Here is a 144,179-nt window from a genome sequence, read left to right as displayed (position 1 = left end):
TGAAGGGCTCTAGAAATTTCGACCACCTGTGGTTCTGTTCTTAAATATGCACTAAGATCGCACAATGCACGGTGCTTTAGCATTTCGCCTCCACTGAAATGCCACCGCCGCGGCCGGGGTAAACCGGCGTCTTTCGGTTCAGCAGCCAGGCACCAAAACTACTCAGCCGCCACCGCCGTGGCTCGAAATGCGAACAAGAGCGAGCAACCAGACTTTAAATGATTGGCAAGCAACAATGCAACAATTTTGTGTGAGCAATATTCCGAAATAAACATGGCGCCCCAGGCGACGTTTCACATTTTTGGCGTATCATGACAACTGCAAACCGCAAAGACACTTGCTAGAGAGGTCTGCTGATGCCATGTTCGCAGAGCATATATGGAGTGGGTATAATGTTCGATATTAGTATGCATGCAGTAGCGAGAATAATGAGAGCAACGAATGGAAGGACGTTTCACCGGAGTTTACAGGTCCCGAGCGTGCATCCTCTGCCCGCCGTGGGAACAACAAATGCTTGGGCTCCCTCTTCCATCCGTTCGCCACGATCCAACCACACTCGTCGTACTCGAAGTCGCAGTAACCTGCAATTTATGGCACTTGCATAAGCAGTCATGCGAGCTCTGCGTGGTGTGGGATAAATTAGTCGGTCACAAGGTACGTTGGTTTGGACAGTGGAGAGAGAGAAGCGACCAATATTCTAATCTCCCTTGTCCTCTGCGCTTTTCAAACAGGTAACTGCCTTCATCGTTCAGAGACGCTGCTTTAAGTCAGAGCAAGACTAGGAGGCTATTTGCTGTTCTCTTCCGCCTTAATTAGAACCCTTCATACGCAAGCCTTCCATTCTTAGAGCTGAAATCTCACATACGTTCATGTAGCTGATTTATTGTAGAATGGCAGTGTCACCATTTTATTCACAGCCCTTCTAAGAGTTTCTCCTGCTTCGCACAAAAGAGATAATTTGGGTGATGCGATATATGGGTGAGAATTTCAATATGACTCTCCTACAAACATTCCCTCTTTTCAACGAAGTGCGCTTTTCCAATGCGATCGTTGATCAACTACAATACAGGAGGAGAGCGTAAACAGTGATGCCATTATGTGCAATACTGCATTCCGTATTACGCAGCATGTGGCAAAGCTGCTTCCCACGAGGAGAGATTGTCAACTGTGTGCACAGGCAGATAGATAATTAATAGCATCCCTTCTGTGTTTTCGTGGTGAAATGTGTCATCTACCCATTAATTTCTTCCATGATCAATATCATCGGATGAATTGCAATGTTCGTTCTTCCCGATTTTAAGTTCCGCTCTTGACCTTCCCCACCAGTCCTCTAGTCATGACTTGTTTCTAATTTGTGAATATCGAGCAAGCCCTGGCTACTCCAAAGCTCCAGTGCCTCTCTTGTTCCTGCTCCGGCATCGTGCGCTGAGTCTGGCAAAGCCTTAGCCAGGATGAGAACCTGCTCGGTCGTTTCTCTGTTCTCGCATGCTTAACACCCACTCAGGTGTCTTTGTAATCCGCTCCCTCTAAACAAGACTTCCACGGGTTCGAAGCCGCGACTTGGGAGTCAACAGCCGAACCCTAAAGCCAATAAGCCAATGAAACGGGTACGAAACTAAAAAGGTTAGCAATACCGGACGCTATGTACACCAGAACGATAATCGATAAAAAGCAGATGCGCTGAGCGGTTAGGGCCACCCGAGCTGTAGTCAGCGAAAGCCATCGCAACATCACGCCCGCGGCGAAAAAGGGCACGCAAGTTTCGCACTCTACAAAGTAAGCCCCATGCTATCACCGCTACCTCTGGCGGCGATGGGAATCCGGGGGAAAAGCCTACCACCAGATCCTTTTGCGCAGTGCCTTTTCACCTGATGCCACACCGGGATACGCTGCAGAAAACCTGGCATGCACCTTTGGAAGCTTATCCTTTGTCACCCGGTTGCCTTACTTTAGCTTCCTATATGTGTTAGTTGTGGGGTGTATGTTCACGTAGATTCTCGCGTATCCGCAGGGTATGCACTGTTTGGTAACTAGCCTGCTATCTGCTGCGGGGCTACGAGTGGTGACAGCAGTACAAAGAGATAGTTAGCAAAACTGCCCCAGACATGCTCGGCGCGGTACTTTAGACATGAAATAGGCTTCGGGGAAACAACATGAACTGCACAATTTTCTCTTTCTTTCCCTTTCAATTGCAGATCACTGTTTCATGTGCTGTACCTTAAAACTTATATCAAATTCGAAGCAGATTTTGAATGGATAGCCTGCAAGTAATTGTCCTATGAATATTATGACTAGCTCTTTACATAATTATCAAACTTTACCTTTATTTACTCGCTTTCTGAAGTCTACCCATGAGAAACATGTTTATCTGTTAATGTGATTTCTGAAAAGTGAAAGATGGTGCTTTATGTGTGTACTATTCATTCTTTGGTATAAATTCTAAATAAAGCTTCCTTTTCCGGGACAATATATTTTTGCCAGCCGCGCTAGAGCGCGACTGTGTACTGGTGCGGAATGCGCCATGTCACCAACCACATTCACGCGGTGTTTTCAGGCCCCGAACTAGGAGCGCAAGGCAGCCCACATTCAAGTATTGCAAACATGCTTCCACAGCTCTGGGTTCGGATGTGCCACTGAAAACTAGCTGGAAAGCTGAAATCAACAAAACTGCACTGTGAAAACCTAAGTCTGCTCAGGTGTTTCAAGTCTGCTCAGGTGTTTCTCAGGCAGCTGCTCTGAGAAAGCTACAACATTTCAAGACCCCTTCCAGTACTTTCCTAGTCTTAAAGTTTCTCCATCTGGGGACGTGAAAATCACTCGCCAGGGATGTGCGATCCAGCAATGTTCTCCTGACAGATTTAGCTCATAGAAAAATCCGCATTATGGCTTTAAAACAATGGTAACACAATTTTATGAAAAGAATGGGCGAAGAGTTACACGCAGTGCCATTCTTAGCCGCTATGGTAAAGATATCTTTTCTTCGTTTTTGTACCTGTGCGCCGTGCTTGCAGCCTGCGCCGCGGTATTTGTGCGCCGGCTCCTCTGGCGTGAGCCTGCCTGATCACAACTATTCTTCGTGCTATGCTAAAACAGAGTAGACAGCAATTCTGGCACAGCTGTTTCACACTTTCAAGCTCAGTTTCAAAGCAAGCCTTAAATTGCAGCAGGCCAAACTAATGGCAGGGGAGGATTGGGGACCAAAGAAAACCAGATTTCCTTTCGCCCCTAAAAACATCTGAAGTATAGTGCTCTTTCCATAAAAAATATGTTGTCACTACATGCGTGCTTGAGCATGCCCACGTGTGTGTTTCTCTGGTTGCGCGTGTGCGTTGTGGTGTGCGTGCGTGCGGGCATGCGTTTTTGTGGTGTGTGTGTGTGTGTGTGTGCGTGCGTGCGTGCGTGTGTGTGTGTGCGTGCGTGTGTGTGTGTGTGTGTGTGTGCGTGCGTGCGTGTGTGTGTGTGTGCGTGTATGTGTGTGTGCGTGCGTGCGTGTGTGTGCGTGCGTGCGTGCGCGCGTGCGTGTGTGTGTGTGTGCGCGTGCGTGCGTGTGTGTGTGTGTGTGTGTGCGTGTATGTGTGTGTGTGTGTTTCAAAGCCTCCAGAAACAGGAAACAAATCCTGGAGGATGCAACCTTGGGTGGGTGCGCGTCTGGGTACCCCACCGGTAACACTCCATCTTTCACCAACGAGTCTCGCCCCTCTAGAAACATGCACTAAACCAGAAGTGCACTCAGCCCCAGCACAGAACTGACGGGGAAATTAACTTCAAGCACCCATTGGGAAAGGGGTCAGTAATAAGGGGCACTTTAAAACGAATTCTCCTAACGCACATTTCGGGCAGGATATCGAATGAGCATGTGTGTATTTTAATCATGCTGCCACTTTGGGTTCCCGTTAAAGAGCTGGGCCATCTAAAGCTTTAAACCGAAATTAGAATTTAGCTGTTAAATACCGCAGCACTGGACCAACGGTTTTTAAAAGCAGCTCAATTGCTGCGCACTGCCCATTAGTGGTGCTCTCAATGACAAGGTGAAAAAAAAAGAAAAGAAAGTTAAGAACTGTTATTGGAACAATATCACTCTTCGATGAACCGCTAAGAAGCTAAAAAGCATTGCGAAAGCACTTCCTTTTCTAGATTTTGCAGGCAGAGTCACGAATCGTGCAACCGCAGGGCATAAACATGATACGTCAGGCTCAAACGATGCCATCCTGCTGGCAGTTTACGTATTATGGCTTTTCCCGCTCTGTCTGCGACCAGTAAAGAAGAAATAAGAACTAATGAAAAACAGCAACCAACATTTCTTACATGCAGTTGTTAATACCTAGAGAAGGACGCATGCGGCACCTGGCCCGCAAAATAGCGATACAAATGGCTGCATATGGTCTCTGCAGAATACACCAAAGCTTTTTTCTTCCATTGGGCTGCACTATTCCATGCTCTTCTCTTTGTCACTTAGAATGCTTTTGCGGTATAAATAAAGCGTTAGAACTAATACCTCGTGGCAAAATTGTTATTTAAACACCATCATTAACACAACTGTAAAGAAAATAAAACCGTCGAAATGTGCGCGCTTACCAATCTCGTCTTTCGTCAAGTCGCAAACACCAGGCATAAACGTCAATGCCGTCAGGCCCACCACAGTCGGAGACTTGAAATCCTCAATTCCTATCGTCTGGAACCGGAACTGTATGCGAAGAAAATTAGGTCGCCAAAGGGATAACTTTTTCTTCTAATCTGTGCAAAAACAGAAACTTTACATGTTTATCTCCGATATATTAACGCGGCTGCGTTAAAGGCACCGTGCCGCAGAAAAGCCGGTGTTGTCGTCGGCGTCGGTGGCGTTGGGCATGAGCGAAAAATCCCAGAAGCCCGCTGCTTTACCTCTTAGCTTGGTGCGCATGTAGAGCCATTAGACGGCGCCCACTAAAACCTCCTCCTCGCAATGTACGCCATTGCCCCAACAGATAGCGCTCGTCTCGTTCACAGCACATCCAAGGCGCGTTCACCACGAAGCTTGCGGCTTGCTTCCCGTTCGTTCGGCGCGGAAGCTATGCTCACGTAAGTGGCATCGTGTTTGTTGAGAGAACTCCTATAGACTCCGAACGATTTGTACAACGGGCTAGGCGGCGCGCCGAACAGGGCATGGTGTTCCACGGACTCTCTGGCAGGCTGCGACACGCTGTCGCGTTCCACTCTTAAATGGCAAGGTTGAGCGTCCCCCAACATTTTTTTATCAGTTGTCAATGTCTAAGTGAGGCCATTGCGCTTCCATGTGTCTTTGAAACCATGTCTCGGTCCTGAAACCAAATATTTTAATGACAGAATCGTCACTCAGTGTATGGAACACTGTATGATTTGTTTACGCAATACTCCACTAAACTCTTTTTGTACAGATTTGTTGGAAGGGCTATGAAACTTGTTTAAAACAAATATAAGTATGTTGATATACGGAAGCTGCAGGAAACCTGAAGTATAGCTGTGCTGAAATCGAAAATAAACTGATCTAGCTGCATATGTGCTATAGCACATGAAATAACAAAGCAAATTGCTTAGCATGAGCGCGCGACGTATATTTACTATGCATACTGCCAGATGTCGATAATTCAACGGATTCTGAAGTCCCTCAATGTCCTCAGATGTTCCGAAATCTACTGTACGAGGACTATTGCGCTTTATAATCTACACTATTCCTCCTTTCAAAGATTATCCCCTATACCCACATTTTCGCAGAGGAATGTGCAACCTGCAAACCCATCGGTACCAGCTCTGACTGTAGCACATTGCAAAATTACCCGAAATGTGTTGAAACCTGGTGGGGAAGTGGTTAATGCGCTTAAAAAGATCGGGAGTAAAAAAAAAATTCTGCATGTTTGGAGCTGCAGCAAGATTGTTCGTACTCAAAGTTTTCGAAAAGCCTTACATGGTCCGCACGTATAATGAATATTACTAGCGAAGTCAATTTTCACTGTTTGCTACTTCCTCTGAAATATGCGAGTCACCTACATGCTTTGTTGAACACTGCGAAGAGTTTTACGGCATCTGACAGAAGTGTTTTCCTTTAACAGACGCAATGAACGGACGGAGGAACGGACGGATGGTCCATGGATGGATGAATAGATGAATGGACGGACGGACGAACGAACGGGCGGGCAGGCGAGCGGGCGGGCGAGCGGGCGGCCGAGCGGGCGGGCGAGCGGGCGGGCGGGCGAACAGGCAAGCAAGCGGGCGGGCGGGCGGGCAGGCAGGCACTCACGCCGATGGCTATAGACGGCTGTAACGCATGCGAATCCCGCTGCATGTTTTACGGGCACCAGGAAGCCGCCGAAGCGCCGCAACTACTGAGCACAAGTTGTTCCGAGTGTGCCTGTTTTATAAAGAAAAGATTATTAATCGGCGCACGTCCGTGTGTGTGTGTGTACTCGTATATGCACGGGGAAATCTTAGCGGCAGCAAGCAAAAGGGTGAAGTCTTCAAGCGGCCATATGACAGACGCAGAAAGCCGACCGCCGCCGCTTCAGACAATCTTATACATGTCATTCTTCTATAAAAACCCTTCACTGGCCGCCCACCATGTGGCATCATTCGTGCCAAAAGTTTGACGCAACCGCTTCTCGTACAACTTTGGAAGTGGTTTCGTGTGATTTCTCGTTGCATATAGCTTGCATGCGCTTAAAAAAGTTTCGTCGCCTGACATAAGCTGAGTTCGCAATCAGCAACCAAACGTCTACGCCTTGCGTCGATGACATGCTTCTTATTCCCACCCGTAAGCAGTCTGAAGTGTATGTCTCCAATTTTTATTCATTTCGCGGCTCTTGTTAATGTTCCCGATTTTCTTTCTTTCGGCTTGAAAACTACGGTATTCGTGAGCAGTTCTTGAAGCACACGCTTCTGTTATAAATAAAAGGCTGCTCGTACTGCGGTATTTCCAGGCACTTGGCCTGTATAACCATGTCTCAATACACTAAATAAACACCTTATAAATGGACGTCTCGGTTTTAAAGCTATGCACTGCGTTTAGAAGCTTAAGCAGGCGGACAGTAGCTTCTGCATCTTTTACGGCTTGGCGGAGTTCAGGCGCCCCTCAGTCCGCTTCGAAGAGGACTAGCGCAGTTAAGCTTTCGCACATCAATCACATAACTGTGCACTAGGAGACCGTTTTCCGTGGAGTATTGTAAGTGCTTTTCACGATTGAATTGTAGTAACACAAGCCCTTTTACATTTTGTCTATATTGCCGGCTTCACGATGAAAAGCGAGCAATTTTTTCGTATTTTCTAATTCTGTAGAAGTCAGCTTTCACGAAATATTAGGAGCAAACGTATCGAGTTAAAAAACACCTGCCAGATTCAAGACATTGAAGCCAAAATAGTTGAGTACCTTATTGTAAAGACCGTCGAGCGTCAGAGAACGTCGCACTTGGTAAAAGCGGTCTGCTGTTGTCCTCCCTTGCTGAGCGAAGAGTAGCCGCCGAACCCACGGCCCGCCGTCAGAGCTTTGCACTACCAGCTGCAGTGTGCCATTACGGGCCGAAAACATGAAGTACGAGAAACGAAGGCATGAAACCTCCGGCTGTTGGCTCACAGTTGGTGAATAGAGGTCGTTTCTGCCAGCGTCGTCATCAAAATAGGACAACTGAACCGACGTTCCTGCATCAACGTGGAGAAATATCTTAATATAACACCATATAGGAAAACATCTGAAGATACTGGAAGATAAGTTGACCACTTATATTGAAATAGACGATGTCAATCGTTTGCGTTTTATGTTTCTCTGGCACTGTAAATCTGACAAGGCTCGTTTTGGTTTACGGAATCAACCATTACACATATCTAATTGTGCAACATTTCCCCCGTGTAAATTTTCCTCAAGTGTCACTGGAGAAGAAAACAGGAAGAGCTAATCAGGCGGTGTTGTTGAATGCTGCGCCAATGTAAGACAAGCGTTCCTAAGAAGGTGGCAAAGCATAAGACATTCCGAATCTCACGCGAGAAACCACTTTTACTTGCATACCTCCCATCACGCATGCATGGATGCGATAAGGCCGCAAAAAAAGATATGTATGCTGTGTAAGTACTGCCAAGGTTGGGACCGTAGGGAAACTTCCACCGGCCATCTGTGGTACCTCCTACCCAGAAATCACACAAATAAGCCACTATTCGTTTTTCTACACTCCACCGCAATGATGTTGTGCTTTTTTAGAATGACTCCCTGGGCGTTCAGAGATATAATTGAGCTGCCTTTCCTACTTCATCTTATTTTATTTGTAACCGCTCAGAACTGCCGTGAGTATAGGAGTGTTTCTGCGGGAATGGTACCTCTTTACAAATAAATGAAAAAATACTAGTCATAATTGTTACACAGGTAATTCGCAGTGCCGTAGATAATTCTCCCCATCTGCATTGGACTCGGCGTTGTCATTCGCGGGCCAGAGACACCCACTGCAGGCAGATTTCGCACTCACTTTCTTTTACGTAAACCTTTGGCACTGCCAGTTTCCTGTCGCCTACCTTGAAATTCACTCTATAATCATCATGTAATTATTGTTTTCTGCTGCACGTGCTTTATTTGCTTAGGTATTATTTCCCACTATTGTGCTCTATAAAAAAGGGCACTCTCTTCTTAGCTCAAATTTCTCTCAAGATTTTCGTTTCTATTGATTGAAGCCCCTTCTCCATTTAAACTATAATCCATGTCTTTCACCCTCAAAGTTTTCCCCACATGTGAGCGTTGGCAGGAAAAATGTTTTGAATCTTAGAGGATGCCAGTTTTCTAAGATAATGTATGTTTCAAATTTGGATCTCAGAATGTTCTAGTGATAGCGAGCGACGTTATTACAGCCTCCCTTGAGCAGCGGAGAAAGCCGATGCCCTAAAATAGAGAGGCCCTTTGGCTATATGTCTTGGACACTTACATTTTATTTTCAAAATACTGAACTTTATATCGCGGTGCTCTGGGTGAGTGGAAGCTTCTAGAAAGGATAGATGGAGTGAGACAGGCCCTTGCTCTGGTAAATGAACATTTCTGGATAATGAACCTGCATACTTCTGCCGCTTCCCATTTGAATAGAAAGTTCGAAGCCCTAAAAATATCCCCCTGTCATTTCTAAACTACATTATTGATGCTGGTATTATAAGACAAGTGTAAACGCAGAGACAGTTATTACACTTCACGAGCAAGTCAGACGGAATAAAATTTAAAACAATTGACCCATTTGATTATCGTTGTGTGCCTTGGAGATTCTGCAAAAACACTTTCTTCTCGTAGTACGTGATGGTATCTTTGGAACCTTTCTTGAAAGTCATGGTATTTGACTCCTTCGCAGTACGTTTTCTTCTTTTTTTCAAAGAAAAGGCACTCATGTGCAGCTTGATGCCATCGCAGACTTTTTAAATTATTCATTTAGTCGAATAAAATGGTTTGTGCCCTGTTTCTAGACAGCTTCGTATAGCGTAAACCGTACCATTTTATTTAGCGTCAGTCAATCAGTGTTTATTTAGCCAATATCTGCTTCATTGAAGCTTGGCAACAGCTCCGCCCACTCCTTGTGGAGTGACAGGCTATTTATATAGTGGGCAAGAACCAAACACTGCAATTATAAATGAACTAAGGCGTCATCGATACAGAGGATTGACAAAAGGTAGATACCACATGTCATTGCTGGGGTGCAGCGGTTATTTCCTGTTGTTCCTGAAGAACTTTTTACTGGTTCCTCTGAAATGTCTTCCATTGGGTCAAGTTAAGAAGCAAAGTTTGTGAAACCGAAGGTGGCGTTCCCAAGTGATCTACTTTGAGACTATTACTGTTCAAAATTTTTGGCCATCATTTACCCGACACTGCAGATCTGTCAATTTGTCAGCGTGCCGATGACAGGGTTTGAGTATCTCATGAATATCGTTTTTCAGCAGCCATCTAATGATTTGATCAAGCTTTGACAAGCTCCATAGTTCAAGCTGCAACAAATTTAATCTTCATGCAACTGAAACACAGAATACTTACTTTCATAGTGCATTAAAAAAATTCTTGATCGTGCTCTTCAGTCACATACACCTCACTGTTGCCCGTGCAGATGTGATTTCGCTGAATGTATATCATCCACGAAATATCCAGGCCTGCATTTTGATAGTAAGCTTACGCGCAACACGCACCCTGCTCTTATTTGCCAAATACTGCGCGTGGTTCTACGTCATTTTTTATAATAAAAGATAGTACATGCATTGCTGTAAAGAAGGTCATTGTTGGTGTTTTATCTTATAGCATCATGAGATTCGGCATATCGAAGTTTGCTAAAAAACTGACTGATTTTTATTTTACTTTCGTTGCTTGAGATTATTGCATATAAATTAGGTACATATCCCTAGAGCTAGCGATGTCTTCAGGGGCTTACAACATCAAATGTTGATTCTCTTCTCGCAGAAATTGTTGTTTTAAGACAACTCTGGGCAAAAACTTACAAAAAGCAGCGTGTTCAAACACCGATCGTTGGCCCGAAACACTTTCTCTGCGTGACACGGTGCTTCATGCGATACGGACCTAGAAGCCACGATTTCTATGTGACGCATAATTTTCATAAATTGCCAGCCAGGCTATTAGGCGTCAAAACGAACTTTAAACTCAGAAAGACGTTGCAACGCATCAGCCTCGTATGAATGAATTTTTTGTACATATTTCCAACACGCTCATGTTTCTGGATGTCCTTGAGCAGCATGGTATCGTATCTATATAGTATGTCTTTTCCATACCGTGTTTATTGTTATGTTTCTGTCTAATTAATTGCATTGTTTCTTTTTGTATCGCCATAGAATACACGAAAGGTGTCATTGTACACTAATTTACTTCGTGCTTTAGTGCGTGCTTCTCTTGCTGATTTCTCTTCTCTGCCTGGGATTTGAAATGAAGTGAAGCAAACGTTGGACTTCAAAGGTAAAGTTGTCGGCTTGAATGGTAAATGTCATGAAAGGTATAGTCTTTGCCTCAAGTTTAGGTGTTCACGTGCTTTATCCTCTCCTGACAGAAGTGGCTTTGCCGCCACCCCTTTCAGTGCCATATGGAGCAGCGGACATGAAGCAAACCACTTATGAATTTTTTTAAGCCCTTCCAGAGATAAAAGTGCAAGCACTAGGTATCTGCAAAGTCATCATCCCTCAAAGTGATTTGTAAACACCATACAAACCTGCACCTCGCAAACCGGGATATGACGACTAGAGATAAAGCTTAGTGTAGATAGCTTACTCCAGAGCCCGCAAGAATAGTATAATTTGCCGGCATGTGAAACACAGACGTCATAATTGCAAAATATGAAGCTGACACCAACATTGCTACCGAGGAACACTCATAAGACACTAAAACGCTTCAAAACATTATAGAAATCACTGGAAGCCGTGGACTGCCCTTTCTCTGATTTCGTGTGAGCAGGAAAATGATCCCCGTCTCTTAGTTACGGCCGGGGTGTTGTAACGGCGACAAGTCTACTTCGCCTTAATGTAACCCCCCCCCCCCCTGCCATTGCAAAGTGGTTTCCCTGTAGAGAATTCTAGAGTGAAATCGTTCGTACCGTATGCTAGATCTGGAGGAGCAATCTTGTGAGCCATGTCCAAAGGAAACGTACGCCACCACATCGACCAGGAAGTCCAGAAGCAAATGTGAAGGTTCATGAAGGGGCAGCCTACTAGGTCTGCAATTATGGGCAAAACACTGCATAAGTCACAGTTCCTGTTCAATGCACATTTTATGAAAGTAGCGTGCTCTTTTTACACATGTGATTTTTCTTGAGAAGTTTTAGAGGAAACACTAGTGAACTCCGTCAAAAAACAAAGGATGAGAAAATAGGTGTAATTTTGTTAAAACAATGCAAAAAAAATCAGAAGTAAATAAGACTTTAGACAGAAAAGGGAAACTAACCTTGTGCGCCTGGTATAGCCAACCCAAAGCTGCACAGAATTAGGCGTCAAGTTTTATAGCATTGCCTTGAGAAGAGATTTTATACAAATTATGAAACCACTTGATTTCCGTAAGAGGTTACTGTAATATTCATACACAGCAAACATTGTTAAGAATTTAATAGCAACCAAACTCAGAATGGCTTAACACGATAGCATATTTGATCAACTAAAAACTACGAAAGAATCGAAGCATTGCGGGCAAAGATGGGGACATGCGAAGAGCTCGTCAATATGTAGACCCGGGATGTTTTTCAAGGAATATTTTTCTGAAGCACTGAAAACCACTTATGCTTCCTGCCCTTGCAGGACAAAAGTCAAGCAGAAACTTAATTAATATCTTTTTTAGAATGTCTGTCGCATTTTCTAGTACTTAGTTAGGCAGCTGAAACATTCTGACAGGTGACTGTCGTTTAATAACCTACGCCTCACCGAAGAAGTCAGAATGAAGCTCCTCGTGTTTGAACTCACACTATGTAAATAGACAGCAATAATTTTCATTAGTGACCTTAGTGGTTCAAATGACCAGAGAAATCATGAACGGAGCATGTGGCAAACCCTAGAATTAAAAGGAAAACGGAGACAGCTAATGGGTGTACACAGGCGAAAATAAATAGAAACGAACGACTGGGCCCGACCATGCATGAACCCCTGAATGTTCCGCTCAGTGCAACCCTGAAACAGTTGACTAGCATATCGAGTACTGCTTGCGATGAGATCATAATTGATTACACGGACTTGAACATGGTACATTCCAAGGAAACGAGGAGACAGTCATGGAGTGATTTACTGATTATTTGAATGCAATTTGCACGTAAGTGAAGAAACCTCTATTTTGCTACACCTCAAAGCAAGCACATCAAGCTCATTTACACGTCTGCTAAGAAATCTTGTTACTATGGTATAAAACAAGGTCATGAGCTCCACATAATCACTGCGCTTGTTTTTCGCAAACTGTTTCCCATTCATTTTAGGATATACCCCCTCCCCCCCCCCTCCTCTTCGTAACACACTGCTCCTCTACAATAGCACGGACACTAGAACATTCTAGTTAAATTAATGGTGAAAGTGAAGCCTACCAGCAGATAGGGGTTCGGCTCCGAGGGGCAATGTCGTACACGGGTAGACCTTACTGACCGAAACGTCGTCCAAAGCGATGTAGGCCAGCATCGACGCCTCTCCAATCGTACCTACGAAAACGATCTTGGAGGAATACAAAGCACAATTCCATGAATTCAAGGCCAACTCCGCCAATTTTCTATATCCGCTGATATCGATGACATTCGCACAGCAATTCTTTCTTAACGCCAAAACTGGGCTCCAAACTAGGCGCCTGAGAACGACACACTTTTCCCGCTATGAAATTTTTAACGATAGCCTCCCATCTATCCGATTCACGCTGTCATAGAGGTTATTCTTGTTACCACCGCTTTGTATGATCACGCCACGCTTGACAAAGCGTGGCATGCAGCAGATGGTAGTGTAACAGCAGCGAACAGCTCTCAGGCATTAAGGTATAGGACAGGAATTTGTTTTCGCTTAATTTGATTTGGTGACAGGTGCCTTTTGTGACACAGGACTTGCAAGAAGAAGACGGGGGTTCTATAGCACGCATTTCCCAGCGAAAAGGCGTTTCGCGAAAGATATATATATCTACGCTGCCAGGCGTCTGCATTGCATGATCCGCAGATCTAAATGCTGGTTTGCACGAAATACATTATGCTGGCGGTTCACAAAGAAAGCATATTTGGAAGGAAGTCGTTTGGAGAAAGTTAACTTGAAGTGAATGTGGATAGCTGTGCGATATTTCTTAAGTACAGGACACCTGTTAAGCATTCTATTTCACCAGTGGAAGCTACAAAGTGGAAGCTACAAAGTGGAAACGATCCCGGTAAGTTTAGCTGATCGTTCAGTATGCTTTAGTTTATAACCCTTGACAGAGTATAATACTGAAAGTCGACTATTGTCGGTTATGAAACTTGAGTTCTTTACCGTAAATTCACCCCGCGCCAGCACGGCATAACAATGCAGACGGGTGTCCATGCGCAAATGATCAGTTCGCTTGCTTCTGTAATGAATTAAGTTGCTCAAGACACATACTTATTCCCACCTAACGCTGAGCCACAGAGCATTTCAAGGCAGGGCTGCACTATGGCGCTATTCCCTCACAGCCTTTCAATGCGTACAGACACATACTTCCAGACGGAAAGGAGACAGCTTCTTCTTACGCAGGTGTAAGGAAATGCCTTCTGGCCAGTTTTAGTCACAAAAGTTGAACCGTATGGGACGTATTTTAACACAACTTTGAATGTTGTCTTCGTAGTCGCTCGGCGTTTCCACCAAAATTCAAATGACGTCAACACGCGCTTTCCACAGTTAATGTCACACCACCTAATGCAATGGTTGTTCACAGGAATAAGCAGTGCTTGCCGGCGACGTCGAGGTCACCAGACTGTGGCAGACCAGGTTGGCATGCCGACCATGGCGTTAAGGTACACTCCGAGCCGGCGATGACAAAGTCCGAAATCGTCAGTACAAACTCGTTTGTGATTAATTCTCCGCCCTGCACAATAGTCCCAAAGAGACTCGGGCTATGAGAGACGCCGTAGTGGAGGGCTCCGGAAATTTCCACCACCTGGGGCTCCCTAGAGTGCCCTGACTTCGACTACCTGGGGCTATTTAGAGTGCACTGACATCGCGGAATACAAGGGTCTCTAGAATTTCGCCTCCATTGAAATTCAACCGTTGCGGTCGAACCCCGACGGTGTAATTTCAATGAAGACGAATTTCTATTTTGGGCTTCCTTTCATGATCATTAGGTCCTTAGGCCCCTTTAAAGGTAAAATATGAACACAGAGAAGCTTTGCAGCTGCACCGCTTTCCGGTCCGAGAATTGCTCTATACCCTGATGCCATTGAATGTGTCGCAGAGGTGAAAAAAAATGAGATAATTATTCTGGTTATAAAATTCCCTTTCCAGCAGAACTTGCCTTCATTTCTACTGAATGATGCGTTATCTCACCTGCGATTGAGGGGGTGCTGCGAAACGGCCCATCTGCCAGCGTGTTTGGTCTGTTGCATTCCGTATCCATACAGGCACTTTAGGAAAACTTACAACTGCAAGGTCAACAGCCTCAACCTGCAACGAAGAAAGAGGAAATGTTGCCACCGTCGCTTATTGTAACTATGCATGCCGATTGCGTCATAGCTTTGTGCCAGAGTATAGGTTACAGGAGGCCCATCCGGTGCCTTCTTTTATGGCAGTACGAAAGCCTAGAACGAGGATCGGCAAGGAACTGACCAAGTGTTTAGGAAGATCATAGGGCATGAGCTACCCCTTTAGCTAATGGTGCAACCTCTCTACCAAACCGTTTGCCTGCGGATCATAAGGCGTAGTTTTGAGGTGGGTAATGCCGAGAAGACGAGTAAAACTGTCTGAAAGTGCTGATTGAAACTGGCGACCTCGGTGGGCGATGATCCTTTCTGCAGCGCTGAAAGTGGTCATCCGCGTGGAAATGAGTGTCGAGGCAAACAATTTCTCGGTGATGTCCGCTATCATAGCGGCTTCCGGCCAGTTCGTGAAATAGTCAAGCATACTCGCTACATCAAGAGGAGGGCTATCTGCGTGAGTAAGCCGTTTTTGTGGCTCTCAGAAATAGAGATTAGATTTCTTAACGGATCATTGCCAACGTAGTAATCCTTACTTTTGTGGTCTTAGCAGTCATGCATTTTTTAAGTTACCTTATTAATGGTTTTCGGCTGCATCTATTTGCTTCTTATCTTTGGCCATGTGATTGTAAAAGTGGCTTTTTCGAACAATACACTCAGTTGTAGATTGGCGCCATTCCTGTCTTGTGTGTTTGTCTCCGTTTTTCGCGCCAGTACGCTTTTGCTCAAATTAAAACAAAGATAGTTAGGAAATGCCGAAATCTACGATAACAGGAAAATGTACTTTAGCCGCTCAGCGCGAGCATGGTTGCCGGTAGTGGAGGCTGCAGTAAACAGAGAATCTAGTGGAGAAGATCTTAATAATTTGGGGTGGCAGGTTATCTTTAACGCGCCCTCAGATCGCGCTCCACAAGGGCGCCTTTTTAGGTTTCCCCTAAATCGAAAATCGGCACCCGCGGCTCACTTAGAATCCTAGTTCGAATCCAGCCGCGGCGGCTGCCTTTTGGCTGAGGCGAAACTAAAAAAAGGCACCCGTATGCTGTGCGATGTGAATAGTAGTGAAGCGAGAGTCCGGAGGCTCAAAGTTCCCCAGCGAGTAAGTAGTGGGACGTCACACTTCGCAGTTCTGAGGGCAAGCTCCGGCCGAGCCCAATTCGAACGTCGTCGATGGTGGTTGGTCAGAAGAAACGCCCCGCGAAGAAACGATTTGACACATCGATGGCGGGCTGGGAAAGGTGGTGAAGACCGTTAAAGTAATGGGGCACAATTGCGCACGAATATAAGGGAAGTGCCTCCGGTGAGTGTGCCCGGATCCGGGCCGTCTTGTATTCTCCACTTGTGATGGCGTCAGCTTGCTGCTCCTAAATTTGTTATCATGTGCAAGGTTAGTCGGTGTGTGATTCGGCTAAGTGCTACTGTTTGCACCAGCCAAAGAGTGTCTTCTCACGCATTCCTTCGCGATGCTTTCGAGCGCGGCGGATCATATGGGCTATCTGCTTTCTGGTGGTTTTGAGAATATGGATCGTGTGGGAGACACGAAGGTTGCTCTGTATTCAAAGAGCAACAGTTCGGATCAGGTGAACTTCCCTGATGGCTTTATCCTCGATCGTCAACGGGATATAACCTGGAGAGACTTATCTTCAGTCATGTACTCGTATGACCTCCGGTTTCTACAGGGCACAATGGAGGTCGCTTTCAGAGGTGAACTTCTCGGCGGTCCATGCTGCTGATAGAAGGGTGTATTCTTTTTGGCCTCGGGAACCATTTGTGGCTCATATTGTTCTATTATCAGGGTATATGGTAAAGCCTACAATTGCAAGTGCTGATAGCGCACGCGACAGCCTGGTCATAGGAATGTTGAAAAGCCGGGAAGAAATGACAGCAACATTCTGTGTGCCTTTATGTTGCGTAGCTTTTACGTCGGAGAGGGTTTGGCGGATGGTTACCGTGGCTGTGCTTCCCTTGAGGCTCGCACACACGTAAGCAAAGGCCTTTTTGCCTTCGATAAGGTGATTTATGGCTTCAAGGATCGCCTCGCGGGAGATGTTTGCGAAGGCATCCTTTAAATCTAAGGCCAAGATGAGATGTTATCGGTTTGGTGCTGTTGGTGAGGAGTTTCACAGCAGCAGGAAGGCGACTTGTTCCTAAACTCCTGGCCTGAACACAGCTATCGTTGAAGGGAAGAAGTCGTTATCTTCAATACAATCTTCAAGGCTGGTGTGGGTGACCGTTAATAGAGTTTTCGCAGACATAACGTTAGGGAGATGGGTCGGAGGGCATCATGTGACGGTCCCTTTCCGGGCTTGGGAATGGTGACAATTTTAGCATGTTGCCAGTCCTGAGGTAAAGTGTTTTTTCCTTTAGTTCATTATTAAAGCAGTCAGTCATGGATTTGATATGGTCATGACGTAGGTTCCGAATAATAGCGTTTGTGATTTACCCGCTCGAGAAGCGGTGTGCCGCTACGATGCCGGGTTGCGCCTTGGGCATCAAGAGTGGGGTTTTGAAGACCGTTGTGTGTGGCTCTACAGGGTGGTATTGGAGTATCGTAAATGTAACGAGTAACAAGGTGGCCATGAGTTCCTTGTTGGACTTATGGAACTGTTGATGTATTGTTTGTGGTGTACCATTTGTGGCCACTTTGGCTTCGTAGGGTTCAGTGGGACTGCGGAGGATGGACAAGTTTGATCTGTACTGAGGATTCCTTTCAAGGAGGCCCAGAACTGTACCCTGTTCTGTTGGCAAGTTAGGTGGGATTTTGCTGAAATTCCTCTGCGATGAAGGCAATGAGCAGGCAGAGCCTTTTCTTGAGTCTGCTTTTCCCAGCACTTTATGATTTTTTCTCTCGCCTCCTACAACTGCAGATGATGTCGGCCGACCTCCGTAGTGATGACGGTGGGTTTTATGACTTCAATACTGGAAGCTTAAGTATTTCGTATGTGTTGTGTATGCTCTGTTATGTTCGTGATCCTTCTTTCGAGTGGAGGCATTTACAAAGCCGCTTCCAAATTAGTGATTTTCGTATGCCTAATGATATGTCTGACCTAATGAGCGAAGATTTCTGCACTCAGAATGTAATGGCCACTCCTGAGGGTCTCACTGAGGTGGGTCCATGTGTTGTTAATCAAATACAGGTGAGCAGTGATGTCTCTCCACACGCTGTTGCCGATTCTCGTGGTTGTTGTAAAGTCCGTGGCTAGCTTGATGCCTTCGCTGTCGCTGCTTCCACCAGGGAGGTGCGTTTTTTGATGTCATTTGTATACACCATGGCCTTATGGAGGCGCTCAAGTCGCCTAACACTACAAGCTGCTTTTCCCTGCTATTTGAGCGCATTCCTGGAATATGCTTCCAAACTGCTCTTCTTGCGCACGAGGTGTCCTATATAGATTCAATATAAAGCTGCTGTGTTTGCCCCATTTTTTTGGGATGACTTCCATGAATATGTGGTTAATTCAGGTTGCTAAGGTGGAGTGGGCCACTGACGCTATGCATTCGGTGTCATACACGTCCACGCGTGGTAAATCCGGATTTGAAATTTGGTAGCAGCCTCCTAGGGTGGTGGATTGTATACCGTTTTCTTGAATACCAGTGGCGTCGGGTGGAGTAGAGGAGGTCCGAATGAAGAGTTGTAATGGGGGCCTTTTTATGAAACGAGGGCCAGTTCCACTCCCATATTGTTATGTTGTTGATGCGCCTGTATGCATTGGCTCTTGGATTCTTCATCTCGTCCACTCTCCTGCGTGGGCCGAGTTCCAGGACGCGTACCTTCGTCGGAGCTTGGCTACGACCTTGCCTAATTCTGTACTTGTCGGCGTCTGAGTTTACATCTGGATGGCAAACCGCAGTTCCTGTGTGTTGAGCACAAGAATTACAGCTTCTCAGCTGGCGAGACTAGGGGGCTCTGTCGAGGATTCCACTACTTGTGGAGTGGGTCTTACTTCACTAGGTTGAGTCCGGGGTGTTTGCTGTTGTGCTAATTTTGCGTGTTGCTGTTGTTGTAACTGAAGCGATCTCTCCATCTCATACACTCAGTCTCGAGAGCACCCCAAGCTGGACAAGCTCTCCTACGCCGAGTAGTCACAGTGGCGGACATGCGCGCACTGGATGCTCAGCCCTCCCTAGGAAAACAACACAGGAAGTATATCAGCCTAGCTCCGGTACCGAAACATACGCTTAAAGATGTTCACACAGGCATACGACGAGCGCAAGTGTCCTACCTATGCCGATGTCTAGATAATTTTACTAACGTGAAATTATCTAAGCAGTGCACCGCCGCAGTGGGCCACCACTTCTCCTGTCTATTCACTGCTTCTGTGAGAGCCGGAAACCCAGCGGCCGCGGATATCACCGCATTAACCAATGTCATTAGGCTTTACGAGTCCCAAGGCCAAGTGCTCAAGTGATAAAATATTCACAACACGCGTGACGAAACTTCCTGGGAGGCCGAGTTCCCAAGCAGGTCATTCGACTCATGGACAGTACACCCCTTTGAAACAAGGGAAACGAGAGGGCACATGCTCTAACTCTAGGCATCATCAACCGAGTGGGGCGACACACCGTGCCCGCCTTTATTAACGCGAAAGTATTTCTAGGCTATATCCGAGGGGTTCGTGTCATCAAAAAATGTCCGCAGCAGTTGCGATGTTCTCAGAAGATGTAGTTTCAAACGAGTGGTAGTACTCGAAAGTTGGCAACGTGAGGATGATATCGCAAAAGAATTATGTCCATAGGATGATTAGTTAATTAATTAGAGCCAAAAATATTCGAAAAGTGGGCAGGGCTGGGCAATGCGTGGCGCCAAATTTACAAAAGCGAAAATTTGAAAAGCCGGAGGTGTGTCCAAAGCTATCACGTGGCGGCAAAGTTTGCAAACCTAAAATGGGTACTGAGATGAAAGAGGGAATAATTGGAGTTCATGAAAATCCAACGAATCAATTAACTAATAATTTATGAAAAGTCAAGAGTCGTAGATAGATTAACCACCTAATTGGTGATCAATGATTAATTATATTGATTAATTTACTGTAGATTAACCAATCATCAATCAATCAACTTTCGTGTAATCAATCGATAATTAATCAATTCAAAACATTTAAATGCTCAGTGAATCAGCTAATCACCATAAATATAATGATGTAATTGGGAACATGGTGCTCATGGATCAATGCAGTCAGTATGGAGCGGAAGACCTAACGCCGTGACGGCATAGTGTGGCGTTGTTGTGACATCACCGGGCGGCGAAGGAGCGCGCCCACCAGGTCACCTCCGAGCGCCGCCGCGCCAAGGAGGTTGCGATGGAGACGACCTGTGCGCATTCGCGCCGCCTTGAATAGGACTACCATGACGCCAGCAGTGGCGTGACATGGTGGCGTGAGGAGGCAAACAATGCAAGAAAACAGATTCGCCGAAGAGGGGCAAAACGTGGCATTGAGGGGCAAAGAGGGGCAGAGAGTGGCAAAGATGGGCGAGGGGGCGTCAATGCTTCTGCCTTCCTCCTGTTCGGGATAGCGCAATGATCTCTAGCGTTTTCCTCCACCTTCCACGCATAACGAATGCCTCCAGTTTCAGCGTCTTCAACAACAGAGACACTTCCCCCGCCTCATAGGAAATTAGACAAACAAGACGCCGTCTCGTGGTGGCTGATACAGATGAACACATTTCCAAACCTCCACAGGCTACATGTCATACACCTAACAATATACAGCGACATATGTCACTGGTACCAGGCCTGCCCTACTCTCTTCCAGATTTCGTGGTGATGTGGGCCAAACGACCAGTCTGCAGAAGAAAAAGAATTCTTTTGAGTGGTGGGGGGCGCTACTGGCGAGCGACAACCTGGAGGAACCACGGCCCTTCATCGAACAGGTGCGCAGGGCAGGTCAAGCCAGTGGAGACGTGGAATAGGGACCCCACCCTTAAGTGCAGACAACGTCCCTTCTGTTTAAGAAGGATTTTCCTCCTTATGCCCGGGTTACATATGTGCAAGATATGCCTTCCACAATACCAGTAAGAGGGCCACCACTGGCCTTCATTCTCTTTAGATGACGTCGGTGCAACAAACGCGCTTCCGGCGCGATTATGGCGAGCACTCTTAGGGTGCGGTCAACAGAGCCGATGGTGTTTCGTAGAGGCAATCGCAAAGGCTCGCATTCTCATCACTTGTGAAATAAGCGTGTTCATTCACAGCAAACATGAAAAAGCAAGTTTAACCGCAAATACCTTGCAAACTGTGTAGCTGTTACTCAGTTGTGCTTTGCGATAGATTGTTTCGAAAGAATGACCATGATGTAGTTATTGGCACTGATTCAAACAAAATGCGCTGATTTTCTACGGTCCTTCCTTTGTTCTGTGATCCGTCGTGGCATCTCACCCGGTCAACATCAATCAATGGGCGTATTTCGCAATCAGTAAGACACTTTACAAGTTCAGGCGAGCCAAAGCCTCAATGGGCTTGTACGATAGCGCCTGGCAGACAGCGAAAAGTCACGTGCACTGCATTGCATTCATAAAAATACGAAAAAGTAAATAACATCCCATACACATAAAAACAAGGCAGAATTATCAAAATTGAACTCATTAGTATTCAAGTTATTCAGACAAAGAGCCTGATGCCTCATGTCATAGCAACACGAACACTAGGGCAGCAACTACACAGGAGCAATAGCACAAAAATATATAAATGAAAAATATGACGCGATAAGAAACGCGAGACATTACTGTGCAACAAGAAATTACAACATAAAATAAAAGAGAACGTGAAGTCATCTGAAAGTAATGTTTTTTTTCTAGTTTAAAGCTTGTATATAAGTATGATTGCCTACAAAATGCACAAGTTCTTTTATCACAAAAAATGACACAGAGCTAAATAATATATCTGTCTTTCGGCCCGGCACATCTGTTCAGAATGTACTTTACTTTATGCACACTTGATCGAAAATCTTTTGGCACAACTGCTTCAAATAAAAGGAAATTTATGTTTGTAAGCCTAAGAAAACTGAAAATTTCACAGTTCTTTGAGAGTTAAAAATTGTAAACACGGTTTTTTTTTTAGATCGAGTACTAGATGTAGTGTATTGTTTTATGCCAGCGAATTGCACTATGACCGTATGCTGTTTATACATATCTAAAAAAAAAACACTTCATCTCAATTCGTCTATGGCTGTGTTCACAACGAAAAATTCCGTGCACTATCTAACACGCGTACATGCGAACATGCGAACAAAGTACAGCAAGCAGCGCGTAATTTCTCAGAAGCATGGTTAAGGTGAAAGAGCACACCAAACTATTTTACAGGCAGCATAGGCGTTCCAGGGCTATGAACCAGAATTTAGACACCATAAAATTAACGGGGGTACCGGCGGGCACCAAAAGCGTGCATTCATGATAGCGGAATTACGGTCCCCATACAAAACCGATTGCTCTGTCATAGAAAGGAGAAGTTTAAAAACAGAGCACCCTGCAAGAGCGCATGAAAACCAGTAACAACCTTCAATCTTAGTTTTTGCACTTGAAGTTGTGGACTGTGTAGCCGCAGCTATCGAGACCGTGCTACTTGTACGCTGAGACCGAATAGGCACGAATATTTATGCAAGCATGGCAGCTGCAGTTTGGAGCTATAGTACATATATTTTTAGCAGGCAATGAACGTCAACGCGTTTATGACTTTGCGAAACTAGAACTTTTTTTACAGACTGCACGTGAAGACTAGGATGAAAGCTTGTACCCAGTCTTACTCTATTCACATATAGCAATTATCCAAGCACAGTCAGCATTACCAAACGTCCTTTTTACGATCGCTTGCTTCAAACATCTACCATCTTGTGTTGACATTAACGTTCACACTCGCATTTAGTCACACACTCGGACAAGAACTGTACAGCCGGTGCTGCTAAGATTGCCATTACACTGACAACTAGAAATCACTCCTTCCTTGCTTTTGAAACGTCGCTTGGAGTAGAATGATTTCACGCATCAAGACTTCGGCACTATCTAGCCGTACAGCAATATTGATCGCATGAATCAGAAGTTACTTCGGTATTCATGGTAATTAGATGACGTATGCCGCTTCGCTTACTCTTTTCATTCGAGGTGGACATCACACGAAGCAGTAAACTACACAACTTGAGGGTTTGCTTCTTACTCATGACGTAGAAATAGCGGCGCTTACCGAAACTTGGCTAAGTTGAAACATATTTGATAGCGAATTTGTTCCAGAAAACTACCGAGTGTTTCGCAAAGACCGAGATGGAAGAGGCGGGGGGTAGGCATATTATTCGTCTTCATTGAAGATCTTCATAGATGGTGTAGAGGACATATTTAGTAAATTTTACAAAAATAATGTTCGTTATATTCTCGGAGTCATTTACAGGCCACCTAACTCCTCCGTTGAGCTCCTAAGAAACTTAAAATAATACTTAGAGCGCCATGTGAAACCGAATGATAGGCTATTACTCACTGGAGATTTTAATATACCAAGCATAGATTGGACTTCCTTCTCCTATTCTACTAACATTATTGAACAGCCAATGCTTGATATCTCCATTCCATTTGACCTGTTACAAGTAGTTAGACTTCACAAGGGTTCACATTGCCGCAGGTTCAACTCTCGATCCCTTTTTTCTAAATGGTAACATAAAGAAAAAGTAGAATGCAGTGTAACGACCGGAATTTCTGATCACCAAGCTCTGATACTGACCTTGACTAACGCAAATTTCGACCGCAAAACACTGTTCACTTCTTTCCTAACTTCTCTCGGGCTCGTGATGAATCAATTATTGATATGCTAGACTTTCATTATGACACCTTCAGAAGTTCTAACTGCGATGTGAATGACCTATGGCCCTTTTTCAAAAATATTGTTTTTGAGGGCAGTGAACGTTTCGTTCAGAAAATTGCTAAAAAGACTCCGAGATGTAACCCATGGATAACAAGATACGTTACGCTCACAACGAAAGCTAAGTAGAATGAAAAGAAGATTAAGAGTGGGAAGCTGTCCTCGAACAAGCATCGATGAACAATCATAAGAACTAAAAAAGCAAATTGCCCTTGACAATGAACGGTACTATTCTACGGAACTACCCACGTACATTAAAACCTCCTCTGGGAAATTCTGGATGCAAATAACACCAAGACCGCGATCAAACGATACATTTACAGTGAATAGCAGGTGTGAGCGTGACGATGCTTCTGTGTGCACGGCTTTCAACGATTATTTCAAGTCGGTATTTACACAGGACGACGGCTCCCTTCCTAGCTATACTACAAGTTTACCTTCAGTTCCTAACGAAGTAATTTCCGAAGCAGGTGTTCTCAATTTATTATTGAAGATTGATGTCAAGAAATCTCCTGGACCAGATGATATTCCAAACGCTTTCCTGAAGCGTTATTCATAGTGGTGTTACAAATATTTATGCATTTTGTTCAACAGGTCATTAAGTGAAGGCTCATTCCGGATGACTGCGAAACGGCCAGAATCAAGCGAATTCATAAAACTGGAGATAGAACATCTATTCTGAATTATCGTCCGATATCATTAACTTCAACGGAATGCATAATTTTAGAACATATTATTCATAAACATATAGTCGATTTTCTTGAGAGGAAAAACAATCTAACTAATCCACACCATGGCTCTAGACGAGGATACTCTACTAATACTCAGGTGGTTGAAACCATACATGACTTTGCAGAGGCAATAAACGAAGGTAAGCAGGCTGATGCTATATTTATGGACTTTAAAAAAGCATTGCACAAAGTTTCGCATAATAAACGTCTTCACAAACTGGGTTATGTAATAAAAAATGACACACTACTCGCATGGATTTCAGCTTACCTCAAAAACCACCGCCAGTTTGTGGCATTAAATAATTCTTCTTCTATCGTTTCTGTTGATTCTGGCGTTCCCCACGGGTCAGTTCTTGGGCCACTTTTTTATTTTTATCAATAACATTGTATCCAATATCTCGGTCTCAATCAGACCGTACGCTGATGATTGTGTGTTGTATGAAAGAATAACTGCCACTGAGGATCACGTCAGGTTAAATGAGGATTTTGCGAAGGTTTTATCTTGGTGTGACCGATGACAAATGTGTGTCAACTACGATAATACAGTGTTCATGCGCATAAGACAGGAAAGGAAGCCTCTCCTATTTAACTATACTGCTAATAATAATTACCTTTCAGAACTAAATAGCTACTGTAGGGGTGCGTTTATTAGGCGTCCTCAAGAGACCGAACCGCCGTGCAGGATCTGGCAGCGTAGACGGGCGTAGACAGCACCAAGAGAGCGGGGCAACTTCGTCGTCGTCAGGCGCAGCGTAGTGTCGGCGCATAACTTCGTCGTCGTCAGGCGCAGCGCAGTGTCGGCGCATGGCGGTAGCGGAACCTGTCACAGTTGGCACACTACACTACAAATATCTAGGGCTTCATATTTTCAATAAGCTCTCCTCGACAGAACACGTTGATAACGTCACGGCTAACGCCCTTCGCAAACACTTTTTCCTTCGACATGCTTTGAAGCTCACGCCCCCCCTCCCCCCCCCCCCCCCCCCCCAGTGTACGTTTGCTCGCATATAATACCATTATTCGTCCAATAATAGAATATGCCGTCATAATGTGGAATCCCTTCACTAAAACTAACATTGCTTACAGCGAGATCAGTTAGAGCGACTTCAGAAAAAAGCAGCACGGTTTATTTACACGTCATATGGTCGTACATCTATCAGTCATCTACTTAATCAAAGTAGTTTGTTTCCAGACTCTCATCGAAACCGCATCTGTCGTTTGAAATACTTTTTTCAATTAATCAAAGGCGAATACAACATTAACACCTCCAACATTTTATCGTACTCATCTGGATATAACACAAGACAACAGCACAATTTTTCAGTGACACTGAAAAATGCAAGAATTAGCTCCTATAAGTATTCTTATTTCCCTAGAACGATTACAGACTGATATAATCTCAGTAACGATGCAGTATCACAACCGTTTCTAAAAATGTTTGAAGCCCGTCTTTAGTTTCCTTATACCTTTTGCATTACATGATAATGTTGTTCCTAGTGATGATTCAACAGCGCAAATACACACAGACCAAGGAGACAAGACACACACAGCGCTGAGTGTGTTTTGTCTCCTTCTTGGCCTGTGTGTGTTTGCGCTGTTGAGCCATCACTATGAATCTACACCAACTAGTCCAATATGCAGTTCTTCTACTGTTGTTCCGTTTGTATCGTGCATTTCGCATTTCTTTTTCACGGTTTATTCTATTGTATAATTGATTTATAATTTTATTTTTGCACTTTAAGAGCGCATTTACTGTTTCCAGCGCCTGTTTGCTTTTATATTGTATGTCCACCCTGCTAAGGTCTTGTAAAAGATCGCAGTATCAATAAAGAAATATAAAGCTAAGAGAACGTGCAACCCTTGTACATGCCGTTGGTATTCGAACATACGATGAGTTACGCTGCGCTGCCTTCTATGGTATCTTCAGCATTCACAGGATCACCCAATCCTGCGTCGGATACTTGTGGTTATCGCCAGCAGATACAATTTCATCAATCTGTCAGGCCTCCACTAATATGACGCTATTTCAGTAGGAATTTCTTTTAAGTGCATTACCTTAGCGCATTCTGCCTGCTCTTCATACTGCCCGAACGCGTATCAGCACACTACAGAGGCTGTATCAGCCCACTGCAAACGGATACCAGGTCCTGTGCTTTTGAGACTTCTCTCTACTTACCTTGGCAGTCCCCTCGCACAAAACAACCTTCAGGGATACTTTACTTTATTTTCGCATCAACACCCTAAACTTTGGCTGTTACTCTTGGGTTGTTACCCACTATAACTCATCCTTTTCTAGCCGGAATCCTCAGCTTAATGCCAGGAGGTATAGACTTAATTCAGAATGAAAGAACTCTCACAAAGAAACCATCACTATCTACGATTTCACTCACCGGCATTTATTGGGTGGCAAAAAGTTTCCATAAGTTTTTTTATAGAAATAAAGTTTAGGAGGTCGACAACACATGCACTAAAGTCATTCTTGGAACTTTTGCGCCATGCCTGCGGGCCACATTAGATGAAACGATGGCGGGACAAAAACAAGGCATTGGAGTAATCATATTTCTCGCGTTGCAACAGGGCCATTCATTGTTATTCAGCCGCGCCCACTTGCTTACCGACAGGGAAGTGTTGTCTCTTCCAAATATGATGTACCAGAATTCTAGGCATTCCATGACGCGGCTGCTATTCAAAGGAAGGACTTCACTGAAAAGCTTTCCGAGGCCGCTTTTCCTTCTCTGAAAGTTTCTCAACAGCGCATAGGAGCCTGGGAAGAAATGGAAGAAGGAACAAAACAATCAGTGAGAGAAATACGAGTTTCAAACCGTGTATCTGAATAGTCAGCAGATAATTCAACAATCATTTATGGCCGATGTTTGCAGCGGTTAACCTATGAGTATGTTCGTATTTATGGGTGTGCAGATAAGGACGGTAATGGAGGTTTCACGATTTTTGGCTTTAAATTAGATAATTATATGAAACGGGCAAATACGGCAACAAAATTAATGGAGCTAAGTTTTGCACGAACTTGAAGTTTTCTCGGAAAAAATGTATCGCAAAAGGTATAAACGCCCCTTTTATGATTTCACAAACCGCATGTTCGGATACCCAAAGAGCGGAAAATGAAGTTTTGTTGAAACTGACACGTTTTGTAGCAATATTATGTAGACATTTCCATGCGACTGAAATATGTCTATCCGGCTTTTAGAATTTCTGGGTACAAACTACAAACACCATCTCGAACGCTCTGCATTCATGAATGTGGGTATTCTGTAGAGTTACTGTACAAAGTGAACGAACTTTAAGCTGAAAGTATTCCTCACTACATGATGCTCCTTTGTGGAATCACCAGAGAAAATTCGTAATTCTACATACATATCTTAGCTTATCAGATTTAAATGTGCTTATTCTAAAATTGTGGAAGTAGTTAAATTTTATTCAAATTTTAAAAATATCACCTCAAGTTTTATTCAAACTTTTTTTTTCTGAAAAATCAGTATTAGTTCCTAATTGAAGAGTACCCATAAAGATAAAGAGTTATCATACATTGTTTCCATTTCATTCTATTCTACACATGTGCCTTCGACGCTGTGCCACACTCTCCGAATAAAAAACTCTATAGGGTGGATGGCGTCGATTTTATAATGTGTATTACGAAATAAAAGAAAACCGTTCATACTGCTGCTCCTTCAGGGTATGCCCGCACTCAAAACCGTAAATTAGTGCAGAACTGATTCCATACCAAATTTATGCTGTAGTCAGCAAACATTTCTTACATAGGATTTAACAGCTCTCCGTGATAAGCATTTCATTTACGCGTACTTCCTTTGGCCTTTTGCAATATTCCACGCTCTCCTGAAAATCACCAAGATGAGTGTGCGGCAGGCAGTGAATCCTGAGTGAATGCGCTCCAGTATGTACAGAGGGCAAAACGCATGTCTAGAACAAGCTTGAGCGCGTTTCGGGGGTAACACGCGATAACTAGCGATAAGACTTGGTTAAAAATGGTTTCGATGTAAACATGTGCAGTTAAACTCATAGAATTTCATCGTCATTTTTTGCCTTGTTGGTCGCAGTGGCTTTGGGAGCTCCGGAACACACCGTCTGGTTGTTCTAGACATGTGTTTTGCCCTCTGTACACAACAAACACACTCTTAAAAAAGGTAGTAAAAAGGTTGTAAGTGCCACAGTTAAAAAAGGTAGTAAGTGCCACAGTTATATATATTTCTCCCTTTTACACCTTTTTACAAACTATTTACGTCCCTCTTAAAGGTATAGTAATTAAAAGTAAGCACTTGCTACCTTTTTTACTATGGTCGCTGACTAATACCTGGTTAGCAGCAGCTCCATCAACCCTAAAATAAAGTCAAAGAATGTAAATCACACAGGCTGTTCTGTGAAGAAATTAATTTTGTACTAAATATTTGTGCAGGGATATGTGGTTAGGCAGACTGACGTGTTTCTACAATTGGAACTTCATAATTAAGGTTGGTGCCTAAGCTCTACGGGTAATAGCCACAACTGAAAGAGAGATGTACGGAGTATATACGACGTAGGAAGATTTGCCTGTGGACGCGAAGTGCGGCTGTCACGCGTGTATGATCCTTTCTGGTTTGTGACGGAAGCCAGCAGCAACCAAAAACAGCGACCACAGCGAACGCCTGTTTTTAATTTGTAGTTTTTCATCAGTGGGAGAGTGAAGAAAAGCCGAAGAAAAAAACAACCAAATGTCACCAGCGGGAACCGACGTCACGACCACCAAACTCCTAACCGGTGCTGTACCAACTCAGCTACTCCGACGGCTGTCCAATCTGTTGCTTTCGGGTGTATTTATATGCAGTGTAAGCGAACCATTAGAGTGTTCACCAGTGTCACCCTCGTCCATAGCAGCGTACGTAGTAGGTCTTTCATGACCGCGAGTGTCACGTAAGTATATGGTCGTGCAATGAGGCTGCAAGCTCTGCGAGAACCCTCTTATGCTACCTATGGCATCAAGGCTGCCAGATTCGAGGCCCTTGTTAAACTATTAAGTGTGCAAGTGCAGAGAAAAGAGGTGCTCGTAATAGCTTGTATGACGGAAGCCACAGCCACCGAAACCAAGGTTCGTGCACTCCATGCATTCTGGGGCTTTCTGTGTGCCCAGTAATATTGTGGCACGCCATCACCACTCATAATTTCTACATTTAATGCTAAATATGTCTATCCTTAGTCTGTGATTTACGCGCAGCATACTCTGATAGCTCTGATAGCAGACTACTCTGATACTCTGACAGCTCTTTCCATGGTGCGCCACTTCATATGTTATTAGTGTTTAAATATGGCATTTCAGTGTGGTGTTTCATTACATAGTTTTGTGCATTCTTTATTTCACTTTGTGCTTGTCGCTGATAAAATTTCCGATGTAAAAAATACTGCCGCGTATCATATTAATTTTCCTTGCCTGCATTATCTTCGTTTCAACCCCACTCTCTTCTAAAACACTTCGGGGAATGAGGTCAATCTAAAGTAATAAATAAATGCTCTCTGTTCGTTTACGAAGACCTCTTGCTGGTATACATCTTGTGAAGTTGTGGGCAGTAAATCTGTGGCCTTCCTGCAGAGTTATTTGAAATACAATTAAAAAGTCGGTATTTCGCAGTCTCCTTCGACTTCAACGGCAGTGTTAAATTTTGTGCTCAATAAGAAATTTAAATTGCACACCGCGAGTTGTCTTTGAAGATACCTTGTACAGTGTCGAGTTGCTGGCACCGCTATCTTGTTCAAAATACCCGATTATCGGGTGAGACTTCCTCTCGAAAAATAGCAGTGTGTGACGAACTGGATGACGACTCCCATTTCATGTGTCCGTATAAGTTCACCGTCATTGGAGACATCGACGTCGCGCCGGAGGCTTCCGCGATTGCGTCCCTCTCGTATCCTGCCACGCCAGCCGTCACTGTTTCATTTACGCCGGCTCCTTCCTTTGTCCACTGCAAACACTTGCCGCTGGCGCTTGCTGTTCTCGATACTGACGGAGGTCCGAAGAAGATGCTCATCTACAATCCGTCTCCGTGCCCGCTTGCCCCTACATGGTGACTCTCCTTGTTATATTCAATCTGCCCACCTTCTCTCTGATCTGGATTCTCCCAAGACCTCCTGCAGTTTCTCCAGCAACTCTCTTCATTCTGATTCGGCACCTGATCGGTTGCCCGACGCCTTCTTCCCAGCCATCGACGACGCTCTTCATTCTGTGCACTGGGCGCATCTCTCAGACCTTCTACACGCGTTTAGCTCCGCTTTCGACGTCGCCCATACTCCTCTAGGCCGCATTTGCAGCGTCGCTTATCGCATTGAGACCAGTGCTCACCTGCCTTTTTGACAGCGGCCATATCGTCTCTCAATGGCAGAGCACCGCGTGGTCAGCAAAGAATTTGAGGACATGCTGCAACGTAGTGTCATCCGTCCGTCTCACAGCTCTCGGTCTTCGCCGGTGGTACTTCTAAAGGAGAAAGGCGGGTCAATCCGATTTTGTGTCGATTACCGCCACCTCCTTGATTGCCCCCAAGGCGTCGAGTACTTCTCGTCCTTTGACTTACGTACCGCCTACTGGCAAGTGCCAATGGCTGCCCCTGATAGAGAGCAGACAGCATTTGTTACACCCGGCGGGCTCTACAGGTCCAGCGTCATGCTGTTCGGTCTGTGCAATGCACCCGCCACATTCGAAAGAATGATGGATAGCATCTTGCGGTAGTTCAAGTGGCAGAACTGCCTCTAGTACGTGTACGACATTGTTCTTTTATCCACAAATTTCACCACGAAGCTCGCACGCTTGCCTGACTGACACCGGCCTGCAGCTGAATCGCAAGAAGTGCCACTATGGAGCTGGAAAGTTGATCATCTTGGGGTGCATCCTCTTCAGGAAAGGTGTCCTCCCTGAAATGGCCAAGCTCCGTGCTGTGGCGCAGTTTCCTGAACTGGTTTCGCACAAGAAACATCGAAGCTTCATAGGTCTGTGTTCTTATCTTCGGTGCTTCGTACGCAATTTCGAGTTGATGACTGCGCCCCTCAAGAAACTGGCAAGTCTGGCTGGTCGGCAGAGTGCTACGAAGCGTTCACTACTCTGCGTCATTTTTTTACTTTACCGCCAACAGTCCCATACTATGACCTAACAGCACCTACCAAGGTACATACGGATGCGAGTGAGGTTGCCTTTGGAGCTGTCTTGACTCAGAGACGAGATGGGTTTGAAGAATACGTAGTAGCGTATGCGAGTGGTATGCTCACCAAAGCTGAATTAAACTACTCTGTTACGCAGAAGTAACGCTCAGCCAGTGATGGGCTCTAACGAATTTTCGGCCCTGTCTGTATGGCCGACAGTGCGATGTCATCACGGACCATCGCGCGCTCTGCCAGCTGTCGTCAGGTGGGTTCAGACGAGCAGACCGGATCGCGGATGGTCCGGGCGCGTCAGCGCTGTCCGCGTGCCACGTGACGGGAACGTCACTGCTCTGGGTGACCTTGAGCGGGCGGCGCGCACTTTCCCGGGCCCGGACCGCGGACAGAGTGAAAAAAATTCGCTGTGGCTTAGCTTGGCTAATCCAGGTAATTGCGAAAGCAATATCCGTACCTACGCCATGGTTCAGCTGGTAGTGTAGGTGGTGGTGGCGCTTGTGGTTAGACTTGTGGTGATGCATCGGTTATACAATCCAATCCAATCCACTCCAATCCAATCCAATCCAATCTAATCCAATCCATTCCAGTCCAGTCTAATCCAGTCCAATCCAGTCCAAACCAATCCAACCCAATCCAATCCAATCCAATCCAACGTAATCCAATCTAATGCAATCAAGGTAAAATGAAGGTCAATGGGGGTCACCGCCGCGGCACGGCAAAGGCGTGAAAGTGCAAGTAGTATTGCTTTCGCAATAAAAGGCGAGCGCCTTTTTCAGTCCGAGGGCATCGCGTCAGACCGGGATTATTTTTGCTCTTTTTTGCCTCTAGGTGCGCTCGTCTGGCTAGCTATCCTGAATGAAGTCGGCTTTTCCTCCGTGCTGGCGCCTCTCCTTTTGGAGCGCTTTTCGCCGCATTTGCAGCTCTAGTGCAGCATTGTGTGTCCTCCTTTTCGTGTGTCGCTCACTGCGTTGTTCACTCCGTGTATGCGGCACTGCGTCGTACTGTGTATTTGAGCGTGTGCGTAAATGCCCGCTTTGCTTTTTTGTTTCTGCTAATTTGAGTGAATTTGGAAAGAAGGCGCTCAGTGAGCCAGTATCTGGTAAAACAGCTCTGGACTCATCCGCTGCACGCGTTTGTACTCTCCGGGTCGCATTCAAGTAGGTCCTTGTACAGCAGGCCCTGCATGCCCAAACACTTTTTTTCCAAACATGACTTTGTCCAACACAACCGTTTTTAGCCGCGAAAGCTTCCTCCTCGCCCTCAGGTGCTTCAATGGTTACAGCCAGTGCGGCGAGACGACGTTTTGGCTCGGCTTTCATGTTGAAACTCTCGGCAGCTGAGTTTTCGCAGCCACTCAAAGAGCGCAAGCACGCTGTGGGCGAGAGGACGCGCGGATTGTCCGCTGCGTTCGTGTGAATGCTCGACGTCCGGACCGACTCCCGGATGCTTGGTCACGTGTCACGATAACCGCGCTGACGCGCGCGGACCATCCGCGATCCGGTCCGCTCGTCTGAACCCACCTTAAAGATCCGTCCGTCCGCTCGCCGTTCTGCTCACCATTTTGCATCGCCCGCCATGATTTCCATCCCCTGTTTTAGGTGCACACAAACCCTGTTTTACATGAAATAAATTTTATTTCAGACTCGCACAGCGCGACAAAAGAAGCCGCGCTAAGAGCCGAACTTATTGACATCTTCATGTACTAATCGTTCCAGGGTAACGGAATGGTTGCCCTGGAATGGTTGTCACTGTCACCAAACCCAGCTTATAAAGTTCGGACACGTGTCCTCTCTAGAGTGGTTCACTTAAACACCAAGAATTTTGTGTTCTGTCCTTTGAGCGTTCACGCAGCTCGTTGCCTTAAACAAGATTATCTTTCAAGCTGGCCATGAGATTAAATTTAACGTTCGTATGAGCGCAAGAGCGAGAGAAAAATTACCATCCTGAGTCCCGTTTTCTTTCACAATCTACAGTGCGCAGAGCGGAGAGCCATTTGCACTGCGTGCATGAGCAGAAAGAATAATCTTTCCAGAGCGCTTATATCGGGAACGGCGCAGGTAACGCGTTTTATTGCCACCAACGGTTGTGTCAATTTTCGTTTACGTTAGCACATGGAGAGGTCAATATAGCGTCATTCTAGTCAAAATCGGCAGAGAGAGAGGGGGGGGGGCTATGTAAAGTTAGGCAACTGGTCTAAAGGAGCACAAGAAAAGTTTTTGGGAAGAGGAGCGGAGTTCAAGGTTATGCAGCGCGTACTACTGACACTCAGCGGCTGCAGAAAGAGTGCTGTAGCTTTTATGTGCTCTTCTTTTCGAAGGGTTCAGCTTGTCTAATGCAAAGAAAGAAAAAAATCCACCCACCTTTCCTGGTGCCCGACGTGTGGTCTTCTAGAGGCCTTGGAAGCTCACTCTTCACGTCTTCGCTGACCAACACCCAGTGGAGCTCACACAACGTGCACCTTGGTGACCACGCACACCATCCATCCTCAAAGTCACAAATTTTCTCCGCTGGAGCTGCGGAAGAACCATTCGCACCCACCATCAACGTAGTTAGCACAGAAATTAAATTTACGGTTACTTTGAGATCCTATTTCGAAATTAGTTTCAGATAATGGGTGTCTGCGTAACTTCGCATTACACACGCACGCTGCACCAATACACATGCCGACTCATTTGTTTATACTCGAAATGAAGAAAAAATACCCCGAAACATAGGCAACCCCATTTTCTAATATTTTGTTCAAACCAGTTCAGAACCTCGGCTATAGAGATGTAGATAGCCTGCCGACATATTACTCGCAATTTTCTGCAAGATCACTACTGCTGAATTCTGATTTTTGCAGAAAGCACTGATACAACAGTTCATATAAGGTCACTTTTACTAGTGGCATAGTAACGCAACAGTACGCATTTCTAATCCCCAGATTTTTTTTTGCGCAGACAAAGATGACACAATAAGACAAGGTAGACAGGACGCTCCGTCCTGTCTGCCTTCTCTTATTGTGTCGTCTTTCTGTGCTCAAAAAAGAAATCTGAGTATAAACCAACTAGCCCCACAACGCATATTACTGCATTTATAATCGGATGCCCGATGTGGGTAAGAGACCTTGAAGCGCTGGAAAACCTTAAAGGTAGTTAATTTTCTCGCTCAGAACGCTAGTGTGTAAATACAGCTTGACATATGGCTTTGTCCTATGGTTTCCTATTCTGAACGGCTTTGTTATGTCCAGATAGTGCAGGATAAGCGAACCCCCCCACAGGCCTCCCTTCTCTTTTCGCTATCATTCGTCATGGCAAATCACTTTGTGTCTCAGCCGTTCCAGTGAGAAACGTTGCAGGCTCCGCTTTCATTTCTATATTCAAAATCGCCCAGCCATGGCTACGCGCCAAAAGGTATTTAGGGATTGTACACCTCCCAAAAGACAAAAAAAAAATGAATTATTTTAAAATCTCCACGGACTGACACTGCCGCCGCCACACACTTTTCCTATGCGTTAATAAAACCGCTCTTTTATGGGAGCACAAAACGCAAAAAATTTTACGGCACCTGTTGCACACGCTCAAATGTCTCAAATTCCATAAAGCTTCATATACGAACGTTTTGACGGGTTATAGGCACATCTCTGAACTAGGCATTCCACATTACTTTTATTTCAATTAAGGCTGAATTAGCAGCATATTTTTCCATGTGTCGCTGGTTTGTAAATGCTGAATTTCATGCATATTTCTCGTGGTATTAATTCATACCTACCTTTTTTACTTTTACAGGTGAAGAGCTCGATTGAGTCGATGCAGCAGTAAGTATGGAAGTCGTATAATGCAGGTACTGGACAGTCAATCATAATCTGCGCGAGGGGAATTCACGGGCAATGTATAAAACAACTTCTAAGAAGCTTCATATAGTTTCAATATAGCTTCACTGCGAATCAGCATAGGATTATGCACATTATAATGAAGAAAAAATGCCACTTAGTGAAAACGTTTTTACCACTAGGGTTCTCACTTCTTATTCGCCCGACTTCAAAGTGTTAAAAGGAGTCCCTGCCCAATTTTGTCGCAACAAACACCCATAAGAAGACCTGGATCCATCGCCAACAGACCACCGTCAATAATCACATCTGCCCAATCAGCCGGGCGACTGACCTCCGCAATACCATATAAATCTTTCCTTAAAAAAAGGCACAGTAGGCTGAAAAAGCCACAAAAAGATGTTCCCTTCTAAAACACTGTTGGAAAATAAACGTGACATTGTTCGCGTATAATTATTGCGTGTACATTAAACTACAAAAAAAAAAGGATAGGGAGACCAGTGGCGTGCGAAGTATGCCTTTGGCTCCAAACCATTTCGAAAGGTTGTGAGCAGTGGTGAGCGATAAACATCAAAGAAATCGTAACTCTTAGTATAAATACAGTCAGATGTTTGCAATGCGCGCTCAGAATTTTTTTGGCGCTATGCCTATGCCTTTTGTTTTAACGCAGGCTGGTTAAGCAAGGAGAGATTTATATTGTTGCATGGTGGTATGCCGAAGGACGATACATAAAATAAATAGCCATGATATGAGTTCATGGCTCATGGCCTGTCGCGAGCGCTGCACCCTCCCTACTGCCCCTTCGTCACCTTTCTAGTCTGTGACATGACCCGGGCGCAGCGAGGGATCGTCCCGATCGTGGGCTAGTAAGGTTACATTTCATGAGTTGTAAAATGTTACGATTGGCGTGACTCAAAGGTTGTAGAGAGAAGAGAAGGTGAAGAGCTTGGCGCCACGATGAAAGGGATGAGCGGATGAAGTCTGGACTACGAAACCTTAGGAGCCACCGCTGTCGAACACCAATACTGAAGCCCATGGACGCACCGAGCGGCAGAAACGGAGATGCCGTCTTTGTTTGTGTGGTTGTCGGTTAAGCAAGCATCGGCTGAGTCAGCGTCCTGGTCTGGTCGTCGGTTCTTAATGTCGGGGCTGAGGACTGCGGTGTTGAGAGGCTGGTTGCATTATGGAACTATAGCTACGGCGATGTGGGTGTGAACCAGCATCATTGCACAGAAACCCCGGCGGACAACAGGCTCAGAATCTCAGCGACATAACTGATTGGAAGCCCTGAACCTGAAATTACTTCGTAAAGGTATTAAAAAGAACTGCGATGTGCTGGGAGGAACCTAAATACGTGAAGCTTGAAAACAACCCATGCACACCCATTCTCAGCTTCGTCGTTTTCAGTAGCAAGAATAGTCACATGCTCACACGATCGATCGAAGGAGAATTTGAGCGAGACACCAAAAAAGTTTTCCAGCCATTTTACCATCAATGTAAAAACACGGCAGGGCTGAGTAGTGGCCAGTGAGGGTGCCTTCGAATCCATACTAAGTAGCTATACGATGATGTCCTATGTGATTGTTAAATGAAATACAGTAGAGAATGCTTGTAACCTATCCGCTTATAGAAATCTTACAATGGGGTTTCCGCTGACCACCATTCTTGCACTCATGAGACTTAATGTAATGTCATACCGCTTAATATCCGGTCGCGGCTAGCGAAAATCCGATTATAGTATGTTTTTATATTCCGCTTTGGTACGAGTAAGTACCAGCAGCGGTATGCCGGCGTGTTTTGCAAGTGCACCTTTTGTTTGCCAGCTGCCATCCACATGGCGTCCGCGTCTTCCATGTATTGCATCCGTAAAGATGCAATCGAATCATTCGCTAATGTCAAAGCTTATTCTACGCTGAATGACTTGAGCGACAAAGTGTTGAAGTGCCGCAGCTCGGTGGAAAACGATCTATTGATGTCTTCCTGCTGGTTTTTCCTTCTTGTTTTTACCATTTTTTTTCTCAGTTGATGCACACAGTTAAGCTTTGTCTCGTCTGTTTTCCTGCGTTTCATCCTGCTGCATCTCTGTTATGCAGTAGTTAACCTGAAATCAGGCGTAATTGGTTAGTTCCTCAGCTGGCTTACGGCGAAAGATTACCATATAAGTGTAAAAGCCGGTAGCGCATATTTTGTGGTAGTCGCCACGAAATTTTAGTTTTCACTTGAAATCCGTTTCTGAGTCAGTGCTGGGGTCCATCGCTCAACTGGCGCCACATTCACGCTATGCATCTGGGTAAACGAATATATTGGTGTATTTGCAAATGTTGTTAACCAGATTATGTTAAGACTACAAAGCTGGATTATGTCAAGGACGTACCATCAAACTTTTGCGGCGCGGCTTGTTATTTTTTGCAATCCATTTAAAGGGAGCCTATGTAGAGTGTTCGCTTGGGACAGGTAGTGATGATGGATTAAGATCACGGGAGCTCATTTGGAGGGTTCCCTCAGATCATGAATGGCAGTTTACCAATATCCCGACGGAGAAAAGTATATAAGAGCTGTATTTTACGGGTGGTCACCTATGGTTAGAAACGTGGAGACTAGCGAAAAGGGTTGTTAATTTAAGGACACCTCCGCGAACTATGGAGAGGCAAAGTGACGGGGATCAAACAGAGGTCAGTGATACCCTAGCCGAAATCAAGAGGAAGGAATGAACTTGCGCAGGGCACGGAATGCGAAGGGAAGATAAGCAATGATTCTTAATGGCCACAGAGTAAATTCCGGGAAGAGAAGCGTAGCCAGGGGCGGCAGAAAGTTTCATGGGCCGATGTTGATTAATAATTTTGCGGGGATAGGGTGGCCGCAGCTGCCAGAGGACCGGATTAGTTGGAGATATATCGGAGAGACATCTTTCCTGCTGTGGCAGTAGTCAGGCTGATGACGCTGATGGTGATGGTGCGGGTTAAAATTTTTCGAAGTGACGACACTCTTGGAAAATCGTTGCGAAGACTCTTTTTTAAACACTTTGCTAAATTACTGAACTACTTCTCGTAATGCAGTGACATACGATATGACGCACTAAGCAGTACCTAATAACTTACTCACCCGTTAACATACAGCCCTCGTTTAGGAACCTCGTTTAGGAGCCATCACTTCTGCAACGAGCTTCCATCTGCGGGCCGATGTGTATTTTTTCTTCGGCTTCAAAAGTCGTCGTAAATTCCCTGGCATCGTTCCGCCAGTGTTTTTTTGCATTAACTATGCAGCATGGTGACGGATCTCCATACAAACGAGTGCCTTCCTGCGTTTGCTAGGCCTGCCTCTGTAACTCCCAATGCATTTGACGGTCGAATAATAGAGATGAAGACCCCATAAAATAAAGGTTGCTTTTAAGAAACTATAATCCGCTGTTATCCAAAGTAACACAACCATTCGCAGGACAGCAAATATTCCAATGACAAGCAGTAGCCTCGCGCTTAGCAAAGGTCTCCGTGTTGACGTTAGCCCACTGCACCAGCTGAGCCTCACTCACTCTGCATCAGTGTGTTAGCTAATATGTACGTGGCAATTGTTTCGCAAGCCATCAAGAAAATGAGATGCCATGTAATCGCATTGTTACAATGTAGGCACGCCAGGAGGCGCTAAACATTGAGTTTACACCTTTCTTTTAGAGGAACTATAAGCCTCACATTGCCGACGCGTAGGAAAGAAACTGACCCTGAAATCTTCTTTGTTTATAAAGACCACTTCTGCTGTTTTCCATTCAGATCTGTGCAGTTCCTTGTTAGGCCTGTGAAAAATAGTGCGCTTCAAACCCCGGCCATCTGAAAACAGGACGAAAAAATGTGAGCTTTTTGGTATCGACAAGGGGGAAGTCAAAATTTTTATGAATGTGCGTGGATAAATACAGGCCTTAAGGGCTGCTTTAAAAACAAGTGCGGAGCTCTGAACCTAGATAAATAGAACTAGTTTCATGTTACTAAAATTATTCTCAAGTGGTTTGTGCTTAGGCTGCGCAGGAATCCTACAAATAACACAAAAGCTCCTAAAGCGTGCATGCTACCTGGGACCCTGTACGCACTGTCTGAATAACCGCCATTATGCGGCTGATTTGGACGGCATTCCTGTTCTCGAAACCAGGGCTGGGCATGATGCTTCAAAAAAATTTCTTCCGTACCAACAAACACCCGACATCCTGACGAATTGCATTGGCGATACCGTTTCAAGATACCTAGCCGCAATTGATTTCTGATGCAGACACTCGATACAGTATCGTTGATACTTCGATACATAGCTGAAATCAGCATAAATAATAAAGCCGGTAACAGGATAAGTTAAGATATGAAATTTTTCATGATTTCTGGAATTTTCTGTCTATTGATTGCAAATGGCTAAAACTAGTACGGCCTCACAGGTTTCATTAAGCTGCACTGTCTGTGTAGCTGGTTTCTCTAGTACATAGCGCATTGGACTAGGCCACGTTTACGATAAAACCGTCGCTTTCAGAAGTAGCTAGCAAAATCAGTTTTCAGCTAGCGTTTCTCAAACCTACCTGTGAGTCCTTGGCTACAAAATAATAAACGAAAATTTTTCTGACGCTTTTTCATTTGTTACTCCAGCATTTATTGTGTTGCCTCTGCCTTTGCTCTGTAGTAACAGGTGGCAGCTCGGTACGCTTGAGAAAACCCAACGGTTTTTTCTTCAACACTGTGTTTTAGGAGACATTTCAAGTTTAAAGTACCGCAGTGAGAGTTAGAAGAGCAAAAAATAAAACGGCTGAAAGTAATTATTGATCAGGATATATCTTCTTAACCACTATTTTTAGATGTAACTGTTATGGTAACGCTCTAACGCTCTCATGCGGAAGCATTTGCTCAAACCGCCGGTGCAAACCAGCTCCGAGATGCGCCCATGCTACGAACTAAGCAAAGGAAAAAGCCTCTCTGGAGAAGCAGACGCCGCGCTGTATTCTACCGCGATAACGTTACGAATCCCGTTCTAAACAAAGTTCAGCGTCCTCGTTCTTAGCGGAGAAGCCTGCGGTCCAGGCTGTCACCTTGGTCAAGTTTCTCTGTGTCTCCATGACAGCCTGCTTACTGTGACTAATGTGGCTGCCTGCCTCCCGGGCTTTAAACTGCCCACCATGATCGCTGGGAACCTTCCCATCGGAGGGTGAGCAAACTTCCCTCTTTGCAGGTGGCAGTTCAAATAATTATTGGATGAAATAGTCTGCTCGGGTAGACCAACCTGAGCCTCGCAAGCCCCCACAGGTGGAGAAGTGGCGCATGTCAGGAGTATCATAACTCCTCGCGTTCTGTGAATTTGAAGCAAAGAATGACCATGACTAAGAAGTGATACGCCAAGAGGACCCCAGGCTGCTGAGGGGATGCATCAACGTTATCGCATCATACCGTTAGACCGAGATTGTGCTTCCCCTCCAGCTTCCAAGAAGGTGCATCTTAACAACGGATAAGAGGCAAGCATACAGTCACGTCGCCTCGAGGATCCTGGCAGTATACCAAGCAGCTCAGTTTTCACGAACACATCTTGAGAGCCATCGCTTTTTGTAGCTTTGCTTCTACAAGAAAATTAATTAGTCAGCTGATGCATTTAACGCTGTCTGCGCTGATGACCATGGCTGGGCACGATACTTCAATAAGTAACGGCGATACCGATATTGGATACTCTCAAAAAATTGTATTTCCGACACCGGTACATGATAATTGAAGAAAACTCATTCCCGATTCAGATCCTTTATATTGTATCGCCGATTCTTCGATCGATACACAACTGAATTTTCGAATATTAGTACAGCTGGCAAAATTATATACTAGGTTAGGAAATCTATCTCTGGTTTCCGAAATTTTTCGTTGGATTAAATATATGCAGCCGCAGGGTTTGCTTAAAGCTCAATGGTCGGCACAGCTGCTTCGTTAAAAATTTAGCATTAGAAAGAATCCATGGTGGTGTTGAAAAGACCGCTTCTCAAACGAAGCCTAGCACAAATTTTTTTTTAAAACTTCAGTGTTATTCATGCGAAGCGTTCTCGGAACACTCGACTGCATACGAATAAACTTTAAACTGTTTCCGGTGCTCTTCTTTTGTTACTGTCGTATTTGCTCGTTGCCTCTGCCTTCATCCTGTGCGGAACGGTGTAAGCTCCGCACACATGAGAACATCGAACAGCTACTTTGCAAGCTTTGCATTAAGCAGTTGTTTGAAGTGCAATATATCTTTGTTGCAGGCAACAAGGAAAATAAGTAAGGATAAAAAGCTGACACTTTATTTTACCTTGTCTTGCTAATATTCTGCTATTTAGATGTTTTATTTTACTTTGACGTAGTAACAGCCTTCTCTCAAACTGGCAGTCCGAAAAAGCCCCGCAATATGGTCGTGGTTTATTCGAAGGAAATGAAAAAAAGAAGTGGCTGTGGCTCAACTCAGCTGAGGCAAGATATACAAAGCGAAAGCTCTCTTCATCATAGTTAGACGCGGGTTAGGTTCAGTTAATTTTTGATTTTAATTACTTCCGCGAGAAAAACATTGTTTCGACGAGAGCAAATCACGTGATGCATCACGTGCAACAAGTACAAAAGCGAGAGTCCAGAAGTGCGGTTCGCGCAGCGGTGGACGTGAGTGGCAATCGCAAGAGCGAATCACGTGACACATCACATGCCACAGCTGGCAAGAAGGAGGGCCGAGCAGGAGCCAGCGCAGCGGCAGACATGATTGCCAAGTGCGTAGCTATGGCGTCAAGGAATAGGATCGAGGCACCTGCAATGCTCGATTTTGCGCATGCAGCTCGCCTCCCGTTAGAGGTCAAATCCAAGAGCCAGATGACCTTCCCGCTCAGCATGGGAGGAGTAGAGCTTTTCGCTCTAAAAGGTTCTCTAAGTGAGCACGCGAGCCCGCTGACGTGTTGTAATTCATGAAGGCGCCTTTTTTTTGGGGCTGATCCGAGTGAAGCATAGCCACGTTGACTCGGAGATCCTTGGTTGTAGTTAAGAAACTCGTTTCGCTAGCACCTGCTGAGAACAGCGGCTTGTTTTAGCATTGCTGTTCCAAACGAAAGGAATGCGCCACGTGACGCATATCACGTTTCCGGCGCTGATGATCGCATGGACCCGCGCGGGGAAGACACAATGACCTTGATCGTACTGAGCAGGTAAAGAACAAACGGTCTGTTAGTTTCTAGGCATAAGCCGCCGCGGTGGCTCAGTGGTTGTGGTGCTCGACAGCTGACCCGAAAAACGCGGGTTCGATCCCGGCCGCAGCGGTGGAATTTCTATGGAGGCGAAATTCTAGAGACCCGTGTACTGTGCGATTTCAGTGCACGTTAAAGAACCCCAGGTGGACGAAATTTCCGGAGCCCTTCACTACGGCGTCCCTCATAGCCTCAGTCGCTTTGCACGTTAAACCCCCATAAACCAGTTTCTAGGTATAAAGGCGCAAGTCTTTCATTTCTGCTGGCAAATGCCGTAACTTGAAATGGGAATGAAAGGGTGATATTTCTATTGTAACTGTAAGCCTGCCTCCACGAGACACTTTTTTTTTTAAGTATCATGTATTGTAAAAGTGCACGACACAAGGATATATATTTTGGATACCGATAATCCTATGCCTTCATTTTTTCTTCAACTGATACCTTATAGCGACACACAAAATTAATAGAAAGATAGCGTCAAAGATACATGTATATTTTATACTGCCCATGCCTACTGATGACCTCTTTGACCAGCGCGGGGAAGAGGGTGTGGTCTTTATCTGGTTGCCTAGGTAAACAACGAGTATTCTGTACGCGTCTGAGCATAGCGGCGAAAGTCGTCCATTTCTTTCGGCAGCCACTGCAACTTAAAATATCTAGGGTGAAGGGGTGTTGTTACTACCAACACTGTGAACTACTCTCCTAATTTCTTCTTTCAGAGTGTGCAGAAGTGCAAGGTATCGGACGTTTTTATGCCAGACAATTCACGCACGCAGAATGAAGACTGGTGGCGTCTACGGCACTGGCATCGTCCGTTCGAATCGTACTCCACCCAATTTTGAATGAACGAACGAGCGCCACCGGCTGAAAATCTGACTCGCAGGACCGCCAAAATCTGCGCCATATATTTTTTTTGCTATAGTGGGTCATTAAAATGCTCGATACTCTATAAATGTATTTTCAATACCGATAGTCCGCTAGCTTATTTCTGATAAGCTATATGTAAAACCCATGCCCAAAATGCTGAGAAGAATAGCATCTAAGACAAATGTACCTTCCATACTCCTAATGCTTGCCGGTACCATATATTTCGTGAATGGTTGCAAGAAATATAAAAAGAAATACCTTAGCACATCAAACAGTAGCGAGGAAGGAGGGCTTTCTAACTGCAGGAACCACCTCCTATTTTGGGATTCTAAGAGTCTCCTGCTCTCTTAACTGTTACGATGTTATGCTATCATCGACTTGGACTGAGTTCGCGCAGCCAGCACTTTTTCATGCATACCTTACGTCCACGGCAGACGATACAAGTTTCCTCACATTCTTTTCAGAGTCCGACACGGACGGCACCTTCGAAGTGCTACGTAGAAAATTCTTTGGCGTCGCTCCTGGTTTTTTGTGCGTATTAGAATTTGCCTCTCTTCACTGTAACTTTAGGGGAACGAAAATAGTTTTTTTTTTCGTTTTTTTTTCGCATGATTTTACATAGCATGCCGAGTCAACGTTAGCGATATGACTACGAAAAGTATTTCATGTCTTAACAACTACAGTATTCTGTGCCAAGTGACGCTTTTTATAACATGACAGTAAATTTCTTATAACAGCTGAACTATTCTTGATACACTTCATCTTTGTTGCGGATAAAAACCATGATGTTGGCTCTTTAGGGAAAAACAGATATAGCTGACATTACATGCATTACGCTATTAAAAGTTCGCACCTGCCACGGAAACATTGATCGTGTGCACAGTAGTGTCGGTTATTCTATTTTCATCGAAGAAGTAGCGAAATTTAAGGCACTGGGTTTGCCGCTGGCCAGGGATCGTTGGTGAGGTTAAAACAGCATGCTTTCCTCTTTCTTTTGAAACCAAGCAGACTGCGCCACCTGAAAAGGAAGAACATCTTACTGTTAAGTTTAATACCCTTATTTTATTGTCAGGCTTTATTCATCACTGCACCAAGTACAAAGCTGCATGACACAATGGTTCGTTGTGTTTACACACAAGTTCACTTTTGGCCTTAGGGATATTTAGCCGGTGGTGAATGGCTTGCGACATGTTAGGCGAATTAGAACTTAGTTCTAGACGTAGATAAAGCAAGAGTGCAGTGAGAACTTGTGTGTACATGTTCCCCTCGAAAAGATACAGCGCACCAATGACCATTTCATTCGTATGAAGCTTAACACCCTCCAAAGTCTTCGCTGCAGCCGACCGCAAACGGTTACCGTGTCTTGCTTAAACCTGCCCTGAGGCGCTTTTCTAAATAGAAAAGCGTCTCAGGGTAGAAAATGTCATCTTGCTTTGCAGTATTTCAGGATCAGGCAAATTGGACGAAACGGGGTGCCAAGGCGTTCGAGATACCAAACAGAACTCATGAATGTGGTGAAGGTTTCAAGCCCATTGACCAACGTCTAGGCGTACAATAATGAAATACGAAGGATCCTTTGGAATTTATCTTGCGTGTTCTGTATGCCATCGCGTTTTTTTTTCTGCCTACAACGTATCTAAACTTTCTTCAAAACTACCTTACAAACTAATCTTCGGCATCTATATGAGTTTTGATTTATTTGAACTGAAAAATAATTTTTACAATAAAAAAAAGCTAATGGAATTTATTGATTCATTGAAAGAAGCTTTTTGGAAGTTTAACTACACTGTTTAAATTAGAATATTTCGCGTCGGATTCAAAGAAATGCTACACCAACAAACTTATACTCATTTACAGGCTTCACACTGGTGCCTTTAAGGTAGTATGCGCATAGTACGCCTTAAAAGGTGCAACCACAGTTTTCTGGCATCAACATACGCCAGGTCAAAAGAATGTCCCTTATGTAGAATTACGTACATATATGTGTTAAACACTTACTCGGGTTGCTTTATTTCTTTGCTGTGCATTTACCACATAAGCAGCATTACTTTACAAAACTATGTAATCCTAGCAAATATTTTAGGAACACTTCGGAAAGTGGTAAATGAGATTCGCTGCCTTATTGACAGCTGTTCGTGAGCGCCTTTAGCAGGGCCAAAACAGACATTGACCTGCACACTGAAAGAAGCTTTCGGTGAAAATCTCTCATGATTTAAAATATGACTCCGGTTATGAGGAGGACTTTATGCTCCTTGAGAGGTGGCCACCTTCTTGCTGGCTCTATACACAACAGCCGAAAAATAGAAATGCACCGACCAAATATTGTCAAGTGCAATATATAATGAAGTAAGCACTTTAGTGCCTGTTTCCGACGGATCTTTGGGCTGTTTGTTTATTCACGCTCAAAGCCACTGTCAACCCGCTTTATTATTTGGCTGTCCCGCAAGATGCGACCAGACTTATCTCGAATGACTGCTGCAAGATACGACTAGTTCCACATTGTTCTACTTTTTAGTAGCTTTACGGCGCTTTATCTAAGGTTCCTTGCCAGCTTTAAATTGGACGCGGCCGAAGCTGCAGGCATTCTGTTCGACGATCACCAAGCGGGCTGGTTACTATCGCCGCTGACAATCGTTCAGTTCTTTGTGAGCGCGAGTCAGCCCACTGAAAGCCCACTGCGCGGGATCTGTGGCTACGGCAACAACATCCTTCCACGTCTTGCCCACAGTAAGGAGAGCCTTGCCGACTACCCGGGCCACTGTGTAGCTGTTCGAAGCATTAACTCTGTGGACGTCGAGTAAACAAACCTGCTTCTTTTTTGCTTTTTGGCTATAATAGCACAGCACAGTGTTAATGGTAGGCACTCCGGTAAGGTCACGGGATTCGTCGACGATAACACTCACTTTAAAGGCTTGCATATTATTGCGAAAGCAATACTGGTTGCACTTTTTTGCCATCGATGGAGGTTCATACTTCGCTCCGGCGTAGCTGCGGCGCGCTGCCACGTGACCGCGTGACGTCACGACAAGAGGAGAGCTGGGGGCCCAACTCGTCTCATCGATGGAGGCTCATCCTTCGCTCCGGCGCAGCTGCTGAGTGAGGGCGCTCGCTAGACTGGGATAAAACGGGGCTGCGGCTGTGCTCCTCGCAGTGCTGTGCTATGTCGGAGGATGCGTACAAGGCGAGGCTGGAACGGTGTGCTGCGGCCAAGCGACGGCGCCGTGCCGAAGAAACAGACGAAGAAAGGGAACAACGGTTGGCGAAGCAACATGCGTATACTGCAGAATGACGAGCACGCCGGCTTGCTGCAGGTGCATCTACAAGTTCAGAGTCAAGTTTAAACGAGGGTAGTTTCATGGACGCTCTAAATGCCGAAGAAGAATGTACCGTATTTTCCGGTGTATAAGACGCACCCTTCTATAAGACGCACCTGCCATATATGCAAGCTGTCACTGAAAAAGTTCGTATATAAGACGCACCCGTGTATAAGACGCACCACAGTTTACCCAGTTAGGCTAGTGAGGCTTAATTAAACACGCTTGCGCGACTATCGCGAAATGCACCGTACCTGTGAGCAATCCTTAAGCAACGCTAAGTCATCAAAAATCAAAAAAGGCAACACTCACGCCATACCCGTCCACGTTTTAGCAAAAAAAGAAAAAACGATACAGCTCCCCATATGTCCATAACATTTTATTTCTACTTGAAACCTTCGAAATCTTCATCTTCAGATGCGCTATCAAAAGGTTCACCCATTTCTGGAAGCAACTCGGCTGAAACATGCACTACGTACACGAAGCAAAAAAAGTTGCAAAGGGTGACTAAAAAAGAACGCCGGCTTGTCTTGACAATGGCGAAAAGCACGATTGTCACCATCTTTTCGCGCTTCTCATTACTTTTGCTTGGGGCCTCCGAAACAGCCGCGCGTTTGTGATCCCGGAAGTCGTCATCCCCGCCGTTTGATGACTAAGATCACCTAGAATGTCGCGCACGGCGGTCCCGGTATTGAAGTATTAACCGTGTTACAACCGCGTTATTGGTAGTGATATTTTTTATGTGAAAAAAGCTTGAGCATGAACCGGAGTAATCGATGAACTCGCAAAAAAGATGAAAAATTCGCATATAAGACGCACCCTTCTATAAGACGCACCAGCAAGATTTTAGAACAAAAGCCGCGTCTTATACACCGGAAAATACGGGTATGAGTAGTGCGGAGCGATATAATCACAAGAGAAGAAAACGCCGTGCGGAAGAAACGGCGGAACAGAAAGAAGAGCGGCGTGCTAAATTGGCTGAAGGCTTAGCTTGGTTAAGCCTGGCTGATTGCGAAAGCAATAACACCTGGCTGCGCTTGGTTCTGCTGGTAGTTGGACATGGATGTTGGACATCCATCATGTCGCAACAACATGCCGTCGGCGATGAGCGGCGGTAGACACGGCGGATGCGGGCTGAAGAAACGGATGAAGTTGCTTTCGCAATTTCCGGGCTTAACCAAGGTGAGCCTCTGCCAATTTTTCATCACGGATTTTCGCCATGTCTTTCAAGTATTTAATCCGAAGTCGCTGTCCAGTACGCATAGTTTTAGCGGCCTTGCAGTATTTGCGTACGAAATCCCCCAGAGGTCCGTCCGCCTGATTTATTTTGATTCCACTCTACGCCAGGGCACGAACGAAGTCGTTAATCACGCTATCCGCTTCATTTTCTTTCGCACGCTACCTACAGGAAACATCGAAGAGCGTTGGCAAAGATGCTCCGGCCTTTTCAGCTTCTTGGACCGCCATCTTCAACTTCTTATGGCGGGATAACGCGAGATGCTCGCGAATTCGGTCGTAGGGCTTCTTCACTGGATCTGTGACCGTATCAGCGTTGCAGTACTTGCACACCAGCGCGCGGCTGCCTTCAGAGTCTTTTGTTGCAGTCGGTAAATCCTCGTGTTTTTTTGCACCAGTCATCCAATGTCTCGTTTTCTTCTCATCTTGAACGCTAGTTAGCTGAGCTGCGAATGCACGAATTGTACATATCGCAGCTGCGCGTGCCCAAGCTGCGGGCGGCTGTGTTCGGGACTCCGACGTTAGATGGCGCCACGGTGCCTGCAGTCAACGATTACCTGTCTGTCGGCCGCCTTGGCCGCCTCTCGCCTGCGCGCCAACTGGAGGCACAGCAATTCCGTGGGCACAATTGTTTCAGAAATCGGCAAAAATCGGGTTTTACCCGAAATTTTAGGAACACGCTCGGGGTGCAAAAATCGGGTAAAAACGGGGTTTACCCGAAAACGAACAACCCTATACATACAGCCTATCGATCGCTAAATAGCGCACATGACCAGCAAAATATTGGAAATTCCGAAATTTCGCGTGATGAACAGGTTGTATTTTATTGGGATTTACTCACCATTCCTTGTTCCTGTAGAGTGGTCGTCACGAAACTCATCAGCAATCGCATTGGAGAAGCTGTCTTCAAACACCCATCTGTCGACGCCACTTCCGAAGTCGTAGCCACACGAATCTCCCCAGTCAAAGTCGCAGGAACCATCTTGTGGTTCTTAATTGAAAATGTATAGCAGTTATCATAGCAACAGCGAGCAACGGGAATTGAAAACAATACTGGAGAGAGCATAAATAGTGCAAAATTATGCTCAAAAATTTTTCTTTTTGTGTTCTGGAAGGCGATCGAGTCATAAGAGAAAGTTATTCGTCCGCTCAGTCCTCTTTTCACGTCATTGCCTTTGAGTGATATTCTCGAAGTGTGGTTATCTAGTTATTTCGCTTATCCTAGGAGCCGTTAGGAGAGCATTATAATTTTACATTAACGAACAATCTGCTAAACATACCTTTAGGCAAACAAAGAAGCCATATAAATAGGAATAATTCGATAAAGCTGTGGAAACAAAAATAAGTCGATAAAGATACATAAATAAACAGTCAAGCAAGTACAGCACGAGTTCCTGAAGGATAAGAAGAACGACATAATCTAAAGTCATGGTACATTCAAACTCCCATAATAGGCGCCGCAACGAAATTGCGACTTGCAAAACACACAGCTTCCGAAAGAGGCAAATAATAAGCTAAAGATGAATATGCCATGCCAGTACAAGTTATTTGATTCTAAATGAAATAGGAGGGTTCCTTGAAAGGATCATGGTTCAGGGATACCTACGATACTAGATCGCGAGTACCACTAATAGCGAGTCCTGCTGCAGTCGCAGTCGAACATTTGCACTTTTCTCATTCACTACATAAAAATGTACATATATTTATATATATCATCCACGTAAGCAATATACATTATTAAACCTTGGGCGCGGCTGATTCAGAGATAAATATCTAAGAACACTGCAATCTATTCAGGCGAAACCTTTTAATGCCCCATCGTTGTCGACAGAAAGTTGTCGACAGAAGGTTGTCAGCAGAGGTGCCACGCTTTTCTAGTCAGACCAGAAAAAAACATCTTTGCACGACGGGGTTCTAACCACCATCCTACCATTCCGCAGCTGAGCGTACTAATGGCTATGCTACTTTTTTTCCTCCTTTCATGGCATTTATTCCCATGGTTTTGTACAGAAAGAATGTATATGTATGTATGTATGTATGTATGTATGTATGTATGTATGTATGTATGTATGTATGTATGTATGTATGTATGTATGTATGTATGTATGTATGTATGTATGTATGTATGTATGTATGTATGTATGTATGTATGTGTGTATGTATGTATGTATGTATGTGTGTGTGTGTGTGTGTGTGTATGTATGTATCTATGTATGTATGTATGTATGTATGTATGTATGTATGTATGTATGTATGTATGTATGTATGTATGTATGTATGTATGTATGTATGTATGTATGTATGTATGTATGTACATATATACCGGGTGTCCCAGCTAAATGTAACCAAACATTTAAAAAAGGCGAAGTGTCCTAGTCCAGTGAATCAAACTAAGGGTTGTTCATAGTCGCGTGGCCTTGTCTTGAGTATTTTTTTCGCTCTTCAAAGTTAATTGATTAGTTATGTTCAATTAGCTAACTTTTTAATAATTGACTTCAGGAAGAAAGTGTCAATGAAAAAGTTTTAGATTGCCTCGAAAAACCGCTAGCAGTGCTGTTTCCGTCTAGTTACGATTTACGTAGCTTTGCCTTAAAAGAAAGTTATCACGTGACCAGCTGCTCGCTCACTTCTCTGTCCCAATGTGCACCCAAAGTTTCATCGAGGAGAGGACTCCTGAAAATACGAATTTTATTCTTTAGGGTGCTTCTTGGGAAGTTGAAGCGGCACAGTTGCCACGTGGAAGCGTTTTCTTACTGTACAATGTCTCAGTAAGCTGTTTCTCAAAGCGATCTACAACTTTTCCATTGACACTTTGTTCCTGACGTGAATAATTAAAAGGTTAGTTAATTAAGCTCTACTAATAAGTCAACCATGAAGAACGAAAAATATACTGCAGACTAGGTTACGCGACTCTAAAGAACCCTCATTTGGTTTCAGAGGGCTAGGACATCCCGTGTTTTTTAAAAGCTTGGTTACATTTAGCTGGGACACCTGGTGTGCGTGTGCGTGTGTGCGTATGTGTGTGTGTGTGTGTGTGTGTGTGCGTGCGTGTGTGTGTGTGTGTGTGCGTGTGCGTGTGCGTGTGTGTGAGCGTGTGCGTGTGCGTGTGCGTGTGTGTGCGTGTGTGTGTGCGTGTGTGTGTGTGTGTGTGTGTGCAGAAAAAACTAATTACAGAGAACCTGGGTAGGCGCATTAATGATAGTTGCCGGGCCAGTTGGTACATGATTTCACCGTAAAACAGCGCTGTTCAGCGCTGTGTGTGTTTGCGTGTCTTCTTTCTTCGTCCAATGTAAGCGCGCTGTTTTGCAGTGAAATCCAGGTAGGCGCTATGTGGCGCAAAAATGATAGTAAACATAATAGAACTAAAAGGCCGGTAAGGGTATACAGCGCATGAGGACAGGAAACCAGTCCGGTAAGAAGTCCAGTTGACTACATATGCGTTGGCAGGCAGTAGCGTAGCTATTGTAAATTTTAAAAGGACATTTACAATGGTTACGCTACTTCCTGCCAACGCATGTGTAGTTCTTGTCTGGGACACTGGAGAGTGTTTGCAGCAAGGCGTCGAATCAGTGGGACGCCTCCCAAACGCCCTACAGTGTCTCCAGCATTTAAGATTAAACACAATTATGTACTTCATTAACATCTTAACCACACATCAGTAACACACGCAGCAACACCGTGCTAAAGGCTTTCGCCTGACAGCACTGTAGGGTAGCACAGTGCCTCCTGAATTTTTTTGATCACAAACAAGTTACTTTACTAACACGCTGTTTTTTTGCGTTTACAAGCGGGCGCTTACACTCAATTTCTTAGCGCCATTCAGTCAGCACTCTAAAAAAGTTTTTACAGATTTTTTTGCGCCGCAAAAATGCAACTGCTGTATACAGAGCAGCCCTAACCACAAGGAATTAGCTGCTGCACTAAAGTTTCAACGCTTACCAGGAGGACACTGCCCGCTCTCCACAGAGAGGTCGTCCAGAGCAAACGTTGACTTTTCAGGAGAATCAAGTACCTCACATGTAATACGAATCTGCAAAAACGTGAAGAAAATAATAGCACTTCTTGTCGGCATCGTAGCTTGGTAAGGAATTTCAAAGAAGCAGTTATTATTCTTGAACTTCAGATCTGCCTACTTGACGAGAGAAATTCGTGTGCATGTAGGTAAAAATGTTACAAGGGAGGAAAAATGATTTTAGGGACCTTTCTTGGTAACATACAATGGACACGTCATACAGTATTCACATACCTATAGTGAAGGAACCTACAAAAGATCACATCAATCCATGGCTAATCCAAAAGGCATACACTTGAACGCTTTTCTGAATCTTTTCCAAAAGAAAACAATAAATGTGCCTACTCTATTAGCTTGCATAAAAACCTACTAGGGTGTTTGGCTATCTACAGGCCATTCTGTTTCCTACTCGACAAAAAGAGCCGGTGTAGACTGATGAAACGCGCAACTGTCTGTTCAACATCATGTTTTGGTTAATTCTGCTCTCGCACTTGCTTGATGTCAAGAAGAGGTTCTGATGGGTCAAGCTGAAAGTTCATTGTTCGATCAACTGTTTTCATTTTTCGGCCTTAGTGTTACTTGTTCAATAAAGAACTTTTATTTGACCCGGAGTGAAAAATATGGCACTCCTGTGTCCTCATCCGGGATGGCCTACTTACATTGTTCCTGCGCAGATGTCCACCGTCATTAAAACGACCATATAATATATGACGCACCCTGACTGAAAAGAGCGCAGCAATGAATCCCAACTGCTCTCTGTGACTACATTTCCCTTCGGCTAGGGAATACTACATTGACTCGAAGTTCAACTGCTCAGCGGGTAGGAAGGAGCGCATGAGATTGAAATTTCTTTCACTTCGAAGGCCTCAAGGAATGAAGCCCACACGCTGCGTCAGCTTTCGTTACAGGGATATTGACAGGGACTCCGTCACTGTGGGCGGAACGGGCAGCTTCGTCGGCCTAGTGATTGCCAAGAATACCGCAGTGGCCCGGCAGCCACTGGACTGCGCCTCCGTCCTCCGTGTGATGTAGCGCGTCGTGAAGCAACATTACTGTGTCGTCTCTGGTTCGGCGTTGCCTTCACCAATAAGTATGCTTTCCGGATCGCGATGGCCGACAGGCCTTCTTGTGTAAACTCTGCCTGTGAAGAGACAATCACCCATCTCTTCTGTGAGTGCCCTGGTTTTGTTACCGAAAGACATAAGCTGCGTTGTGCTCTGGACCGCCTTGATCCTCGCCCTTTCACAGAGGCCAAGATCCTCGGTCCGTGGCCGCAACAGTCGACTGCCATCAAGGCTTACAAGGCACTGTTTTGTTTTTTGAGAGAGACTGCCTTAATTGACAGATTGTGACTGTGTTTCCCGTTCCTTCTCTCTTCCCTCTTTAATCCCCTCATTCCCTTCCCCTGTGCAGGGTAGCCAACCGGAATCCTTTCTGGTTAACATCCCTGTCTTTCCCCTCTCTCTGTATCTATCACTTCGAAGGCACTTTATGTAGTAACCCATGTTTGAAAGTTCAATAACAGATTTAGCCATGATGATGAGCATCGCCTTGTCGCCCTCTGTTTGTCAGGCACGTCCTCGGAGACTGAAATTAGGAGCAGCTTCACGGGGCAGTACATCATTCATTTTGACGTGGAGACTGTCCGAGCTTCCCCGCTTATGGAATCCATGGTGTATGAACTTTTTTAAACTCGATTATCTCTATCTGTTGAGGAATAGACGAACGTTAGCCACTTAGATGGCGATTTAAGAGAGCAGAAGATTTCACCCCTTTAGGCACAGCTAGTTTTCCGAGTAAGGAAGAATATGTTTCGCAGAATAAGCGTATCCAGATGTCTAAAAAGTTTATTCATTACTTTTCTAACGCTAAGCCCAAGGAGCTCATTTTTGACACCCATGTACTGCCTGCTACAAAACGTAGCACAGAGGATAAAATTCAAGCTTGATAGCGTCATGATATCAAACTGACACCTCGGAGACCATGGGGCTTATTTCTGCTTTGGATGATAAACATGACGATTGACATTTAAAAAAAAAGATAGGTGGCAAAAGCTACCTGCTATGAAATGCCATACGACTTGCTGCCGAGGTAACGATTTTGTGAAGTCTGATTCGCTGCGTTTCCAAAATAGCGTAGAAACCATACGATTTGGAATATGAAGGACGCTATGTTAACCTGAAAAAGACTTGAGGGCACGGTTAATCTTCTCATTAAGGGTGTGACGTGAAAGCGTCGATGGGTCAATGTCCATGTAAGCGGAACTGGTAATACCCGACTGTGCAATCATAGATCGTTGGTAGCGTTTATACCACTCCCGGCGCAGTAGTGCATCGGCTAAACTACGCCCCATGCCTTGCGACGGCAGGTGTTGCCACTGGTGGGGCTTGGGAGACCCAAGTTTCTCTTCCAGAAAAACCCTCCCGAGCAGCCTAATTTTACTGTCAGCTGCCTCCATGTTCACTCCGCTCACAATCCGATCGTTAGGTTGCGATGACTCCACAACGTCACGTGATCTAGGTGCCCCATCGAGATTGTCTAGCGACAGATTCTTCCGGCCGCTCCAGCTGCGAGACTTCAAACGGCCTTCGACGCCGGACACCTTTTATTCCAGCGTGGGAGTACTAACGCCCTCGCGTTAATTAAGAACTTGTACGTGTAGCACGTTCACCTAAAATGCTATCTTCTCTCTTTTCACACAACTGTGTCCAAAATACCGCAAGTTGCACACGATAGAAGACCCCTCTGGGAACCAGCGAGGCAAGTGGGACTAGGCCACTCTAATATGCATGTATATGCATGTCGGTCACATGTGGGGTTAAGTGGGAAACTCGGCTTGCCCTTTTTGCTCCCACAAGGTTTAATAACTAGGTTTTCAAGGTCTAACTGAGCCCACATTCCTACATGCAACCCACATGGGTCCATCATGGGATACTTCTCGACAGACGCAACGAAAATGTGGGGTTTACGCAGGAAAAAATCTGGGCCAGTCCAAATGGAACTGCCCGCAGAAAAGTTCTATAGGTCCCACTTGGACCACGGGAGCGTCGTAAGTGAGGCGTGACCCTCATGCTGCCCACATGTGTTCTTTGTGGGGTACTTGAGGACATCCGAAACTGTACTGCGGATTTTATTCTGAAAGAAACTGGGCTAGCTCACATGGGGCTTCCCTCCCCGAAGCGCTGCAGGTGCCACATGGGCAGTGGCAGGGATGGAAAGCGGGCGTTCCCCCATAATACTAATATCTGTCTCCTCTGGGATACATGAGGGCATATCCAACGGTAATGCGGGCTTTATGCCTTAAGAAATTGGGCTAGCCGAAATGGGACTTCCCGAAATAAACCACTGCAGATGTCAGATTGGCTGTAGTGGGGCTGGGAAGCTTGTCGACCCGCACAATTCCCATATCTGTCCCTTGTGGGGTACCTGAGCGCAAATGAAACACGAACGTCACGTTTATGCAGAAAAACCTCGGCTACCGAAAAAAGGAGCTGCTACAGAAAATTGCTGCAGTACTACAGAGGCTCTGGCGGAGCTGTAAATCAGGTGTGCCCGCATGCTGCCAACATCCGCCCCTTTTCCGGTACTTGGGGGTCATATGCGACATAAATGCGGTGTCTATGCGGAAAAAAACACGGCCAGCATACGTAGGGCTGCCGACGCAATACCGATATGGGTTCTCAACGGGCGGTAGCTGCCCTGAGCACAGCGGTGTGCTTCATTCTGTCGGGTAGGTAGTTCTTCTCGTTTTATAATTTGTAATATAGTGCCCGTAAGATTCTCCTGTAGATTATTCACATAATAAGTCAAAGCATAATTATTCAGTTGCTATAGACTTGTTCTTCACCACTGTACCACACAAATTGTGACATATGACCAGACAATTATTAGGAACATATTGTACTAGCTTCCACTCGCCGTGCTTCATAATAGCTCGAAACATTCTAAGGGCAGTTCGGGCTAGCCGATAGTGGCTATGCGTGAGCAGCCTATATTCGTTCATTGAAAATTGCAGGTCGGCTGCTCTAATCGGAATGACATGTGAAAAATTATTGCACTATTCTAGGCACCTGACGGTCCCAGAGGAGCAGTTGGCACTGGTGCAGTCGCAAAAATACCCACAACAGCCTACTTTGGAGAATACGAACCCACACCCAAATTGGCCGGTCCCTGTAGAACCCGCAATAGTGCCATGTTTGTGCTCGAGGGGCTAACAGAACAAAAAGTTCCTAATCAGCAGCTGCCTATATATGTTCGAAGTAGAACCAATGGGGTGCTTGGCGGGCTGCCCATATCGGGGAATGTGGGCCGAATGTGTCGAGCCCTATTTGTGCTGCCCACACTTCCCCGAAATGGGATCCGTCCGAGTGATCTGTGGGCTGCCCACACGGGGCCCTGTAGGCAGAAGTCACAGAACGCACATGATCGGCATATTGGATGCGCACATGGAACCCAATGCTACCTCTCTACATAGCCCTTTCTGTACATAGTTCCTGAAATGGCAAAGTAACCTTGTTATAGGCACTTTATCAGAAGGTTCAAAAGCTCCTCAGGCACCGCCGCCGTTCTGGGCATTTTTGCAGCACGGATGTTTACTTGAGGCCGTTATAAACCGTTTTTGGTGGTGGCCTTGTGTACTCGAAGCTATCTTCTATCCACGTCACTCCTCATCAGAATTGCCTTTTCTTCATCCCATCTGCCATTGCAGTGTAGTGTACAAAAATCACAGTTGACACGGCACCGTTGTGTTTTTACTTTTCTTCCCTCGCTCTCCAGGAAATTGTGAGTTGACAGCTCTGATTCGTAGAAATGTTCAAAGTGATAGGTTTGGCGTGGGGCCTGTTGTGCACTAGAAACATTAAGAAATGGTTCAATACGTTTAACGTTTCGAAGCACTCTGGCAATAGCGGACGCTGTAGCGGAGACCTGGACGCAGTTTCTACCACCTGGGCTCTTTAACGTGCCCTGATATCGCGCAGTACACCCAGCCTGTAGCATTTCACCTGCATCGAAATGCGACCGCCGCGACTGCGATCTAACGCGCGTCTTTCGGGTCAGCATACGAGCACCATAACAACTGACCCACGGCGGCAGCTCAGTAGATTGAGAAATGAAACTTTATTTCGTACGTTTAAAAGTTTTTTCTTTCCTAGGAAACTCATGCTTTTGGACTAGGCCTTAAGACGAACTACATTTTGCTCTGCTTGATCTCAGTTATGCGCCATCTTCAAAAACGCAAGTATACGTATAAGGCTTCATATTTGCCTGTGAAACATGTTTAAAACATTATCCTCGCAAGCTGTGTGAAGCAGTTATTATCTGTGGCGCGGCAAGATTTCATGTCTAAGAGGCTGTGCTTACAATGCGTAATATCGGAAAGCTTTAATTCCCTTTCGAGAAAAACAGCTCGTGCTCTAGTCGTTGAGCTTCTATCCTTGCCGACGGCGATACCATGCTCTGGTTTACTTGTGATGTTGAGAAGCCTCTCAATCTGCTATTCCTCGCTTTCTTTAAAGGCCCCCTGCCCACCCGCGGCCAACAGACACTCTCTACCTCACTTTGAGCGAGCCTCCTCTCCTTCCATTCCCTCCTCGAAATTTTTCTCTCCCGCTCCTCGTCGAGTAGGCTCGGCAAGGCAAAATCACCCCTTCCTTCTCCGGTGTAAGCCGGAGGCGTGGTGTCTGTGGAGTGCGTCACAGGGCGACGTCATGGCCCCGCCTTCAATAGAATTCTTTTCTTGGTTTTTGCATTTTCTCCGCACACTGAACGATCGAGAGGCGCGATCGGCTCGACCGCCTAGACTTGTTAGCGAGCGCATCCTTTCATACATCTGTTTGTCATTCCCAGTTAACGAGCCACCTTTTCATTTTCTTTTAGGCCTCCCCACCGTTTCACGAGCGGAGGGGCGGAAGTCGGTTGTGTTCGAAACACACGGCGAAGCGCGGACCCGGCAACCGCCCGTTTGCTTTTCTCCATGCGTGTTTGTGTTCTGTGTGTTTGTGTCTTTTCTCCGCTCCAAAGCATATGTCATTCATTGGAGTCAAGGCGTACGCAAGATGCACGAAAGATAAGCGGTATGTGTGCGGAGCGGTAAAGTGGGCGAGCGAGGGAAAGGCTCTGCTGCACTACTAATTAAAACCTTGTTTTGGGGGGCTCGCATAGAAGAAAAGAAACCGAGAAGGGAGCGCGCACGCAGAGCGTCTCGTGACGGGATCACGGCGGGGGGGGGGGGGGGGGGGGGGAGGGGGGGGGGCGAGCCAACTCCCTGAGTTTTACTGTTTTTTTACTTTTTATGGCTAGGGTTCAAGGCTGTCGCCGCACGCTCCCTCCGCAGTTTTTTTTTTTGTTCCTTCATGCGGGTTTGTAGGCATGAGCCAGAACAGAAGGCGCTGCGGAAAGCGTTGTGCAGACGACGCGACGCCAAGGCTACGCCCAACCTTCTCCCGTCAGTCAGAACGATGCACCAATGGAGTGCCTTTAGCGAAAGTAGCCCCCCTTGACGTCAGCGGGGTGCAGAGTAGTGGGCCGGGCCCGTTTTTGAAGGAAGGAAAGAACGAACGGGCTTTGATTTGAATTTTCGCAGCTTTTCGGGGCGCGCATGGCTCTAGTATTTTGCAGAGGTTATCTTCGATGCCTCATCTATGCAGTGGGCTTGTTTTTCAAAAATGTCCGGACCCTGGTCAGTGGCCCTTTAAGTCGGATGTCTGAGAAACCAGCGTTGAGAAGCATGCTAAATGCATACGCTACCTCGATCAAATTCAGCTTCCCACTTTCCGCGTTCCAGCGTGACTAATCCAGACAGCGTGGATGTGCAGTCATGCAACTTTATCTATTCACCCATAAATATGGTAGCACTAAACTCAAGGCGTTGTACGCGTAACACAGTTTGCTGGGCTTCCATCTAATGCGGACAAACACGGTAAGCGATGTTTGTTTCTTTGTTCATTTTAGCTACACTGAGATTGAAACAGGAGCGGAGTCGGGAGAGGCTGGAAAATATTTGATTTTTGGGGGAAGTTTTGCTAATCTCCCCAAAATGACATAAAAAAAAATTTTTCGTTCCTCCCTCTAGCTACACTTTCTATCGCTCACCATCATTTTTGCTGTACCTAGGTGTCAGTTTCATACGAGTGATTTACTGTAATTAAATGCATTAACGACTGTGCTCGTTTCCAAAATAAGTCTTTCTAGATCGTTGACATCCAGTGAGCAGAAAAAAAAAACCCTATATCGCTGCCGATGCCTCCATAGGGATACATTGTATTCATCGCTCTACGCACGGTCAGCCCTTCTCGTGGTCAAAACACTAACCGCACTGTCTCGTGAGGGAAGTTCTTAGTGAGAGGAATTGCGTAATCTGTGGCAGCTTCCTCAGAGATCGACGCCGCTATGAGAGGACTGACATCTGCAACAGAATCCCATGAGACGTCTTCATCGTTAAATAACGTCTTGTCTATCGTCGCGCCTGCGCTGCGCTGAGTAGGTTGGTGTTCAACCTTCGCAACGTGCACATACCTTAAAAATGCCCTTGCGTCTCTCCCTGTAGCGCACCCGTTGCCATGTTCCGGCCATTTCCCATTGTGAGGTGTAAAAGGGCAACGTGGTGCCATTGTGGTCCGTCACGGAGAAAGATATAGAGGCGTTTCCTGTTCCCGACTGGTGGTACCATGCTTTGAAGCAGAGAGGTCCTTTCTCCGTGCGGGACAATGTGGCCGTGCCCCGTGAAAGATTTGTCGAACCATTCGATGTGTAGGCGCACAACCCTCGGTCTGTTCGGAAAATAGGATAAATATGCTTAAGTTACGCAGCTTTTTTGGAACACTTAGATCATATGCTCCCTTTAAAGCACTCGCCACTTTACCTCTGCAGTAAAACATAAACAAAAGGATACTTATCTACAATTCAGAAGTTTTTAGGTGTAGAAAAAACTGAAACCAACATCATATTCTATCACCTGACTGTCTGTTTTGCAGTGTGAAGCCAGGTATTCCGAGCGTTTTAAGTCATTCCGATTAAGATGTGGATTACTCCAACTAGCCTTACCAATTAACGAGTTGTAAAGTAATGCACTCATCATCATCTCTCGAACAGTGTCCACTCAGGCGAAATGCCCGTGCCACTGACTTCACATTAGCGCTATGTTGCGCCAGCTACGCAGTCGTTTTCCTGCAAACTACCTAATCACATTCGCACCCCTTATTCTTTACCGCCTACTGCTGCATTTTCATTCTTTTGGGCTGTAGTGCAGTGACTAAGAATCGGTCACCTCCTGACTATTTCACATACCCTCCCAAAATCAATTTGTTTTGGGCTGGGATTTCATTACCTACACTTTGAATCCTGACTCATTCTCACTTTCTCTGCCTTGAGTTACACTAACCATTTTTCGTTCATGAGAGACAGAAAAGGTTCTAGTCCACAACCTCGCACCATTAACAAGAAGGTCTTAAATCTTGGTTTCAAATACTGCGTTTTGTTTTGTTGGGTTTTGTGGCGCATAAGCATCTAAGGCGCCAAGTTCAGGGTGTGAGAAAATAGTTTTCAGCATAATATAACACAAAAGCGAAAAACATGGAGAGTGTAATGGGCCTAAAAAGTTATTTACTATTAGCTCATAATGCTGGGAAAACAATTTTTCGAAACGTCCAGTATTAAACTTTAAAGGGCAGCTGCAGCACTTTTTTGAAAATTTCGCGATATTCAAGGACTCAAATCTATGTAAGCTGTACGTAAAGCATGCCAAGTGTTTTTGCACTAGCGCTTAAAATAGTGACGTAATCGACGATTGAATTTTGCGCTTCTCCTCAATGCACTGGAGGAGTGCAGGAAAACTCAGCGTGACGTCACGGAAGGTATGATTTCAAATTACCGCTGTAGTCAGCCATATCCTGCCCTCACGCTTTAGACGCTGCCAAACAACTCTCGGCAGGGTTCGCCTTCGGTGGCGTTGGTTTTTTTCTTTCAAAGCAGGCATTTGTGCGTTGGAGATGTACCGATACCTTCGATGACGTCATTATGCGCCCCCCACTTGGCGTTGTGCGCTGCGGAGAAGCTTGAAGGGCGTCCGGATTTTAATAGGCGATTACTTCACTATTTCAAGTGCTAGCCCAAAAAGACTTCGCATGCTTTACCTCCAAGTTTCACACATTCGACCCTCTTAAGCTCGCTGATTTCTAAAACCTATGCAGTTTCCCTTTAAAGAAGGTCGAGTAAGCTCAGCGGCCACCCTTGACTCGGCAAGGAGCCTGAGGGTCCCAACCAATCAAGTAAAGATCTCAGCATTCTTCAGTGAAAGTTCTTGCTGGGTAAGTTGGTGCATTGTTTCTGAAAGAGTTAGCTCAACACAAAAACATTCACGAGAAAGAAAGACAGGACGACGCGGTACTGAAAACTGATTTCTTTATTGAAAGACTTACAGAATATATAGGGTCACCGTCACGCCACATATCAGCTGAAGTAAACGTTAGAAGCCGGTAAAAGCTGATAAAGCGATAAAATAAACCCTTTAACACCAGGTGAGTTAAAAGGTATAAGCGAGTTGATGATTCTTTAAGAGCAAAAAAGAAAACAACGAAAAGATGTGTCGCGGTGTAAAAGGCCCAAGTAACATGTTTGAACGGAATTCGAAAGAACGAAAGTGATATGATGAAAAGCCAGAAAACGGAACAAACCTTTAACATATGAAAATTTAACTCAAGCACTGAACACCACACACCACCGCAGAATAAAGCCGATGTCCGTACAATCGTTGCTTACTAGTGCAAATCTTTCTAAGAACCATTCTTCAGCCTTATAAAGAAAGATCGACGCATCACTGACACAATTCAGGCCTCTCTTTTTCATCAAAAATTCTTCTTTCAGTTCGCAGGAAACACGTTCGCGCCCCCTACCTAAAACAACGGTTTCCTCAAGGATGCGCCTGCACGAGCCCCCACCACAGCCCTTGCAATGAAGCGGCAAATTATAACCTGTTCCTGTCCCCATCAACTGTTCATGCTCCTTTAACCTTTCATTTAAACAGCGCCCCGTCTAGCCAGTGTACACCTTCCCACATGTGAGGGGTATCTGATAAACCACCCTCTCTATGCAACCTATATACCTACAGGAATGTTTAGGCCCGGAAGTTTCACCCGTTATCTGTGTCTTATTGCGAGGACACAAAGTGGCCAGCTTACAGGGAGCCTAAAACCACAGGAACCCTGTACTTTGATGCTACCTTCTTCAAGTTATGGGCTACTCGGTGCGAGTAGGGTACAACTGCTGGGCTTATCTGATCTTCAAGACTGGTCTTCTTGCTTTTTTTGCGTTTTTTTTCCTTGTTTTGAATTTTTTTGCCATTCGCCCAGGACGGGCTTTACAAAATGTAGCTTGTTGCTAACTTCATTGTCCCACGAAGCTCGCCATTTTCCTCTCAGTATATCTTTTGCAAATGTCATGCAGTCTTTGTGAGGGATATCAACGTGTTATATTTGTACATTACGGGCATGTGCAACACATGCATCAGCGCTCTGATTCCCGCTGATTCTCACGTGATTAGGGACCCAGCAGAACTCTTTTGTATGCCCTTGTGTTTGAGCTTTTAGTTTGGTTTATTGGGTTTAACGTCCCAAAGCGACTTAGGCTATGAGAGACGCCGTAGTGAAGGGCTCCGGAAATTTCGACCACCTGGGGTTCTTTAACGTGCACTGACATCGCACAGCACACGGGCGTCTAGAATTGCTCCCCCGTATGAAATTCAACCGCGGCGGCCGGGATCGAACCCGCGTCTTTCGGGTCAGCAGCCGAGCACCATAACCACTGAGCCCCCGCGGCGGCTGTTTGAGCTTTTATTATGGTATGTATTATGTCTCTTATTACAGGTTGAACTGCATTTCTGGAGTTCAGCGCAGCAATTATGCTAAGGGAGTCTGTGTAGATAACACATTTTCCATGTTTTCTTTCATTATTTTTTAACTGCAAAAGCAATGGAGTACCCTTCTGCCATAAAAAAACTAATGTGCACTCGGGTAGCCTGATTATTTTTTCTTCTTTCCCTTGTATTACCACACTCACATTCTAGTGTACGGTTTTAGAGCCGTCTGAGTAAAAATCTAATTCCTGTACTTTTCCTTCACTGGCAAGAACTCCTGCAGTATATATTCTTGTGGAGTTCACTTCTTTGGATGTCCGCCAACGTATGATGGCATACAGAAGGGAAGGTATACCAAGCTCTGGCAGTAGATGCGGATTCGTGTCAATATTGGGTAGTGTGCTCGGTATACCTAATTCTTCGCGTTTTTCTTCAAAGCGGTGGGAGGAGTGGTCTGATTGCGTTTGGTTTGTTGTTAAACAGTTGTTTTGATAGACACTTTGTAACAATGGGGTAGCAGAGATGTGGTAGTGAATGGTTTTTAGGATTTATGTACATATCAACATAATTCTTGTGACGGCAAGACACGGTTCACTGCATTCTATGTAGAGACTATTTATGAATGGTGTCCTTTATGCTCCACTCGAAAGCCGCAGACCTGGGTAATGTACTGGGTCCAATCTCTTTAGGTGGGATGGCCTAGCGGAGCCGTGCACTATGCACCCGTAACTTAGGCAACATCGTACTAGAGCACGATAAATGTTCAAAACGCATGTCCTATCGGAGCTCAACCGTTTTCGTGACAGCCCCTTTAAAACACTTAAAAATCTGGAAGCTTTTTTCTCACCTGGTAGTATGTGTGGAAGGAATTGAGAGTTTTTTGTCAAAGGTTCTGAATGAGGCTTTTTGTCGATTGTTATGTAAGCCCCTGAGAGAAAACATAACGGCAAAAACGCAAAGATAACGACAAAAACGAAAAACGCAGAGCTAACGCTCGCATTCAACCAGTCAGAAACTTTAAGTCTAAGCCCAAGCTGTAGTTGGGCATCCCTCATTGCCGTGCAGATGGACAAAAATATCATAAAAACGAAAAACATACACCACTAAATATTTATTCACTAAAGCACAAACGCAAAGGCTCATAGTACAATCATGTTCCTTAGCGCAAATGTGTAACAGCCATATAATGTATGTTTCACTTAATGAAGTTCCACCACTGGGTAATATTGTCAGCATACCAAATCCTGCATAGTACACATTACATTGGTAAAATAACCCTCAATATCTCTCTCATTATACGAACAGAACAGGCAGTAGAAAGTCGCTGCAACAGGAATGAAATGGAAAGTGCGCGGAACTGACTTGAAATGGTACGGCCACTTTCCCTAGCTCGTGCAAACAGAAGACGGAAATCGCACAGCGCTGCGAATAGTTCGATGGTTGATATTGTGTTCCTATTCACCATTTCTCGCCCTAACCTTGTACAAATTCTTACAGTTGTTTATGCGCAAATAGTTACAACAAAACAGTGTTTTTGTGTGTATGCATCCAATATAGAACACGTTGATAATGCGATTTTGTATGACCCCAACAGAAAAAGGGGCATGTACGAAAAAAGCGACATTGCTGAAGATACTTATGAATGCTTCCCATATTCGCAAGAAAATTTCGGAGTGTTTTACTCCTGAAAACCGGCGGTTTTGTCAACTCGCCTACACAACGTATTTGAAATAGTCATAGCATTGGCTCGTCTGCCCACTTACCTGTACCGAGAGTGTGGTCATTGACGGGTCCCTGTCTCATGTCGGCCACCTTGGCTACCTTAAAGCAAGCACCTTCATTGCAGTCTGTCGAGACCCATTTCTCACACTTGCCGGTCTCGAATGTGCATGTGTCTGCATGAAGAAGATGAAACTATGTTTAGCAAGATCAGAGGAGAAAGGCTATCACATATCAAACTCGCTTTCCTTCATTTTTGCTTTCCTGAACAAGCTGCAAGGCTGTAAGGCACAAAAGCTGCCCTAGGCATCATGACGGTGCCGGGAAGTCATTATATATAATGATGCAAATTAAAGGTTCAACACACGGTATCATGCTAGCGGAAGAGTACATCATAAAATTACTATACAGGAACGCTGTAAAGCCGAAATCCTTGATAGCACCATTAGGAGAAAAACCGGCGAGTGAGTATGTGAATTCGGGAGTGTGTGTACTCGCATATCGTACAAAAAATCCTAGAGATGGCAAGAAAAATAGGGTAACGTCGTCAAGCGGCCGTAGGACATTTGTAACAAAATTATGACGCAACCGTTTGTCGTTCATTGTTCCGGGTGGCGTCAATATTTCAGGGTACATATAAATGCATGTTCTAGTCACGTTGTAGGCTAGCTTGCGACAGGGATTCGAACCGACGACAATGCACCTTCAATTGCATGCCTTCCGATACTCTTTACCTTTTTCCTTAAGGCGTGGTTGAGGTGTCCACTGCGATGAGCAGCAGTTGCTGCCCCGTTTCGTTTTCTCACAAAAGTAAATTTCGCATTGAAATTGCGACGGAACCGTTAGTTGTATAGTGGTGCGGGTAGTGTTGTATAGTTTCTCGCTACAAATAGCATTCCGTAGTCCGGACTCTCGCTCCAGAGAGCTATTCGAACTGGGTGCCAGAGTGTTTCACTACAATATTTGTGCATTCAGTGCTTGTGGAATCTGCTTTCAGAGGCGCGTCTTTGTTTAATTCGTCAGTAAGCAACCTGCGTCGAGGTCGCACCCTCACGATGACACACTGATGCTCTCGCCTTCACAGCACTTGAGCAGTATCAAGAACCTTCTGAATTTTGTTAGCAATTCCTGGAATTTTATTTTAAAGACAGAGAGAGACGTCGATGGGGCCTGTGCAGGCAGATTGCGCGGCGAGGCGGGTATGATGTAAAAGATAGAGCTCGAAATTATATGCCAATAATTAGGTAAAATATCAAAAGTATTTAGTTTAGACTTCGGCAGGGTTGGGCGCCGGGAAGGGAGGGGAGGGGGGAAATGGTACACTGCGAAATCGACGGCTATCAACATCACTGGCAAGCCCTTTTCTATAATTTTTAATCGGCACAGTGCTTCGAATTATGCAACGAGAAATTATGCATTTCAGTGCTCGTTGCGTTGGTTGGCTTTTCCGTATTCTATATTTGCCAAATGTTGTAGCTCCCTTTTGTAATGCATGAAATAAAGACGTTAAGCAAACAAGCGAAGGGGAATGAGGGGCTCGTTATAAATATGAGAGAAGCCAACAGCCACAGAAACCAAGGAGCACAGAGGATTTTTTAATTATTTATTTTTTTGTGGTGTTGATCAAGTAAGAATATTACTGAATATATTTTCGCTTACAGCTAATTGATTAGAAAAGCAGAAGAAAAAAAACAACCTCATGCCGCCGGTGGGATCCAAACCCACGACCTCCGAATTACGCGTCCGGTGCTCTACCTCTGAGCTACGGCGACGGCTGTCAAACCTTCTGCTTCCGGGGGCATTTGTGTTTACAAGTAACCTAACCTTGAGAGTGTTCATCAGCGCCACCCACGTTCGTAAGCGGCGGACGTGGAACGTCCTGAGTTACCGCTAGTGTGACGTAGAACGCCATCGAACGGCGAGGGTGGAAGCTGTGTCAGAACCCTCTTATGTTTCCTATGGCGTCAAGGCTGCCAGAACCGACGCCCTCGCTAAGTAATTAAGCAAACAAGGAAAGTGGAATGAGGGGCTCGTTATAAATATGAGAGAAGCCAACAGCCACAGAAACCAAGGAGCATAGGGTACTTTTTAATTAATTAATTTTTTTGTGGCGTTGATCAAGTAAGAATATCACTGAATATGTTGTCGCTTAAAGCTAATTGATTAGAAAAGCAGAAGAAAAAACAACCACATGCCGCCGGTGGTATCCGAACCCACGACCTCCGAATTACGCGTCCGGTTCTCTACCTCTGAGCTACGGAGACGGCTCTCAAACCTTCTGCTTTCGTGGGTATCTATGTTTACAAATAACCTAACCTTGAGAGTGTTCATCAGCGCCACCCACAGCCGTTTTGATGTTGACGCTGATGGAAATAAATCTGATAGGTACTCTTTGCTGAAACAGCCCTCAGGGGCAGTGTTCGATAAGCTTTCATTTTAAATGGTATCCATTTTTTTTATTTGAATTGACGTCAGCTGGACGGTAACATAAGACGAATGCATAAAGCGAAGAATCAGAAGGCAGCGGGCTCCCAAGTGGAAGATACCCTTTACCACTCTCCCTCTGCAGCAGCTAAGCATTTATTTGCAGCATATCATAGCCAATGGCGAGGTACGGTCGTCAATTAGTCAATTATCCGGTTGCTTCTCATGAACAGCATGAAAGCTGCAGCTACCTCACTCGACAACAGTTACCAATACCATAATAATAGAGCAGCACGTAACAAGACAGGAAAAAAGGAGGAACACAGAAATACACGAGCGCTAAGTGTGAACTGTTTATTTTTTGCCTTTGCCTCCTATAAATACATAAACCACAACATGAAACGGGAGAGAGCGATAAAGTCAGCCGATACAAGGAATACCACTCAGCCTTTTGGTGGTTGCCATCGATTTAGAAAAGCGAGCTCTTTTGCTGATAGTCCTAGTGATGCCACGCTCACGCACTTGTTGCCCGCACGTGAAATATTCAGAGCCTCAATAATCTCTCTAACATGCTTATCATTGTGGCTGTTGATAATTTGGCTCCTTCAAAAAGGGTCATGCACAGCCTTGACGGCCTCGTTTCTTAGGATAGATCTTGCAGTGGCGACAGTGCTGGCTTAGGTGGCCCATTTGCTTTCATTAATATTGTAGTCATGTTCTTTTATCCAGCTATTTACCCATCTCCTTGTCTGTCCAATATACTCACGACCACAAGACAACGGTACACGGTAGAAAACACCCTCTTCAAATTTGACAAATCGTTTCTTATGGTTAACTGCATATCTTTTTTTTTCTCTTGGTTACTGCACGGATTTGTCATTTTGCAAAACAGTTTTATGCGCGTTGAAAATACAACTTCGACGCCTGCTAATTTTCCTATTTCGTTCAGGTTGTGGGAGGCCTGATGAATGTAAGGGATGCAGCTACTTTCTTGCGATCCTGTTGTTCATTGCTACCTCCCGGCTTATCGAACCGTCGTGCTTTTTCATTTTTTGGAGAAGTCCTTCAGCCGCAGAAACCATTACTGACAAAGGATACCCAGAATCAGATAGTCGTCTAATCTGTATTGCCATGCATTCTTGCATCATGCGCTCGCATGAGCTTTTTAACGCTTTTGTGAGGCAGTACTTGATAATGCCACTCATTACCAGTTTCGAATGCTACCGATGGTAGCAGGCCTTTTCTTGCACGAGGTTTATAACCCCAACAGATGCGGTTAGTATGCAATTTAAGTCTGATGGTGGCATCACTGGCACTATCAGCAGAAGAGCTCGCTTTTCTAAATTGACGGAAACCAGCGAAGGGCTGACTTGTATTGCTTGTATCAGATGACTTTATCGCTCTTTCCCATTTCATGATGTGAATCATGTATTTATACGTGGCAACGGCAAAAAAATAAACAGTTCACAGTTAGCGCTCGTGTTGTGTTCCTGCTTTTGTTCTGTCTTGCTAAGCGCTACTCAAATATTATGGATCACCAACTCGCCCCACAGCACCACTTCTGACCAATACCAGATGACAAAACAGATCCACAATGAAATATGGAGAAATGAATTCTTATACAATATAGTACCACTTCTTTTTCAGAGTCGTGCCGTGGGCTCTTGGCGTTCTTTTCTTGTTGGATGCTACTTTTTGCTATTCTCCCTTGAAAGCTTAGTTGGAGTAAAAAAATTGGCACGAAGCAATGGTAAAAACTACTCAACATTGTGAGGCTACAAGGCGCCTTCAAGAAAAGATTTCTGCACTGGCTTCAGTGGCGTCATTTCTTCGCTGCTTTCTTTTCCGACTTTTAACCTGCTTTTCGCACTGGCCCGGTCACGATCACTAAATTTATGTGAAAATATGCTCAGCGGTAAACCATAGTCATAAAATTAACTGCAAACGCATAAAGGTTATTTTTCCTTCTGGCCCTTTTAGGCCGTAAGTTCGCGTAAAAGATGAAAATTCTCAGAGTGAAATACAATTGCGCATTTACGTATGAACTCCTATATGCATTCGGAAAAGAAGTGTATGTTGTGGGCAATGTTTCTACACAAGTCTTGGACGGACTCCTTGTGGACGGTAGAGACACGCGAGATAGGGTACAGTCGATCAGGCTCTCTGGAGCTCTAGGCTTGTAGTCAGTTAGGTTAAACCTGGAAAAGTCAGTGTTTAACCTTGAATGGCCAGGCGTCTAACGAGACTACAAAGAGCCGAAAAAAAAGAAGATATTTAAATTAATTTAATTCCTGCCTTCGTGAAGCATTTTTTACTTGCGGTGCTCTAAAATACGCAGCAAAGAAGTAGTATATTAAAAATTTTATTTTTGTCTTAGCTTCGAATTCGAGTCTATAGGGCTGGCGAACATCACTGATCGCCGGCTGTAAGCTCTGTTTACAAAAATTGTCCAATTCCAAAGGGCAAAAACTTATTGCTTATGTTTTTTTCCTTCGTGAACACAATAAAATTACTAACCATAAGTGGTTTTTTTTTTCTACTAAGAAAAGTAGCAATTCACTTACGATATTGATTCTGCTACTAGTTGTGCAAGTAGCGTCGGTTAAAATCTGTGAAAAATCTTCTTTGCTTGTGCATTATAGCTATCGAGAAAAGGTACATCAAACTCCAAAAAAGTTGTTTCGAGGTAAAAGCCGATAAAGTATACCGAAACCGCTCTTTTTTTTTCAGAACTTCTGTAACAACAGAGCTATAGGAGGAGCCCTAGTGGCGACAAAACAAACACTAATGTCACGCACGCCTGGCTGGCCATGTAACAGTTATATTTAAATATAACTAGCATAACAAACAGAATACGCATGCAAAACTCGCCTGATGAAACGGCCGAAAGTTTAGCCCAGAGGACCACTAGAGGAGCCGCCAAGAAACAACGGATGCGCAACCTTTGGTCAAAGCCCATTGTTCATGTCAGCTTCGCGTCGAACACAGATCAAATGTTATGCGCTCAAAAAAACCGCGGCTGTTGATGTAGACGCGAGGATATGTTTGATTTTCTATTGGTGCAACCATCGACTGCGTTCCATGGCCCACTAAGTGCATTTTATCTTTTTGCGCATGACCTTTTTGCAAAAGTGGCCTTCTCCGACGTGCGCAGTAAATGGGCACGAATATTCCGAAGCGAACTTCAGAATCTAAAGAAGCGGATGGTGTTTAGAAGCCGCCTTAGATGATAACGTGAAGGGAAACAAATCGCAAAAGCATCCATTAAGTGCCTGCGTTTCTAAAGGTCAAGTGCCAAGCGTTTGGAGATATTGATAAGCTATTTATGCTGTACAAGGCAGGAAAGAAACTCTAGACGTCGTAGAAGGAGTCTCCGGTGAGTGGGAAGAAAAGTATGAGCTAATATAGCAGCTAAGGCTGCGAACAGCCTGCAGAATAAGACTAAACACTGCACCGAACAAGACCAATCTCAATATTATTTCTGAAAAAAAAAATAAAAGCAGATTATTTGTACTCGGGGTTCCCAAGGTAGCAGGGGCGTCACCTTAGAAGAGGCTTGTTTGGATATTATGCTGACTTCTTGGTTTATAAGGGTATAGCAGGCTTTAGCACCCTTTGGTTGTCACTATTATTTCGTAAAATTTTACGCTATACCGGAAACATCTGGCACGAAGTTCTGAGCCCCTCTTTTTCAACGGGTCTTTTAGGTTAAGATTTCTTTTATACCACTGGCATTTACTTTCCCAGCACTGCCGTCTAACTTTACCAAGTTTACATCACGCTCTTCAGTAATTCTCTAGTTAATTGCCACCCACTGTTTTGAGGATAACGCTAGTTACCTTTCGAAAGGTTACAGTTCATGTAGCGTGATGCAGTTCCTTCGACAAAGACTTGATTTCTTCAAACAAGTTGAAATGCGCGGCGTGATGTTAGTAAAAATAAAGCCACCCCGAGTAATTTCTATCAGGTGCATTCATGTAATGTCGCCTCCAGAAGTACCTGCATGTACGGTTGGGCGGCAGTTGTAAAATTTTTTTTCCAACACATGCCAGCAGATATATTTCTCTGTTCCTTCTCTGTACGATTGGCCCCGATCGATGAGCGCAGCCTTGCTCTTCATATAAAAGCGGATACGCTAGCGTATCGCAACAATATAAACTACAAGCAATATCCCCGCACTCTGAAATATATACCTGCCTCTTGGTCGCGAACATCCTGCAAGAAAAAACTGAAGGATACCGCCCACGCTCTAGAGACAATAATTAGGACAGAAGGTGAATACCATTGTATTACTGCCTGCAAAGAACACATGTACTGAACGGAAAAAAAAAGTAAGCACAAAACAGCATGGAAGTGTAACCGAAGAACAAAGCGTCATCCATTCCGCTGCGCCACAGGGCCGAACAGGTGGAGGGGCTTTCGATGGGCTTAGCAGACATAGTCGTGCTGGATTTACCAGAGCCCAGTGGCAGCAGTGCATACGCTAGCTATGCTGCAGGCAGTTGTGAATCACGTAGCTCGGGACACTTCCCTGCTGCTAAGCCTATTCATCGCACAAACACTTGCTTCATCTCGACAAGGAAGCGAAGAAAAAAGCGCTCAAATGCGTGTCGTGTTCGCTCCCTTCCGACGTCGGCCGAGTAGTAGCCTCAAGCTGCAAGTCACCGATAGCAGAGGCAAGCAGCTTCATATACGCCAAAGTTCTAACTTGCTTGAAAGGGAGTAAGACGTTGCCAGCAGCGAAAACGTTGCGGCGCATTTGGCATTTTTATGCAGAATAGCCGTAGCATTGTCTTCTAAGCCCTAGGTCGCCTGCAATCTCCCAACTCTTGAGAGAAGATGAATTAAAGAAATGAAAACGAAGCAAATGGTCGCCGTAATATGGCCGAAAAAGTTAATTATTCAACTAAATTTACAGTACGCGTGCCAGCAAAGTAGAGGCCAGCGCTGAGCTGTCTCCGGGAATTTCGTACCACAGAAATAAAGAAAATGTTTGGAAGCAATATTTTTTTCTGAGAGATCTATTTCTTTCAGTCTTTTACATGGCGCAATAGTGCCAGAGAAAAGAACTGCTGCTATCGCCTCACAATAATAAATCGAAATCTCGAGCCTGTGCCTATTCATCCCAGTTGAGAGTACTTTTTTGATTGCCTCCGCTACTCCCCCCCCCCCCCCCCCCCCCCCCCGAAGGAATCGCTTCTCGGCTTTTTTTTTCTATTAGACTCTTGTTTTAGGGAAGCGTTTAAGAGCTATTGCAGTCAGGTTTACCACAATTGCATGTACCTTTTCCTTCGATTTTGCCTTCCGTCCGACGTTTACATCGACGGCAATGTGGAGTACATTGTAATGAACGTTGCTTTCGCACTGCTTCAAAGAAAACATATGGCCTTTGCTGTTAGGAACCTTATCTTAAGAGCAGCGACATCATCGCAGGTAGGCATTACCTTGGTGATTAGGCGACAGCGCGACACTAAAAGCTTCGTTGTGTGTCCATGATATCCGAATGGCTTGGTGTTCAACGCCGACTTTGCAGTGGCGGCTTTCTCAAGTTCTTAGATGGGAGGAGGTTTGTGAGGAGGAGGAAACCGCGCTAGGTTACCACTCTCATGTCTGCACGCCAGAAGACAACAAAAACAGCAAAAGATGCCGACGTATTCTCGCCAATGATTTTATGCGCCGTTCTTTCTCTCTTTGTACACATCCTGGAATTCGGTCAATCCTTGTGGTCGCAGGCGTTACTTATCTCCGGTCCAATCGTAAAAAAAGGGTGTGAGTTTATCGCTACCTGCGCCAATATTTCGTTTCTTTGGCATGAAAAAAAAATCAGAAATAGAAGCTATTGAAAAGAGGTGTCACTTACAAGGGGCAGGAATTTGTTGCGCCCTGATCTTCAATGCTGGCGCAATATTATGCATGCTGGGAAGCGCTTCGTTTCCTACAAGAAATTGTGTGTTCTGTTCACTGCACTAGCCCATCAGAAAGGTACTACTGGGTGTTACCGATATTTGCGGAATATGGTCCGCACTTAGAGTACGCAGGGCGCAATTTTTGTTTGGAGACACGATTTTTTATTATACTCCGCGCACTCGGTACATAGTGCGCAGCGATTAACAGTGCAGGCTTCGAAGCCTTTACGGCATCGAAACCTATGTGTTCCTGTGCCTGTTGTTTTTGATGATTGAAAGTTTGCCTTTATGGCACCCCCCCCCCAAAAAAAAAAAAAAAACACTGTACAGTTGCGGAATCCTCCATGGTCATTAGTATCCAAGCTCTTAGACCAAACGATGTATTCCATATTCATCAAAACAACAGGCATTTCTTGATTGCTCTTTCTCTCTGATTTTGTGTTTCGAGAGCAGATGCTTGTCGCGCTCAATTTAAAATAGTTCTTCCAGCAATGCAACGCATACTACGGCAACGCATTGTTTTTACTGATTGCTATCGCAGCCTCACTACGCGCATCCCTTAATAAAGTCGGCATCCATGATCAGCTACCTCCTTTTTGTCATTGTGGGCTATGAGAAGAACACATCCGCTATTGTTCTAGCGGGAAAAATAGCTTAGTGGCATGCAAACTCTACAATTATGGACAAAAGCATTTTTGAACGGGAAACCATTGACGAACACTTTTTTTTTCATATAATGTAAGACATCACTATAACAGTCAGTATATCCCCAGATCAACTGACGGCAGTCTTGCATTATTTTTTTTCTATGAACGTTTTTCCTATCGTCAAAGTATTCTCCATTGGTTTGCTATGGCAGACTTAACTGATCGAGGCGTTTGATGGAAACACTTTAAATGAAAAGTATTGCTACATATCAGAAGAACAGACCATTCATTGCCTTCAATATTTTTATCACAGTATGTTACAGTTTTCCAATTTTAAACTTTTTTGCTCAATAATAATACACATGAAATACGCATGGAATCGATAAACTCCGAGATTGCAAGAAACAGCAAAGTAAAACATGTTAGGGCAGCACATTGCGTTCATTGATTGTTATCCCAGCGTCACTACGCGCTTGCTTTAATAAATTAGACACCCATGATCAGCCACCTCTTTTTGTCATGGTGGGTTATGGGGGAATACTTGAGATATTCTTCAAACGGAGAGAGAGAGAGAGAGAGAGAGAGAGAGAGAGAGAGAGAGAGAGAGCAAGCTTAGTGGCACTAAATGCGCTAGGAATCAGTAAACTCCGAAAACGCAAGGAACACAATTATAACGCGATTATGGCGGTTAAAAACTTCGTAGTAGAGGCAATTGAGTTAGATAAGCTCACCTTGAGAAGAAAACCTATATATAATCTGCCCGGCAGAACGTGAAGTTTTAAACATGTACACTCGTGGGCAAAAGTAAAAGCCACCCTCTGCCTCCTGCTCTTATTCCCAAGTGTCACAAGCAGCATGGTGGCACCCGCATGCAGAGAGAGAAGCTTGGGAGCTCGAGAGGGGGGGGGGGGGTGAATGTTTCCTTTGCTCACGACTGTAAAAAACACAATTCAACCGAAAAACACTGCGGTACATTTCAAAGTGGTTATGGTATTTTTAGATTTCTCGACATTTTTTTCTTTTTCTCCTCCTAACACTCTAAATCGACACTCAGCCACACCGCTGTACAGGGTCCGTCAAAAGTTCCAAGGCCACAGGGTTTGCTTTTGAGCAGCATAGTCGGGCTGTTGAGATACCCTCGAAGCTCAAAATATCTGTAGAGAATAGAAGAAGGATCGTTCTACCATCTGAGAACCTCGATAGCTCTATCGGAATCTTACGTGCCAGGATATACCGATCAAAAGCGGACCATGTGGCCTGGGAACTTTTGACGGACTCTGTACATTGTGTATAAGCAAAACCGGCTCGTAGAATTTCAACTGAGGATTTTTGAAGAGTTAAGACCACCCTGCCGGCATATCTACATCAATGGGGACGATGTATTGAAGTGGTTAGATCTTGTTGATTTCAAAGCTCAGTTTTTTTTTTTAAGTTCAATTCTTACCTTTCTAACTCCTACTTTTACACGCCCGGTAGCAAGCAACAGTTCGTAGCCGCTCATTCCTGAAACTCGCACTAGTTTATTTTTTGACAATTTGGCTAGAGTAATTCTTCGTATCCCTGTAACGCAGCAATGTCTGCTGTCCGACTGGATCATATCAACAGCGCACGGCTCTCGATCCCTCGTAGCCACATGCAGAACCAAGTGTCACTCGACGGTGCACGAGACACTTTTCCTCCTCTGCCTACGTGGGGAAGAAGGCTGGAAAAGTGCAGAATTGTGACCGGCGGCGCTCCCGCAGAGTCATCTGGCTAAAGTCATAGGTGTAAACAAGGCCCGAGAGAAAAAAGGTTTGGGGGAAATATTTCACTGGACGGCGTTCATTTCCAGGCACACAAAATCTGCACAAATGCCTGTGGTGTTCACGGCTGCCACTCAGTGGTAGCACTGAGCTGTAAAACTCCCCTCAGAACTTTCAAAGTTTCAGTGCAACCATCGACTTTGATCTTCTGCGGCGGCTGGAATAAGTTGGTGTAAGCGCAGGAAGGGATTTAGGGCTCAGATTTTGCAGCGGGGAGAAAGAGTTGGCCATGATAATTACCGTGTTCGCGCAGTGCATCTCGGCGCTTTCTAGTTTTCTCACTAAGTTTATATTATCCCCATTGAGTCACGCGGTATTACCTACTTGCGGCGAACAGATGACGCTACGCGCTAATGCCCGGGAAAGATGGGCATGAATGATAGGATGGGAGGGGACATAGGCTGGCGCCTTTTGGGTCGCGCAGGTGCTTTTTTTAAATGTCTCGCAGGAACTCCAAGCTTTACTCGAGGTGTCAGCGAAGGAGACACTCTGATTATGGAGGCCCTGGCCTATAAAATGGTCAGTCGAGCGATGGAAGGAAAGAAACACGCGGAGGACACCTTATTATCATTACCTGTTGCACTACGATGCCGTGGAACCACGTTGTGAGCTGCAATGGACGGCGATAAATACCATGCAAAACACATACACCATACATACCGCACACGGAATGCATTCCTCTAGGCGCTATGCACCACTATGCACATCCCGCAACAAAATCGCTCATAAATATGTCATTACTCTTTTAATGTCCTACTGGTAAACACCACAAATGCAAAAAATTCCCTATGCTCCTTGATTTCGTTTACTGCTGGCTTCCGTCATGCGAATAATTAACGTTAACTAGCACGCCTCTCGTCTAATCAGTAACATGTCTCTTTCGGTATCTCCCCAAAAGTTTATCATCTCTGAGGGTTAGTTTGCGCCAACAGAAAAGCGAAAACAGTGAATGAAATACAGCCATGGTCCCTTACATCGATGAAAGCCTTACTTATGCTGGGACAACAACAGGCACGATTCCACGGCTTACATGACGCAGTCTCTTTGTGGGCCATGTTCAATAGGTCAGCGCACAAAGTGGGACTAATGTCATGCAATGTGCGCTCGTCCAATTTCTTCTAAGGCTGAGCTAAGGTGGTCGCTCTGATCGGATGATCGGCGAAATCACGTACTCATTACGGCAATGCGCCCGCCGCCAGTAAGGGAAGGTAAGTCACGCTCTGAGCCACGGTAAGCGGGGAGTGTCCGCACATCGCCTTTATTGCTGCATGCAATTTAGCTTCGTCTCCGGCACGAATACCTTCCAGTGATTCAAAGAATACGCTCTTGGTAGAGCACTAACTACATTCACTTGTTTCCCCACATCGCCCCGATCAAGTTTTTTTAGGCGAGTGCGCAATTAAGCACCATCGACTAGCTCTTGCACGAGCCAGCTGAGGCTCGGGGAATAAACTACGTCCTTTCGTGCTCGATGCCAGCAGACATGACTGATGTGTTATCGAACTCTTTGCTGTCACTACCATCGCTCGTACTTTCTCTTTGGAGCTGTGTACAAATGGGAACAAAAACGCGGCGATATTCATTGTCGAACGTCAAATAATGCTATATCTCTTCTCGAGGACATTAATGATCCAGATAACCAGCTACCTCATCGCTCCATCGTGATTTATGTAGGGGCTAGCATCCATGAAAAGGTAACAATGAGAATTACCCTCGGCAGCATGACCTTAATAAGACATCAAGGCTCACGCTCCCGGATCCACTTCGCTCATTTTGTGCGGAGCCTGTCCCTGTAAATCAGACGCTCTCTTCTGTGGTCGCCATTAGACTACCTCTTATGGGCCGTCTCATCATCCGCACCAGCGCCCTCCAACACATATTCTGATCACGATGCATTCGTCGCAGCCCAGTGATATTCTCGACATTCGCTGTCGGGAGGCTCGCTTTACTCATCCGATTCTCGTTTAATGCGTTCTAATTTAATTTCTCAACTGGCAAAGCCGAGTAGATGCTGCGACCCGCCTAAAGACCGGCACTACATCAGCTCCAGAGCCTCAGTGATGCTACCCTTGTTTTTAGGCAGAAGGAGCACCTCTGCAGCCCCAGCTATGCAGTGTTGCCTTTGTGCACGGAAACCGCTTACTCCAACGGTCTAACTCATCGACGAAGGATGCGCTCAAGAGAGGTTTATGGCAAGCTATTTCAGGGAAGCCGAAGCCAATATTCACCTCGCACTGCAGGTCTGTCGAGCATCAGAGCAATGTAGAATCCAGCCCTTAACCGCAGCGCTCATCACAAATCATAGAGCTGCCCTGTAGTCTTCTTGGACACAGGGACAGCGTGATCCACTCGTTCCGGTCTTCAATAAATCTGCAAACACATTTTTGTTCATACAACCTTCCCTTTTTTATGCCGTGAGGCAATCAAGAGGACTTAATAGGAAAATACATGCTAATCACTAAACATAACATTGAAAGCGATTGCACAAGCACCCCTAAATATAGCTCACTGCATTTCATGCCCAGGATATTACATTTGGAACTGAAACACTGCGTTGAAAAAACCACAGTCAGGGAGTAGCAGGATTTGTGAGCAAAAGCTTTAGCGACAAAAATTCCTGGCGAACACAGCACGGCCAAACCTGGCACTCAATGACTGAAAATGCAAGCTAAGCATTGGAAACAGGAGCGATGATGCATGACTTGTGCCTAGAGAAATGATAGACGTATTTCGTTCAAAGTACACCGGGGTGTATCGAATTATTCATTACAAAATTTCCTCTCAAAATTCATGACGGTTACGTCACTGCCGTAAGTGCAGGCATGGCGGCCATTATTTACCTTATTCAAATTCCCTTTATTTCTGGTAGAAAGCAAGTATACACCATGAGCAAGAGAGTTTAAAAGAGGAATATTCTACCAAGGTAGACGAGGCAAAAATCGTTTCATCTACGCCGGACAAGGCCTCGCCTCCTGGCGAGAAACATTGCACTCTCTAAGCTACAAACGCCGTTGAAAAAGAAATAAATACATTGCATCTTTCAATACGTGCAGAAAACAGAAACATTGTGAACAGGGCATTATATGAAATTAAAATCATAAGTACTACAGAAAACAAGATAATTTTTCTACAGAAAAAAAAGCTTACATCACAACCTGTTAAGTTACTATTATGTCAAAAGGCAAGAACCACAGTTGCATAACTATTTATCTCCACAAAAGATTAGCTCCTAACCAGAAAATTATTACAGTGTCAAAAGCATGAAAAAGCAACATTTGTATCGGCATATTTCAATAATCTAACAAGGAACTCAGCAATACAAACGAAACACAGACGTAAATGAGATAACAAAGAGACAAGTCATTTTTTTCTACCAGGAGTACATTTTTTATCCGTGCTTTATAAGTATACGGTGACTCTACGTTCACTGCGATGTCAATAAGTTCTGGAAACAAATTTAAAAGGACAGGAATCTGGTAGTCTAACGATTGCGTACAATAGGAAGTTCGGACTTTTTTCTTAGCAAATGAATTTGGTTGGTTTATGGTTGGTTTATGAGGTTTAACGTCCTAAAGCGACTAAGGCTATGAGAGACGCCGTAGTGGAGGGCTCCGGAAATTTCGACCACCTGGGGTTCTTTAACGTGCACTGACATCGCACAGTACACGGGCCTCTAGAATTTCTCCGCAAAAGAAATTCCAGCCGCCGCGGCCGGGATCGAACCCACGTCTATTGGGTCAGCAGCCGAGCACCATAGCCACTGAGCCACCGCGGCGACCCACAAATGAATTTGCCCCAAAATTATAGCCGCATTCTTGAATTCTATAATTAAAAGGTTGGCCGCCGCGGTGGCTCAGCGGTTATGGTGCTCGGCTGCTGACCCAAAAGACGCGGGTTCGATCCCGGCCGCGGCGGCTAGAATTTCTTTGGAGGAGAAATTCTAGAGGCCCGTGTACTGTGCGATGTCAGTGCACGTTAAATAACCCCAGGTGGTCGAAATTTCCGGAGCCCTCCACTACGGCGTCTCTCATAGCCTTAGTCGCTTTGGGACGTTAAACACCATAAACCAATTAAAAGGTTTTTTAAATCAAACTTAAGTAATCAACTTTTGTATTTCTAATTTCTGGGGACAAGAATATATTGCGAAATTCAGGGCATGCAACACTGTCGGCGACCCCAGCTTTTAAAGATTCTTATTCAGCAATGTGATTTGAAATACTGATCGTCAAAATACGCGTTTGGAACCTATTGAGTTGGCTTTTCTGCATTGCGTACTTATAAAATGTTGTACCTGCGCGTAGTATTGCTGCGTAGATAACATAAATGCAGCTACGTCAAGAAATGCACAAATGCCGTCTGCATTTGCTGCATTAGACATGCGAGCTACGCCATTTCATCAATGTGCAAGGCTGGAGAGCCAACTGGACGTGCTCTTAAATGCACATTTTTCACGTTCGATATTTCAAATCACATTGCCGATTAAGAAAATTTAAAACTGGGCTCACCTTTGATGTTGATGGCGTTCAGTTTATGAATAGAACTTCGTCCCATAAAATAAAAAATAAAAATGTTGACTACTTAAGTTGGCTTATTTATTCTAATATACAGTTCATCAAGCAAATAAGGTCCACTATGTCATGTCATAGAAACCATCTGCACAACACGCACTGACTTGTCTCTTGTGGCTTTTGAAAGAAAAATCTGTACTGAATAATTTGAGACACGCGGTAGAACAGGTTAGCGCGGCGAACATCGTCCTTCCGAAGAGAAGCCAAAAAATGCAAACCAAAAACGCAGTCATGCAATAATATGCGCTCTCCTGCGTCATTCAGTGCATGTCTTCAAAAATTTTTCATAAAGATCAAGAAGCAAGAATTTTATTTTTAGTGCGAAGCCACTACTTCACGCGTTCAATACCAACCAAGAATTTTGTGGCTTGCATATTTTCAGGGTGCAGAATAAAATAATATTGCCGCGACTGGGTTCAGAACCCGCGGCGGCGGCAACACATCAGCTTCGCTGGCCAGTGCACGAGAGCACCATGCTATCGCTGCAGATGATCACACCTCTTGTTTAACTGCAACATACATTTTCTCATCGTCGTCGTCATCATCAACACTACTACCAAACTAATAAACACACTCTCGCAGATTGCATTGCACAGCGTCGTGTTCATCAATTAATATTACTATCGAACTAATATCATCGCCCGAAGTGCCGACGACCCAGAAAAGCAACTATGAAATATCCAGGCTAAACACTTAGTTTCGCTCGTCTACCCAGTTTAACGACGTTAAAACTGTAACGCTTTTTTTAATTATCCCTCGGTAATAGCAGCAATCGAGCTCTCCCGAGTTGAATGCAGGTTCCAAACGCGGGTTATGCAGTACACTTCTGATTTTTTGGTGAAGTTTGCGAGTTCAGCGGCACACTGTATGAATTAATAAAACCATAAATAAAGAAGCCCGGTTTTCTAAAGGATCAGTAGCTTCACCAGCCCCTCTAAATACTTGGCAGACAAAATGCTATACATTCGATGTGCGTAACATCATGGTGGAGATTTGCGCCGTATGTAGCTGCTTTGCATGCGTCATCATGAAAAAGCACACAGAAAATAGCGGAAACAAAAACCATAGAACAGGACGAAACAAGATTAGTATAGGTGAGTGATTTATTTCGATGTATTGCAGCGGAGCTTTACATGTTTGTTTGTTCATGCTCACTCCCACCGGCGCGCGGCCTTTTCAGTTTGTTTGTGACGGAAGGCCAGACCAGATTTATCTAGGATGAGCGCAGCCAGGATGAATCGGTTCTACATTATTCGAGACTGTTCTGGTTACTCTGCAAGCCGTATTTCAAAAGTTCGTGGTCAGCCTTAAATTGAGCACAGAGGAGAACGGCGCACATTCTGTTCAACCACCACCCAGCACGCTTGTTGCTATCATCGTCACAGAGTCATTCAATTCTTTGAGGGCGCAAGTCAGCCCAAAATAAAGAGTTCCGTTTGGAAGCCAATCTCGCTGTTTTCCTGCTCACCTGACTGCAGACACCACTACGTGACATCTGGTGGAGGTGCTGACCTGCTGCCCTGCTATGCCTTCCACTATGGAACCTGGTGCACAGTCAACGCCCGTCCTGCTTCGCCCGCCCAGTGAGCCATCCAAACAAAGATGTAGAAGAGTGGTTAGGCGTGTACGACCGTGTGGCAGCTCTGAACGCTTGGAACGACAGTGCCAAGGTTCGAAACGTTTATTTTGCATTGAAATTCCCTGCCAGAACATAGCTTGAAAATCTCGAATCTTCCTTCAAGAGCTGGGCGACCTTCAAGAAGTAGCTACTGGGTACGTTCACTAGCGTTATACGGAAAGAAAGAGCGGAGGTCCTGCTGAAGTCACGAATTCAACACCCAAAAGAGACCCTAACTGCGTATGTGGAAGAAATGAAACCCCTTTTCAGTCGCTCCAACCCTGAAATGACAGGAGAAAACAAGCTCACTTTCTGATTCATGGCGTCAAGGAGCAACTGTTCGCCGCCCTGATCCGTAATCCTCCAAAAAATCGTCGCAGAGTTCGCAGACCAACCTTCTACCATCCAAAAGACTCTTGACACCCGGACCCGTCAGTACAACCGACCACTTAAAGTGCTGACGGCAAGCCCCCCAGATGATACCCAGCAAGGGCAGATAACCTGTGGGATCTAATATGTGAAACTGTTCGCTAAGAACTTCGCCGAGTGCTGCCATCCCCAACACAGCAGACGCAGCAGCCTCAGGTGGCATCGCTCATGGACATAATCCGTGAAGAAGTACAGCATGCACTGGGCTCCCCTTCCCCGCCGACTCTAACGGAAGCTGAAACCATGAACAACGCCGCCGCACTGCGCAGTCCTGCGCTCCGACAGACCCCACGCCCTCTTCGACGGGAACGAGCTCTACAATAACGACGGCTCCTAGCTCCCGCACACCTTACGAGCGACGCAACGACGCTAGCCGTCCACTGTCCAAGGCCGAGGCTAACTATTTGACCACTTAGAAGGAGTGCCTTGCCATCATCTGGCTACGTCGAAATTCCGCCCCTACCTGGACGGATGACCGTTCAAGGTGGTCAACGATCACCACGCACTGTGCTGGTTTGTCAACTCAAAGGATCCTTCCGGCCACCTAGCTCGATGGAGCCGGCGTCTCCAGGAGTATGGCGACACCGTGGTTTGCTAGTCCGGGCGCATGCACTCTGACGTCGACTGTCTGTCGCCAGCCCTGTAGATGCACCACCGCTGGACGACGATCAGGTCACCTTCCTGAGACCCATCAGCTATAACACTTTTGAACAGCAGGAACGCTCGGACCCCTGCCTAAAGCGCCTCACTGAGTACTTGGAAGGCAAGGTTTCTTCACCCCCCCATCGTTCAAGCGAGGATTTTCTTCCTTATGTGTACACAATGATGCCTTCTTGAAGAAGAACGTCGCAGCAAACAAAACAGCCTACCTCCTTGTAGTTCCTGCAACTCGGCGCAAAGAAGCTCTTCGGGCTTCACACGACAAGCTTGCATCTGGACATTTCGGGTCTTCTCGCAGCATCCGCCACAATCAAGACGAGTAATACTGGCTCCAACTGTCTGCCGATATCCTACATTAGGTCAAAAACCTGCCGAGATTGTCAGCGACGAAAGAACCCTCCCTCCCGACGAGCAGGAATTCTGAGCCCATTGAACCCCCTCAAGGCCCTTTCATCAGATCGGCAAAGACTTGCTTGGCCCTTTTCCGAAATCAGTGTCTGGAAATGAGTGAATCAACACAGCGACCGACTACCTGACCGCTATGCAGAGGCAAAAGCCCTACTGAGCGGAACAGCAGCGAAAGTCACCAAATTTTTCTTGGGATTCATTCTCCTACAACTCGGCGCTCCTTATGTGCTCATCACGGACATGGGAACAGCATTCACGGCGTAACTGACGCAAGCCATTCTGCATTACAGCCAAACCAGCCACCTGAGGAAAACTGCATACCATCCGCAGACCAACGGACTGACCGAGCGCCTGAATAAAACCATCGCCCATATGCCCGCCAGGTATGTTGATGCCGAACGCAAGACCTGGGCCGTCATCCTGCCTTAGATCGTATTAGCCTACAACACCGCAGTGTAGGAGACCACCCAGATGACGCCTTTTAGACTCGTCCATGGCAGGAAGGTCATGACCACGCTAGACGCCATGCTGCCCAACGTTACCAAAGAAGATAACGTCGACGTCGGCGCTACCTTCAACGCGCAGAAGCCCAATGATTTGCCCGATTACAGATCAAAGACCAGCAGCGGACCAACTCCAAACGCTACAACCTACAAAGACGCAACAAGGAATACAAGCCAAGAGGTCCAGTCTGTGTTTGGACGCCCATTCGCCTCCGCGGATTGAATGAAAAGCTTTTGCGCCGCTGTTTGGACACGTACAGTCGAGCGCGATTTGAAGGTTATCGCGTGAGCGCCGGCCGAGAACATGAGCAGCGCCATGGCCCAGAATTCTCTGCCGAGGCGAGAGAGGTATCAGGCCAGCTTCCCTCACTCTTTTTGCTGTTCCTTCAACAGCTGTCACTCCCTCCTCTGGGCTATCAGTTTTTTTTATTTTATTTTCGAAGGCTCCAAACAAGATAAACGTGGAAGCACGCGGCAAGTAAAAGCGCCAGTTTGGGCAAAAATGCACGGTATCTCTATTATTTTTCATTGCTTTCGCGTCGCCATTTGCCCTATGACGAAGTATTGTAGCCAGGTATGCCCTAAACATTTTAAAAATGAAGATGTGCGTTCGTCGAGAACTCATGAGCGCATCACGTCGTCGAGCGCATCACGATTTTCTTGAATTTCTGACTACAGCCCGATTCATCTTATTATCACAGTCGCAATAAGCGACCGGAAGATGAAAGGACGCAGCATAAAAATTTGGATAACTGATAGATTTTGTGCATAAATAACAAAAATAGTCTTTATTATGCTGTTTCCTTCAAAGCTCTGCAGTTACACACGTGCGAAGCAGAGCGAAATCATCACCGATGAAAGGATTCACATGTGGAAGCTGATCCCTGAGGCCGAGGTCAGACAACGCGGTCGAAATTAGAATGTGTGCGGCAGCCAAGCCGGAGCTGCGGGTCACAAATAAGAGACAGACGAGGAACGATAGAGTCACTAAGGCGTTTGAATGTCGATAAACGCTAACCGTTCCGATATGCGTTCGGGCTACTATGGTCTCTAAATGGTGCTGCGAATTTCAGTGATGGTTGTGTACAGAATCACTTAACTTTCGATATCAGTGGCATCGTATATGGAGAGGGCTAAGCAATGAACTACCACTGAAAATGGCTGTGTCATCGATGCTTACCCATTAATGTTGATTAGACTCAAATTCATTTCAATCGTTCTTTATTGGCTTCCAAACGAGACTAATGCATCTTATGCATTATCACAGGCTTAGCGCTTTGACCTCGGTCCTAATACTTCAACGCGGCGCCCATTCTTTCTTTCATGTCTTTTATCCTTTTCGGAATAGAAGCGAACAGAAACTCTGCAAGTTCTGTGTCCTGTCGGAGGACATTCCACTCCCTCTCAACGGCTGCCCACAGAGTGTCTGCGTCAATGTTTGTCAAGTTGGAGCGAGCCAGCCGTGCCTTCATTAAACCCCAAACATTTTCGATTATGTTCAGATCGGCGCTTTTTGGTGGCCAGAGGAGCTGCGCAATTCCAGACTTGGTGAGATTTTCTTGCACTGATGATGCAGTGTGAACAGGGTAGCCGTCGTGTTGGAAATAAAAACATCCATCAGGGAAAGGTCCGTTCACGGCGAAAGGAAGGAGAACAGCGTCGATGATCTCGTTGTAGACTTCGGCCGTGAGCCTCCCTGGGATGCGGAAGAGGGGACCCAGACCGGCGCAAGTTATTGCACCGCAGACATTGACCGAGACACGCCCACTTGCTCCGACATCGCGGACGTTTTCAGCTTCAGAGCTGCAATAAAAGTGATGATTCGAATTTAATAACCAGAATTACGCACAGGGCAGTTACCACAATATAATGAGAGACTGAGCGCTAGCTGCTAAGGTATTTTCAGCTCGTGATACACTGAGGTAAAAAATTTCAGAGCGACATGCATATTTTCTAGCAAGAGACCACCTATTTTAGTTTTGCACACTTACTCGCACTTCGACTGAAACTCCGCTACAGTATGCCGGTCTTAGAGCCTCTCTTCGGGCGGCGGATTTCACAGCAGCCGCCACACACGAAGCGTGCCATATTCCTCTGCTCTAGCCGTATACTCTCCGCGCTGCCCCCCATTATAACTAACTCTGGTCACATACTCCTCCTGTATAGACCTCTCGGCCACCTCCCATGATAACGCCTGTCTTTCTCCCACGTGGTTACCACACCACGACTGCGCTGCAACTTAAATCAAAGACGATGCAGTGAGCTCTGCAAAAGAAAATCACAGCTAAATTTACTAGAAAAGAGAAACAGAGTCGTTCAGGGACTCGCAAAACAAGTTGATTGAAGCGAGCCGAGAATAATTAACCGCGCTTGGTGATGCTTGTGCGGCTGCTCAATCTATGTTTGCTCCAATAAACTTCACGTCCCTGAAGGATGAGGTTAAGAAGTTTGCGGGGATACGGTGGCCGCAGCTGGCACAGGACATAGTTAACTGGACGAACACGGGAGAGGCCTTCACCCTTCTGTGGGCGTAATATGGGTGGTGATGATGACTTCGCTGATAAAACTAAAGAGTGGGCCTAAAACCGCTGTTCTTGTGGAATGATATGCAAGAAAAGTAAATCTCACCGGCAGCCATCGACTCTCCAAACACGAAGTCGCTGGTTCCAGCAGGTAGAGAATGTCGATTCGTCACTAAATATTACCTGTTGCCATTCCTCGGCGCTCCATGCTTCGTGCCGATGTGCAAATTCCAAACGCTTCCTGCGATGTCCGCTGGTCAAAAGCGGCTTTCTCGCAGCCACGCGGCTTTTAAGACCCGCAGCGTTAAGTCTCTTTCGGATAGACGAAAGGCTTAGGCGAAGGCCAAGTTCTTTGATTTTCTTGGCTGTCGTGAATGGATCGTGAACGGCGGCAGCTATTATCAGCGCGTCTTCCTCCGCAGTTGTTCTTCTAGGTCTTCTTTGATGCGGCGCATCTTCCAACCGGTTTTCCCGGTGAAACACTCGAAGAATGCGGTTGACTGTCTTCTGAGGACGGTTCACCTTACGGGATATCTCTCGCTGGGACATGAACTTTCCCAACGAAACAATTTCGTGGCGCTCCTGTAACGTAAGTCGTCGTGGCATTTTCCTTGCGACAAGTGGTCTGGGATCGCATCGATCATTGCCGCAGTTATATACCCTCATTAAAAAATGTTTCGCGGAACGTTATTGGTGGACAAAGACAATATGACGAGGCGATATCGCCTTTTTATATTTTTCCAACCTCAAAGTCGTTCAAATCAAGAAGTGCCAAGCACTGGCTTTACCAGATCTTTCCCACCAATTTTGTTATCGCCCGCAAGATACGAGAGGTAACCAAGAGCACACTTTATCGCAACCACTGGAAAGCTTAGAATAGAGGGAAAGGGTGGTGATCGCGTCGCGGGGGTGAAGCTTGTTGCACGGAACAGCGAACGAGGAAGAGGAGAGTGCGAAATCATGATTTTTCCTTTTCCAAAGTCGGCCGCTAGGTGCCTGGAGGGCTAGGCTGGTCGACGCTCGCGCGATAACCTTCAAATCGCGCTAGACTGTACAAGGTTCTTCGTCGGCTAGGTGTACTGCACTATGAAGTCGTCACTGACGAAATGACTGCATACCAGCGACGCCGCGTAAGACCAGAAGTTGTTCATGTCGTGCGTTTAAAGCCTAATTAAGCACTATACGCTGTGTTTCCACACTCTGTGTTTATTTTTGCACAATCAGTTTTATTTATTTGTAGTCGCCTTATGTTTCAAAACACCGGGTTGATGCTTCTTTGATATGGGAGTAAAGCCGCGAATCTTTGTAGTTTCTGTTTGTTCGTACTTCAAAACTACCCGAACACCGCTTTATTGCTTTGTTTGTGATGCAAGATGCGACCAGACTTATCTCGATTGAAGGCATCCAGGTGGGGCCGATCCTACGTTGCTTCAGAATGTTCTAGTAACTTTGCACTTTTTACCTCGAAAGACCGCAGTCAGCTTTAAATTGAGCACGGCCGAAAGGGGTCAGCATTCTCCTCGACGACCGCCTACGTGCTCGACCGCCGAGCACGCTGGTTGCTACGCCGCTACCTCGCTGAAGCAAGTTGGCCCAAATAAAGTTTCGTCTGGAAGCCATTCCCGCTGTTTGCCTACTCGCCGGACTGCAGTCACCACTACTTGACAATGTTTTTCCACATGTGAATTGTATTTTTATATTATGTAGTCGATATCATCGTCGTAAGTCTGCTAAATATTAGGACATCTTTGTATTGTGTTATTCCATGTCGTATAGCGAAGGTCCCGTCATTCAGTATTTTTTTGCCCTACCCGTACCTGATTTGCTCTGCATATTGATCGTAAAGTGAATGAACTCTAATTTGACATGAAGTAAGAGCTCATGAAGGCTTTAGAGGAGGAATCCAACAGCTGGGTGCTGTCATATCATTTTAGACATTTTTCGGGCCGCTAGAGGAAGTAGGTTTTGTCAGCCCCATTTTTCCTGAAAAGAAGAAAGTAACGAAAACAACACAGCATTAAAAAAGTACATTCATGTGTATAAATGTGATTGGCTCTATTATCACGGCAGGTAATTTCTCATAAGTCAAACGTGACAGCTGGATTGCTCCTCAGCGGAAACGCAGAAAAAAAGTAAGAGCGAATCTCAGTTCTGGAATAACGTTCGGAGCCTGAAGAGAGTTTCCATTCGAACTAGGAAGCAGGTGAACGTATTTTAGGATGTTACTATTTGCAGGGCGGTGCAAACGTTCAGCTCTTAATTCAACCCTTCTGCATCTCACATGGCAACGACATCGAGTTGCGTTCTTACGAGACAAACATGAGATTTCTTGCGCCAAGCCTTTCAGCGAAGTTCCGAAGATAGCAGGCCTCCCTGTCGTGGGCAGCTCCTGGATATACTTCCCGATAGTAGGTAATATGTTCAATTCTATAATCTTTTTTTAGGCACGACGTACCTCACATTTTTATGTTCCCGTTAGCATGGACGCGAGAGTGATATGCTCTACGTAATATGCAGGCGACTTTGTGAATAGATAAAAGCGTCGTCGTACAGCTTCTGCTAGCATGATCAGCTGCGGCCAAAATAACGTGGCGCTCGTGTTCGTGGTTAAATCTTTCTCATGAGATCCGCGGAGAGGTCCTAAACATTGCTTTCGTTCATACGCGAGTACAAGGACGGTAGCTCATAACCTCTGTTAGGGAAGTCATAAAAGTAGTTTAATCGCCAAAACGCGCTTCCTATTAATTGTTTAGTTAGGATCACAAATACAGTTAAAACTCAATCTAACGAAGACAGATTTTACGAGGTTCCCGATCTAACTAACAAATTTTGATTCCCCGGCAAGTACCCATGAGGTTAAGACTTCTCAATATGCCAAAATAATGATACATACGATAACTACACAATTTTCAACAAAGATTGTTGTGAAAAATTAAGATAAAAAAGAGGAGATTTCTCAGTTATTTTGCCAAAGATGCATCCAGCTTGATGGCGGCGTGCCAGCAGCAACACCTAGGCGCCCATGTCAAGTTCCTGGTTTTATTTTGACGAGGTTGTAATCTGCGCTGCTTCACAGAACAACGGACGCGGCAGTCAGCAGCGCTTGCCACCTTCGCGTTCCAATCTGTTTTACCAGATGGCGCTTTTATCCGCAAGCAATTCGGGCTGCGTTCGCAGACTTTTCATGCGCATAGGCACCGGTTATCGGGAATTACGGTGACTTGGTAAGTTCTGGGTGGCGCTATGTAACGAGTCTAAATTTCTAAGGGCGGAAAATGCCTTCCTCAATTTTACGAAGTTCCCGATTTCACAAAATAAGTTGTGGCTGCTCTTCACTTCGTTAAATATTGTTTTGCTGCATAGCGCTTTTCGTATTAGCCTAACAAATGCATAACGATATCTCGGATGTTGCGCATGTCCTGAAAGGGAGCCAGTGAAGCTTGGGGAAGATAAGCTAAATGGAATAATCTCTTAAGCACTTGTGCAGAATCAACCATGAGTGGTCAGCTCAGAATAGGTATATACGGCTGTGGAAAATGCTTGAAGCTTTTACTCTTGAACCAGCATGTAAGTGCAAGTGTTTTGCACCCGACTGAATTCGTGATGTCCAGGAATGAGTATTTACTGATGAACGCTGACTTTTACGCTGTGAAATTACCACCGGTTCCCTTCATGATATGTGGAATGCAGATTCATCATCATCAACATCAGCTGACTACGCCCACTGAAGGACAAAGGCTTCTCCATATACTTCTAATTAACCCTGGGGTGCACCAGCTGCGGTCACTCCGTGCCCGTAATTTTCTTTATTTCATCCCACCCCCCATAGTATGCTTGCATTCTCTTGGAATCCAGTCTGGTACTATTAACGATGAACGGTTATCTTACCTTCGCATTTACAATGTAGAATACGCATCGTGGAAAAATGGCTGTATAATTTTTGAGTAGCGTCCGTACCAGCGATAAATTAAAACGATTCATTAATGCGTATCATATGAAGACTTGTAATACACAGTCGGTGTAAATTTTTCCAGAGCCGTGTATAAAACAAAGTTCGTTGACTGAGTTTTGGGGGCAACTTATCACGCTCGAAAGAGGTCTTAAGGTGGACCCACCAATTCGGGATATATTCTAGAAAAATTTGACAAATATTCTTTTTAATGTATGAGAAAGGATGCACAATGACGTCTATCTGTTTTACCAAAAATAACGGGAAGCCGCTAAAGCTGCAGGACCACGGCTATTAATAACAAGCATTGTGATCGTTTTGAGCCTGCCACCTATGCGCCTGGCTACAGCACTCAGTCCTAGCCCTCTTACACGTTGAACAGAGACATCCGCCAGCAGGCTGAGTGTCGCCACCACCTGCGTGCCTCCCTTCGATCTTCCCTTCCTCCAACATCTGTCTTTCAGGCTGACAGCGTCGAGCGGCATGTTGCATGTGGGCACGAAAACAACTAAATGCTCTTGCTCGATGGGCAGTTCGCGCCATTCGTACTCGCGGCTGCTTGACATCGGTGCGACGTTACCTCATCTGTCGTTCTTTCTGTTTGAGTCACATTTCAACATACTTAAAAGCACAGCGGGCATGAAAGTTGTGATTCTTGCCTTCCGTGGGACACCGCATCGTTACACCAGTACACAAAGACGAGTGCGAAAAAGTAATGTCACCCTGTATAAAACTTGCACTAATTTTGGTATCGGTACTCTTCGATCCAAATCAATTAAAGTTTGAAACAGTATACGTCCTACCTCCATACTACAAGGCCTTTATGCAAGCTGCATTTTGCAAAGGCTGCTCATTTTTACTTCCATATTTTCTGTATAGTTGATCTCAGAATTTTTTCCATTACTTATATTGATATTTTATCTTCAATTCATCTAAGCTAGCTACTCAATGGATTATTTCATATCAGTTTTATTCTAGCTAATACCGCAGAACTGAAGAAAGTGAGTTCTGTACTGTTTTCTTGCTGTGCTTTTATTGTCGGGTTTCTCTGAGCTTTATGACTACACATGTTTCGCTAATGGTAATAAAAATTAAATGTATCCTTGTTTGCTAGTATTTTACATTGTGCTTAACATATACAGTGTAAAAAGGCTATTTCATCGCTGCCATCTTGTTAAACCCGCATTTATTGTTTCAAGGGGCCATGGTACAATGCTGAACAATGGAACTTCTGTCTGTAATCAATTGATACGAATACATTACTTTTCTTTCTGTTGCAAATTTCCCTCAAAGCTTTAATTTTGAATTGCCACGGTTAATCAGCAACTATGTTGTTCGGCTGCTGACCCGATGTAGGCGAAATCGTACAAGTAAGTCTACTGTGCGATGGAAGTGGACGCTAAAGAGCCGCAGGCGGCCGCAACTTTCTGAAGCCATCCACTGTGGCGTCCCTGATAGCCTGTGTGGCGTTTGAACGCTGCACCCCATAAACTAGCCTAAGCTTTAATTTTGATAGCTTTCGGTACTGAAGAAAAAATAAACAACAGAAAAGGTTTCGTGAGCGAGAAAATAACTTAATCGTTCAAAGCCAGCGGCTATGTCGCAGATGGTGTAAGGTGCCACCAACACTTCATCATCAGTCCTCGCCGGCCAAGAAATTGAGCAGCACACCGAGGCTTCTTGAAACCTTGCCATTACAAAATTCTCAATATTAAATAGTGGGGTTTAGATCCCAAGCGACACATGCACTACAACGTATGCAGTATTAGAGGGTTCCGAACAAATTAAAGCGGCCCGGCGTTCTTTTGTGCGCTGACATTGCGCAGCACGCGGGAGTTTTTGTGTTCCGTCTCCATTGAAATACGGCCACCAAGGCCAAGATGGAATTCACAAACTATACGGAGTCAGCAGACGAACGTCAAAGCCACTGAGCCACTTTGGCGAATCCTTCCCACTAACGTCAGCTCTGTGAACGCGGAGAAAGTTTTTTTGAAGCAGGACCAAAAATCCAGTGGCTGCTACTGCGGGCTGCTACAGCATTCTTCACAAAAAAAGAGCGCTGCAAACGATGAGGACGAAGAAGAGTGTTGTTCTTGGTGTTGTTGGGTAAATAAGGCTCACCAGCGCTTAACAACCAGCGAGCTAATAAGGACGCCACAGTGAAGAGCTTCTGAATCATTTCGGCTAGCCGGTTTGGTATGAAGGTTTAACGTCCCAAAGCGACTCAGGCTACGTGGGATGCCGTAGTGAAGGGCTCCGGAATTTCGCCCGGGTTCTTTGACGTGCACTGATATCGCACAGTAGACGAGCCTCCATAGGCTAGCTGGGTTCCTTACCGAGCCTCGATATTGAAAAGGATATCAGGAAATTATTGTTCTCACTTAGAAAAATAGGGCGTGCTGTGGAAGGGATGGCATCTTCTGACACTGGGCTAGAATCCGCAAGTCATAGAGTGAGCGACTAAGCCACTGCCACAGGCAAAGAGAACGCCTAATGAAAGCACCAATACTTTTGGCGCGTGGAATTAAATGAAACGAAACAAGGCGAGCATAAATCGACCACGCGGCGGCGTGAAGGGACCAGCTTGGCTAGCTGCTGCATTAAACCATAAGTCAATCCTTGGAGCTTAAATATCTAGCCTCTTGAAAGGTCAGTCTCTTACGTTGTGCTTTAGATCTCGTGCACGCCGAAATACGAATGCGAGGCCACTTTAATGACAACAAAAATGTCGCTAGGAAGCTGCATCTAGCCGGCATGCAGCCTAACACACATCAATGCGCGATATTGGAAACGCAAAAGGACGTTTGGCGCGCCATATCTCAAGTACGCAGGAAATCACACAAAAGGCGGGAGATTTCAACCAACCAAAGAAATTCTCTTTGATTTCCATTTTTTGGTGGGCCGGGTGCACAACAAGTGGCATTTTTTTCCGCTCATTCTATGTACTAAGCCCTAAAAAAATAAATATGAAAGATTTGGTAAATTCTCCAACGGTTAGCTTAATGCCCTATTTCTGCAGCGCGTATAATAGTGCAATTACTTATCAAATCAGTGTCACGCTTGCCTTCATACAAGCTAGGAAACACGCTATTTTTTCAAGAATTAGTTTTCCAGAGGTCATAACAAATATCAAAGATGGGATACACAGTCCGATATATGTTCGTTTATGCGTTGTCTAATTTCAAAGTTGGGAAAGGACGTCTAATTGAAAGTAAGAAGTGTAACAGCCTCTGAGTGATTGCCCCCTGTGGAAATGCATCTAAAGCTACTAATAGAAGTCTGAATAAAAAAGTGATCATCACAAAACCAAGCACTCCCATCAACAACGGTAAAGTAAATATAGCAGCTGCATTCCAAGCTTTCTATACCACTTCCAATCATTGCAGGTATCATAGATTTTTTATATCTGTGGTGAAACCAGATAGCCGCTGAATGATGTGATTTCCTGAATTTACATTTATAAGTCACCACTGCAAGTTTGTGTCATAGTTTTATAACTCTTTAATGGACCAACTTTTATCCTCTTAAAAGGTGGCTGGGTGTGAGCGCCACAAGGGAAGCCGGTATTATCTGAACGGCATTTTACCTTCCTTAAAAAATTACCAATGTTTCACTTTGTGAGAATCTTTCGTACTAGCAAAGAATTTTAGCTATGCAAACGGAAGAAGGAATTGCTTTATATCAGCGAGGAAAAAATACTCTTCAGTAAAAGCACCCGCGGTGCCTTCACGCATACTACAAAGAACACCAATGTGATTATTCGAAGTAAAAGCTCACGTAAAACAGAACAAATATTTTTAATCAAATTTTACACGTAAAAAAATCTGTAATGGTATGACGCCAGTGTATTTGCACATCAGATCAGGAAATCATTTAAGGTGCCTTGTTTAAGCTTGATAAATGTCGTCAACGGCTCAAGCACATGAGCAAAACTTCCTTCATGCAGGCTGTAAGCTAATTTAAGGACGATGCTGGCGAATTTTAAGCACACCAGCAGATGCTTTTGCCGGGTTTCGACTGCGCCGTTGCTACTATTTCACTTTTTTATTGTTAATCTATATTTACTAATGACCTCAACTATTCCATACGATTTATGAGACGTTATTGGTCTCAAACGTGGATGCGCTGCATTTTTTCATGCTCTAGGTCGCTATCACTCAATGGACATCAACGAAGTAGCCTGGGATATGCACCACCTCTACGGGCCTCTGGTAGCCCAGCAGCTTCCTGGGCGAAGCTTTATAGTGCATCTCTTCAGCGCTGACGACATTCGAACCCTTTACCAGGAGGAGAACCAGATGCCCTACCGCATGGGCGTGCATCCTTTCAAAATGTACCACATCAGCAGACCAGAGTACTTCGCGAATATTGGCATCATGAACGCGTAAGTGAAATAACGAGCAAGAAAAATCATTACCGCTTTCTAGCCTGTGCAGAAAAAATTGATGCCTTTTTTTATGAGTGCTTGATGCAAAATAACAGTTTACTGTCAGCAATTCTCATATTCTCCCGTGTTTTACTCCAAATATGTCAAATTAATCTATGTGTTCGTTTATTCAAAATAAATAAAATATACTTTAAGAGGGTTAACTGCTGAGCTAGTTGGTTTTCAGACATAATAAATGACCTTTAGCACAACGGGGACACAACACAAGAAAGACGACAACACGGGCGCTTTGTTGTCGCCTTTCTTGTGTAGTGTCCCCGTTGCCCTAAAAATTATTTATTACGTAAATAAAATATATTACACGAAGCCTAGCCTCTGTGAAACAAACTTGAAAACAATTACTCAATTCCCCCTGCCCACGAATTGCTCAGTACAAAAGAAAAATAGACTAACTTGAGGCATTGACATATGATACAGTGATTCGCAAGGCTTCTCTGCTATACTTTTTTTACCCTAACCAGAAGCATGGTTCTGCGATCACACGCTCTACGAGTCGTCCAGGCCTCTGGAGGGCTTGTCTCGACTAATGGTGTTATATAGGTGAAGTTAAGGTTGTCCGCTTGCATTGTGGTCTTTGGCTCGCGCTGGCAGCTAATACTGCTTTATTTTGTTTCCCCTGAAGCAAATGGAAGTTGGAGAAACCAAGCAACCGTTCATTTAACTCGACGTGCTATACGACACCCTACATTTCGTTTCAAATAATAATGCGTTATATATTCTACTAATCACATATGACACACTGCTATATTCGGAATGGCAAATATACAGCTCACGTTCTTAATTTCTATGCTGTCACTGGTTTTCAACTTTCGAAACACAGCCAGCATAGTACCTATCTCGTCCAATTCCTGTTGTTCTAAAACACACTTTATTGCTTTCAATGTTTACGAAACAATGTAGATGGCATTTTGCAAAGAAATGACGAGTTTGTTTTACACCATTTCGAATTTTCTACCTTTCATCAACAAGATTCAATTGCTCACTTCCCTGCGAAAGATTTTATTCACAGGAACAATGACCCTCTTCACAAACCTTTATGGCTACCAGCCACGCCCCAGTTTGCTCCTGTGGGCCGTCTACAGCTATTCCGTGTTTAAATAAATAACAAAACAAGAATGCTTTCCCGGCTTAAAGAAATTGTTGATGTTTGAGTGCCGACAACAGAGATCGGCTTAGCGTTTCCATTTGAAACAAAGTACTGTTCGAGACCTTCCGGAATCACAAAAAGCACATTCTTTTCATTGACATTGCTTCAGTACAATTTCGTGAAGCGAATTCTTTTTCGTTGGGAAGCTTCACAGTTAATATAACTAAGGTAGATGAAGTGCTTCTAGGAGCTTTGATTACGCGGAACCTGCCTATGTCAGCTCAAAAAGATTTTGAACCCTGGCTATGGAGCCGGAGACCGACTTCGGTCGCAGCGAACATGGCGACTTTTTAAGAAAAAAAAATTCTCGTAGTCGACTGCTCACGTGTACAAATTTCTGCCTTATATAGTTTCCCTAAAATCCAATTACCTTGCCTAACTCCTACCTGGGACAAGAAAAGGTGGCAGTTGCTGTCCGTGGCAATGCACTGTTTCCAAAAAAAAAGAGAAATTCCTCTATGTGAAGACAAGAAACGGAAGTACGTATTCGAAAGCTTGCTTTGTGAACACGCAGTAGTAGAAGTGCGTCTTTGTGTTGAGTCGTTCAAAATAGCCGGGATGAATTTCGTCTTCACATTTAAAGACAAGCATTGGCCGGGTGCCTCTCCACTCCAGAATGCTACACAGTGCAATGGTTATGTTAGGCTTGCCAGCGGCCACTGCATGTTGCCGATATGGCAACACATTTCATGACAAAAAAATTACCGACGATTACGTTACTGCCTAATGCGAAATTTGAGCGCAGCAAAAAAGCTGTTTAACGTTTCGATAGATTGAGGCAAAGAAATCGAGCAACACATGTATTCGCTATCACAGATTTTTTTTTTATTTTTCACACGTATTCCTTTAACAAAGATTGCACTAACAGTTCTTGACAGTCATGAAGGAAGCTTTGTGGTCGGAGAAATAGACTGATATATGTTCGACTTGGTACACCAATGCTTGATTCTCAAAGACGAGATCTATACAAGTGCCTCGCGAGGTTGTCACAGCCGTGGGACGCGTTACGAGCAAGAGGAACGGGATGTTCTCCCGCATAAGTGTTAGGAAATTGCTGTTTGTCTTTATGTCAACATTAAAGTCCCCCACTACTAACATCGGTGTGGATCGATGGACGGTTAATGCGAGTTGCAGGAAGTGCACGACGTCTTTCGTGAGTGCGGTAGGGGCGAAGTAGGCAGCTACTACCAGCAAGCCGTTGGGCAACTTTGCGGCGCACAGTTCGCCAACTTCATGTGACGTGCCAAACATTTCGACTGGTATTGCAGAGAGACCTGTGCGCAAGTAGATAGCGACTCCCGCCGCTCTGTTGTGGTCTCTGCGAGCACCACAGCAGTATAGGAAATCTATGATTTCGAGAGGCTCTTCGGGATCCATCCAGGGGCGCTATGCTGGAAGGCCCGAGTTTGCTGAAACTCGGAATCTTCCCGAGTTCTGGCGACGCCCTCAGATGAGTGAACTAATGGTAGCAAGACAAAATCCCACCCTCGTCACGCCTCCAGCTTCATTGGGTTACCTGGATATATTCCGTGCTTTATCATCACATCGGCGCCACCTCATGGGCTTCTTGGGCGGTCTACAAAGAACGGGTCACGTGAGCCAACCGCCGGTGCACTTTTAATTTGTCTGTCGCTCCACCAAGTGCATTGCCTGTGCAATTCGACAAACGAGGTTTGTTGAATTTTATAATGCACTTAGTACACCTTTGTAAGCATTTTATAGTGTAAAGATTTGGATTTAAAGCGCTTTAGAGCGATTCATGCATTATTAAATTTTGCTTTGTACCGCGAGGGAACGCTAGCAGCACTACATCATGTGCAACGCTATGAAGGCTACGGAAGCAGTCCGCAAAAAAAAATAGAGGTGTACAACTGCGCGCTGTTTCGTGGCCGTGTGGTCTAACGCGTCGCTCCGGAGAGTCGACAGGCAATGGGAGTGCGTGGGTTCAAATCCGGCGTGGTTAAACTTTTTTTTTTCGCACATTTTTTTTCATCGCAAGTTGAATTTCGCGTGACTTGAATGAGAAAACTCGTGTTCAGAATCGCTTGAATATTATGCCGTGTTCTGAAATGAACAGCATGCATCTGTTCATTTGATGCATACCGCATACACCATACACCATGCATACACCACCTCGATATGACCTGTTTTCCCGTGTTAAGTGTTAAATTTTGAACATAGTGTTGATTCCCACAGTGACAGAAAATAGTACTGCCTCAAGAGTCAGCTTGGCTGGATTTCCCTGCTCTCCTAGAAGAGCAGAAGCTGCTCAGGCAGGATTTTCATGCAGCCAGGTAAAAAGAGTTCCAAGCTGTGGGAGCGTCAAGTAAGAATGCAGAAAAAGTTGTACAACGCTACGAAAAAATATTTCAAAACAGCAAACTATAAATCAGACACGACAATAAAGAATGCTGACCCCGCAGTGTTTGCGAGAAATGGTTTATTCTGGAAACAGCCAGTGGCATGAATCACAGAGCATACAAATTAAAGGACACGTGCAGTGGATGTACACCAACACACAATCAATCAAATGCTCTAAAACTGAAAAAAATGTGGAGCCATAGAACAACACTATTTGATAAAACGAAAACCTGACCAATCTACTAACAAAGACCTGACTCGAAACAAATTCACACTCAACTGAGCAAGAGCCAGCTTGAAATCATTCACACCTCCGAAAAATTATGGACAAAAAATACAGTACTGGCTACCTCAACACTGGCACTGCATAACATGTCAAAACGACCAGAGATTGAGAGTAATGCAAGACAACACCAAACCAGGAATCCCTTTTCAGGACATGAAGATCAGACACACATGCATACCATTCCCAACCCTCACACACAAAATGAGGCCAATGCCTAGGGGTTTGTGAATGTTCGAACTTTTTGGACAGCATAATTGAATAAATTTCTGTTCAGTTAGTCGAACGAATCAAACAGTATATGTTCAAAATTGTTTTAAATGAATCCAATTTGCTCTCAAATTTTCAGATACTTTCCAAATAACTGACACAACGCTTCATTAAGCTCCACCGTATTTTTCTGCAATTAATCTTCCAAAAACTGCACACATTGATGACGTGTACCAGTATAGGTATTCTAATTGGAAAAAAATTGCTGAGGCTCAGCTTGGCTAAGCCTTGGGAATGCGAAGCATATTAGGGCTTAGCTTGGTTTACCTTGGTTATGTTGTAGCTAGATTAATCCACGACAACACCAGAATGTCATTCATCATCGTTTATTTTTTGCAAACCAATGAATACACTCTTGTGATCTGTAAAGCTGTGATTTTGATTCCACCGCTCGACTGCATCCTTCTTCGGAGGCATCGTGTATCTACTGAGGGGGAGCGCAACCGCCTCCTCTTATATACTCCAATATGACGCCATAATGTCACGTGGTGTGACGTCACGGCGTCACGTGGCGTGACGGCTAGGGGTCCCACGGCGACGGCGCGAGGTGGAGGCCGGCTCTTTCATCCGATGTCACGTGGTGTGACGTCACGGTGTCACGTGGCGTGACGGCTAGGGGTCCCACGGCGACGGCGCGAGGTGGAGGCCGGCTCTCTCATCCGATGTCACGTGGTGTGACGTCACGGTGTCACGTGGTTTCACGGCTAGGGGTCCCACGGCGACGGCGTGAGTGGTAGCTCTAGCAATATGCTTCGCATAAAAGTACTATTTGCACTCCCTTACAAATTCTACTTCTATACAGACACTATTAACACGACCACCTCACCACCTACACTACAAGTTACTGCCCGATACAATTTGATGCAACGAATTGCAATGATGCAATGATTTGATGGAAATGTTACAATTTCCTCGGTAGATTTATCAACACACACACCCACATGCACACATATTTCACATTTCCGCCCACACACGCACAAAGGTGATCACAGCAAGCCGATGAGTCCTCTCTCTTTCCTCGGTAGCATGTGTATTACACATCAATTCGAAGTCAGACAAGTTCCTCGATGCCACTCAAGTCTTCATCACTGGAATCGGTGCTCGACTCATCAGAGGAAGAGTTGCACGAGTCAGAAATGCTGAAGACAACCGGATCAATTTTAGCGTCAACAATCATATCGCGTTGCCTTGCTTCAGCCTCAACTTGCTCCACATGAACACAACAGTTTTGCCAGTTTTCCTGGCTTACAGACGCCAGTGCTTCCGGCAGGAGCTTTTCCACTTCAGCCAAAGTGAAACATTTATTGCGACTTCCGATTATGAATATTGCATAAGAATGCAATCTGCCAAGTGACACAAATGCTACCGTTTAAAAACCCATTAAAATGCATGCATGAAATAGCTGGAAAAATCCATGCACCTATTACGTGCGCAAACATGAGGTAAAACAAAAAATTATCTACACTGTGTGTAAAACTGCTCAGTTACTGATAAACGGAAGCGGTTTTTCACGTTTAATGCCCTAAAGTAACTCAAGCGATGAGGCATGCCATGGTGAAGGGCTGCCAATAACTTCAACCATATGAGGTTCCTTAACATCCACTGACACTGCACAGTTCACGGACCACTATCACTAATAAATAGGAGAACATTCCATTAACCGTGACATGCATGAAAGCAAAAACAGAGCATTCTTGCAACCATTGTGTTCAATACATAATGTGCCTTCCTCGTGAAATAGTTGGCCTTCGCCACGTCAGAGCTGGACTTCGAAGGAGCCTTTACGCCAATGTAGGTCCCGTCGACGCATCCCACGACGTCTGTGATGCCGCCGCGCACAAGGAAACGCTCCTTAACATACGCACGCTCGGCCGCAGCCGTGGGGAACGCGAGCCACCGCTTCTGCACAGCCGCGTCGATAAGCGCGTCGGAGACGACCCTCACACAGCGGCTCACAGTGCTTTGGTGGCGTCCAATAAAGCGGTCTGCGCCGACGCTCCCCTGGAAGCTGCCGGTCGCGAACAACCGGAGGGCACAGAGGACTTGCTCTTCGACCGAAAGCGAATGAGGCCCGGTACGCACTCTCCGCAGGCGTGCGTCGTCGCCTAACTCTTTACACAACCATCGTACCGATGTTTTGGACAGGCGAAAATGTCGCTGGAATTCGTCGTCGGCCATGGCAGTAAACAGGTCCAGCCGGCCGTACTGACATTTGCCGTCAGAGGAAGCGATGACCCAGGCTGCTGCTGCCGCCGCCATGACAGTCCCGAGATGAATTCGGGGCACTTCACCGTTCACGAGTTTAGCTCCGAGTTCACCTGTCAATCAAAACGATTGGTCACGCCCCCGGCGTGCCGTACATAAATTATAGGCGTATGCGCTATGGGTGGGCCACTCCCAACAACCCTGCCGGCTACAGGTATGCTGCGCGGCTGTGCTGATTGCTGACAGCCATCTACGATGTTGACCATCGAAATATAACAGGCAAAACGGACGTCATTGCTGATTAATCTAAGCACATCTGCGAAGGACACGAAACATGGCGACAGCCGCCGATTTCTTCGCTCGCATACCAAGATTGCACAACACGATAGCCTGTTGCAACCACGTAAGGCACAGCACAACGCTGACGGCGCGTCACACCTGCTTGCAAGGCGTCAAACACGGACCACGACGACGAAACGGTGCTTGGAGCACGTCGTACTCCAACAAGATGGCATCACAGGTGTTTGGCTTGGCCGTGCTTTCATCGGTGATAAAGATCAGCATCAATGTGTCAAACACATCTGGGATCGACAAACGGTCGCTGCTCTAGACCCAGTGCAATAACGAGCTTGTAATTTCCAACACGCAAGCACTGCGTACTTCACAACCGTGACACCTTTCTCTGTTATAAGTCCGATTCCATTATTACAAACAGGATCCTTCATCTGCCCGAACGGTATTATTGCGATGTCACTGCGGTATACAACGGCGATCGACGTTAGTGACAAAACCAGTCCGCAAAACCTTGAAGTGCGCGACGTAAACAAATACTACGCAGATACGCGCGCCACCACCTTCGCAGCTTTTAGTCAGCGTCTGATGACATAGGATGAGTTGTGTCGCTGGGTAGCGCGCTCTTCGCATCCGCAGTGCACTAAAGAGGCATCACACACAACAGGCATACGTAATGAATCATTGAATACAGGCAAACAGCAATTTTTTTCTCACACCGCATCACAGCCGCTCGCACGGCCAATTTCTACCGCCGATATTCGCCAAGAGCGTACTAAAAGCAATGGTTGGCGATAGCGGTGTGCGGAAGCGGCCGTAGCAGCGGAGAACTCCACCTGAGGTCACTGCAGAGAGCAGCAGTGACGCGGGGGGGTGCAGTGCAGTTCAGTTTTTTGCTGTTGTGTATTATGCAAGACAGAAGATGCATGACTGTTTTTTTTTATATACGACACAATAAAATATATTATGGCAATGGCCGAAAAATAAGACAGATTCAGCGTGTAATAGTTGCCCAGTCTTTCCAGTCGAAGGCAGCGCTACCGGCGGCGTGTCAGCGCAGGAGCTCTGGTTTTCGGCTCGGTGGGCTGCCGCTCTATAGTTCGTATGCAAGCCACGTTGCAAGCCATGTTGCAAGCAATGGCCTCACTATCGCCACTAGCGGTAGAAAGTGTCAAATCTTTGTTAATTTCCTAAAGCTATGCTTTTCAACAACGCTTTATTGGATTAAGATTTTAAAATAAATTTAGAAATGAACAAAATGTTCATAATATTATCTGTTGCCTTTTAACCTATTCGAGAGAAGAGAAAGAGTTGATACAAGAGTGCACCCAATGCGCACTGTTCGTCTTCGGAAATGGAGAGACAGATGGAGCCTGAAAGAGAAGACACGCCCTTGACGCGCCCGAAAAGGCGTGTCAAACAGCTAGCGGCGAGTGTGCAGATAGATAGCAGAGAAGTCACGATTTCGCGATTGCTGACATGGCGCTGATAAATTCAGGTAGCGCTGCGGCCTGGTATTGTGCAGTGTATTAGGTTTGAAGTGTGAAACAGGCGCGCAGGGTGCGCTTGTATCGCCTTTACGTGGCTTTATCTCTACATTTTATTGTCCGCTGCCTGCGCACGTTCCGCGCTATCTTCGTTCACTGACTGCCGTCATCGCAAACTCGGATGAAACTCGGGCGAGCGCCAAACTCGGGCCTTCCGGCATAGCGCCCCAGGTTTCAGCAAAGCAAAGTACAGAGGAATGGCGCAGAATGTGATCGTGGTGTACGTCCTTGGCATGTGCGGCAAGGGAGCGTACGTTAAGAATGTGGTTGTGAATGATGAATCAAGTGCTGCCAGCGAATGACGCGTCCATTGGCTGTCTGCGTGTGTTACTGATGTGTGGTTAACATGTTAAGCTTCGCCTGTAAGAGTGGAACGCGACAGCGTCTTGCAACGCTGCCAGGGAGTCCACAGAACGCCATCGCCAATTCGGCTGTACGCCTTGCTGGACGGTAAATGTATTTTTTGGGGAAAGGAAATGTATCTCTCTCGCATATCTGGGTGGACACCTGCACCTCGCCGTAAGGGAAAGGGGGAAGATGGGAGTGAACGAAGACGCCGTATTAGCTAGACGCGCCTTTGTTCATTCCAAACCATTCAGCTGGCATTACGGAGTGGCTAGCGTGCTCGTATCGCACTCCGGAGACCCTGGTTCGATTCCCCAACTCGACCAATTTCGTTCTCGGTTTTATTGATTTATGCGGTCTAACTAGAAAGGTTAATTAGGCTATTTCATATTTATATTATTGTATTTCTATCCATCGTGTTCTGTCATTAACCTGTCAATTGTTGGAACTGTCTAGGATGTTCGACACAACGTATATGAAACGAGCAACGTCTTACTGAGTGGGGAAGTGCGTGGTGGTGGAGGGAACGCGGCTTCGTACTTATCTGTTTTTTTTCAGCAGCGTCTGCTTCCGCGGACGCTGTTGTCGCTGCGGCGCGCGTCTTTCTTTTCTTTTCTTCAGACCTCTTCATTCTGCTCTATATTAATTAGGCTAATTGATTAATTAAGCAATTAACTAAACTCAGTCCAACTTAGTTCCAGCATCACTACACGATCCCTTTGATTGGTTGCATGGTTACTAGCCAAAGTACAATTGGCCCCATTTGAAATTCGCGCACTGTGACGTCACGAGCATTTCGACCAATTGAAAAGCTTGACATTGGGGGCGGAGCTGGTTACGAGGCCGACGCCGACGCCGACGACGACGCGAAACCCAGGAACGGACGCCAAAGAGCTGCGCTCTAAAAAGCCCAAAAAGCTGGGTGGTGTAGAAACAACAGAAAGTTTGTTGTGATTACTACTTGGCTCGCAGTTATTGAAATCATCAGTCAATTCGCATCTGTTTAGCATGCTTCTTCTTTGAAACTATTTTTGTCTGCGCCAATTTGTGTAAACAGGAATTAAAAGCACAATTTTCTTTTCACATCATGAAGCTTAAACGCTAAAATTATTATTTCTGCCAAACATTTCATTAACCAAAAGGAGACTCTGATGTAGCAGAAATGTGGAAATTTCTTGAGCAAGGTTTCTTTTTCGGGAGGTCACTTGAATAAATGACAAAAAGGAGAAAAATAATATTAAACTGTATTCTACGACAGTGTAAACGCACATGGAGAGCTCAATACATTATGCAAGGATTCCAATGTGACGACACTAGCCTATTATACCTTGAGGAAAATGGTCACAAACATGAGCTAAAATAGATGAGTTGAATAGGACCGCCCAGTAGCCTTAATTGGCCGTTCTCTTCGACCAAAAAAAAAGAACGATTTACATCCTTTGTAATTTTTTGAAATAAAGTAGGCCCTAGCTATGCATTTCCTTGTGCAGATAACCGACCACTTATAATGAAAGTAATGTTTGGCGTAAAATTTAAATTAGGTTCTGATTACAGTATCGAACTTTTGGCTGGCCTAGGATTTACCCAGCTGCTATTACTAATGTTGAATTCCAATGGCAGATCGAGACCGCTCCGTCGGATCGCGGACAGATCGCGTCGGAGCGCGTAGCTTCGCCACCTCCCATTTTGCGATTGGAATGCAAGTGCTCCCTCGGGAGCGCGACGCCAGCGCCGCAGCGGCGAGACGCGGAAAATAGGCGCGCCGCCGGAGCGGACGCCCTGCTAGCTTCGTGTTCAAGTGCGACAGGAGTTGCGCGAGGCGCAATCTCCGCGTTGATACACGCCGTCTCGGCGAAACAAAAAGGAGGTAGTACGAAGGCCGTAATGTAAGCCCAAAACCAAAGCGTATGTACAGGATGGTCCACTCTCCGTGAACACGCGAGTATGCGGCCGCGGTCTTCGGAGAGCCAGTGAGCCTGCCCCTAGCGTTCACGAAAGAAGTGGCGGACGACGCGCAGGCAAGTCGCTCGCTGCTCGATTTTCCAGCCCTGTCACTGCGAGACGCAAGCCGCTGAACCAATCAGCGAGACAGTAGAGCTTTCGGCAACGACGCTGCCCTCGGACACGCCGAGCGACGAACTGCGGTGCCCCCTGGCCAACGTTTCTCCCTGGCTGCCGTAGTCGTCGCTAAGCCTAACTAATTTCATCGATGCCGCAGCTGAGGGCACTTCGGAACTGGCCAGCAATGTAGTAAAGGTGCTACTCGCGTCACCGTTTTACTGTGTTCCTCGTCTCATTATAAAATAAAGACATGATCGATTTCTGCGACGCCTCCAAACGCAGAGCTAGCAGACAGCAGGGCAGCCGCACTGGGCATCAGGGAGAAATTTGCTTGTATCGCAGTTATCACTTCTACTAGCAACTCGGTATTGGCCAACGATCCTCAAAAATGATTCATTTTTTACATTCCTCTACTCCAGGGCTTGTTATGAACGCGAACAAAGAAAATTAGCGCATTTTTCTGACGCCGGCGGCAGGCATACAGGCCGGCAGCTCCACACTCGCTGTCCGCTTCAGACGAATCTTCACTGCTGGACTCTGAGCTTTCAGTGCCCGAGTCGGAACTGTCACTTCCATGAAGCAAAATTAGTGCCGCACGGCTCGAAGCAAGATCATTGCCGTCCACTGTTGACTGGAAAGTGCCCGGCTGTCCCGGCTCGCCCGGCTCACCACGTAGCGACGACAGGAACGAAGCGGCTGCTGCCGGTCGCGACAGGAAGCAGACGCGGCGGAAAAGAAAGCGTCACGCGAGGTTCCGGTCAAATCCGCCGATTTCGGCGGATCAAGTATCGCTGCTCCACGGAGCGATCCGGGATTTACGCCTGATCCCGATCTGCCATTGGAACATACAACTTGCGCTCCCATTTTACCATTGGAATACGACTGATCCAAACCGAGCAGAAAAACTTGATCCCGATCTGCCATTAGAATTCAACATAAGACCATCAGCCAGACTCGCAGCCGAATCGTCTCTTATTCTTCGACGTCTTCGCACTCTTTTCTTGAACACTCAGCTCAGCGTAGAGAACATGAAGAGCGTACGCACGGAGAATAGCATTTACTGGAATGGTGATGCTCCTTGTCTATACGGCTAATCCTTCTAACTATAATGAATGCCTCACACAAATAAAAAAAAATGACATCACAACATATAAAATCTAATTGTCCAAGCCATCCGCTCCAGCCCAAATATTCTGCGCAAATTATTCTTTGCTGGATGAAATTTGTTTGTACCTGCCTCTCAGTCATTATAGTTTCAATTTCTGGCCGCTGTTCTCTAATCACCGGATTGAAATATGTTGTCTGCGAAAGTTTTTAAGTTTTCTATAACCGCCAAGGCGCAATTGCAAACGTGCATCAACAGGCTGATTCTCATAGGTGGAAATGATTCGGGCATGAATCAAATAAAATGAAACGTTTGTTAGCAGAATTGAAAACCGTAGAATCGGTTTAAATGCGCAAAGATTCTTCATTCAAGATACATACCTTTCCAAAAGTTCCCGCCTGTTAGAACTTATTTCACGCGTTCGTTCTATATTGCAGGGGATTCTATCATCAATTTCTCATATTGTTCGAGGTCTGACATTAATTTTTAAAGACCTCATTTGTAATCTCCTTTTCCCTGAAAACATTTCTCATAAGTGCCGAGATTGTGCAATGTGCACCCACCAGCTTGTTTCAGTGCGCTTCAATCTTGCAGCCAAGGTGAAGAATGGAAGCAAGTCCGCAACATGGGCCAACCATGCACCCTCCGTCCTCGGGCCGTGGAATCGTTCGCCCAGAGGATAGAGCACGTTGCGGACGATGCCCTCAAGGCCATCGCAGCTCGCAGAGACGAGAACGGCGATGTCGCTGGAGTAGATGAAATGCTGGACAGATGGGGATTAGAGAGTGAGTCTTTTGTCATTTCAGCGACTCATAATGAAAAACAGGACATGGAACCTGTCGTTTGAGTGTGCAAAAATGTTGGTGACATTTTCTTCTAGCCATGTGTCCCTTATTCAGTCCGCTTCATCCATGTGTACCAAAATGTGCACTACCGCGGCAAGCCTGATGACTCAGAACATTCTGTCAGAGAGACCACGGGTAAACAAAAAACGAAGCAAGGAGAGTAGTATGGAATACCATATGCGCCACACAGATTACAATTCAATCGCAGTGGTGGGTGCCATCATAGAGTTTCTCAGAACACTCAGCGGGAAGAAAAAAATGATTTGGGTGCCAAAAATGTCAGAATTTTTTACACACCAGACCGTAGAAAAAAAAATTGGCTCTTGATTTAGCACTGCTAAGTGTGAAATATTGTGCGAAAGCAGAGTTTTTTGCAGGTGGACACCACCGCCACGATCAGAAAGCACGATTGAGGTGTTCACTGACCCAGGAGCGAGTTATGTGCGTCTTCAGCTTCTTCATCGTCAGTGCCAATTTATCCAGTGTTCGACGGTGGCATACGCTCCAGTGCTGCGTTTCTGCAGCACTGTTGTCAACGCCAGCACGTATTACCCTATTCTAGTGTTTCTACAACAAGGTTGTCCATGTCAACGCATACAGCGCAGCCCTCTGTCACCGCAGCCAGACAGCTCAAAACAGAAATATTATTTTGGTATTAGTGCAATGCACATCGTGACGTGCAATTCATAGCGCCAGTGTGTTACATCTTAACGCGAGGCGTGATTGGCTGCGGTTTTTTATAGGAGACAGTTATAGGGTTGCACAACTGCCACACTTTCTTCACCTCCCCTACCCCCGTAGCGTCCACCTTCATCCAAGAACCTCAAGTGTAGCCTAGTGCTCTCGTGGTGTAGCCAGCAAAGCAGATCTACGGCATTATTTTATTTGTTTATTTATGGTTTGCCGAAGGCTAACCGCAAAGTTCAAGCTTCACAAATACCGGTGAGCTGGTGTGACGTCGTGAAGCATTATTTGCGCACTAGAACAGTATTTCAACAGTGTCTTTCCTGCAGTCCTTAACGCCTTAACAAAAATGCAAAATATACGCACTGTTTCAGAAACCCCAAGATTTTACTTGAAGCTTTGAGACCTTGAAGTGAAGCACATTAAATAAGAAAGGTGGCCGAAAGAAGAACCTAAGGAATCAATCTGTGCTCTACTGATAGACTGCTTTTAGGCAGGCCTGCCGATGTACTTTGGGATCGAAATGATATTGCGTTCTTTTCAAAACAGCCACCCAAACTCAAAAGGCATCCCCTGATTCCCTGCACCAATTCCACCTCCATGAAATAACTGGTGGTTTTTACGTCATTTTTCAGACCTGTTTGGTACTGCTGGCCACAGAGTACATCGAATCGCTTTGGCAAAGAACGAGCGCAAACAAAAACAAAACCTTTTTCCGCTCGGTACCGCCGACCTCTGTTAGAATAGCAGTTGAAGCCACAATAATGTTTGTCATGAAGCCTAGCCATCGCATTCCAGGCTGATCGACGCATTACTGTTCGGAAAGAGCGCGAACGACCTCGTCCTCTGGTGCCCGACCGTTGCTTGTGAAATCGCTGCGAACGACTTCTTGTTGCACGCCCTTCTCTTTGCAGCAGAGCGTGTGACTCCGCTTTTCCCTTTTCGACGTAACTTTCTGTCAAAAGCGACATGTATAACAAAGTGAGGAGCTTGTTGTGAACGGCGAAGGATTCACTGCTCGAGCCACTGATTCAAAAAGTATGCTCGTGCATCGCTGTAGCATTTCAGTTATACTTATTTCCTCACTTTGATATCCGAGTTCTGTTGTAAGAAAAATTATATATTTGAAAACTTGGGATATTAAACCATCAATTTAGCAGGACTTAGCACATGTCTGCCTATAGATGCCTACATTGTCAGCTTCATAGTTTTTCAATCGACCTCCTTTCCATAAACGTGGAGATTAAAAAAAAACCCAAAAGTTTCCTGCTTGAAAAACAGTTCGCATTATTTCTGATCCGTTCCATTTTTTCTTTTGTTGTGTGCTTAATCAGGCATGAGAAGGATAAATGAAACCACACTGCTCTTTATAAGTGCCGCGCAAGTTGCAGGAGAATATACTTAGTTTTTTTTTATGCTTTCTGATGATCACGGTAGTTCTCTGTGATGTCAAGGTTACTTCATTTTCTGTGCACGGATTTTACGCAGCGGTCTTGTACGTCACGTTGGGAAGAAGGCTAGGGCTCATGGAAAGTGAGCTCCGGCCTGGCTCTGAAGCAACTCGTCTAATGGACGAAATAGGCAACTTTTACGAATGCGGAGAAAAGATGGTGACTCAGTTTCCGTACTACCGCTACGTTCCGACACCAACACTTTGGCGGTGGAAGCGAGCTGGAGATTGCATCGTTCCGTAAGGCTGGCATTTTTGTGGTCATTCTGGCATTTGATTAAACCCACAAAGCAAAAACAATGCCCCTTGCAAACATGCAGAAACTTGGCAATGAGCTGGTGATATGCGAGTTGGGTTCGCTGTTGTAATAACAGTACGCGATTCATTAAGTCCTTATTAATGCGGCACATCCTGATTTGTAGGTGGCTCCTCACTAATTGTGGCAGCTACGTTGCTTCTATAGTGGAAGCAAAAGGCGCATTTGGAAATTAACAATGTCTTTGCTGTGAGTGAAACAACTAAACGTCCAACCCGCATCTTCACCACACTTGAAGGAAATCCCAACGAACCCATTATAAGGATCAAGCAGTTAGAAGGAAATTCAAACGTGCACAGATGTCAGTCTTAACAGCACATGCAATCCATTCTTGAACGCCGATACCCATGATGGACTGTCATTTCATGTTAGAAAAGTGCTCCGTTCTCTGCGCTTTAGTTTTCACAATTCCGCATCTAGACATCCGATTAGTGTTTTACATATTTGTAGTCCAACTCCTCTCATTACGCGCTTATAATCTTTAGACCCCAACAAATGGTACTGTGATTTCAAAGCAATAGCTATGAATGCGAGGGTCCATCGCCATAAGCGCTGCCGGCCTCGCCAGTGAAACGTAGGCATATTGCTGGAATTACCACTGAATCGATAAGATATTGCGACGGCTTCGGAGATTTGGAGGAAAGATAGGGCTCATACTGAATAAATTCGAATGGCGGAAGGAACAAACACAGGAATACAGAACTATAGACAGAGTGTCATCTTCTATACTTCTGTCTTACTGTGTTTGTTTCCTTGCGCTTTTTGCATTTATTATGAATAAACAAGCCCAACAGCAAGCATTTCTGCATATACTGGGGTAAACGCATGCCACTGGAAATAGAAAGCAGCAATAGCAACACAACATATCGTTTGCTACTGAAGTAGTAAATGACGCTGCTCTCGTCCGTGATATTAGCCTTACACTGCCGTCCTACGTCAAGAAACAAGGCATTGCAGTTCCTTCGGGACCGTCACGTTACGTTATTTTAATGAATTTGAAATTGCAGACAGTGCACGTGAGTGATGCGAAACGGAAGTACCTCGATTAACTTAGACCTCAAGTGGACGTTACCCTGTACTAGCATTGCAGAGCACAAAAGGTGTTTTGCCTTTCGGCTTTATCGAAATGCTACCACCGCGTCAACAATTCTATGCCACAGACCGGGGTCAATCGCCCAAACTACTAGCCACTCGACACCTCTGCAAGTCGCTTGAAAATGAGCGACAGCTCTTGGTGAATAAACGAATCTATGCAGGCTGATCTTTGTTGACGCAACAACGTTTCCTGTTGTAATTGCCGCTTGCGTACCAACGCCTGCTTATGGTGGTGATCGCGCTGGACATACGTCCCTGCCTTTGCCTAAGGCACCCCAAATAAGAAATTCTCGCTTTGCAATAACAGGCCACCGCAATGATCCAGGAAATGTGGAAGTGATTACAAGGGACAGCACCACCTCGAAAATTTGCAAGAATATCAACTGCCACTGAGAAATGCTTTCTGCTGAGAGATCTGGACTTCGGTCGACTTCCCTCAGGTCCCTCTTGCACCTTTCGCTCCCAGTAATTGCACAGTACGGCTTTTTGAACCACCGTATTCATATATTTCTAGTGGTGCAAAAGAGGAAGTAGCTCCTACAATAACCAGACTAGTATTTTGGAATTAGGGAAGTACTGAACGGTTTGCTGACCTGTTCAGAATTTAAAAGACTCGAAAGGGAAGCTTTAGAAACGGTCGGCAACAACACCCCTCTAACACATTACTAAAATAGCCTATGTGCGTTTTATTTTCTGAACCTTAAGAGCATATAACTCTTGTGAGACACAGTCGATGAAGATAGGTAAACAAAATGGGTGCTGCTACCCTGCAATACCTCGAGCGTAAGCGTTAAAACACCGGTTTAGGAGTTCATGTTTAACAAGATGAGCTTCCCAGAATTCAAAAGTAGCACGTGTTCTTGCGCGGCTGGTTCTTGGGTCACGGCTACACTTATGGATGAAATGCAGTGACCAGCGTCAGCTGTAAAAGAGCAAATCTAACAACCAGCACGGTTGCCAAGTCGCAGTGGACTACCCCTGAACTCCCTCGGCAATACAGGCAAGGGGCACTAATGTTCACGTCATGCAGCGGAGCTTGACAGTCCTCCATGTGCTCTCTGCCCCTGCTAGCATACCTTCTCCGCTCCCAGATAGCTACCTCACAGTCGACATTCCCTCTCGGCAATAGCTACTCAAAACTACACTTGATATTTTTATGTTCCTCTAATTGAGCTGCCAGCTTTTATGACTAGTTGTTCCCTCGCAGAACATGATCAGCAGTTATATTGATGAGTATAAAAGAAGGTGTGGTGCACGCCAGAGAACTGACGAAGAAAGGCTTGCCTTCTGTCCGTGTACACACATACCATATTGATAAGATCGCCTTTCATTCGTCCTGTACTAATCCCGTCGTCTTCTGTCAAAGCCGACTATTTCTGATCTAGACTGAATGCTTCTGCTTTCTTTCTCAACGTTACCTTTTTTGTGTGCTTCTTTCCCATCTGTTTGTTCCTTCCCCTACATGAATTTAGGATACCTCTAGACCAGATCATCCTGTTATTCAGAATTTCACCTTTACTAGCACCTCGAAATCTCACACGATGGTGGGATGATCGCACAATAATCAATTAGTTTCATTTTACTTTGTCCTTTATAACTTGTATACGTCACCTTCCTGTTGTACCGTTTGCAGAATAACACACACATGATTCCCTTCCGCAAACTCTACTAATGGAAATCGCACTAATAGACAAATGGGGGATATCTAGCGGACAGTTGTGATCATAGTAGATGAAAGAAAAAATGATTTCTGTAATTGACATCTTCTTTATTAATGTGGTGACTTTGAAGGAATATGCCATGACAAAGCTTATAAAATGACACTGCGCTCAATCTAAATGGACACAATATGTTAATAAAGAATGGCTGTGGCTTAGCTTGGGTAAGCCCGGTAATTGCGAAAGAAATATCCGTATTACGTCACGGTTCAGCTGGTAGTATAGCTGGTGGTGGAGCTTGTGGTTAGACTTGTGGTGATGCATTGGTTATACAATCCAATCCAATCCAATCCAATCCAATCCAATATGCTAATATGGTAGCTACCGGCCTCGCTACTCGACGGGCGCAGGAGTTAGGCAGCAGCCACCACGCGCAGCCTCGCCTCGCGACGGCACAAGTTGGAGCCCTGCTCTTGCAGCTGTGAGGTCACACCGCTAGGCGCGCCGCGCGCGGCGTGCGCAGGAGTTAGGCAGCAGCTACCAAGCGCGGCCTCGCCTCGCGACGGCACAAGTTAGGCCCCTGGTTTTTGCGACAGATGGTATGACGTCATAGCAGAGGTCAAGCTAAAGGTCAATGGTAGCTACCGCGGCCTCGCCACGCGAGGAGCTGAAAGTGAAAGTAATATTACTTTCGCAATAATAGTGGCACCCTCTCGTTTAGATTCGAAATGGAGCACAAGAGATAAACCATCGTAGTCTGTTTTATGTCCACTCTCTATAAATCTACTGTATATTGTTACGTGGCCCGAAGTCTATGTCGGCACAAGGACGACCGGAGCACAGGGTACAGATCACAGCTAGCCCCGAGCGGCAAGCGCGCACACACCGGGCACTTCCTCTGCGTCGTCTTCACGGAGATTATCCCTTGCAATATAAATAACGAGAATATGAACACACAGTCTTTTCCGAGCAGTAACTTGCCTACGATATGCAGCAGTGACTTCTTACAGCCTGCGTGTTTTTAGAATAGGGTGCGGGGCATTGATATTGAACATCGTCGACGCCCACGGTTTAAGGATGAAGCTGTTTATATAATTCACTAATCAAAATTTAACCTTGAATATAAAACTCTGACGCATTTTATTTTGCCCGTTTTCGATGACTTCTTGAGCAGGGCGAGAGTAACTGTTTCAGTTATGATCTGTGTTGTTGGCAGTACATCCATACATATATTGTTCACTACGGCGTCCCTCATAGCGTGAGTCGCTTTGGGATGTTAAACTCCAATAAACCAATAAACCAAACCAATACTTATATTGCCATGAGTTTGAGAAACTGATACAACATAGCAATCTTTTGCTTCTCGTTTATTGAAAGGAATCGAACTTTTATTGGCAGCCTCCTCTTCCGCATGACCAAAGAAGCAGCTGACGCAGCTCGCGCCAAGGGGGACAAGGCCCTGAAGAGCACCGTTATCGACCATCTGTACACGGAGAACATAGACTTCAAAGAGATGTTCACCTTTTTGCACGACTTCATCATCGCCGGAACTAACACGGTGAGAAGCACTATATACTTGTCAGGATACTAAAAATACTGCTTCTTTACGACATTATCGCACGAAATAATCAAAAACTCTAAGCATTAGAGGCGTTTAAAAGGATCATTCAATTTCGGCGGATTTATTCAGTAAGCGGTCACCTTGCATACTGTCGCGTGGCATTATTCACGGTTAATGAGCTAGGCAAGTTGAAACGCAAAAAGCAGACGTATGTTTTTTGTAGTTCCTCGCTTTGTTAGACGCTCGGTATTTCGACGTGGTGGTACTAAATTTGCACTGCAAAGCGGCCCAATGCATGGCAGACAACTCTGTATCAAACAATCTGTATCAAACCACTGATCTCGCGCTGCGGTGTCTCCCTCATATTACATCATTTATTTTTTTTCCAGTGGGGGGGGGGGATAACTTCCTTAAATTGTAATAGATTTTTTTTCTTACCTGTGCGTGTATTTGTGTGTTGCGAAATGTTACGATCTCCTTTACAACGTTGATTCTCCATTATGGCTTCGAAAACTTGCTTGGTTCTTTAAATGCGTATTAATCGCAGTACCTTCTCATTTCTATTTTAGGATTTATAACTTAACCGGTAGCGAGGCTGGGGCACATATGTTAATAATATGCGTTACTAAATATTATTATACTAATAAATAATATTTTTATTTTTTTAGGTTACGGGAGCAACTTGTGTATATTAATATAGAATAGGACGCCGATATGACTCTAACTGTAACGCCATTTTTTGCTGCCTAAAAGCTAAATAACTACATTTTGCGTGGCGCTTAGGATATGTTACTCCATGGTTCCTGCAGCGCTTCAATAAAATCAGTGAAGCATGCTCGTGCCATTTAAAAGTGAATAGAACATTTTATTTGCATTAATAAACATTTGTAAATTATCTCTTCAAGCTACAAGAACTGAATTCGCCACAGTTTTTTCCCACAATATGGCCTCGGCTAGTGAGATGTGGACAGTTGCTTTTATTCTCATTTCAAAGTAACTTTTACAACTCCTGTTATTTCGCGTTTGCACTACCTGAAATGACAAATTTGTTTACAAGAAACGTTCTTAACCGGAACAAATTGCTCAAGTTCAGTTCATCCACAAGACATGTAGTAAACTCAGGCAAGAAAAACCGACGTGAATTATGTATTGGTAAGGAGGCGATGTTCGCAAAATATACGAAAATTATGCATTATTAATTGCAGTGTCCAGGTTATACGCCCAATCAAAATCCCAAAATTTACCTGTTCCATAGTGTTTCCCGTCGTTTTGTTTATATGTCTGAGGAGGCTGTTCCTGACAATTTTTCGCATGTTCGCTATCTCTCGACACTGTGCATAGCCTCGAACGTCAGCCCTTATTATCAGGGTGCTGTCCACGTGCTTCAGCGCCGAATTACAAAATAACCTTGTATGATAAATTGGTTCGCTCAAAACATACACTTCTTTCTTGCATCGGCAGAGAAACGAGGCACCGCTGTTTTCCCAACGTTTTCGGAATACAGAAAGCCGTTACCAGATTTAATACACTCAGAAATTAAGGCACATGACATGTTATTTAAGTGGTGGCTCTACAACACTACAAAACAGCGGCTGTGCACACTAAACGGAACCATTTAAAAGGAGAGACAAATTTTTCGTAGTACGTTATGCTCTCCTTAGTTTAAGAAATAAAACAAGTATAAAAGAGGTTTTGCGTTCTGTTGAAGCAAAAAGCACTTGCGCAAGTGCATCGCCCCTCACATAGCGCCCTGTCTTAACAACAACTTGTTGTACTTCGCAGCAGTTAAAAATATATTGCAATACGTATGCTCCAACGCCATTGGAAGGACGTGTTCTTAAAGAGGCTGCAAAATACTGCTTGAAGTGATGCCGGCTATACTTCACGTGGGTTCTTTACGTCACACAGATGCTGACTCAAGAACGATTACAGGAATCGGTGCAGAGGAACGGGAAGAAATTTCAAAATACAGTAAAACAAATTGCTGCCCTCAACTCGACTTTGGCGGGGTTTCTCATTCCCATTTCCCTCTCCCAATGACGACATTGGGAGGGGACCAATCAAAACAGCCCTATCCAAAACAATCAAAACAGCCCTATATAAAACAGCCCTATCTGAGCACGTCGCGGCAGTTTGCCCATCATGGTTGCTTGTTCGCTGGAACTCATTCTCGCCAAGTCTGGCAGTGTCGTTTCCATGGTTACAACAACCATGTGGATGCCCAGCTGGCCCAGCGTTGCTTCATCGCCAAGTCAATGGCGCAGAAGAGAACATTGATCAACGGCCTTCCCTGACTTATCCAAACCCGAGCACTTTTTACTTTTTTACTTTTTAGCAAAGCGAGTGCTGCTGCCACTCCCGAGTACCGTGCTTTCATAATGACGAGAACGTGGCGCCATCTAGCAGCCGCGCCTGGTGATTCTCCTGAAGCTGCCGATGCACACTCGTAAATGTGAAACGAATGTCTTTCTGCTTTGTGTCCCTCCTTGGGACCGAAACAAACGCTTATAGAATGTAATGGCTCGATCGGGTCGATTGCGCCAAACCGTTCTTAAGATACATAGAGCATAGCCTGAAGGGCTGTTTCCTATTTCATATATTTGTGGAGAGATGTGCAATGTCTTTCGATGCCAAACAATAGCCAGAGCCTCTCGCGGTTTTTTTGTAGTTTTGCTTCATTTGAAGTGCTTTTACGCAAGGCAGACGTGTTGGTTTTGTTGATCTATTACAAAACCCATAAACATGGCAAAACGTATATTCATTTCTCATCCCAATTTGCAGTATATTTACTCTTTGTCCGATCATCAAAGCTCGCGCCTGATGATATCCACTGCTGAAAACCGCCACTGTGTGGTGGCACCATCAGCACAATGAATTTCTTTTTGCGAGCTACTTCAAATATTAAAACCGGAATATACGAGGTACAGCCAGAGCTAATAGCATCACTAAAACTCATTATATGCAACCAACCGGCAGAATATTGCACTGAAAAAGTGTTTCGCGGCCCTATTTCAGGGCTTTTAAGCTCTTAAAAAAGCTTTTAAGACGGCTTTTAAGCGCCCGTTCAAGGGTTGTGCATCGCAGTAGTACGTGATTGTCTGTCGTCGTCTCTTTTCGTCGTCGGCGTGACCGATGAATGCGTTGCCTTGAGAACAACTCGGAGAATGGTTACCGTGCAAGGAGAAAGGTATCTTGTGAGCGCAGAAATGCAAAACCAACAGGTGGTCACCACAGGAACCATTCGGAGGTTGGTGACCATGTAAGAAGGAGAGGTATCGCGAGAGCAGAGGAATCCTCAACCGAAGGATGATCACCAAGGAAGGAGGAGTGTATGGCGAGAAGCGTATGAAGGCGCAACTGGATTCTTTCCCTCAAAGGGCGAGGAGGGTTACCATATAGGAATGCTTTGGGACGACAGCATAAGAAGCCGTAACCAGAGGATGGTTACAACGGTAACCGTTCAGAAGGCAGTTACCGTGGAAGTAGTAGAGTATGGCGAGAGCGTGAGAAGACGAGCGAAGAAAGTTGGGCGAGTTGGTTCATATTCATGATTCACAACGGTGCAGCAAACGCGGACAAAAGGGAGACGAGACCAGACAAGCGCTCGTTCTGTCTAGTCTCCCTTTTGTCCGCGTTGGCTGCGCTGTTGTGAAGCGTGACAAGACGCACCTGGCACGTGGCTGCCGTGCGAATCAGATTAGTTACAATACCAGGCGACGGAGGATACAGCGAAAGGAGGAGGTTATGGCGAGAGTGCAGGAAGGCGTACCATGGCAACCATCGGGAACATGGTAACCATGTTCCGGATGAAGGATGAAGGATGAGATCGGAGGAATGCAGCACGGTCCATCTGCGACGCTGCTGCGAAACACGCTACCCGAGGATAGGCTCATCGGCGGCGCTGCGCATCTTTAGTGGCGGCCTGGAGAGCAGACTTAGACGAAAAAAACGACTATGCGTCGACGACTAAAAAGAGCGCCCTGTAACTATACAGATGTGACGTCGCTCTCATATTCTCTACCACAAGACACCGTAAACTATATATACCTTCACAGCTTTCGCTGAATCTCCCGTAAACGAGTGGTAACCTTCTTGTCAATTTTTTTTCGACTTTCTTCTTGGCGTGCGGCACTCGCGCGGTAGTTCTCGTGCTACGGAGATGCAGAAACCCTGTTGTTTCAAAATAAATCCTGAACCCTCAATCAAGGCGACCAATTTGCTCTCTTTATTCATCCATTGCCTTTGTCACGTATTGTCGAGGGGTGCCGTAGTGGACGAGTCCAGAATAATTTAGACCACCCGAGGATCTCGAACGGGCATTGGCGTCTGGCGTTCTTTTCTCTCATGGGATGTTCAACACCACTGCGCGTAAAGATGTGCAGGGGATCGAAATTTTTCCGGAGCCCTCCACCATGGCAAGTATTTCAGTCTTTGTTCTTTCACGCCTTCCTTCCTCCCTTCGCTCATGGCGCGGTTGAGGTATCCATCGAAAGAAAGAGTTAAGGCGTCTTTTCTTTCCTTGTAATCATTTAGGCGCTGTTTCCGCATCGGTATTTCTGAGAAATATAATTCTTTTCACTACACCAACATGACAAAGCATTTGCGCGATTAGAGAGCATTTTAATAACATACATCTCCTTTTCAGCGAGCATTGCTTTTTGGCAAAGAGGGAATCCACGTTATACGTAAAGAGCTCAAAACACCTTTCCTGCATTGAGTTTTCACATAATGCTAAAAACAGCACAAATCTACTTTTGTTATTCTTTCAGTCGTCAACAGTGGCCACCTATACATTACTATGCTTGGCAAATAACCCCAGTGCGCAAGAAGCAGCCCTGAAGGAGGTAGTCTCTCATGCTCAGAAAGCACGCAGCATCGCTACAAGGACCGGCTACGTTTCCCCTTTCCTTATGGCATGCATTAAAGAAGCCATGCGGTAAGCACTTCTCAGAGTCTGGATAGAGAAAATTTGTAACATGTTTGGATGGGTTCTCTAAGTAATGAGTATACTTGAGGACGCCATAGAAGAATCGACTTTAGGAAAAATTATGGAAAAGTGTGTTTTATGACCGCAGTCATGGTGAATGGCAACTCAACTTCTCTCCACTAGGCTGGAAGCTAGTACTCTGCGTTCGCCAAAGAGACGATGAATGTATACTACTTCTTAGGGAACACATTTTCTTCAGTAACTCTTCGATCACTAGGAAATAATTACCTTATGCCAAGCCCGAGACGGTTTTCGTGAAATATTTTAATGTAAAAACCTTACTGATAGCATTTCATCGTTACTTACACGTTAAAGTGGGCAGCGAAGAAACACGTTCCCACTGGGCAGAAACACAAAACACGCCTACGCGCGCTGCTGAATATAAAGTTTTTTTGCGCCTGCGGACCACACAAGAAACATTTAACTAATGTCAAACTTCTTCACTTTTGCCGAGAAAAGGCCTAATTCTGCTGGCTAAAGAAAAATTGACATATCACTAATGCAGTTATCGCCTCTTTTTCTTAAGTGATAGGCCTCCCAGAGTTCTTATCCGGTTCGATCCAAGCTCTTGCTTGGAATTCTTGCGCTGTAGAAACGCGGCGCATATTTACTGCATAACTAACCCGCAGTGCGCCACCTAATTCACATTTCCTTTGTTCATTAAATTGCTTTGGCGCTCCGCTAGTCCTTCGTTGATACATCGGGCAGTTTGACCGACAGACGCTTTTCCGCACCAAGTGGTATAGTTCATAGAAAACTCCTGCACCACACTGCACACAAGGCATGGTGTCTTTTTTTTCACACTTCCTTCTTTTGTCTCCTTACCGTGGAAGTGAGGGCACCGTTTTTTACAGCTTTACTGGAACCGAAAAAGCGAGAGGCACCCAAACCTCTTCGCAACCTTCTTCATGTTAGGCAAGACTTTGTGTAGGAAAGGTTCAACTTCCGGTCACAAGGCTCGGTCAGTTTCCCTCGACTTCGGTTCGTTGTGTGCGCCTTCACTTTTTTCAGCATGGTTTCAGCGACCGCTGTCAGCGGTCATATTGATTGGTGTGTAGATTATTTCCTTCTTGACTGCACTTGGCTGTGTCAAACGTGGACAGAGATAAATGGTCTTTCAATATTTTAGGAATACAAATTGAGAACATATACATCTCTTTGTTTAAACTGCTCGTGTCCACTTTTTATCTTATATAGGACGCTAATGGCGGGTGATGGAGCTACGCAGGATTAAACCAAGGTGTCCTGGAAATTCTCGGAGAAATATTGATTTCGAGCTGGCCCTGCAATATAAAAGCAAAGACAGTACAAGAGATTTTAACAAGAGATTTTTACTTCACACATTTCAATTATTTAGATTTTATCAATTTTTAAATTTATTTCTTCCCTGGCGTATCCAGTCATAAATACGTCAGCGCTAACGAGCAATCGGTGTCCAAATCTAAAGTTGGTTATTGCAGTACTTTTCAAAGAACATAAAAAGTGCGTACATTTGAAGTAAAAAGGACGTTGGAATGGTGGTGGACTCTTATAGAATGGATACAATAAACCCCGCTTTCAGCTATACCTATTTGGCGATATAAATACCCGCGGTTAAGAAAAAAAGTATCTTCATAGGCATGCTGAAATGTTTCGTTTCCTAATGCTACTTTTCACTAACTCCTACTAATATTATTCTTTAATTTCAGACTTTACCCTCTCATACCTGGAGTAAATATCAAACTAAGGCACGACGTAATCATGTCTGGTTACCATATACCTGCGAACGTAAGTTTGTAAGAAAACACTTTTTCAAACTGCCCTATTGCCTGAAATGCCTTATGTGACCCATAATTATTTTGTTGATGCTCTTATACCGCCCCTTTATAAAGCAGGTGAGCCTGACACTAAAGACCTCCTATCGTGTACAAGCATGTCACAAAAAAGTGCAGAGCCTTGTTATTGATGTACAATAAAACAAAACAGGGGTGGCGTAGACATCAGTATTTGAAAAATACGCCGACGTGGGTGCGTTGACATCCTATAAGCTGTGTACCTTTTCGAATGCATCGAATCGAGACTCTGTCAACGTCCGAAACGCGCAATGCGCAACGTAGCCGACATAAGGAAGTTTAATACGGAGATAATCGAGCATGTTCTAAAGAACGGAGGTAGCCTAAAAGCGGTGAAGAGGAAGTTAAGCATAGGCAAAAACCACATGTATGCATTAAAAGACAAAGAGGTAATCATAACTTGAATTAAAACGCTAATGAAAGAGGCAGCAGTGCACAGCAATGTGACATCCCGCCAGTAATGAAGGTGGAAGTAAAGAAAGCCTTAGAAGCAACGCAAAGGGGGAAAGCAGCTGGCGAGGATAAAGTAACAGAAGATTTGTTGAAGGACGAAGGAGAGATTCTGCTAGCAAAACTAGCCACCCTGTATAAGCAATGACTTGTGATCTCGAGCGTACCAGAAGCTTGGAAGAACGGTAACATTATCTCAATTGATAAGAAAGATCTCAAGTACTTGAAGAATTACTGACCGACCAGCTTATTGTCCATTTCGTACAAGATATTTACTAAGGTAATCGCTAATAGAGTCAGGAAAACCTTAGACTTGAATGAGCCAAATGATCAGGAAGGCTTTCGCAAAGGATACTCGACAGTAGACCGTATTCACACTATCAATCAGGTTATAATGAAATGCGCACAAGATAACCAATGCCTATATATAGCATTCATTGATTACGCGAAAGCATTTGACTTAGTGAAAATATCAGCTGTCATACAGGCATTGCGGAATCAGGGTGTAGAAGAGTGATATATGAAAATATTGGAAGATATCTCTAACGACTGCGCAGCTACCATAGCCCTCCATAAAGTCATTAATAAAATTCCAGTAAGGAAAGGTGTCAGGCGGGGAGACACGCTCTCACCAATGCTATTCACCGTCTTTTTACACGAGTTGTTCTGAGACCTGGATTGGGAACAGTTGGGGTTAAGAGTGAATGGAGAATGCCGAAGTAATTAGCGATTCGCTGATGACATTGCCTTGCTAAGTCACTCAGGAGGTTAACTGCAGAGATGATCAATGATTTAGACAGGGAGGGTAGAACGGTGGGGCTAAACATTTCATGCAGAAAAACAAAATTAATGTTCTACTCTCTTGTAAGGAAACGGCGGTTCGCAAATGGTAGCGAGTTACTGGAAGTAGTAAGAGAATACGTCTACATAGAGCATGTAGTGGCCAGTGATCAAGATCATGAGAGGGAAGTAACTAGAAGAATAAGAATGGGGTGGAGCGCATAGGGCATGTTCTCTAAGATCATCAATGGAAGTTTACCATTATCTCTCAAGAGAAAAGTCTACAACAGCTGCATCATACCAGTATTCACCTGCGGAGCAGAAACGTGGAGGCGGGCTCACCTTAAGTTAAGGACCACGCAGCGAGCTATGGAAAGGAAAATGATAGGTGTAAGGTTACGAGATAGGAAGCAAGCAGAATGGGTGAGGGGCAAAGGCGGGTTAATAACATCCTAGTTAAAATCAAGAGGAAGAAATGGGCTTGGGCAGGGCATGTAATGCGAAGGCATGGTAATCGCTGGCACTTAAGTGTAGCGGAGTGGATTCCAAGAGTAGGCAAGCGTAGCAGGGTACGGCAGAAAGTTAGGTGGGTGGGTCAGAAGTTTGCGTTGATACGGTGGCCGCAAAGGTTAATTGGACAGACATAGTAGAGGCCTTTGCCATGCAGTGGACGCCGTCAGGCTGACGATTATGATGATAATGATGTCAACGTCCGTATACTTTGGACGCAGGCCTTGGAAAGTTCATGCGTTCCTTCTAGCTATAACATAACTCTGGTGTATCAGAGAGGAGGCATTGAGAGGATCGGGGTTAACCTCAGCCAGATTTGACCCTTTGACAAATGCTAAAATATCACCGCACCGTCAATATTTCATAATGGTCCGATCACGATGAACTCTCCGCGGCCCGGATCTAACCACAGAGCTGTCACTGAGGTTCTTAACGCAATATCTGCGAAGCCAGTGTGAATCAAAAAGGGCAAGCGTCATTCTACTTCATAGCACAGAAAAAAAATGAGGATAGCACGAAACAGACGAAAGAGACGAAATCTAGAAGCGCAAAGTTTTAACTGCAGGTTTGCTCAGACATTTAAAGAATATATTCCTGCTGCACCGGTGACGTCACACTGGCTCAGCGCACGCTCACACTAATTTTAAGGGTTCTACATGGTTTCAGTGCACCGTGAGGTTTGCTTTAAACCTAAAACATATATGGCTACGAATTTAAACATTGCGATTGCTGATGAACTGTGTGTAGTCAATTACTATCTGCAGTGAAGCTTCCGGTAAAACATACTGAAATGTGACCGCACTACATGTCCCAGAGCTTTGCTGTGCTCTCTGAGGCGATCATTTTATGTTCACCCTGTTTACCCTTTATAACGGCCACCGGCAGAAAGGGCGCAGTGCTAATGGGTTCTAATGCTCAGTGATGTAGGCATCTTCATTTTGTAGGCAACCCGCGTATAGGAGGCTTCTTGAAGTTGGGAAAACTGCCCAACTCTCTCTTAGGTCTCAGATTAAATATACGATATCGACGTAATTACTGGCGTCTAAAGAGAGCGTTTTGCTGGTGCATTAACGTGTACCCAAGATGGCTGTTACTTGGTAGAGAAAATATTTCATTATCACACAAATAGATGTTCCTTTCCTGTCCTTCACCTCTAAAACCCACCTTAAAAAAATCTGTTTTTTTAGCGCACTCTACCGGGGTCCCTTAAATGGCTGTTTCTGTGCTTTACTCCTAATGTGAGTTTATTGGACCAAGCAGTGCATTTCTCATCATAAGGCAATGGCTATCGCGCCATGTCTCCTTTTGTGCTCTTAACGATATACATGTATACCAGTCGTTCCGTTGGTCAGTGGTAGTCAAAACAACCTGTTTAGCTTTTGTAAAATGGCAAAAGCAATAGTAAACTGAGCGGTTGGACAAGTAGGTCAGACCATAAGCGAACTTCTTGAAGCCTACAAAATGAGGAAAAGTGACAAGAAATGCGTAAGTGAGGCTTTTATTTTCTTCTACGGCGCGGAGAACAACCTCTTTGTGCCACAAGATAAGATGTACCTTTCGATGTGCCGTTGGCACGTGTTTTCAGTTCAGTGTTCAGTTCAGTGCATTTATTTCAGTCATGTACAATGGCTGAGGAGAAAGGAAAAAAAGCCGCGCACGCGGCTTGACAAAGCTCCCATCTCCCGTAGCAGCTTGGCACGGCGATTCCAGACAGCAGTAAAACAATAACAAGAGAATGCATGAACTAACAAATATGTACAATATCTTCATAACAGATCACCAGAATAGTCTTGGTACTGTTACACACACGAAAATGATAGTTTAATCACAGCACATGGACACTTTGTTTATTTTACAGTTGGATATGATTCATTCTTTTGTAAGAACATATTTCTGACAGCGTTATATGAAACGGAAAGAATGGATTGATTAGTGAAAGCGTTACTATTAAGGAAAGATGGCAACACATACCTGAGAGTTTGAAAACCGTAATTTGTGCGTGGACAAGGTACATACCAATATTCGTAGTGTCTTGTGTTGTGAACAGCGGTATTTTCCCGTAGATTCGCAAAGTCAGCAAAAAATGTGGTGTCACTATGTACCTGAGATTTGTACTGCTGAATTACACGGTACTGATGAATAACCCTTGCATCCATAATGCGGTATTTTGCAAATAGAGCGCTCGTATGTGCTAAGTATGTGGCACCTGCAATTGCTCTGACTGCATTTTTTTGTAATGTCAAAATCTTCTGAATATTAGTTTGCGTCGTTGTACCCCAGACCAAGTGGCAATATTTAACATGAGAGTCAAAGAGGGCATGGTAAATAACAAGTTTTGCCCTAGTAGGTATTATGCCCTTTAACCTTCTGAGTATGCCGACAACGCGAGCTAGCTTACTTTCCATTTGCTCGATGTGGTAGTCCCATAGCATAAATTCATTGAAGTGAACGCCAAGTGTTTTCACAACATTGGTTATTTCTATCATATTACCACCCAATACTAAATCTGTATGTACAGCCCATTTGACATTTTTAGCTCTAAAAAATATCGGCTTTGTTTTCCGTGTGTTTATTAGTAGGGAATTTTTTTCAGACCATGAGTTAAGTTTGCCCAACACGCTGTTAGCCTTTTCTAGCCTTTTCTGTATTCTGCGGGCATGGACGATGCAGCATTTATATTCACTTTGCATTAGTACGATAAATCAGTTGTGGTTGCAGGGATTGCCCGTGCCTGTTAGGTGTTTCATCCTTATATGTTTGGAGTTTTTGCGCTGAAGTTTTGTGTCACATAAAAACAGTAGACTTCGGAATAGCGCATTGACTGTCAAAGCTGCTTATTTTCCAGAACTAAACTATTCAGGCAAAACTTACAGGAGATACTTGAGCGCATATAGTAGTGTGAGGAGGTCATTATAGCATTCGATATTTCGATAACTTATTAGATAACTTTTAATTATTCGATAACTTTTATTCGATAACTTTTAAGAGCGAAACCTGAACCAAAATATTTCGGTGTATCTTTCAAAGCAGTACTATAAAGTTGATCTTAAATTCCAGGGTTTGGGTAGAAAATTATTCTCAAGATTTATACGCCTCAGCTATATCATTGGCTTGCACCATTGCGTATCTTTGGAATAGGCGACTAAATGCAAGACATAAATCTCTTGTGCAGGTTGTACTGAGGACAGAGCATTTCGTTGCTGGGAGACTGGAGGAGAACTTCACCCGAGCGTCGGAGTTTCTTCCACAAAGGTGGCTCCGATCAGCCAAGCAAAGCAATGAAGAAACCTCGATACTCGACGATGCTTTGACCGTCCACCCATTCGGCTCCCTTCCATTCAGTTTCGGACCTCGAAGTTGTCTTGGCAAAAGAATAGCGGAGCTTGAGCTTTGCACACTTATTGCGAAGGTATGTGTTTACTATGCACTTACTATGAACCCAAACTGGTGTTAGCAGCCTGAGAAGCCACAAAACAACTTGCGTATATGAATAGTACACATTTTGTGTAGCTTACTATGCACTTACTAGAACACCAAACCCGAGTTAGTAGCCTTATAGCGACAAAACAGTTTGCGAATATAACTAGTACACGTTTATGCGTCACCGCCATCTCCGCATAATTCACTGCACTATGTTCGTTCAATTCATAGAAAAAAGCACGAGCGGACTGTCCATTTCTTTGGGTGCGAGTGTTGAATTCGACGAATAGTATTTCAGCCCATTTCCTCTATGATTCAAAGAGAATCCGCGGCGGCATATTGCCATTTCATGTTCTTCCGTACGATTGATGGAGATTATATTCGTTAACATGAATCACTAAGTGGAGTTTGGTACAATTTGACAAAACTTGAGGCACAAGTTTTTTTTCGATCGGTATGATTTAGCAGAGCAGTTGACACAACGCTTAAATCGTATGAAGCTCACAAATACACCGGTTTCACTCAGCTCTAGGAACAAGCGGAGAATGAAATGAATGAAAACAAAAAAGCGCCAATTATGTCAGAGATTTGCTATGGCCTACGTGTCTCTGTCTCTCTATGATATTATAGCGTTATTTTGACAGTTAAAAGCAAAGCGGGGAACAATAATATTGTTTATTTTATATTAGGCGTTTGGCAATTCCACGCGGTTATTCATTCATGCTAGTGTCTCACGCACTATCACGAACAAAAAAAAATCGCAGGATCATTACGATACTCCCTAATGCGAAATTTGAGCGCGGCTCAGGCTCTTCAGCCTCATTGTTTTACTTTGCTTGCTCTTCGATATGTCTGGCGGCGATATTAATCAGATAGTAGTAATTGTAGATGAAGACGACGATGTGCAGTGCACAGCGCGGGAGAGTGTAGAATTAGTTTCACAGCAATATGCGATGTCAGTGCACGTTAAAGAACCCCAGGTGGTCGAAATTTCCGGAGCCCTCCACTACGGCGTCCCTCATAGCCTGAGTCGCTTTGGGACGTTAAACTCCAGTAAACCAAGCCAAACCAACTTTAGCTGAACGAGACGAATATGTCCAACGCACAGAGCGAGAGTGTTGCAGTGTAACACGGGGCGTGATCGGCTGCGGCAATTGCTTGGTGCTCTCGTGCAGTAGCCAGCCAAGCTCATCTACCCGCGGCTCGGCTGGTGCGAGGCCCAGTCGCGGCAATGCTTATTTTTATTTATTTATGTCCTGGCTCGATTGCAGCGACGGGAACGACGCGGCTCAGTACACGCACGGACGCTTACGAGTCGCGCTCTAAACCACAATTCTAAAATTTTCATTTGGCTCTTAGAGTCACCTGAGTGCCTATAGTTTCCTACTAGCGAGTAATTTACGCAAGATGTAGGCCTGAATGCAAGCTGCTTTATCTAAACAGGTCAGTCGCTAACAGCTGAACCTGTTGGTGAATCCACTGTTTATATTCCTATTAATGAACACAATTACCACTAACTTAAAAAGTTATTTCACACTCATTATTCTCAAAATTAGCTCACTCACCCTTCACAGCTCGCTAAAATAACATCCTTTTTTTTTACTTTTCCTCCAGCATATTACAATTCAATGTTTCCCTTAGCAATCATGTTCACGCTGTTGTTGAGGATATATTACAAACATTTTTTCGACAACCTTCACGGAACAGAATAATTATTTTCAGAGGCAGCTAGTTTTAAGGATAGTTGCCGGGCCAGTTGGTACATGATCTCACCGTAAAATAGCGCGCTTACACGGGACGAAGAAAGAAGACACGCACACACACAGCGCTGTGTGTGTGCGTGTCTTCTTTCTTCGTCCCGTGTAAGCGGGCTATTTTACGGTGCGACAGCTAGTTTTCTTTATCTCCAATGCATTAAAAACAAGCTCCTAATCGGTACCTCTCGGACTCCCTCTCCTCCTCCTTTTTTTTCGCGATCATGAAACCTGCCCAGCCGGCTTAAGTGAAATTCAGCCTAGATTTTTTCACGAAACCAGGTTGCTTCCGTTCATGCTTTTACTTATGAATGTGAGCCGTTAGCAAAGCATTAAAATCTGACAACCACGAATTAAGGCAGGGCTATTAGAGCGTGGTTATGTTGAATTCACGACCCTTGCGGTAAAATGCACGTGAGGAGCATCGCTCTCGTCACGGCAGTGAGTTCAGAGGCTTGTTATTTTGCAAGGCAGTGTTTAAGATCATTCCCATGGGTGCCTACACTGCTACGGAGGAATGAATAGAGCATCTTGCAATGAGCACCTCGTTTCAAATAACATGACAAGGAGTAAAAACTTGGTTTGAGAAGTGTTCGTAGGATGCAGTAAAAAGTACCAAATAATCAACAGTTTCTGAAGGGCTGGTTTTTCCACTAAATGGACTGATCATTTTCGCAGAACGCTTCTAAAAACTCCAACAGTCTAAAACCTCCGGCTAGAAATTTCAAGAGATTACTAGCTTGATTTTAGTGCAGTCACCTCTTACTCGAAGGTGAATTCGTATATTCCCAACGAATGTGTGAAATTTCTTTCTTTAAAAGATTCGCCCACTCATACTAATTAACCAAGTTTAACACTTAGTTTTCGAATTCGCCTTGGTTAAAAAATATTTAGTTCTTGCAGAAAACACCTTAGAGTTTTGTACCAACCTTGACTGTTCTAAAACAATTTCTCTTTGCAGATATTAGAGAAGTACACAGTGGAAAACCATTACGGCGACATTGGATTCCGAACAAGAATGACTGCCAAGCCCGAGAAGCCTGTCATTTTCAGATTTCTTGAAAGGGGAATGGCTCTATAACATCAGAGGCTCTCATAGAGTGCTGAAATATACGCTCGAATCTCATAAAGAGACATGTGTTATCCATGGAAATCGTTCATAACCCTGGACGCCTACCTTTAATTGGGTACACTCCTGCGCCCATTTCATATACCCTCATCTGTACCTTAAGACTAGCGATGGTTCACTAGCATTGTGTTTGAGGCGAACTGGAGCATTATGCTATGCTTCGGAATCATATTGGCCTCTTTAAAAAACGTCTACAGCTTGACCTATTGATACCTTTCGGACCATTTAAATGACTAGGCATTAGCAGAAGCAGCAGTAATAGTATGATCAGTTGTTGAGAGAGCTACAGTGCTGGCAGAAGAAGCGGTCGAAGTACCATTTTTAGTTGTAGTAAACAATTTAGCAGAGAAGTCATAAATAAAAACGTGTTCTGCAGTGGTGGAATAACAACACTGATATCACTGTTATGATAATGCTTTTTTTATGCGTGAGCTCCATCGCGACATCAAGAGTACGTATCTCGGGACCTTAAATGCACTTTCTCAATGCTCGCGCTCACAAGCCCATCTCTGTCCCCTTCATCTGCAGCCAGTCCTGTATTTTTTTGCATTGTTTTCTTCAGTGTCCACCTGTGGGTCTTGTCGCCATACTGGCTTCTGTAAGTTATCCTCTTCACGGCGAAGTTTTCACCCTACTGCATTGCAGTGCCATCTGCCGTGATGACGCCAGATGTCGAGGCTCTCAGCACTTCCACGTTAAGCATTATTTGTGTGTGCATGCCTGTCCTTTGTTATCAGGCATGCCTCATCGCATTCTTCGCCGGGACCCGTTTTTCCCACTCGCTGCTGGCTATGAAACTCTGTGTCACCATCGTTGCGCGTCTGTTTCGGTGCCCCGTTTCGGGTCTGTGTGCTCCGATCTCTCGCGCGAGCCTATATAAGTAGGACTGGCTGTGAACGCCACACAGCGTGTTCTCGCTTCGGCGAGTGCGGCTTCGGCCGCGTATTTGTTTTTTAAGTAGCGTCCGCTCCGGCGGACGCAGTTGTTGCTGCGACGCGCGTATTTTCTTTCCTTTTTCTCTTTCCTCTGATCTTTTAACTCTCCTCTATCTACACGTGGCAGCGGTGGTGGCTTGGCTCGAGCCAGTAGGCAGGCCCGTGCAATTTCCTTTTCATCCTTCTCTCAGTCAGTCACAACAACGCCACACAGCGCCTCAGCGGCTTCCGTGAGTCTGATAAGCGTATCACGAGGAAGCAAGCGTCAAGGCATGCTTGATAGCGGATAATAAGGATAATAAGCACGCGCAGAGCGTGCTTCAAAGGCAATTTCCGTGAGCCTCGAAAACATGCTTGGAGGCGGCAGATGGCGCTGGAATGCAAATTTGCGTTGCTCCGCAACGGGCTGGACATCCCGCAAACTTTTGCTGCTCACAGTACATAGGGAATTATGACCGTCTTGCGTAACTGCGTCAGTACGCCTGCGATCGCACTTTTGAACGATCGCGTTTTTAACTGGGAAACCTCGGCATTGGATGCTTGCCCAGTCAGGGCTCTCTCGGGCAAACTTGGGTTTATTTATTTATTTATTTTTATTTATTATTACACTCAGGGTATAAATATTACAGAGGGGAGTGGGTTGTATTCAATAAACAAATAAAAATATGCACAGCATAAAGAACATACAAGTAACACTGTACATGACAGTTGCGGCTGGTTACAAAAGGATCTAAACAAAGTCCCATAACACTTAATTAATATAACACAATGAAAGTCGCGAGAACGTTTGAGTGCACACAGTGGGGAAATTAATCAATATATGAACACACAGGAAGAGAGGTAGGTTTTATACAATGTTAAGAAAAACTGGCATGGTCTACATTGCGCACGACAGACTGAAATAACCACAATTTATTGATTGTTGCAACGGAAGAGGGAAGGCGGTTCCAGTCTTTAGATGTGCGGGGTATGAATGAATCGGAGAAACATTTAGTGTTGCATGAATTTATGCCAACTTTGTGAACGTGGTCAATGCGTGATGATACATATGAAGGCGGAATGAGCAATTTACCGTGTAAGTCGTCATGGTAAAATATGTTATGAAAGAGGCATAATCGTGCACGCTTCCGACGAGATGTGAGAGGTAGCAGATTGAGATAAGACTTCATTAAGGATACACTAGCGGTGCGGTGATAATTAGAGAAGATGAAACAAGCTGCATTATTTTAATAATTTCTAGCTGGTTAATCAGATCAGTATTGCCCGGGTCCCAAACTGACGATGCGTATTCAAGTTGCGAACGAACTAACGTTTTGTAACAGAGAAGCTTGGTGCTAGAAGGGGCCGAGCGAAAGTTCCGTTTTAAGTACCCTAGCATGCGGTTAGCTTTGTTGACAATCAATTCGACATGACTGTTCCAGCTAAGGTTAGAAGCGGTATGAGTGCCTAGGTACTTGTATGACGCTACTGATTCCAGAGCTACATTGTTAAGGTGATACATAGGTCAGTTGCTAGATGACCTTGATACACGCAGGAATTTACACTTGTTAACGTTTAGCGTCATTTGCCATGCTCTGCACCAAGAGGAGATGTTGTTAATGTCAGTTTGAATTGCGCGTACGTCATCATCGGTTATTATTTCACGGAAAAAGACGCAGTCGTCTGCAAGTAAATGAATTGATGATGTAACAGAATCAGGCAGGTCATTAATGAATATCAAGAAGAGTAAGGGTCCAAGCACGGTACCTTGCGGAACGCCAGAAAGAACGGGTTGTAAAAGTGAGTTACTCCCATTAGATGCTACAAACTGCTGACGGTCTGTTAAAAAGCACTCAGGCCATTTTAGTACGTCAGTATCGAGCCCTATCATGCGCAGTTTTAGTAGCAAAAGCCGGTGACAAACCTTATCAAAAGCTTTGGCGAAATCTAAAAATATGCAATCTGCAGTGAAACGATGATCAAGAATTGCATGTAATTTATTAGTAAAGAGAAGAAGTTTCGTTTCACATGAATATGACTTACGAAAACCGTGTTGTGCATGATAAAAAAACGAATTTGACTAAGAAATTTGCCGTACGTGAAAAAAGATTATGTTCTAGGATCTTACAGGGGATGCTGGGGATCTAAATAGGCCGGTAGTTGTAAGGTAAGTGCTTGTTTCCAGAGTTATGTACTGGAATCACCTTTTCTATCTTCCAGTCTACCGGCATTGTGCTATGTTCTAGAGACTGCTGAAATAATTTAGAAGGAATAATGGAGGAATATATCTTAGTGCTTTTCAGAAATTTTGAGTTAATGCAGTCAATGCCGGAGGCTGATAATGGTTTCAGACCGTCAATAATTTTGGCGATTCCATCCGGGTTGACAGAACACATTGGCAGATAATTATGGGCGCAACAAGAAGGTAAGTCGTTTGGCAGGGATTTTGTGAAGCAGCTGGGGACATCGTTTAATACAATTGAGCATTCATCATCAGGAACAGGTTCGCCATTAGAGCTTGTTAAAAACGTTTTATACCGGTCTGTGGGATTGATAACTTTCCACAACTTTTTAGAATTATCTACCAATATATCGGGTAAAGTCTTTGCAAGAAACATTTTTTTAGCGTTTTTAACTGCTGAAATATAAGCGTCGTTTTCAGCACAATATAAACACCAACGAAACTGACTACATGAGCTGTTAGCAAGCCGGTATAAGCGATTCTTCCGGTTAGATAAGCGCCTAATGTATGAGTTTGGTGCCTTTGGAATATACGAGATATTTCAGATCGGAATAAAACGATGGCTCGGCGGAGCCTGGTTTTCACGGCACCGTAGGGTTGGCATTAAACCTAAAATATGCATCACATATATGACTACGAGTTTAACTATTGCGTTTGCAAATAAACTGCGTGTAGTCAAGTACGATCTGCAGCCAAGCTTCCGGTAAATCATACTGAAATATGACCGCACCACATGTCCCAAAGCTGTACTGTGCTCTCTGAGGCGATCATTCCAAGTTCGCCCTGATTACCCTTTATAACAGCCACCGCGAGAAAGGGCACAGTACTAATGAGTTTTAATGTTCAGCTATGTAGGCATCCTCGCTTTGAAGGCAGCCCGCGCATCGGATGCTCCTTGAAGTTGGGAAGGCTGCCCAACTCTCTAATAGGTCTCAGATTAAAAACAAGATGTTGACGTAATTACTGGCACCTAAAGAGAGTGCTTTGCTGGTTGATTAACGCGTACCCAAGACGGCTGGTACTTTGGGGAGAAAATATTTCATTATCACACAAACAGCTGTTTCTTTCCAGTCCTTCACCTCTAAAAGCCACCCCTAAAAAAATCTGGTTTTTCAGCTCACTCAACCTGGTCCGCTTAAATGGATGTCTTTGTGTTTTACTGCTAATATGAGTTTAATGAACAAAGTAGCGCTCTTTTCATAAGTCGATGGCCATGCATCGCGCCATGTTTCCTTTTGTACTCTTACCGATATGTACCAGTCGTTCCGTTGGTCAGTAGTAGTCAGAACAACCTCGTTAGCTTTTGTGAAATGGCAAACGCATTAGTAAAATGAGTGGTTGGGCAAGTAGGTCAGACCATACGCGAACTTCTGGAAGCTTACTAAATGAGTAAAAGTGGCAATAAGTGCGTGATGCGTTTATTTTCTTTCACGGCGCGGAGTACGACCTTTTTGTACCACAAGATAAGATGTAGTACGTTTCAATGCGTCGTTGGCACGTGTTTTGCTTTCTGTATTCTGTGGGCATGGATGATGCAGCGTTTATATTCACTTTTCATTAGTACGATAAATAATCAGTTGTGGGCGCAGGGATTGTCCGTGCCTGTTAGGTGTTTCTTTCTTATAAGTTTTCGAGTTTTTGCGCTGAAGTTATGTCTCACGTAAAAGCAATAGACTTCCTAGTATCGCATTGACTGCCAAAGCTGCTTATTTTCCAGAACTAAACTATTCAGGCAAAACTTACAGGAGATACTTCAGCGCATATAGTAGAGTGACGAGGTCATTATAGCATTCAAGATAGTAACGAACGCACGCTTTCCATACTTCGATAGCTTCTAGGAGCGGAACCTGAACCATAATATTTCACAGTATCTTTCGGAGCAGTACTGTAAAATTGATCTTAAATTCTAGGGTTTGGGTAGAAAATTACTCTCAAGCTTTATACACCTCAGCTACACCACTGATTTTCACACACGAAAGGAGCGCAAAACATGCAAAAGTAAACACAGAGAGCAGTCCATTGCTTATCTTTGGAATGGGCGGAATAAATCAAGGCATAAATCTCATGTGCAGGTTGTGCTGAGGACAGAGCATTTTGTTGCTGGGAGACTGGAGGAGAACTTCACCCTAGCGTCCGAGTTCCTTCCACAAAGGTGGCTCCGATCAGCCAAGCAAAGCAATGAAGAAACCTCGACACACGAAGATGCTTTGACCGTCCACCCATTCGGCTCCCTTCCATTCAGTTTCGGACCTCGAAGTTGTCTTGGTAAAAGAATAGCGGAGCTTGAGCTGTGCACACTTATTGCGAAGGTATGTGTTTACTATGCAATTACTATGATACCAAAGCGGTGTTAGCAACCTGAGTAGCCACAAACCAACTTGCGTATATGACTAGTACGCCGCGTTGGCTTAGTGGTTATGGTGCTCGACTGCTTACCCGAAGACGCAGGTTCGATCCCGGCCGCGGCGGTTGAATCCCTATGGGGGTGAAATTCTAGAGGCACGTGTACTGTGCGATGTCAGTGCACGTTAAAAAACCCCAGCTGGTCGAAATTTCCGGACCCTCCACTACGGCGTCTCTCATAGCCTCGGTCGCTTTGGGACGTTAAACCCCAGAAACCAACCAAATAAACATTTGTGTAGTTTACTATGCACCTACTAGGACACCAAACCCGAATTAGTAACCTTATCGCCATAAAACAGTTTGCTAATATGACTAGTACACATTTATGCATAATTCACTGCACTATGTTCGTTCGATTCGTAAACATAAGCACGAGCGGACAATCCATGTCTTTGGGTACGAGCGTTCGATTCGGCGGATAGTAGTTCAGCCCATTTCCTCTATGATTCTTAGAGGAGCAGCGGCGGCATATTGCGATTGCGTGTTCTTCCTTACGAATTATGGAGATTATACCAGTAAACATGAAACACTATGCGGAGTTTGGTACAACCTGATATAAAAATTGTGGCAGAAGCTTTTTCCCGATCGGCATGATTTCGCAGGACAGTTGACACAGCACTCAAATCGTGTGAAGCGCACAAATGCACTTATTTAATAGCGTCTTGCTAACTCGATATCCAGTCAGCTCTAGGAGCAAGCGGAGAATGAAATGAATGAAAATAAAAAAGCGCCACTTATGTCACAGATTTGCTATGGGCTACGTGGCCTTGTCTTTGTCTCGTCTCAGATATTATTCTTTTATTTTGACAGTTGAAATCAAAGCTGAAGCAATAGGACTGTTTATTTTAGATTAGGCGTTTGGCGATTCCACGCGGTTATTCATTCACGCTAGTGTCTCAAGCACTATCACAAACAAAAAAAATCGAAGGACAATTACGATACTCCCTAATGCGAAATTTGAGCGCAGCTCAGTAGGTGTCGCCGGCTCTTTAGCCTCATTGACTTGCTTTGCGTGCTCTTCGACACGTCTGGCGGCGGTATTAGTTAAATAGTAGTAATTGTAGATGAAGAAGACGGTGTGCAATGCACAGCGCGTGAGAGTGTAGAGTTAGTTTCACAGCAATATGCGATGTCAGTGCACGTTAAAGAATCCCAGGTAGTCGAAACTTTCGGAGCCCTTCACTACGGCGTCCCTCATAGCCTGAGTTGCTTTGTGGCGTAAACCTCAACAAACCAAGCCAAACCAACATTAGCGGAACAAGACGAAGATGTCCAACGCACAGAGCGAGAGTGTTGCAGTGTAACACGGGGCGTGATCGGCTGCGGCAATAGGGGATATTCAAAATTCCGCAAGTGCGCTTTTCCGCATAACAATGTTGTCCCAAACAAGATGGCTGACTATGCGCTTCCAGCTGAAACAAAGCAAGAAAGACTGGTTTTTTGTTTTATTCTTCCAAAATACGTTCCTTACATTCTATCCACACCTTTAGCGCCTGTCCTGTAGCCCATGTAGTTCCTTTATAGCGAAGTCGGCCATCTTGTTCGGGGCAACACAGTTATGTGAGAAAGCGCACTTGCGGAATTTGGATATCCCCTATAGCCTGGTCCTCCCGTTCAGTGGCCGGCGAAGCTGATCTACCCGCGGTGCGGCTGGTACGAGGCCCAGTCGCGGCAAAGGTTATTTTTATTTATTTATGGCTTGGCTCGATTCTAGCGACGGGGAGTACGCGGCTGAGTACACGCACGGGTGCTTAAGAGCCGCGCTCTTAACCCCAACTAGGAAATTTTCATTTGGCTCCTAGAGCCACCTAAGTGTCTATAGTTTTCTATTGGAGCATAATTTACGCAAGTGAACGCAAGATATAGGCCTGAATGCAAGCTGCTTTACCTAAACAGGTCAGTCGCCAACAGCTGAACCTCTTCGTGAAAGCACTCTTTGTAATCCTATTCACGAACGCAATTACCAGTCACTTGGAAAACTATTTCACCCTTATTATTCTCGAAATTGGCTCACTAATACTTCAGACCTCACTAAAATAACATCCCTTTAGAACCTTCGCGAAACCGCATATTTATTTTCAGAGGCAGCTAGTTTTCTTTGTCTCCGATACAATAAAAACAAGCTACTTTAATCGTGTACCATGCGGACTCCCTCTCCTCCTCTTTTTTTTTTGTGATCATGGAACCTACCGAGCCGGCTTAAGTGAAATTAAGTTCAGATTTTTTCACAAAACCGGGTTGCTTCCGCTCATTCTTTTACCTGTGAATGTGAGCCGTTAGCAAAGCATTAAAATCTGACAACCACGAATTAAGGCACGGCTATTAGAGCGTGGTTACGTTGAATTCATAGCCTCTTCGGTGCAATGCACAAGTAAGGAGTGGGTACGGTACCATTACTCTCGACCCGGCAATAACTTGAGAGGTGTGCTGCTTCGCAAGCGGGCCGCCGCGGTGGCTCAGTGGCTATGGTGCTCGGCTGCTGTCCCAAAAGACGCGGGTTCGATCCCGGCCGCGGCGGCTGGAATTTCTTTGGAGGAGAAATTCTAGAGGCCCGTGTACTGTGCGATGTCAGTGCACGTTAAAGAACCCCAGGTGGTCGAAATTTCCGGAGCCCTTCACTACGGCGTCTCTCATAGCCTCAGTCGCTTTGGGACGTTAAACCCCATAAACCAAACCAAACCAAACCTTCGCAAGGCTGTATTTTCGATCAGTCCCATGGGTGCCTACCCTGCCACATGTTAATGAAGGGAGCATGTTGCCATGAGCATCTCGTTTCAAACAACATGGCAAGGAGTAAAAACCTGGTTTGAGAAGTGTTCGTGGAAGTTAATAAAAAGTACCAAATAATCAACAGTTTCCAAAGGGTTGGTCTTCCACAAATTTGGGCGCTTATTTTCGCAGAACACTTGTAGTCTAAAAGCTCCGGTTAGAAATTTCAAGTTAGAATTGTAGGATAAAGATGATTACTAGCTTTATTTTAGAGCAGTCACCTCTTACTGGAAGATGAATCCGCATATTCCCAATGATTCTGCAAAATTTCTTTCTTTAAAAATATTGGCACAATCATACTAAAGAACCAAGTTTAAGACCTACAGTTCTCGAATTCGCCTTGTTCAAAAAATACTCAGTTAGGGAAAATGTTTTAGTTTCGCACCAACCTTGACTGTTATGAAACAATTTGTCTTTGCAGATATTAGAAAAATACACAGTGGAAAATCATTACGGCGATATTGGATTCCGAACAAAAATGACTGCCAAGCCCGAGAAGCCTGTCATTTTCAGATTCCTTGAGAGGACCACGGCTCTATAAGATCAGAGGCTCACATTCAGTGCTGAAATATACGCTCCAACATCATGCAGCGAAATATGCTATCCATGGAAATCGTTGATAATCCTGGACGCTTTCCTTTGATAGGGTCCACTCCTGCGGCCATTTCATGTACCGTCATCTCTGCCTTGAGACTAGGGATGGTTCACGTGCACTGTGTTTGAGGCGAACAGGAGCACTATGCTATGCTTCGGAATCTTAATGGCCTAAAGTGATGGTTTTCCAACCACTGCTAAGTTTTTTTGCTACAGCTTGACCTATTGATACCTTTCTAACCATTTGAATGACTGGGTACTAGCAGGAGCAGCATTAATAGTATTATCAGTTGTTGACGGAACAACAGTGCTGGCAGATGAAGCGGTTGAAGTACCATTTCCAGTTGTACTAAAAAATTCAATAGACAAGTGATAAATGAAAACGTCTTCTGCAACGGTGGAAAAACACCACGAACTATCACTGTTGTGATAATGCTCTTTTCAGCGTGAGCTCCATCGCGACATCAAGAGTGCGTACCATGGGATCTTAAAGGCACTTCCTCAAAGCTCACACTCACAAGCCCATCTGTGTTTCCCTTCAACTTCAGCCAGTCGCGTATTTGTGCATTGTTTTCTTCAACGTCCACCTGTAGGTCTTGTCGCCACACTGGCTTGTGTTAATTATCTTGTTCACGGCGAGGTTTTCACCCTTCTCTTAAAGGGTCAGTATAGTGAATTTTATTGGCCATATTCTCTTTGCGGCGATAGATAGCTCTTTGCCCAAATTACCGTTTAGCCAGGTGTGGCGCCAATAAGTGCGGTAGAACAGCTTAAAATAGAATTTATTGAGGTGCGAACAGATCTGTAGATGATAGTAGACTCATCTGGCAACAATGAAAACAAACGTCATATCAATTTATGAAGTGCAAGTTTCAACACCTCAGATGATTAAAAGAAATCGGCACTGAAAGGACATTGGTTTTTTCTGTCGAAGATATTCTTCCACCTTGGTCAACTCCGAATAAACGCGGTCGCGACAGCCGAAGTGATGACGAGAGTAGCGACGATCCCGACGATTTCCGCCGAGCGGCGACAAACATGTCGACGCCCTTGGAAGCCGGACCTCTCGCTTCGGTCAAAATTATCGTTGTTGCTGCCTTTTTAAGTGCGTTCACTGGCCATGAATGGGGCACCGGTCTTTCGCTTCCTCTCACTTCGCCTATAAGAAAACGTATAAGTGATAAATTTGCTTCATTTTTTAGATTAGAGTGACGATTTTATCGCTTGTAGGCTTAACAGGAGAGTCGGATTGTTTACAGTAATGGTTCCTGCCCTGACAACCAGATGGCGCCACTATAGGCTGTATTTATTTTTGCGTCTCTTCTAGCATGCTAGCATACACTGAACTAAAAGAAGGAATGCGCCCGCGTTTAGCGTACGCATCACTATAAATATTCATGTGATTTACAGAAAAAGCGAGCGGTACGCCTTCTACAGCTTACTAGAACAAAACGTACCTTTCTGTGGCATTGGGGCATACTAACGGTAAGAAGTATATTCACTTTTTCTTCTGCAAAAAAAGTCTACCACCTGGTGCAACAAAATGAACGTTTCCGGTCGCCACCATGTATTTTTGCACGACTTTTAACGCCAAATTAAAATATAAATTCCTGCCTAAACCGGGAGCAGTTCCCTCGTTATTGACATTGTAGGGTGCCAACTACCAGAATATGCCATTATTTATACACTCATCTCCGAGAGTAGACTGACCCTTTCACGCAAAACGCCGGTTGACAGGTGTCAGGGATGCTCCCGTCACACAGATTGGCGACAGCAGCAACCTGTCTGAGAAAGAAATCTGTCGAATTGAGACCACCTTCGTGTGGAAGCTGTAAGTGTAGGCTCTATAACATATTTTAAGAACTGTCAAAAATAACAGTATGGTGCTGCCGAAGCCACTCTTTGCACCTCTCTCCTTCTAGTACTCAATCTTTACAAGGCACGGCAGGCTGCCATTTTGAACTATTCAAGTCCTTCCTTGATTTAGTCGTCTACAAGCAGCGCAAGTGGGAAGTTATTTGTTTCCACGACCGCGCCATACTATCCATTCTTTCCTTTAACAGTAAACGGTGCTAAGCTTTTAAATATTTCGCCCAGCACGAGCGCTGAGAAGTACAAAATCTGATTAATCGCTTAACCTCCCCCTTCATCAGGTGAAACTTTCGCCAGGCCCACAATGGCAACATGACAGGAAGCAAGGAGCAGATGATTTTCACCACATGTTGGACTGACCAAAAGAGGAAAAGGCTTATCTACAACGTGCACACCTTCGACCCCTGAAAGGTCGTCGAATTCTATAATCTCTTCAGAAGGCCTATAAAGCTAGTGTCACATTGGTAGTCTGTGGCGCTTATAGCCATGCAGCCTCTGGCTATTACATTACTGACTGCCAGTGAGAGAAGCAACAATGACAGCGTCTACTTCAGGGATGGTTTGAACTGGGCTTTGTACCCAACAGTGAGCGATTTCTAAGGCTGTGCTCGAAACTAGGTCTTCAAAAACAGGCAGTTCTCTAATGCACCACAAAACTGGAAACCGCAGAGCACTGTAGAGCACAACAAAGCCTTCCTTAGCTGCTGTCTTACGAATAAGATAACTGAAATCACTTGGCACCTGAGATCACTTGGAGGAATCACTTGGAGGAACACCTGAGATAAATAGAGTACAAGGGATGGATACATTGTTAGCATAGACGAATTGCTGCCTCCTACTCAAAACGTTGCGAGGATATTCCATAAATACAGGAGAATTTGTGTTTGAATCCCTTTAAGAATCACCCTAAGATAATTATCCTAACATTAACAATGATCCTAATCAATTCACCTTCAATAAATTACTGTTGACTATATGAAAAGAGTGTTAATAGGGACGTTTAGATAGCGGCTTGAGCTTAGATCTTTTACAGACAATGTTATTTCGGGTTCACATGAAAATTTTCTTAACAAACCGTATTAATTATGATTGCAGAGTGCGCCCGACCGCGAATTTTGATGTGAGAATACATGATAAGCGCCAGTAGTTTTTAACAGATGCTGGTGAAGTTAGTACGACGATAATTTTCGCGCGAAAATCAAGAACTTTTTTTGACGTCTGCAGTGTTCTTACCAATCCTCCAGTCTTCTGAAAGCGTAGATCATCACGGCGAGTCCTGAAAAGGGTGGCCCAAAATAACCCCTATATTGTTATTTGTATATTTATTCTTTTATAATTTACACGGTTTCCACCAGAAGAAGGCGCGAGTTTCGTAGTCTGCATTAGTCACATAATGTCATTAGCACCAAGTAAAATGTCAGGCATAAGCTCATATTCAAGAGCTGCAAAATGGTTGAGCTCTTTAGAGAACAATGCTCAATGAGCTTTATTAGCGCGTCAAAAATGATCGTCACCAAATTATGGTGAGGGATGCCAGCTTACCGAAATTATTCAACATTTGAGGGTGACATTGTAGGTAGGACTAATGTGACGAAAGAACTTTTCATTTTGCCTGACAGTAGTGAACATGTATTTCTATGCAATTATGTTTTGGTCAGGTCCATACGCTGCTCAGGCTCTTAAGGTCTTTGAGAAACCATGTTGACAATGGTTCTTCAGAAATCAGAATAGAAGGAAAGCGGTTAGCTTTAAGCTCGTCCATTTCATCTTGAAAAACATACGAAGTTGGTTTTAACCAAGCATTCCGACAATAACGGCGATATCGTGGGCAGGAATTTGTGAATTGAAAAGGGTGGTTGCTGAATTCGATAAATGAAGAAGCAGTGACGCGATATCAAGGTGAGAAGCTAGAATAAGGTCGGGTTGCTTGAGGAATGCTCACTTTACCTTTTTAGATAATATACAAGTAGCGATGCTCCAAACGTTAAACACGTGTTCGCTAAGTCACTGCCGATGTTATCTTTTAACGTGGTGGTACCAAGGTAGGACCAGATTATTTCGGGCACTTTTAAATCGTTGAGAAGCAGGATGAGAGTGAGGTCATGTGAAACAGTTACGAAGCGCTTACGAAGCGGAGTGCTTCTTGTAAGGGAGCTACAAAGGATTCAGTTTTCCGGACCGATAGCACGCACCAGTTATTACGAGAGGGTAGGATGCACGCCACTGAATACGCAATGTATCCAGAGCGGATGAAAATGAATTTAGGAACAACGAAGAGTGTGATGGAAACATCTAGGTTGCCATCTTCTAGCTTATTAGCAACGTCGCCAGGGGCGGTATTGGAGTTAGGGAATGCGCAGAAAATACCAAAGTCAGTTATTAACCGGTTAGGCAAGGTTTCATTAGTAGGGTAGTGTTGCAGGCCTTAGCCTACACAAGGTTATAACGAGCGTCACTCTATGATGGTAGGCTTCGAGTCTGAGTATACATATTGGACAACGAGCTTAAAAGCGAGAAAAATGGGTAAACGTATCCAAGAGGTGTTAATTAGGAGAAACGACTTTTTCAAAACTATCTCAGAAGTATGAATAGAGCTGTCAAAGCTGTTAGGGGTGAGCTTCATGCATGCCTCACATGCGAATGGTATAATTTGCCTCCAAATGACTGTAGGTATTAAATGACAAAACTTTCAAGACGTTTTCGTCACTTGTCTTGTAAGAAACGGGGTGCACAATTGTACCAGCTACTTCTTAAGGAGAACTCGAATGTGGTACATTTTATTTCGTTATTTACTTATATCAGAGGTACTACCAGCCTTCGCAGAAGGCGTTTGGCACGATTGAGCATACATTGTGAAACAAGTACAAAGAGTAGACAAAAGAGCAACAAGACTTGATAATTGTAACAGTGGCGTAATCCGCCTGCTTGAAAAGATTAACACTTAGAAAGAAAAGAAAGAAAAAAAGAAGAAAGAAAAATGGTTTCCACAAGTTTGCGCTGTTAAGCCACATAGAAACAAGTCTGACACGTAGCATATGAACACAGGCATTAACTGCTGACTTTGGTATATAAATACTAAAGGAACACATTTTCTGTACAAATGTGCTAATAAGTGCGGTACATATGCATACCTCAGTCTTTTAGATACATAAGACAAGTTGCATTGCAACTGAAAGTTGACTGAGGAAGTATTATGAAGTAGCTACGTTAGAAAGGGCTAAAATTTTCTAACAGTAGCTGTTAGAAAAGGCTCAATTTTTCCGTTCTTTTCAGCGCCCAACTATGTCTCGTCGATTGGAGCATCCGCGCTTACAAACACACATAAAACACACTGGACGTATATTATCGAAAAGAAAAACACGCTGAATGGTTTTCTTTATAGTTCGGCAGTGCATGGTCAACCTGCAACAAATATGCCTTGTGGGTACGCCGCTTTCCGGTTGCCGCACTTCAAACAAGTGCAATACGTCCTCCGCTGCCCTAGAAGGGTTTTCTCATCTCACGAGCTTTTTCTAGGTTCCTGTATTATTGGTTCTGTCGGAGGTTTCTCTTCAGAACTTGAAGGTCAGCACTTCAAATTGGGCATGTTTTTCAGCACCAGGAACATGTTTTTCAGGCATGTTTTTCAGCACCAGGTTTGGTGTAAAAACCAAACAACAGTACACTGCTTATCCATGATCTGTCCTCATAATCAATAAGCTTAGAAAATTTTTTTCTTCACACGCATCCACTTCGCTCTTAACCTGTACTCTCTGGAGAGGATGGTGTCTTATATGGGCACATAGAGGCCAGCATCTTCTCCTCCCCTGAAAACCGACATGCTCCTCACTTCTAGTGACACCACTCAAACATGCAGCTTTCGCACAGGCCATCCTACGCGTTACAACATGTGTTCCAATGCGCTGCTGAACCAGATTCGGTTGGTCCGCCGTGAGCTAGAAATCGCAGTCGGCGGTGCGGATTTTTAATGCAAGGCCCACTCACGGAGGCATAAATTTCACCATTTTCTACCTTTTTTAGTTTTTAATGTTTTCACTCTGTGTACTCAATCGGATATCGTCTAGCTCTTTTTTAACTGCGGTGAAGGAGGCACAGCCTTCTTCAGTTTTGTCTAGCCTATATTCGTCGCTTTGTGCGGATTTATCATTTTTGCGTTAATTTGTTCCGAGCAACTTTTATTTCGTTCAGCAGAGAGCAGTCACCTTAACGAATTCCATTTCACGCCGCCATCAGGTCTCATGAGACCTGCGCAGCAACAGAGCAGATTTTGGGCCCAATATTTACCTCGTCGTCACCAGCCAAATTTAGTAGTAGATAGCTGGCACACTGGAACAAGCTAAGATAATCAAATCAAATCAAATCAAATCAAATTTATTCATCTTCATTTAGTACATGAGTTTTCCCGTTCAACCTAAGCACAATATTGGTTTTATCGCAAAACTAGACTTATGGCATGGAAGCACAAGTACGGGGTACGGCACGTAAACAACGAATAGTGAATGTTTATCTCAACAACACAAAGGTGACATAGGTGAGTTGGCGCGAGCATTTAAACGCGATCCTTGGTGATACAGTCCCTTTTACCATGCTCGTGGT

At 44.8% G+C, this 144,179-nt stretch overlaps 1 protein-coding gene across 1 annotated transcript; it reads left to right on the top strand.

The window, feature by feature from the left end:
* The first annotated feature begins 87,413 nt into the window (after positions 1-87,413).
* On the top strand, positions 87,414-137,658 carry LOC149370469 (putative cytochrome P450 49a1). Its single transcript, XM_089577804.1, has 10 exons — positions 87,414-87,437; positions 88,647-88,719; positions 94,403-94,640; positions 106,913-107,103; positions 109,336-109,537; positions 113,765-113,924; positions 118,697-118,863; positions 120,603-120,681; positions 125,659-125,895; positions 137,539-137,658. The coding sequence occupies exons 1-10, from the start codon at positions 87,414-87,416 to the stop codon at positions 137,656-137,658; spliced, it is 1,491 nt and encodes a 496-aa protein (XP_089433930.1).
* Positions 137,659-144,179: the final 6,521 nt, after the last annotated feature.

This window comes from Amblyomma mixtum, chromosome 1 (assembly GCF_055824585.1).
Source record: "Amblyomma mixtum isolate Tamu chromosome 1, ASM5582458v1, whole genome shotgun sequence".
Lineage (NCBI taxonomy): Eukaryota > Metazoa > Arthropoda > Arachnida > Ixodida > Ixodidae > Amblyomma > Amblyomma mixtum.
Note: the sequence above shows the minus strand (reverse complement) of the source record. Positions and strands in the feature narration are given on the sequence as shown.

Bases quoted from the DNA above. Each gene is read 5' to 3' on its own strand.
- LOC149370469 (XM_089577804.1), top strand. From the start codon at position 87,414: ATGACTGCATACCAGCGACGCCGC. The intron at 113,925-118,696 runs GTGAGAAGCACT...TTATTCTTTCAG, and splicing joins TCATCGCCGGAACTAACACG to TCGTCAACAGTGGCCACCTA. The intron at 118,864-120,602 runs GTAAGCACTTCT...CTTTAATTTCAG, and splicing joins TGCATTAAAGAAGCCATGCG to ACTTTACCCTCTCATACCTG.